This window comes from Nothobranchius furzeri, chromosome 7, assembly GCF_043380555.1.
Source record: "Nothobranchius furzeri strain GRZ-AD chromosome 7, NfurGRZ-RIMD1, whole genome shotgun sequence".
Lineage (NCBI taxonomy): Eukaryota > Metazoa > Chordata > Actinopteri > Cyprinodontiformes > Nothobranchiidae > Nothobranchius > Nothobranchius furzeri.
The window spans coordinates 30,374,948-30,519,126 of record NC_091747.1 but is presented as its reverse complement, the minus strand read 5'-3'; the positions used below and the strand labels follow the sequence as shown (position 1 = coordinate 30,519,126).

The window sequence follows — 144,179 nt, the reverse complement described above, 5'->3', positions numbered from 1 at the left end:
CACCTCCCTTTTGATTCTGAGAAATGATGGGGTGCTACTTCCACATCCTAATATGGTCAAAAGTAGTTGAAACTTACATAAGCTGGGCAGATCAACATGTTTTTGGAGCATGTACTCAGCAGCTGGGCTGCCTGATAACCGGCTGGCATTGATGAGCAACATGTCAACATGCACGTACACAAAACACTGCTTTTAGCTCCTACAGTGCAGCGGTGAGTTTTTCATGGCTTTTATCAAACACAATTCCTTCTTTTTGGTTTAATGGCAGAGTGCATAAACAAACCATCTTGAGGGATCTTGTGATCTTGCGAGTCCACCGAAGAGCACCGTTAGGAAGGCTTGCCGCTGCCGAGATTCTCCCGGTGTGAAAAGGACCGCTTTGAAGTTCGCGAGTAAACCGTTCAGCTGCGGTTTTGCACCGAGTATCGAAATGAGTATCCAGTATGGATAAAGCATTTCTGATGAGTACGAGCATAAAATGAGTAAAAGTCATCAATATCTGTGGTCGTGCTGAAGGAAAATCCTCATTGAGTAACTCACAGAGGCCCCCCCGCTCCTACACACAAGACCATCTGACTCTGCAGTCCAATATCATCCAGCCAGCAGCAAAAAGGGGCATTTTGGTTAGTAAATGACAACGCACCCTTCTTCTAATTCGCTCCTGAATTGTTACTTCACATTCGGTCTCTATCAATATTTCAAAATAAGATGGTGAAAATCTTCAAGATAAAATTGTGATAATGAGGATTATTAAAAACAAACTATTGTACATTTTTCATTAAAGCAATGATTGTAATAATTGTGAAAGATTAACATTGTTTAAACACCCCTTTGCTGTTGGTGGAAATCTTTTTTTTTTAAATTTTTTTTACTTAATTTTCAGTGTCCACGGCTCCCGGGTCAGGGGGTTTAAGACTTTTGGTGTCTGCCTGATTTATCCCAGTGATTGCCTGGTGGGATCTGAGTCCCTGGGCTCTGTTGGGTCCCCGGCGGGACTGTTCGCCCCTGGTAGCTGGACTCGGCTGGCTTGGGGGTGGGAGGCTGCGGGGGGGCCTGTGGGTTTGTCGCTGATATCTCCCCGGACTCTGCTGGCTGCTGATTGCGCCGGGGGGGGGGGGGGGGGGGGGGGGGGGGGGGTGTCAATTCTCTGTGCCTCTGGGCTGGGGCTTTTCTGGTTACAGTCTCCCTGGGGTCCCTGCGCTCTGGGGCAGGTCCTGGATCTCTGGGACTTGGAGCTCCTTCCATCTCCTACACATCTTTGGGGGGCAGATCTGTGGTCCCTCCCACTCTTGGATGCTCCTAGAGAGAATCCTTACATATACAAGCGCGCGTACACACACAGGTGCTCACACGGTGCTCTCATAAGTATGGACTTGAGCATTTTCAACACATGTCTGAAGGCTGTGGTTGGCACTAAATGCACTGTGGTTTATTATCACATGATTGTTCAGTAAAACAATGTTGATTGTATATTTCCTCATAAGGCAAGCTCCTGTTGTATTGTTGTGTGTTGTTTTTCTCTTTCTGCAGGTCTAGAAGCAGACTCTTGTTCATCATTGTTTATTTTTGTGCCCCCCCCCCCCCCCCCCCCCCCCCCGTCTCTTCCGTTCTCTTTCACCTCTGTCTTCGTGTCTGGGTGAAATTATAAAGCATTCAAAAACAATAACAATAGAGTTTTAAGTATCAGGTGTGATGCTCCACCTGAGAGTGAATCTGTGAGGCTTGTCACCAGCATTCAGACATCAATTCTGTTTGCTTCACAGCCAGACAGGACACGGGGGAAAAAAAAGCTTTATTTTCATTTATTCACTTAAAAAAAACGATATACAAAACTAAATTATTGAAACCCAAAATGAAAAGGGGACAGAAAGAAGAAAAACATATGTTGTCTGCCCCTTTTAACTCTAATAATGCTAATACAAATGAAAAACAGAATAATTGTAAATGAACTTTAAACATAGTGATTGCTGGACTGATCAAGAAAATTTAAATTCATAAAGTAAAGCAAAAAAGAGGGGAAAAAACCCCAACTAAATTAACACAAAAGGAGAAGAATAATATTTACGTGCCTAGTACATACACATACATACAAACTTATATATGTAGACATATGCATACATAGACTTATTTTTTTCTCCTGTTTTCCCCCTTCCCTCTTTTTCTTCCCTCCCCCTCCCCCAACCCTCTTCCCTCACTTGTTTATAAAACAGATCTATTTGAGTTCAGCATTTTATTTTTAGTCAGTGTTTTAAAGTAAATATTGTTTTTGCATCTTTGATTTCTGTACTCAGCGTATTCCATATTTTTTCTCCATATATTGAGATACAATGTTTTTTACAATGTACCTATGCCTAGTTATTATAAATAATTCATGTCCTTTGAATTCATATTTACTTTGTCTTTTGTAAATCTTTTATTTCAACTTGCAGGGAGTTTTGTTTGCATTGTACATCAATGTTACGATATTGTAATCCACTAGGTCATATAATTTTAATATTTTTAATTTTATAACTAAGGGGTTGGATGGATCTCTGTAGCTATTTCTTGAAATGAGTTTTATTGCTTTTTTTTTGAAGGATGTAAATTGAATTAGTAAAGTTTAAATATGGTATAATCAGTTAATTATATAAGAAATATATTAAATAAATCTCCCAGAGCAAGGCCATGGAGGGCTTTAAAAGCAAATGAAATAATTTTAAAATCAATCCTAAAAGAAATGCCCATAGCAAAGCAAAATTGAAGATAAGATCTCATTTCTGTCACATTTACATCTCCTAGATACAAATAAGCACAAATTGAGACTGAAGTGGTTTTCTCATTCTTCTCAAATGTTTCTCCTGAGAAATAAATCTTACAGTGAGCACTGTGTGAAATCTCAAAATCCTCTTACAACTGTCTCTTTTCCTGATCTCAGATAAGTTAAAAATGAGACATGAAATGCACTCTCAAAAATGTCTCAATATGATATCCTTACTTCAAATCCCTATCTCAGTTATGTCTCAGTGAGCAATGCATGACGTCACTAAGTTAGATCAGTTTCATAACAAAATCAAATGCGCTCTCAAATGACACTAAATCCATTTATTTCTTGACAAAATACATTATCAATTCAATTGTGGTTTATATTTACATAATGTTCAACTTCCAAAACTTGTTGAATTCTTACATGTCATAACTTGTTAATTACAGTTTTAAGCTTTAAGTTAACATTTAAAAACTGTATAGCACATTAAGCCACAATGTGCTCAAGATATCTTTTTTAATTCATGAAATTTCTAGATATTTACATTGCATTGTCAATTTAATTAACAGTTATGTAAACATATAAATGAAAATGGTTGCTTTTTACAGAAGTCACAGCGAAGTTGTGTTATACAGAACAGTAAAAATACAGAGGTCAATGTTGTTATTGGTCAGTTTTGGTCTTAATGGTTAAAACCTTTCAAGTGTATTTGGTAAATGAGCTACAAACACTATGCCAGGCATAGATGTCAAGGTAAGCAACTTTACCCAAAATACAATCCAAGGGAACCACTGTTCTGACAGAAGTTTCCACAAGTGGAACAACATGACTGCATGTACCATTCGTTCTACTATCTTGCAGCAAAGAAAAACCTGCATCTTTGAATTCATGAACAAGAACCCATTTGTCACAGGATTGTTCCGTGATAAAGAAGAAATCTATCTTTCCATATTTTATCTGTCCTTCACTAGAAAAAACAACTGTGAAATTGTTTCTTCTATTGCCTTTCCCATAGTGTTTTGATGTGAGATAATTCCTCTTAACTTGTGCCCTGTGAAAGACCCTTACTGTTTTAGAATTGATGCAGTGACCAGCACATCTTTCCAAAGCAGAGTGGTGAACTGTGTCCAGTTGAAGTTTATTAGATGCTCCATATAGTTTAGTCCTACACAAATCATGGTTTTCCACACAGAAACTATCATCTTTGGTCATATGTATGTAAAATTCAGCTATGGCATCATCATACGTCCAATCCCCCACATCTTCCTCAAATGAATGAGATGGAGCATACTCAGCATTGCTATGTAGTTCGGTTATTAGGTCATCAGGAGGATCTCTGATGACTGATGTGGAAGTTGGTTCTTCACAGTCTTTGACAGAGTCAATAGTTGAAACAATCTCTTGTACCACGCTTTGTGCTGGTAAAAAATAAAATAAAACACAAATAATTAATGTCACAATGCAAATCTTACGTAGTCTCAGCCTGTGCATCCAATTCTTATACTAGCTGAATCTACCCATTGACAAAAAATACTGTGCATCCTTGGATGAAGAGACAGGCAGACAAAAGAGGATGAGTGTACCTGGCAATTGGTGAGAGACTTGATAGTTCAGAGAGTGGGGCACATCCTGCATGGATATCTGGTGGTTGGATAGGTTCCTTTTCAAGTGTAGTGTTTTGGTCTCCTCCAGGAGGCAAACCCTTCTGCTGTGCTTCCCTACCTTTTGACAGTGAAGAGGACATATGAATAAATCATACCTTTATCTGAATCAGGATTCACTAGAAATTATTTAAAGATTATTAAAATACTACTAATGGGGTGTGTATTTTTTTTTCTTCCACATCTTGATCACATTGTATCAGTTTATGTTTACATCTGTGTGTTCTTGATAACACATAATACACATCCTTGAATTCCACTCATCAAAACCTGGGAGTGAGCGACATTAACAGTACTTGGTAGAAACAATATAAACTTAGCCAACAATGGAGATTGTCTCTACAGGCATACCACAATAGCAAATTTGTATAATGTAATCAAGTTGTGCTTATTGGTACCAAGTGCTAAAGAAGGATAAAAAGGATGTTATGTGTTCATAGTTAAGCCTAATTTATACTTCTCCATCTGCAAAGGGACGGATGCACGCAACGCCAGTATTCGTCCTTTCGAGGGCTCTCCAGCAGGCTCGCAAGAATGGATGGAGTCTAACTCTCTTTTCTAAACATTCATTCGACGAGACGGAGAATACAAGCTTATGATTGGTCAGAACGCTGCTGTTGTCAACTGCGCTGACATTGCACCCTCAAAATCATAAAGAAAGCTGAGGATATCTAGCGGCAGACAGGGAGAAGCTACAAGAATACCTCGCAGAAAAACTCTACAAATTTAAACGTTTATTCACCCATGAATGGAGTGAAAAGATGCACAGCAAGTGTTTTATTCGTGGGCGGGAATGACGGGAAATGTGGATTTAGAGGTGGCGAGCACATAAAGAGGTGGAGGAGGATAAGGGACAAATTTGTCCGTGTTATAAAGTCTGACATGACAGGACACCACAGAACAGCGCTTCGCCCTCTGGTGTCCTGGCAGGGAATTGTTTTGTAACAGTCCTCAGGAGATGGAAGTCTGAAGGCAAAACGTCTTCGTCTGTGCGTCTCTCCCTCGTGGAGGTGATGGAGACGTATGAATTAGGCTTTACTGCAGATCAAAAATAACACTGAATTTTTTTTTCAGTGATTTTTACTGATGGTCATAGCCTATTCAGTCAAATGTAAAATGACGGCCTAATCATCGCATATTCGGTAATATTTAATCTTAATTTGTTCTAATTAAAAGGCACACTATGCAACTTTTCCATATTTTTAAATAATTATCTATTCTGTAAAGCACTTAGAATTTCCTTTGTGTTTGAAATGTGCTATACAAATAAAGCTGCTTTGCCTTGCCTAGAGCCACTACAGGGTTAATGAAATGTCACTCAGATCCCACCACCCTCTGTAGACTTTATGACTATATCTTTATATTGATATAACTGGCCAAATTGCTATGATAGCGATTAGCCGCTATGCTAGCGACATGTTGCTCTGTCTCTAAGCGGTTATTACGTGTATTCTCACAAGTTTGCTCAATCTGAGAGCCTCTGAGTAAATGTGCTGCTCTAAACTTTGCATTTGGGTCCTGGTTTTTAATTATTTGGGGCCATTCATCACCAATGGAGTTCTGTTTATCCACTGTGCTTGTGCGGAGAGACGAGCCAAACCCCTCCCTCCCGTGTAATCGGGAAACATCTACGGACAGCCTGAGTGGCCAAATTACCTCAAACGTATTGTAAGGGTTTCAATAGCAAACTATAGGGGTACCGTTTTATTCATTTTTTCCACTCTGGTTCGCTATGCTAGTAAATACTCCGTTACGAGCGATTCTGTTAAAAAAGCTAAGAGTTTGTAAGGCGTGGGCTACGGCGACAGTTGTCTGAAAATAATACTAATAAAAGAGCAACCAGAGACTCTGAGTCATTACATTATAATCGCTGATATGAGGCAATACTGTTAGATTCCAGCCATGTTTGCCCTGATAACTAATAACTCCATGGTGCATGATCCATGTGATCTTCAGTAGATGCAATTACATCATCATAAATTTTGTTAAACATGATAGATTATTTTTCTCTGGACAAGAAATATACAATATTGTCCATCTCTAGAGGAAATTTAAAATTTTTACATTAATTATGAATATATAATTAAAGTGCCTGTGGGACATTTTATACACTTCTAGCTCTCAACTCACTAATAGGACAACAATGTCAACTTGAATGCCCTGACTGGAGCAAAGGCTGCAGCCACACAGTGACCTACACTAATTTTTAAAATATAAGGAGAAGGTCAAAACCTTCAAACCTAGTATTTATGAAAGGATCCTGCCCTTATGTTATTAACAGCTTTAACTTAAAAGGTGAAAGTTTAAAGAATACATGATTATATATCCCAAGATAACTTATATTTTGTTATTTACATGTGCTACTTAAATCCAGACACGTGTAAACAATATTTCCATGCAATTTTTTGACAAACTGTGGACTGTGTTCTATTTATTTATAGGACCTGTGAGTTGCAAAACAACTGTGCTCAGGACATCTGTCTTCTCTCTATTTGGGACTGGGTCCACGTGGCAGGGGTGAGGTGGTGCTCACTCCTCACCCCTGCCACGTGGACCCAAGGAATAAACCATCAACCCTGCTCAATGGTCAACTTTCCTCGCGGGGTCACCCATAGAGACAGTGGGATGTTTAAATATAATTTAAAGTTAAAGTCCCATTAGTTGTCACACACACTGATGTGTGTGCAAAATTTATTCTCTACATTTGACCCATCCCCTGGGGGAGCAGTGAGCTGCAGACAGAGCCGTGCTCAGGAACCATTTGGTGGTTTAACCCCCAACCCAACCCTTAATGCTGAGTGTCAAGCAGGGAGGCATTGGGTCTAAGTCTTTGTTATGATCTGATCAGGAATTGAACCCTAATTTCCCAGTCTCAGGGTGGACACTCTACCACTAGACCACTGAGCTAGTTATTTCACGCAGCTAGCACATTTAAAAGATGTTTAAAATAAATCCCAATCTAATCTAAAAAGTAAAAGATATGCACATTTCATAACTTACTTAAATATTGCTCATCAGTCTCCACATGAACATTAGTGGCTGCAAAAAGGGATGACTGCAGGGAGAAAAATAGGTTATTAATCTGCAGCAGATTTTTCTGTAACACATCTATGACAGGCTACTCACCAATTGTGAAATCCTTCTTGGTCGTTTATTTGAGCCATCTTCATTACTGGTCCTCCTCCATCGTTTTCCAGGTTTTCGTCTGGTCATTTTGACACCCTAATCCTATATAAAAACAGACACAAGTTACTGGAATATACAGTGGAACTTTTTGCAAAAGTTAAAATATTTTATAATGAAGCATCAAGTCTTTGTTCAGTAAAGGGGTTTACATCTAATCAAATCTTTAATAAACAAAAATATACTTTCTAACAAGTGTCAATTCAGGTCTCTACAAGGTAGGGCTGGGCGATGTGGCCTAAAATCAATATCACAATATATTAAGGAGTTTACCTCAATAATGAAACGTTTAACCGTTTCAGCTCAGTCCACTTGCGTACCGTTTCAGTATATTTTTTTTCGTAAAATAATGCATTTTTATTGTGTGATTTAAGTGCAGCAGATGAAAGTTTCCAGGCGAGTTTCCGCACAGCCGCTGTATTTAGTGATGCATGATGGCTGCATGTGCCCGATCTCCGTTTAAGAAATGTGATCTGCTAATTCTGATTAACGCCTTTCAGAGCGGACCAAACCAGCTGGCTGTCGCTGCTACTGGAGCCTGTAAAGACGCTTAACGGAGTGTCGCGCTGCCCCTCTGTCCCTTCTCACACTGCAGGCACGCAGCGGCTAAATGTAAACAAACACATCAGCCAAACCTTTTCCCTGGAAAAACTGATGTAAAGTTTTCATCCTACAACAAAAAATGCTGAGGAAGCACATTATTTTATACAACTTTTAAAGAAGAAACTCTGGGCGGTGTGAGTTGAGTTTGTAAGGCTCGCTGCAGAAATAAAAACACGGACCATCAAAAGTCAAACACAACACTTGTTTGTATGAACGTGACCCTCATAGCTGCACAAATAACCTGTCAAATAATTAAAGACATCATGCTAGATCAGCAGCCTGTGATGACACCTCATTCTGCTCACTGTAGGAGCCACTTTAAATATTACATAAATAGATATAATAATAATATTCCTAAAATTGATCGAACCGAGCTCTTAAAAACACTGACCGAACTGATTAGGATTTTAGGGTACCAATACAACCCTATTAAGTAGTATTAACAGTCTGGACACCATTAAAAACAGCTTAAAACACTTTTAGTTAAAGCTGCTTTTACTAAAATATTTTGTTTTCTTGTATCTAATTGGAATTTGTAATCATCTTTCATTTGTTTTATGATATCTTACTTTGTTTAGTTTTAATAATTGTAAAATAAACGGTCTTGATCCTTTCCTACCATCATTTTCATCTCTCAAATAATATAAAAATTCACAATTTAATTTTCATAAATTTTTCTATTATATTTACTCTAAACAAGCTGGCCAGCGTGTCCAGCAACATAATAATGCCACAATTAAACGATTTCACTTAAAGTAGGAAGATTTTACCTGCTGTGGTCTGGTTCTGGAGTCTGACTCAGTCTCTGTGCAGAATTAAACAGAGACTGGCTGGCTATCAGACATGCTCCGAGATGCTCTCTACAGCTCCTCAGCGTGCTGATAGCGAGCTGCACTGATCATGGTGTCCACGTTTGAGACAACGCTCAGATGCGAATCTTGTTGTTACCTCCGCAGTCTCTGTGCATAACGTTTAAAATGTCTTCACACATGCATGCGTCGGGGTAATTACAGTCTGTCAGTATGACCAACAGCCTTAAGATTTCTCTATCAAAATAAACGGCCAAATACGATTACCGTGACTCCAGCCTACATTTAACCTTTTTGCCTTCTTGTGAAGGTTAGCATGGCAGCCCTTTACACAACAAGAGTGTACCATTTTCTGCAGTTTAACAAACTCACAACACAAAGCAACCAACGCTTCAGTTGTTTAGACATCTAGCTATCCCAACATGCAGCTGTACAGCACCCAATACGTCGCTATTGGAGCATTAAATGTTATTAGAAATAATATATAACTGTTTATTAAGACTAGGTAACTTCAGTAAGTAGGATAGAATGATCGAGAATGGTTGGGGGGGGGGGGGGGGTGGTATATGTAACGCTTTATGTATCAGTAAACATACATGCTTTAGCTAGGTGTGGCTAGGCATCTTAGATAGGTGATCGCGGACATGGTTGAATATATTTAGATCATTTTTATGCAACGCAGTGACGTTACTGTAGTAGAACGAATCCTACCTTGTATGTGTTTAAGAGCGCATAATTTAGGAAAACAAAAACAATTTACTTACTTTTAGTTGTTGTTCTTGCGCTGTGATGTTTCTCCCAAGTCAGGTCAGAGATCTATGTCAAATCTCGCGAGAGTATGTTGTTCTAGATTAGAATCCCGCCCTTTAGGGGACAGCATTATGTCACGTGACACTGGCCTCTAAAAGACCATAGCATGAAAACAGGTTTCAAGCGGTTTCGAGTGCGGGAAAGTCGGAGAGAAAAAAAAAGTGAGCAAGAGAGAACTGTCCGTTGGTCGGTCGTTGAAGCTTTACCTTTTGTTCCAGCAAGGTAAGAATCAAAAATATATATTAGTTACCATGGCATGTAACACAAATAACGTTGCAAAGATGTCAAATATTTTTCAGTTGAGAAGACGGAGAGGTGGATGGCGTTAGCATAAATCTTTGATAGTTAGCTTCCACAACTCACATTAATTTTGTGGCCTTGACATTAAAGGCTTCCTTCATGAAATTTGCTATTTTGCGCTGCTTCGTTTGCTCGTAACTCTGTGAGCTTTACACTAGAGTAATGATACTTATATAGTTTGAAAGATGAGAGTTTGGGCTTTAATATGAAGTACTATTATTTGAAAAGGACGAGTTAGCATTGTCGCTACTGTGTTTTTCTTGATATGAGTATTTAGCATATTTTATGTTCTCTTCATTTGGCGCCTTGTGATCACATGATTATGCAGAGCATTCTGGGATGTGCACAGAGACAGAAATTGTGGCGGACTTACAAGTGTAAACTAATGTGAAATGTGCAGATAAGGAGGGGATTTAGGTGAAAGTGTAAAACATGTCAAAATCCCAAGGATGCGGAATATACAGGGATAATAAAGACGTAAGGGACAGCTACATGTACAAAATCCACATTATGAACAATTTTGATCCATATGAAAGACCCAAGACTTGAGCGCTGAAAATAACTTGTTGCTGCAGTAGCTGTAACATAAGAAAAATACATCATGAACATGTTATAAACCGGAAAAAAACATGATTTTCATTGGAGTGGGTCATAAATATGTCTAAGAATTCCACAGTCATTTTACTCAGACCGTTGGACGTGGCATAGCTAACTGGCTGTGATAAGAAAAAGTGGAAGCTGAATTTATGTTTTAATTAACAGAATGGAAAACAAAAAAATGCCAGGCAAAAAAAGGTTATGGGTTCCAACCCAGAAAATGAAGGACCTGCAGCACTCCCCTCTGCTAAATGAACAATCTGGTAAGTGTCTAAATAATACTGTCAACTGTTAGTGTGTCTGTTATATAGGCTTTATGTTGTGCTGCAATAATCATTACATATATGATTTAAAAATTAGGGGTGCACCGATCAATCGGCATCGATGTCTTTGAGCAGGGGCTGATCAAAATCGGTCCATATTTCCATGTGAAAACAATTTTTATGGTAGGGCTTTGGCATGTGATATATAATTACATATTGGCTAACTGGATGCGCTAACTGATGACAGTCTTTGAAGAGCATGGAGGTCAGCTCTGTGCCAAATGCAGCAGCTCTTGCTGTAGAGCGCAGCATGTAGATGACAATGTGCTTGTAAAAAAACATGAGGTTACGCTATCCAGACCTAGTTTGGGTATAAAGAGTTGGATTATATGCAGAAAAACATCCTCGGTAAAATCTGCTGTGTGAGTCTTGTCTGTGCTTGTTAAAGAGCAAGTAACGCCCTAAATACACTTTTTTTTTTTTGCTGAGAACCTGTATAGATGAGTGTCTAATGGTGCTGTGCACATGTGTAATCATAAGTGTGGCAGTTAAGTGCAACTTACTTTAAATTTAATATTTCAGCCCAAAACCATAATTATATCTCCATCTTCAGGTTAAAAACTCTGCTCCACATGTATGTGGAACCAGCTGTGGCTGATGGCTAAGCTGAAAAACGTGTCGTTATCAGCAAATTACTACGTGGCTGCACTGCACTGGTCTCCAGGTGAGGCAGCTGCACCTCCACCTGGCTCAGCCACTCACCTGCCGATATGACACGTTGGCGCTCTGAGCCGCTTGTCTCTTTAAAAAAAATGCCCTCCTCCCCTTTTTCATGCGCCGGGTGGGGGGGGGGGGGGTCTACTACTGCCTCAGCGCTGCTCTCTCGGTCCACCAGGAGACACCTCTTTCAGAGGCGTTTTCCTAACAGAAAGTGTGGATGAAATACGTCTCCACCCGTGCATTGATCCTCGCTTTAATCTGGATTTCCCCAAATGCAGTTGTTTTTTTTTAATACATGATGAACACACAGGATTATGAAACATTTTGGACATCTCCTGTGATTTAGTTTGAACAAATTTCCCTAACAGTTCTTACCAGTTTCTCTGATTGATTAAGATGATCTAGCCTGAAATTAGCACCTCTCTCTTGCTCCGTGCTGCACTGTAGCACACTGCGGAGGGTCAGATTGGCGTGAATCAGCTGATCTGAGTGATGATAAATAAATGTCAAAACAAAAATCGAAATCAGCCACTCAGGTTTTTCTCAAGATTGGTGATTGGGCAAAAAACTGCATCGGTGCACCCCTACAAAAGTAACTGTGTAAGTTGTTGTGACTAAATAGAAAATGTCTTAGTTGCTTTCTTTCTTCCCCAGGGTGTCATGTATTTGTCAGATGGGAAGACGGTTATACTGGCAAAATCTTTACAGGCGTTGACATTTTGTCAAGAGATGAGGCTCCTGTGCAGCTGCAAGATCTTAGATCAGGAGATCATGTTTTAGCAAAGTGGTCAGATGGTAAATTTTATAGGGCCACTGTTGAATATATTTCAGGGGAGGATCATTCTAAGCTGCCAAAAAGCCACCAAACTTCACAGAAGTCCTTTTTGAAAATGTTAAAAGAGAATGTGCCATTACACTCATCAGAGTCCAACACCATTATAAGAAGCCCACTGTCTGAACATGGTGAGGAAATCCCAGCCATGAATGCATCACCTGACGCGGGGCATGCAACAAGCCGCAGCTCCGGTGGCCCATCATCCTACAGGTAGGCTTACAATAATAATTACAAAATCTTGATTAAGTTTAGTATTCAGGGTTTTTCCTGGCTCAAATTGAGGCAGAGGTGGTACCATCCTGACCATGCACCAGCACATGCGTACTCTGTGCATTTAATTAGCCTCACTTTTTGAAAGGCTAAATATTTTTCCGTTAAATGTTCTAATCTAAGCTTCTGTTGATTGATTGAATATTCCATTTCACAACATTTCAAATGAAACAAAACTGGTTTGCTGCTAAAAAATATGAAATAAAACAAAATTATCAGGCTGAAATAAGACTCTTATTATAAAACGCTCAATAATGTGCACTAGATTGGTGTTTAGTTCCCTTTTTCCATCTTATATTTGTAGTTAAATTATTTTTTAATATTTGACCTACATTTCAGTAATATTTTAGGTTTGTATTAATAACACTCATCTTAGTCAAAATAACACATAAATATATCCAGTAAAATATAATGCATGTCATTAACATGCATTTGTATTGGAAATGGTAATAACATTTAATTTATGCTGCTAACAATGTAATGGTGGCATGTCTATTATGTACAGGTTGGCAATAATCCAGTTTAAATTATGTTCAAAGATAGAAGCATTTGTGAATTATATATTACAACAGCTTGCCGTACATCCGGCACCAGCAGTAATGTGACTCGTATCTGCAGCGGTTCTGATCCGTAGCGCTGCAGGATGCAGAATAAACAGGATGGTGGGGACTTTTCATCCACTTGTAGAGTTTAGTCTTTCTTAGTTTTACCATCATCATATGTTTTTCTGTGCGTCACTTGATCGTGAGACTGATCCCAAACTTTGGACCGGTTCTGCCTTTGCTGGTTCCTTTATTTTCCTCCACTGCATCCAGATGACCACACTGTGTGCCAGTAAAATGCATTTTTCTTACACGTAACTTCCTTTTTTTCAAGAAAGTTCTGGGGAAAATAGTAATTCAAAGATGTTGCACCAGTGCTACATTTAAAAGTAGACAGACACGCACAGACAGTTATTTTCATCGGACTGTACAGCCCTGCTCTGATTTGGAAGAGCCTGGGGGAAAATCAGGACGTTAATAGCACCAACCATAGATATGTACCACCAACTAGCGAGAAAAGCCATTTTTGATTTTTTTCTGTAGTGGTGTTTGCACTTTTCGGTGCACCGCTGCTGATACAGCGCCCTATAGTGACGCAACGCTGCAACTGCAGTTAAAATAACATCCATAAAGTTGGGGGCAGAGTGAAATCAGGCTGGGGCGGTCCAAAATTTGCTGGAGGCGGCCGCCACGCAAATTTGAATGCAGGAAAAACCCTGGTATTGAAATGTTGTTACGGCTTTACCTGTCCAACCTGGGTTGTAACAAATGTTCTGTGTCTAAGTATAAAACGATTATTTTATAGGTAATTCTGCCAGTTTTTTGTAATCATTTGCCATGTGTCTTTGTGTTTACTGAAATGTAATTTATGGTTCAATATAAATTTATGACAGCTCCAACACCATCAATACATCACCCTACGGAGACCATACACCCAGCCCATCACCAAAAGGCACGGACACTTCTCGTCCATCGCCCTACGGAGTCCATACAGCCAGCACATCATCGTATGGCCTTATCCACACCTCAGGTCCACCTCCCTATGGAGACCGTACACTCAACCCATCACTATATGGCCTCAACACTTCTCGTCCATCTCCCTTTGGCAGCTATACACCCAGCCCATTACTGTATGGCCTCAATACCTCAAGTCCATCTTCCAACAGAGGCCACTTACTCAGCACGCAACTATATGGCCATGCCAACCCAGGTCCATCACTCTATGGAGGCCAAACATCCAGCCCATCACTATATGACCTTGACACCCCTGGCCCTTCACCTGCAGCTGGTTTGCCAGGTAGTGGGGTCAGTCTATCTGACAGTGGAAAAGCATCTGACCAGCCACAAGACAGGAGAGATTCAGGCAGCTCATCTGATCAGGGCAACATTCCTCCTGGTCGCCAGGAACAAAATGCATGGACACCATGTGATAGATGTAAGGGGGAGGTTGAAAGAATTCTACAACAAAAGAGAAAGATCGATGAAGTCCTCTCAAGAATAGGCAAGTTATTTTTTTTTTTCCAATTTGTTCATGATGTTATTTTTTTCTTATAACGTATCAGTGATTGGAAATTGAACACTTTATGTATTTGAATTATCTTTTTAAAAAGACAGAAAAATATGCTATTGCATTACACCTGGTGTGCGGCCCAGGGGCCATTTGCGGCCCTGGGAATGATTTTGCATGGCCCTTACTAGCATTTTTAGAATTATGCAATTAAGTCTGTTTAATATTCTATGTTCTATGTGCTGCTGACCTCTACTTGGGACGTTGTGGTTCGGTGGGCAGAATACTTCGAAGACCTCCTCAATCCCACCGACACATCTCCCAGTGAGGAAGCAGAGTCTGGGGACTTTGGGTTGGCCTCTCAAATCTCTGGTGCTGAGGTCACTGAGGTGGTTAACAACCTCCTCTGTGGCAAGGCTCCAGGGGTGGATGAGATCCACCCGGAGTTCCTTAAGGCTCTGAATGTTGTGGGGCTGTACTGGCTGATGTGTAGGGTTGGGCATTTAGCATCGATTGGAACCAGTTCCAACTGTTCATTTTTCCCGGAATCGCTCAACGTTTAATATTTCAATTCCTAGAATGTCGACCGGAAGAGGAATCCGCGGCCAATCTCCGTGAATAATAAACGTGATCTGCAAATGATATCACAATGATAGTTAACGTGATGAGCGGAACCAGGACCAAAATTCCAGGTGGGCCGGCTGAGGTCGGTGTTTTTAGTCGTCTCTTTGTTTTTTTCGGAACTGTGTCCAGTCATGATGTTGCAGCTCGGCGGGCAGGGACGACCACTGGAGTTATTTGCTCTTTAAGAGGCTTTTATTTCGTAGTTTTATCAATGAAACACACACACTGCTCCGTTCAAACTTCGTGCTTGGAGCTGCCGTGAGACTCTTCGAGAGATGTTCAAGGACACTACGTCAAAAGCAGTTCTCTGATACACCAAAGGTGCGTTCAGTGACAACTTGTAAATAAGACTTCTCTTAACAAAAACTGTTCACATGAACTAAACATGAAAAAAAAAAACTCAGATAGAAGTACTAACATTTATTTAGGAAAAGGATGTGTTTTGCATCTCCTTTGATGGAGTTTGGTGGACTGCCTCGTTGACCGACATCTGTAGCAGTGAGTACCGTCATGGCTTGCCAGGCTAGAAGAAACTGAATCGATACCATCACGCAGGTATCTAGTAAATACTCAATACCAACGTTAGATCAATACTATCGATATTTTAGATCAATCCGCCCAGCCCTAGTGAAAAGTGACCATTTGTGTACAGACACCTCCATGCTGCAGCAGCATTCAGTCCAAACAGAAAGTTAAATGTAGCCGCTATCGATAACTGTTAACTCAAAATACTCGACGACGTCGTCTCATTCCAAAAGCTTTATTCCGCCGCCATTTTCTCCCCGCACACCCAACAACAACTCCCGGGCTAACAGAACTCACGCGATATAACAGAAAATAACAAGTTAACAATCTCCCTCTTTATTTTTAAAAATAAATTAAAAGTATAAACACATCCCTGTAAACATTTGTATATGTATGTGTATATATATATTCATATAAACAAAAAAAAAAACATTTCAACGCGCTTTGCTTTACTTAAAGCAAACTATCATAGCACACAATAAACAATAGTGCATTTTAATGCAAAGACAACTTCGTAAACAAAGGATTACAGTATCCAGAGTCCTTGATCTAGTGCCTTTAGAAGGGTCAAAGGTGATAAGTTAACATAACAATCTAACAGATTTTAAACATTAAAACTCAACAGAAATGGTTCAGAAGGGAAATTAAAAATTTCACAACTTTGTGTGTGATTTATAATTGTTATTACTATTATTATTATTAATATTATTATTAATTATTTATTGTGGCAGAAGCTGGTGTGGTCCACCAAGGAGAAGCTGCTCTAGCATGATGAATTTAATTATTCTACAGGTTATTGTTCAGCCTTCTGACGCTCACACACACGAGTGTTAGTGAGCGACTGCTGAAGCTCCGTGTGTGTTTTTATTTCTGCAGTGAGACAAACTCACCTCACACCATCCAGAGTTTGTTCTTTAAAGCTTCTATTAAATCCACCGTGTTGACGTCTTTTAACACGTTTCCTCTACACTGCAGGAGTTAAAGTTTACATCACGGAGTAAAAGTTCAGCAGACGTGTTTGTTTATATCTGGGTGATGGGAGGGGGACTCGGTGCTGCACACAGACAGCTGGTGTGATCAGCTCTGAAAAGCGTTGATCACAATTTGCAGATCACGTTTATTTTTCTAGGAGATCGGCCGCGGATTCCTCTTCTGGTCGGTATTCTAGGAATCGAAATAATAAACTTTGAAAAATTCCGGGAGAAACTTAACAGTTGGTCCCGGTTCCAATCGATGCCCAACCCTAGAACTAACATAGCTAACTAACTAAATTAAGTTAAAAAAATGTTTAAGTCCTTTTCTTGAGGAGTACTTGTTGATTGTAAGCAGCAATAGACAGCTTATTAGCTTGACTCCCATATTCCATTCAGAACTGACAAAAGCTCCTCAGATGAGAAGCAAAACGTCTTCAAGAGTCCAAAAAAGTCCTGGTCCTTTAATGTGAACACTTTTGGGTCGTGTAGTCATTTATTTGGTTGTTTTAAATTGCCTGCCAATAAAGCTTTGTAACAATTTTAAAGAGTATCATGACATTTTCTCACCCTTGCATTGTTTCTATACCTCTCCTTCTCAGATCCAGATCAGCTCGGAGAGCTTCAGACTCTTTGTGATCTCATTGGAGTAAGGCATCGTGACAGCCCATCCTCTCCATTAGGACAGCAGGAGCTCTTTCCAGGGAGTGGTGTGTTCATCTCATCGTTCCGCCTTGCTGCCATGAATCAAGCATCCAAACCACATAGCATGCGCCTGTTTCATGCACTTTTTGATCATTTATTTACTGTCGAGGAGTGTCAAAATGCAGTCCCCTTTGGTCGCCCTGGCAATAACCCCTCTGGAAAGGAAGGAAAGCGGGTCCTGGACCATAAAAAAGTGGATGCAATCCTTAGTAAGTGTTTTTCAAAATTAGGTTTAAAGGCCAAGGTACTGTGGATAATGATTATATTCAGTCTCCAATTGAGCAATATCACACTCGAGGTCATGCGTTGTTGCTGAATATCAGCACTGGTGTGATCATCTACGGCACTCAGCCTGCGGCCTCGTGCCTACAACCAAATCACGCCAGTGCTGATATTCAGCAACAACGCATGACCTCGAGTGTGATATTGCTTTTATACAACAGTTCTACCTGCTCATTTTTTATAACAATAAGCAACAACAGATTATGATTTGTTCATTTATTTAATCATTTATCAGGCTATGCCAACACAAATAGTACCAACACAAAACGGAGACTCAGACAAGGCTGTTGCTAGGCGACAAACATTTTCTACAATAACTGTTAGAACGGGTGTGCACAGTGGAGTGATACTGTTTGTGAACAGTCCCAGTGCTGTTATAGTCCAATATCAACTCTTGAAGTCTCTTGACCAGTCAAGTCACTCGGTCGGAACTAACTGTTGTATAATGGTAGATAATGTCACCTCGGTCAGAAATGTAGAAATATTGTGTTTCAAGCTGTTTTTTTACATTTATCAAAAAAAAAAACTAATCAACCGTGACGTCACTAAATGCGCCAGCTAGTTTGACTAAATAGCTGTATAAGACCCCAAATAATATCAAATCACCTCCAAGACTCTCCAAACTAACGGGAATAGTGCTTCTGATTCATAACACAGCATTGGAAAAATGAAAACGTTTTGTGTCCTAATTTAGAACGCCGCCCTTTGGGTGCTTGGGCGACTCCCATTATATTGTTTTACATTATTTGGGAATTGATCTAATATCTCCTAGAAAACTCCAAATAGCACTAAAGTTGTCAGGGTGAGTAAATGAACAAATTGCATGCTAGAATTAAGGTCCAAGTTGCAAAAAAACAGTACACACCTTTTAAGTTTTTTCCAGTTAAGTATAACATACTTTATCCTCATCTGTGTTTCATATTTATGGCCTAATGAAATAAACATGCTGATTTTCACTTATTTTACCTGAAATAGATGTCACACTGTTATGTCCTTTTAACCTGAAGTGTGGTTGTGTTAGCTGTCTTTTTGTCTAATTACTCATGCCAGACTTTGATGTTCTTGTCTTATAGCCTATGTCCTGAGATGTGCCACTCTACCTGGTTGGGAACAAATTGAAGAGGCCAAGCTCAAGAAAGCCTTTGTCAACAAATGTAGGGCCAGAGCAGGTTCTAAGGAGTAGGATACTGCTATGATATACAGTATGTGGTCTGCTTTTTCTCTTATCCATTGTTGTTTTTTTCTTGTTAGTCATGGACCATAAGTGTTGAGACATTTCCTGCCAAGTAGGGTTGCAGGGATTACCTGGTTTGACTATTGACCACAAATGTCTCCAACGCGGCCTATAAAACAAAAAAGACAACAGCGCGACTTGCACCGACAAAAACAAAAGTGAAACTGAACATGCAGAACATTGACAAAAACCATTAGGACTGCTCCATTTCCAACTAGAAAGCGGTTGAAGTCTCCTGTGTAAGAATTTATCTAATATATCTGAAATATTCCCCACACGAGAGACTTTAACCACTTTCTAAATAGAAATGGAGCGATCCTGATGGTTGTTATCACTGTTCTGCTTTTGCTGCGTAAGCACATTCAGTTCCACTTTTATTTTTGTCCGTGCAAGTCGCGCTGTTGTCTTTTTGTTTTTTTATAGGCCGCATTTGAGAAGTTTGTACGGGGGGTTATCCGTGGTTAATAGTCAAACCGGTTAATTCCTGCAACCCTACTGCCAAATTAGTTTTGGGATTTGGTTGTACTCGCGTTATAGGCAGTATTTTCTCGTGTTTGTTTTCACATGGTCCAATACCAAGTGGATTTGTTCCAGGTTTCTCTGCAGGATTGTTTGTTGTTGACAGTCTGGAAGTATTGATAGTATGTCATTCTGATTGACCTTAGAATTATCTATCAGTTGTTAAAAAGTCAGGTGTAGTTTTTTTTAAAAATATATATTAATCCTTGTTTGTAAAGTTAACATGGTTAAGGCCTGACTTCAAAGCAAGGGGGTTAGTAGACAATGACATAACTTTTATTTTTGTATTGAATTTAATTTTTATCTTATTTATTTTATATTAATGTATTTTGTTGTAATGGTTTTAAGAAAAGTCAATACGCTGCTACCCAAATATGAATGGTGTTCTAATTGTGCTAACTAAATAAAGTGTTAAGCGCTTAAGTATTTTTGTATTTTTTACAGTCAGTTATAATCACTACAGACTTACAATTACATTCTTAATTTCTTAAATTTCTCAAATATGGCTCAGATGGTTCTCATAGATGGCTTTGGTAAAATAATTAAGAGAAATAATGAAGACACGGAAGAGACATTGGACACACAATGATGAGATCTCATTTAGGGCTCATTCTTCTCAGATTTGTCTCATAAATTTCTCAGATTCATCTCATGTTATTCTCCTTAATCCCCTTTTAAAATAACAGACGTAATTGAGATCAGAACCATACCATTATGAGATCTCTTCTGTTTATCCCAGTTCTAAAGTATTGCTCAAACAGGTCTCTCAACTCAACCTCATTTGTCTTACTGATGTCTTTTCTCTTTTCTCTTTTTAGCTTATATCTTGCTCCTAAGGGACCCTTAGGAGAAATTATTCAGAAACAAATGATCACAGAATGAAACACACAAGAGATTCTCAAAATAATCTCAAGAGATGAGATTGAACAACTGATGAGCAACACATTTTTTCCTATGGGTGGGCAACCAGTGGAGTGAGGCTAAAACCGGGTTCATGTGCTCATATTCATGAGTTCTGGTTAAGAAACATGCAGCAGCATTTTGCACCCGCTGCTGGAGTCCAATAGCAGATGCACTGACCACTGCATACAGTGCAGTGCAATAGTCCAGACGAGTGGTGACAAAAGCGTGAATTACTGTTTCTAAAAGCTGCTTGGAAAGAGCGGGTTTTATTTTAACAAGTTGCCTCAGTTGAACAAAAGCTGAATTTAACCACTGATGTGATCTGGGTGTCAAATTTAAGGTCACAATGTACTTTCACACCCAGGTTTGTGATGAGCTGCTTGTTGTTCTGGGCCTGGTAACCTAAATCAACACTGGGGATCTCAGTGGACCTGCTAGAACTGCCAAAAATTATTACCTCCATTTTCTCGTCACTGAGATTTAGAAAGTTTACTGAATAAGTTGTTTGCACTAATCCAGGATGACACAGAGGTTCTACCGGTCCACGGAGGACTGTTGAAATGTGGGGATCACCTTTTAGATTGTGTGTGTGTGTGTGTGTGTGTGTGTGTGTGTGTGTGTGTGTGTGTGTGTGTGTGCGTGTGTGTGCGTGTGTGTGTGTGCGCGCATGCGTGTGCGTGTGTGTGTGTGTGTGTGTGTGTGCTCTGTCTTCTCCATCCCCAGTGAGTCGTGGAGGATGACTGCTTATACTGAGCCAGGATCCTCTGGAGGTTTCTTCCTGTTAAAAGGGAGTTTTCCTCTCCACTGTCGCTGCATGCTTGCTTAGTATGGGGATTGCTGTAAAGACTCTGACACTAGTCGGTGACTTGATGTAACCTGCTGGGTTCCTTTTATAGGAAACTTTTTACTGATTGGCTTAATGAACTGACCTGTATTGGAATGATTACTGTGTGAAGTGTCTTGAGGCGACTCTTGTGGTGACTTGGCGCTCTATAAATAAACTGAACTGAATAAAATTGAACTGGCTTTGGATCTCAAAGCTGTTGTGAATAATCTAACACATGCAGAGGCAAAACTTGGAAGTGCTTTTGATGAGCCATTGGGACCTAGTTCACACTTTGAATATTTCATGGGCAACACTGCCACCTGCTGCCTCAAATGCAGACATCCTGCTATCAGATCAGATTTCCATTACATAGAGTTAAACTTTTTAAACAGTAAAAGCATGCAGTGTTTTTTGAATGCACCAGTTAACGTTAAATGAAAATTTTAGTTAAATATTATTGTTCGATTCAAATGAATCAAACACATGCATACTTTTCTCCTGTGGTGAATATGCCAAAGGTGGAGGCCCAGGGGCCATTTGTGGTGCTTGGAGTGGTTTGGTGTTGTCGCAGTTGTCTGACATTTTCTCTCCAGCAGGCTGCCGATACGGATTGATATGGAACTAGGATTGGGACAATATTCAGCGTAACTTGTGCCAAGTTTTGTAACTTCGAACATGTTTCATCACATGTAACTTTGGATTTGTAACTTGTAACTTTAGTTTTCTAACGTGTAATTCTCAATTCGTACTTGTATTTCTTGTTTTGTAACAGGACCATTGTATTTTGTAGATGTATTTTTTATTTTGTAAAATCAAACTTTTATTTTGTACATTTACTACTCATTTTGTAACATCAAACATTAATTCAGAAACATGAAACTTTCATGTTGTAACTAGCAGACTTCCAAATTGAATGGAGTTTGAATATTGTACAAGTTACGCTGAATATTGTCCCAATCCTAGTTCCATAGTTGACACGTTCTACCGTTTTTATGTCTGCCCAATACTACTGTAGACCTTTTTTGAGCAGCGCAAGAAATAAATAATCATCTGCAAACTACAGTTTCAGACATTTCAGTTGTTTATGGTCCTGAGGGCCCGCCCACTTCCCAGCAAACACTAAACACATTTTAAAATGAAGTATTACAATTAACAGCAGTAGGTAAAAAAACTAAAAGAATCAACAAAACTAACAATGTGGATGTAATCTGACGTGAAGAAAAGAACCAGGAGTGGTGAGTTAACTTCTAATAGCTTCAACTTCTGCATCACGGTCCTGCTTCCAGCAACAGGCTCGTTTCCTCTTCTGAAGCCTTCTTCCTGGACACGGGTGTGGCTGCAGACCCGGACACTGCAGGTTCACGCTTCTACAGTTGTTGAGATGGTGCCCCATTTCATAGTGATCCAAGATGGTTGACAATCAAAGAGTACATACTGAAGGTTAAACACATTATTTGTTTAATGGCATCAAAGTAAATTCTAAACTAAACGTGATTGTTGAGTTAAATCTGAAAACAAGTTAAGTTTAAAGTGATTTATGCTGTTTATCACATGTAGGCTAAGACAGTGGTTCCCAACCTTTTTCCCAAGGGACCCCGTTTTTTACCAGTAAAATTTTTGACGACCCCCCCCCCCCCCCCCCCCCGCTCCCATTCTCTCTTCCAGTACAAACCGTATTAAGAAATGATAAAATTGTTCAAGCACATTTTAATATGCCTTGATTCAATAGATAACAGTAATAGTAGGCTCCAGTACAGAACAAAGTCATTAACAAAACCAAACAGAGCATAATGTGCTTGACAGTTTGTATTACTTTTCTGAACACATTGTTTCTTGTAAACACTGATAAATCAATCATTCCTTTCAATAAACATTTGACACATAAAAAATACACTGAGCAAAATGCTCTTAAATGTGTATATTACTGTTTATACTAGATTATTTACTGTAAATGCTGTGATTAATCAACCAGTCCAATCTTTAATGAACTTTTGACACTTGAAAATAAAACAGTGAGCTGAGCAAAATGTTCTTAAAAGTGTGTTACTCTTTCTGTACTAATTATTTCCTGTCTTAATATCAGTAAACTTTTCACTCATGAAAAAAAATGTGAGCAAAATGTAGGCTATAAACAAGTAATAAATGAAGTTTTAACCCCTTAAAGTGGAGAGGTCCTGGCGACCCACTGAGAGGCTTTGGCGCCCCCTTGTGGGGGTCGGGACCCCCAGGTTAGGAACCACTGAGCTAAGCAAGGAGCCAGAGGTGTGGACTTTAATCACATTACTCGAGTCAGACTGAAGTCATTCATTTGATTACGTTAGACTTGATTTGAAAAAAAAAAAACATAAAATAAGTTGGAGTTCCATAATTATTTTGTTCTTATCCTGCACACAGAGTAGCAAAGATGACTAGTTTTTACCTTGTCTAGGTTAATTTCTGTAACTTGGTAAAACAGCTACAAGGGTATTATTTTAAATTTAGACAAAGGCCACCAGTAAAAACCTCCTATTAAATTGTTTTGACACAAAATCCCTAATACTTTACCACCATGGAGCTGAACACTCACAAAGGGAATGTCAGACTACACTTTATCTAGCTTGGTAATTTTATTAAGCTCAGCTTAATAAAATAAAGGTGTGGAGACAGTTCTCCACACCTTCATCTCCTCACGCTTAGACTACTGTAACTCTCTTTTCACGTGTCTGAGCAGAACCTCCCTAGCCTGGCAAGCCAGACTAAATAAATGTATTATTTAGTCTGGCCATGCTCCATTGACGGCTCTCGGTTGTGGGGTGGGTTCTACCGTTGTCTTTCGAATGATCTCCGCATTCCACTGGACAATGAATGTGACATACTCTTGTTTCACTCTGTTGCATCATCCCACCCACCAGGCATATAGAGTGCCTTGATTGGCCCACAAAGCAGATAAAGCTCTGTGATTTGTTCACTAAGCAGATAGAGCACTATGATTGGCCCACCATTATGGACCAATCACAGCTCTTTATGTGTTTGAAACCCCTCTAGAGAGTTGTGATTGGCTAGCCAGAGTCCTGGTAGGAGCTGTGGAGGTTCCAATGGAGCATGCCTAGACCATTCTTTGCAAAGCAAGAATTTGGTCTAGTTCACTAGGCTAGAACCTCCCTGAACGTCTACAAGTGGTTCAGAATGCTCGGCTTCTGACCAAGTCCTCCAAACACACCCACATCACCTCACTTCTCCTCCAGCTTCATTGGCTGCCAGTCAACTTCAGGGTTCATTTCAAGATCCTGGTTCTGGTCTATAGGGCCTTACATGGACAAGCACCATCTTACATTGGTGATCTTCTTAGTCCCTACACCCCCAGCAGGTCCCTGAGGTCCAGTGATCAAAGCCTACTGGATGTGTAGCACCAGGATAAAGGTCAAAGGTGACAGATCATTTGCTGCTGTGGCCCCCAGACTCTGGAACTCTCTCCCCCTGAGCCTGAGATCAGTGGACTCAGTGGTCTCCTTTAAAAAGCAGCTGAAGACTCACTTGTTCAAGCTTTGGCGTGACCTTCTTCACCACCCTTTCTTTCTGCTCTTTCTACCTATTCCGCCTTTACCAGGATCCACAGATTACCCCCTTTCCTATAAATGTCATCTCTCCCTTTCCTTACTTATTAATCACATTTATTTTTTTCATTTGTTGTCATTTGAAACATATTTTGAAACCTTAATTTTTTGTTTTTGTAAAGCGCCTTGTGATTTTTATTTTGAGAGGCACTATATAAAAGATTGTTTTCTTTTGTTCATTCTTTGATTTTAGGTTGTGTTGGTGTGTTTTCAAGTAGATAAATACATGGATGAATGAATGAAAAGTCACCCATCAATCTATCTGCACAACAGTAGACCTGGGCCTAAGCTGAGATCAGTGCTGGGCATAGACACCTACGAGTAGGGTTCAAACTACGAGGAAGCTAAGGGGAGCCTGGCTCACCTGAAAGGGTAACAGGTTTCCTGGAAGCCCTCAACATACAGTACACACTCAGGACGACTCCAAAAAAAGATCCTGGTTCTACTTATATTACATTATTTACGTGGAGGCTCTGGGGATTCTTTTGAGTTGAGAAGACACAGAGCGCATCACCTATCTTGTGCTCTGGCGGCGCAGCGCACTATTTTTTCCGGTCGGTAGATCCTTTTGAACTGCTTAGTTCCAAAGTAACTCATGAGGTAAAAATATAGGAAGCCAGGCATCAGTTTTTCTGCAGGATTGAGAGGAGATGCAGGAAGATTAGAAACAAACAGGACAGAAAAAAAGTCACATAAAAAACAAGAAAACGAAACAAAGTGTTTAAAAGGGAAAATGTAGGTAGATTTATCCCCACTGCACACTTTAACTACAGGCTGACACATTTGGGTTTTTGTAATGCCGATTTTTTAAAAATAATTTTCCTGCCAATGGCCGAAATCTACAGCCTGGCCTGCCAGACTCCTCCTATGTTTAATTCTTTTTTTTTTTTACCGTGTCCTGTCTGGCTGTGAAGCAAACAGAATTGATGTCTGAATGCTGGTAACAAGCCTTATAGATTTACTCTCAGGTGGAGCATCAAAGCGTCTGCTTTTCATGTCATGCCTGATACTTAAAACTTTATTGTTATTGTTTTTGAATGCTTTGTAATTCCGACCAGACACGGAGACAGAGGTGAAAGAGAAAGGAAAAGACAAAAGGTGGGGAGGGGGGTCCACAAAAATAAACAATAATGAACAAGAGTCTGCTTCTAGACCTGCAGAAAAAGAGAGAGCAGAAAAAAATGGGACACACAACAATACATCAGGAGCAAGCTATCACTGCGTCAACCTGATGATGAAATATAAAATCAAAATTTTTTTACTGAACAATCATGATAATAAATCATAGTGCATTTAGTGGCAACTACAGCCTTAAAACAAGTGTTGAATGTGCCCAAGTCCATACTTTTGAGAGCACCATGTGAGCACCTGTGTGTGTACACGCGCTTGTTTATGTAAGGTTTCTCTATAGGAGCGTCCAACAGAGAGTGTGAGGGACCACTGATCCACCCCACAAATATGCGTAGGAGACGGGGGGAGCTCCAAGTCCCAGAGATACAGGTGCTGCCCCAGAACACAGGAACACCAAGGAGACTGCAACCAGAAAGGCACCCGCCCCCCTCGAAAGGCACAGAGGATTGCCCCGGGGGGCCACAACCAGCAGCCGGCAGAGTCCCGGGAGATATCAGCAGCAAGCCCACAGGCCCGCCCACAGCCTCCCACCCCCTAGCCGGCCAAGGCTGGGACCCAGGGGCGACCACCCCCACCGGGGACCCAGCAGAGCCCAGGGACCCAGACCCCACCAGACAGCCACCGGGATTGATCAAGCAGACGCCAAAGATCTTAAACCTCCTGGCCCGGGAGCCACGAACACTCAGGCAGACCAAGGCACCACACCCCACACCAGGTGTGGCAGGGGGAGGGCCTCTATGTGTTTTTGTTATCAGTTTTGTTATCAATTTTGAGCCCCAAACACATTATTTCTGCTGTCTGTGGTGTCTACTAAGGATCTGAAGTGAGTATTGATAATATACTTTATCTTTTCTTAGTTCATCTGTAAGTTAAGCCACTTTTTACGTTGGTTTTAACCAGATGCTAGCTCACTAGCTAGCTGCTAAGCACGCCATTGTGCTAGCCTCAGGACAATGGTCTATTGTTCCAGAGAGACGTATTAAAAACTCATTTTAACATATTCATTTTTTATTCCATGTTACTGGACGGGCTAAACAAGTTCATTGTTCTGCCTGCTCCTTTTTCAGTGAAACGAATGGATTATATGATGTAACTCTGACTGAATAATTATCTAATTGAGTGTGTTTGATAACAAATTTCTTCCCAGTATACAGATCTGACATTTGTTTGTCAGCACAGGACAAATCAGATTCAATGTGCTTTCTGTCATGTGTTCTGTATTTTCCATCAAAAGAATGTTATCCAGGACAAATAATCAATAATGAGTTAAACACATGCTTTTAATTGTTTAATTTTTACATAAAATCTATATTTTTGTCTAAAAGCTATTTCTTTTTTTTCTTTCTTTCTTTCTTTTTAGATTGAAAACTACTGCATTGCATTACAAAGGAAGTGCTACACGGCCACATGCATCAACTGCAGCTGGTGAGATAAGACACACCATAGTGTACACAAAGTACACTGCAGACAAGGGATGTAAGAAAATATCAATATGGCAATATATCGCGATATATTTTTCCAGTGATATTGTATCGATGTTCTCAAACTGTGTCTCTAAAATATCGATATGGCAATATATCGTGATATTTTTTCCTGTGATATTACATCCATTTTCAAAAGCAGTGTATCTAATTTTTGGAAGAATTTACATGCAAACATTTGTGTATTTTCTTTGTTTTTGGTGCACTTTAAATGTCGACCGCTAGTTGGCAGCAGTGTGCATTGGGTTTTGTTTCCACCATTGAAATTTAAATCTCGCTATTATGGTTCAGATAACCCATGTTAAACATGTTAAGTATCAGTTTGGACTGTTTATTGAATATTCCTACAATAAATTCTGTCAAAAATACACATCCCTACTGCAGACCAATCCCACCTCATGTAGTTCATATGCTGTATAATAAACCCACAGTGATGGTTATGGATAAATATCTGTGCTAATGGTAATCTTTTTCCATTGTTTCCAGTTGACAAGCATATGGACCTATTGTTCGAGTCCGTGGTGGTGGAAGCTCTACCATATCAGGAGTCGGTGGTGGTGGATGCTCTATCATATCAGGAGTCTGACTACCTGTGCCTGAACCTCTGTGTCTAGTTCAAAAGACCTGAAAGACCTGCTGTAAGCAGTTACAGGCTAAGATTTTAAAAGAACCTGCAAGGTGAACAACACAACAGAATATAAATCTTTATTATTATTGTACGCTGTACAGCTAGAGTAAACTTGCATGCTCAGAAGCCACGTATGATTACATCGCCTACAGGTTGCCTGATGCTGAACTTCGGGCAGCTGCGTGTGACTGTACTCCCGTGGAGGAGTCGTTGTGTTGCTGTTAGGAGTTTGGGTCGGAGTCCTGGGTTTGTGTTCCCTTTAATCTCTTCATTAGCCTTGCTAGTCACCATTGCAGAGCACCATGGAGAGGCTTACCTGAAAACTCTTCTCATGGGGCAGACACATCCTCACACACCTGTAAACCCATCCTTGAATAAAAGCTGGTAGCTGGTCACTCATCAGTGTTTAACCCATATCTAGCCCAAGATTCTGCCGTTTTTCAAACTTACATTCTCATTTTCTATGCAGATCTATGGGAATTCTTTCCATGAAGCTCCTGATCACACAACCATACTGGCAGTCGGCTTACCCACTACCTTCTGCTCACCTGCTTGCAATTCATGCTGTCATTCTCCCAGACTTCTGGTTGTTTCTCCACCATTCTGCTGTCTCCCGTCTGCGCTACAACTTCAGACCGTAAGTACCTAAACTTTTCCTTTTGTAAGTCATTCTTTAGTCATTCTTTAAACGCTAAAACCTGTGGCTCCATCTCTGTGGCGTTTCTGAGTCTCTGTAAGCTACCTGCACAGTCTAAGAAAAACCTGACCTGTTGCCTCTTACTAACCTCTGCTCTTCCTCGCAGAAGCTTCTGGTTCCTGATCTCCAGCTGTTACCTCTTCAGTCATCTGTCAAACATTTTAATAAACTGTTTTTAGCTCATTTGTCTCCTGAGTTTCTCTGCATGAAGGTCAGGTTATTGCAAAAATCATGACATCAGCAATTACTTTGCACCACTCTGTTACACTTGAAATTAATATTGGCTGTTTATCTTTAAAAATACATTGAATGTCAAAGTGAATGAAAGGCATCCATTCAGCTTTCAGTGTCTAATGCAGGATTTTATGGACAGGCACCAAAAAAGGAAATTTATAAATTGAGATTTATTTACTAAATCAGGTAAACCATAATAAAATACTAATGTTTAAAGTCCGGAGGAGGGAGGAAGGCTTTATAGCAGGGGTGTTCAATTCTAGTCCTGGATGGCTGGTATCCAGCACGTTTTAGTTGTTTCCCTGCTCCAACACACTTGAATCAGTGGTTGAATTACCTGTGCAGCAGCTCTGCAGAATCCTGTTAATTATCTGCAGACTGAAATCAGGTGTGTTGAAACAGTTAAAACTAAAACGTGCTGGATACCGGCCCTCCAGGCCCAGAAGTAAATACCCTGCTTTATAGGCACAGAGAACTCCCATCATGATCCTGGAGACGGCACAAGGAGATGACGACATGAGTGTGCCCTCCCAGATCACACCAACACCACCTGACCACACGGAGGCATGCGTCTGTAAGAAAGAAAAACTGGTGATGTATGAGATCTAAACAAAAACTACGAACAAAATGAATTTTACAGTTGTTTAACCTGCTGAGCATCGCCTCCCCAAAGAGCTGCACAAAGGTGCAACTGGCTCAGAACCAGGGTGCTCCGTTATGCAGGTGGTCACCTCCTCCTGCTGACACCCGAGGATTAGCTACAACAAAGGGAAAACTGATATCAATAAGGAAATAATTAAATCAGAGCTAAAAGTTTAATTTTAGTGTGACGTTTGAGATTGTGTGAAATAAATGTGGACATTATGATTTTCTATTGTGGGGTCAGTACCTTGGGCGTTTCTCTGTAGCAACATTTTGTCTGGCTGACAATGAAGTAGAAAGTCACCAGTTGAGGCAGAGTTAGACTATATTACTCCAGCTAATCTACATGTAGCTAAACCAGACACTAGTCACCGGACTATAGTTACTATAGATTTTATTAGATTTAATGAAGGCATCAGCTGTGACATAGAAATTGGTGTGTGTTTATGTATGTCTTAAGTGTGACAGAAAAAGAAGAGGGTTGTAATTATTTCGATGCCAAACAAGCTTGTAAAATACAAATGCTTGTGGTGCATTACCTAGATCAGTACTTCCCAACTATCTTCAACCAGTACCTCACAAAATATACAATTTTGTTTTATCCATTGTTTACATTTAGTGTCCCACTTCCTCAAGTGCTTATGTGACATCTGTTTCACTTCAGAGATGTAAAAGTGGTATCAAATGTACTGTTCATACAAACTTAAGTAATAACAACATCAGACATGGATCTGATTTAGGGTGACAGAAAGCACATTGAATCTGATTTGTCCTGTTCTGACAAACAAATGTCAGATCTGTTTACTGGTAAGAAATGTATTATCAAACATACTCACTTAGATAATTATTCAGTCAGAGTTACATCATATAATCCATTCGTTTCACTGAAAAAGGAGCAGGCAGAACTATGAACTTGTTTAGCCCGTCCAAGTAACATGGAATAAAAATGAATATGTTAAGATGACTTTTTAATATGTCTCTCTGGAACAATAGACCATTGTCCAGAGGTTAGCACAATGGCTTGCTTAGCAGCTAGCTAGTGGGCTAACGTCTGGTTAAAACCAACTTCAAAAGTGGCTTAACTTATAGATGAACTAAGAAAAGATAAAGTATATTATCAATACTCACTTTAGATCCTTAGTAGACACCACAGACAGCAGAAATAACGTGTTTGGGGCTCAAAATTCATGTTGTTGACCGAGGTGGAAAAAAAAAGTTTTGGAGGCTACATCACTTCCGGGTCACTGAACTGTCACAAGAGAAACCACTGTCCTATGGGAGAGCACTTCTCAGAAGTCCCACCCACCCGAAAGGGTTGTGTCAGAATTGCAACCAAAAACTCAGGGATTGCAAAGGAGAAAGCCAGACAGTGTAAGTGCAAATCTGGTAGTGAGAGCAAAGCTGTGAGCAACGAGAATGAAACTAAGGAAATTGATAACAAAAACACATAGAGGCAAACAGAAAAAGGAAACATACTTTGTTACTCATTTTAAGAAGTTGATTCAGATAGTAAGTTTTACTTATGAAACTTTTTTTCCTTTTGTCAATATTTTTCTGTCAATTTCTTAATTTTTGTTTGACCGTCAAAATGTTTTTCTTGATCATTTTAAGAATCTGATTCAGATCGTAAGTTTTTCTTTTGAAACAATTTATTTTTCTCTCAATGTCTTAATATTTGTTTGATTTTCAAAGTGTTTTTCTTGATCCTATTGGCACAAATCTAATCCCACAGTAATCTCTTCAGCCATCGTCTGTTGGGGTAGTAGCATCAGAAGCAGGGACCTGAAAAGGCTCAACAGCCTAATAAAAAAGGCTGGTTCTGTTCCGGGGATGACTGTGGAACCACTGGAGGAGATAATGCAAAGAAGGATTCTCCAGAGAATCAAGAACATGATGGACAACCCTGAGCATTCTCTTCACAAGACTGTCCGACAACGGAAGAGTGTCTTCACTCAGAGGCTTCTTCAGTTTGGCTGCAACACTGACCGCTACTGGAGATCCTTCCTGCCAACAGCCATTGTAATATACAATAACTCTTTGATGACTTGATTATTATTATTATTCTGAGCTACTACAGCAATCAATTTCCCTCTGGGATTAATAAAGTATTTTTGAATTGAATTGAATGAGATAATAGAGGGTTAGGGTTAGAATCTTCAATAAAATAAGTCACAAAGTAAAGCACACAACCACATTGTAGTAAAAAATAAATTCTAAACTATACATAAAAACTGTGCAAACATTATACACAAAACTTAAAGGAATATTCCACTCAGAAGTAAAATTTTGTCTATTGTTAGCAAGCCCCCACAATGCGGGACAGAAATTGAGGCCAACGCGGAAGTGAAATAAATTGCACTTCCACCCTCATCCGCTGGGGGCTGGTGTCCGAAACGAGCAAATCCTTGACTCCCATGTTAAAAATACCAATTTCACAGCAGAAATAAATGTTTTTACAGCCTGGTTCCAAAACATGTTTTTGGTTTAATAGATCTAGTTTATAGTCATGACAAATCTAACTTCTGTTTAAGTGTCTTAAAAGCCTAAAATTCTGTATAATTAATGAGCATCAGACCCACGTGACCAAGGCCTCAGTCTGAGCCTCGGTCTCGCCTGAAAACTGTTCAGCGATTTGTAGTCTCTGAAATTAGACCAGTAGTTGTAGCGTTTGTGTATTATTTTTTGGATATTTTTTGTGCAGTTGTTGGACAAAATGACTTGCTGTGGTATTAATTGCACTAATAGAGCATCCAAGGAGTCTCCACTTCATTTTTTTCGGTAAGTAAAATTATATTTATGTATTTTAGGTCACTGCCGGTTTACACTAGCTGAGCTTATCAAAGTAGCTAGCTAACTACCATTTTAACATGTACTGATTAACCATGAAATTTAGATGTAATACGGTAAAATAATTAATAGGGTATATGTCGATGGGTGTACAACCAGTGCATTTAACATACAAATGGGTTGAAATATGACATGTTGGTGGAGCTCTTGGAGGGAGACTTGTGTGTTCCATTCTTCCACCCGGTTCTCCCTAGCGGTCAGCCCGGCGCATCTCTGACCGCTTCGGTGCCTGTCTGCCGTGCGGGCTGACCGCTTGTGGAGCGGACTCGGAGAGAGACCTGACCACAGAAATACTGCAACTCGGAGAGTTGGTTGATAGTGCTTGATGCCATTCTCCAGAAGTCTGCATGCCATCAGATAAACTCGCTCTTTATTTATATTTTTTGCATATTTGTAAAATAGTGGTGGTACATTTCAATGTCGATGGTTGTTAGATTTCCCAGAGTTAGACAAGTGAGAAAAAGGATTTATCCAGCTCAGTCATTCTCCTGATCTGGAAGCAGTACGTTTTGCTTTAGCTTAGCATAAAAGGAAGGTTCTACGCTAGAACCTTCCATTTACTTACATTGTTTTATGTCGGCAGATATGTTTGTTTGCATTTTTGCCGCTACGCTCCTACAGTTTGAGGGAAAGGAAGGGAGGGGGCAACACGATGCTGCGTTCAGGGTATCTCTAGGCTCCACAGTAGCAGCGGTGGACAGCTGGTTTGACCGGCTCTGAGAGACGATAATCAGCATTTACAGATCATGTTTTTTTAACAGACACTGGCTGCGGATTCTTCTAATGGTCGGCAGACTGGGCATCGAAAGTAGGAATCGAAACTTAAGACTTTGAACGATTCCAGGACAAATTATCGGCCGGCCTCTAGTTGCAACTTTACAAAGCAATAATTTATGAGCATATAATATTTATATACTTTATACAATTCAGATCACCTTCAAAACTCAGTCCCACACCCAGGGACGTTTTAAGGTATTTTGTGGGAAAAGTCAAGAATGAAAGGATCATATCTCCATTCCGTGGCATTTATAATCTCTTATTTTTACTGCAGAAAAATTTCCATCCATCGAACCTGCTTGTCCATGCAGGGTTGCGGGGGGTGGGGTGGGGGTGGGGGTCGCTGGTGGCTATCTCCAGCGGTCAGCGGACAATCAGGTGGGGTACACCCTGGACAGAGTACCAGTCCATCACAAGTCAACACAGAGACACACAGGACTAACAATCATGCGCGCACACACACACACACACACACACACACACACACACACACACACACACACACACACACACACACACACACACACACACAAGGACAATTTAGACAGAGCAATCAACCTTACAGTCATATTTTTGGACGTGGGAGGAAGCCGGAGTACCCGGAGAGAACCCACACATGCACAGGGAGAACATGCAATCTCCATGCAGAGAGACCCCAGGCTGGGAAGCGAACACAGGACCTTCTTGCTGCAAGGCAACAGCTCTAACCACTGCACCACTGTGCAGCCCCATGCAGAAATATTTGGCTACTGTAAATTCTGATTGGCTGGTAACTTCACAAAGTTACTAGCCACTTTGGCTAGTGAGCACAAAAGTTAATGTCAGACCTTGCTCAGAGACACGCTGTCATTTTTGTGCATTTGCCAGCCTTTTCTGGAACCACAGCCTTTTCCCTTCATAATTTCTCCGTTGTTTTTCCCTCCATCTAGATTGTGATAACTGCACACCGAGCAAAAGGGAGCAGGTGTCTTATATAATACCATCCCCAGAGCTGCATGTGTTAACGGGACGGTGGTTCAAACTCCCGACTTTTTATGCCAATTGCAGGAAGGACCAAAGTGCCTGGCGGCTGCAGAGTCACGTCTGTGCCTTCAATAGAAGCTTGAATCTGCAGCAGGCATAAATCAGCAGTTTCCAACTGAAAGGTTTATGATTGTTCAGCCAATGTAACGTGATTATGTACAGATCCTTCTCTCCCTTCCTGAAGAACGGTTCAAAGCGAAAAAATATTCAATTTTTGCTAATCTGCAGGGAATATCAACAAGAAAATTTTCAACAAAGTAGAAAAGAGCCATGAGAAATGCTGCTATGTTTGGTGTTTAGAAAGTCACTGCAGAAGGCCGAAAAGACATTAGGAACAGCTACAAAATCGCTGAGTTGGCAACACTAGCGTTGACTACCGGATTTGATGTCGATTGTTTTAGAATCGAGTGGTCGATGTCCTTCACACGTCGTAGCAGTCCTACTGTACACCGCTCATGTTGTATAGAAGCTTCTATGGTCAGTTCTGCCTGTGGTGTTTAGATGGAGTTTGGAATATTTGGAATTCAAATGATAAACACAAAGCTAAACCAGTTGGGAATAGACTTTCCCCCGCAGGGGGCGATGTCAGACTGCTGCAGGAGAGGAGACCAGCATGCTACATGCAGTGAGAGCAACATCAGAGGGCAAACATTTGGTTGTTTCGGAAAATGCACCTTGACTGAGTGGAAGCTAAAAGAAATAGAACCTGAAGGGGTTCAAGGGATCATATCCCCCCCCCAAAAAAAATCACTCATAAAAATAAGATTTATTTTTTTAGCTATGGAGACTGTTGGATCATCAATCAGGATTATTGTGTACCTCAGGGATTGGTGATAAAAGCTAGAACTTCTTCTCTGCTGTTCCACAAACCTAAAATAAAGCATTATATATATATAAACATCATGTCTGGTGACATTTGTTACCTTCATTAAGTCAAAGCCAAACAAGTTCCCTGGACGTTCTGGGTAACCCATGCGTGGCTTCAAAACGATTGGTTAATGTTTCTGATTGATATTATATACATGCGTCTATTGTATCTATCATACAAAAGTGAGATTTGCTTCTCTATTCTCACTAAAGCACTTTTTTCTGCAGGTTATACAGCAAAACTGAAAATTGTTTTTTATTGTATTTAATTAGGAATGGTCCCGTTGAGATTAAACACCTGTTTTACATGCGAGTCCTGGCCAAGAGGCAGCACAGCAGCTACACGAGTAAAACAAAAACTTCAGTTACACATCATGAATAACAGTTACAATGTAAAGAGTTCGACTGGAAGGCTCTCTCTGCACTTGAAAGCGTTTAGTGAAATGAATTCAGGTGAGTTTCAATCTTTTTGAAGCTTGCTCCATGTAGAAGGAGCTGAGTGAACAAAAGCTCTTTTCCCAGATGTGTGCCAGTGGCGTGTCCAGATCTTTTAAAATGGGGTGGCCCAGGTGAGGCACAACTTTGTGCATGGGTGGCACCAATGGTTATGCTTTTTTTGTTTTACCCCCAAGACTTTTGTGGACAATGAAAAGCCTATTTATTAGTGTGTTGGCACCTGGGGTGGCCAATCAGATTCCAAGGGTGGCATGTGCTACCCCAGGCCACTCCCTGGACACGCCCCTGATGTGTACGCACAAACGGGACCTCCAGCATTAAGCGATCATTCGAGCGCGGACAGTAAGATCCAGAATTCCTCCATGTGATTAAAATGCAGGTATACATGTTTGCTTTTGTTTACACACATTAGTACAATAAATACCACCACAAACAGAATATTTCATGCAAAGACTTTTATTTCTGATCAGTCTGCAGCATGGTCCAACGGTATTTGTGACCTTACTAAACACGGACCTCTACTGTGCCTTCATAAACAGCTCCGTCTTCACAATAATCTAAAAATACTGTATTGTCATTTAAATAGGCAGCATACCTTTTGAAAAGAAAATATATATGTACGAAATGTTTACTAGATAAACCATAATGTAACAAATGCATTCATGTTCAAATACATGTTTAGTGTGACTTCTTACAGGTTACATGCATCTACTGTAAATAAAAAGGGGAGAAGATGCCATAGTTACAAAAAAAGGCTGCACACATTTTTGTATGAAAATAGAAAATTTTAAAGTAAAATGTGCACCAGTTGTCTAGATTATGTTACAAAGAAACAGCGGTACAAAACTTCTATGATTATGACCAGATAAGTCATTACCTGGAGCACAGGTGTGCAGGTCTGGACGACTGGAAGCAGGACAAACACAAAACCTTCTGTCACTAGAGCTGCTTCCATGTAAATCTACTAACAGCTGATCTGGTTAAACAGGTGACACCAGTCTGAACGGGTACCTTTTAATTCCGTATCCAATGCATAGCATAACGTTGGGTTTGGTATACGTCCATCAGGTGTTTCTATTGCTACCACATCACTGATATGTCAGAGCGAATCACGTTCAGATCCTCTTCCACAGGAGCATTATTGCGTTACACTACTAGGCCTTTGCAGATTAGCACAAGACTAGTAGTTCTAGGTATTTTTCACCAGAAAATAAAAAGCTCAGTAGTTCCAGTGCTAAAAAACTTGATGTTGTTGCTTGTGTTGTTTTTAAGTCACTGACGTTGAGCTTTAGTAGTAAATTACCCACAAAGGACGGCTTCAACACTAATGAACCTGCACAGCGACGCACGACATCCTGGTAACAATATTCTCATTTTCTTTAGTTAGTACCGGATTTAACAGGACATTTCTCCTCCACGTGTGGAGCGTGTGAGGAGATTACTCGCTGTTGTCTAACGACACAGTGAAAAATCTCAGCAGTGCAAACCTGATATTTGTACCTAAAGTTTAAAGCTCTAAAGCAAACGGGTCTAGCTGCTGAAACAAACTTCCTAACAGACCCACGTCACAGACTCCCTGTACACGACAGCTATATTGCTCTTGAGTGAAACTATTCTAGACCACAGTGTTTCTCTTTGCCACCCAAACTCTCAGACTCTCACACCAGTAGAAGAATAAAGAGCAGGGTTATTATTGGCTATACACGAAGACTACAGGCTCAAAAATCTACACACACATATGAAAATATACATTTCAATTTAATGCTGACTTTGTTATTTTTTAAATAAATCTTATATTATTATTTACATTTATTGAAGGTTACTACTGATTGTAATGCAATACTGTTTAGTTACATTTCTTCTGTTTGCTTGTTGAATAAAAGCACTTTTACATTCATGTTTCAACACAGACGCTCTCGCAAGTGCAGCTGGGAGCAACCGCACCTTCCTTAAGCAACTTAGAAAAGAGGAAATCCACCTGGTCAGAAAAATAAAGGGAGGACAACAACCTGGGGAAACAGCGCCCAGCAGTAGCTTTTATAGGTTTTACAGCACTGGGACTGTGGCTTCTGAGAGGAGTGGTGTGTAAAGATCATCAAGGTCACAGCTGACTGAGCCATGAGGTGAGATGAACATCTTTGTTACTGGAAAAAGCCGTTAACTCGAGAAAGACCAATCCCCACAGCGGTCAGATGTTACACCTTCTCTACTCGGCTGGGGTCGTAAGAGTCTGATGAGAAAAAGAGGAGAGAAACCAGTCAGACTGATAGGACAGCTCTCGGAGTACAATCATGATTTGGGTCAGGCGTGTTCAGCAGCTCATAAAAAGTCACATTTACACGGCCTTAGAGCTCATTAGTTTAAAAGAAAATTAGCTGAATACATGGCGAGTGGCCTTCTAGTCAGTGCCGTGGGAACATATTTTCCTATGGGGGTGCTGCGATCAGCCACACACACATTTTTAACATGTTTATATAAATATATGTTTATATCCATCCATCCATTGTCTGAACCCGCTTTGTCCATGTGGGGTCGCGGGGGGGGGGGGGGGGGGGGGGGGGGGTGCCTATCTCCAGCGGTCAACGGGCAATCAGGCGGGGTACACCCTGGACAGAGAGCCAGTCCATCGCAGGGCAACACAGAGACACACAGGACAATCATGTGCACACACACACACACACCTAAGGACAATTTGGACAGACCAATCAACCTAACAGTCATGTGTCTGGACTGTGGGAGGAAGCCGGAGTACCCGGAGAGAACCCACGCATGCACAGGGAGAACATGCAAACTCCATGCAGAAAGATCCCAGGCCGGGAAGCGAACCCAGGACCTTCTTACTGCAAGGCAACAGCTCTAAGCACTGTGCCACTGCGCAGCCCTATATGTTTATATATAGAAGCTATTGCCTAGTAGTAGTCGTAACCACATGAAAACAAGGCCGTTGTTATTCTTGGTTTATTCAAAACAATCGCAGCTCAGTGCCATGAACAATCTGGGAAAAAACGCACAAACAAGCAAAACTTCCAGAATCCTCACGATGTTGTGTCCCTTGTCTCCTCGTCTCTTCCAGTCCAGGTTTTCTCCCTCCTCCTACGTGTCCTTGTGTTCCCTGACCCTTCCATACCACATCTCGCTAGTCTCAGGACCCTCGTTATCATTCAGGAGTTTTACGTTATGTCCTATCATCCGTCTTGCCATTTCTATTCCCCAGCTTTTTAGTGTTTAACCGTTTCAACTGGCTGCCTCCTGGATTACTGCATTTTGGCTTCTGTGGTTGTTTTATTTCATTTATGCTTTAATGAATCTGTGCATATATTTGCTGCAATGCTGTTTTCTATTGCCAATTATTGTAATTCAACTTGGATGTCAGTTCACTTCAGTTTAAATATGATGTAACATAATGCCCTTATTTCTCTTTGAGTGACTCACAGCAGTTTTATTGAATTTAATTTTATTTTGTAAATGGGTATGTATGTACATGTATGTTACATATATGTTTATTTATGCATGTGTGTGTATATATATACACATACTAACTAACTCTGCCTACTTATTCTATATTGGTTGTGTTGTAGGAGGACCTGCTCGAAAACAAGATGTTACATCTCAAGCAGTTTATCCTCCTGAAAAACATAAGTTAAATAAATAAATAAATATCACCCAACCCTGACAGAAGGAACTGACCAACATGGACCAAGCAATTAATCCAACTTATCAGCCAGCACCACATTCACCCAACATCCTCCAGAAAGGTCCAGAGGAAACTCCTTCACAGGCAAGGACTTAATCAGCGCCCACTGTTGATTAGAGGTGGGAAAAATGATCGATTCTAAGATGCATCGTGATTCAGCCGTGCATGATTCCGCATTGATGCAGCAACGTGACATAATGAGATTCTCTCCCTATGTCTATGTCGGGGGTCGTCAACCGCGGCTCTGGAGCCGTATGCGGCTCTTCCATCCATCTGATGCGGCTCTCTGTGCTTGTAAAATAATGAATGGATATTTAAATAAAATGCTTTATATTTTACTGCATTAATTTTACATCTGGATGCCAATTCTAAATGTAAAGATTGTCTGCGTAAACCTGAACAGGTCCAACCCGGTCTTACTGTGAGACCGGGTTGACGCGTCACGCTTGTGCGTAATCATATGCGCATTCTGAGCTGACGAGGATGTGAGATTCTGGGATTCTCCTCAGACGGCTCCTGGATGTGTGGCCAGACTGGACACAGGAACAAGCGCTATTCAGCCAAAGTTTCATAATCAGGGAGCATTTTCTAAGCGACAAGTCTCGCTTCAGTCGGAGGAATCTGCATGCGCCCTGGTTCTGCGACGTGCTCCAAGCCCCTCTCCACATCTTCAGCTCACTGTGCGCCGTACGTACGTGCTGACAGCGAGCTGCGCTGAGCTCAGTGTCCAGCTCAGATGGGAATCAAGTGATTTAGCTACATCTGCGATGTGCGAAACTAATAAAGTGTCAGTTCGTCTGCATGCGTCGGGGTCTTTCTATTCTTTCTCCGTCAAAATAAATAGTCAAAAACGGGAACTATCCGGTCAACACAACACAAGCCCTGCTTTTAACTGTTTTGTTTTCTTGTGAAAATAGATAAAATTTAACTTGGTTAACACCAGAGCCAGGCGCACTGCACCATTGTCTCCGTCACTGTAAATGAGGGAAAAACAAAATGATCAGATTCTTTTCTGACCTTCCCCACCTACAAAGTTTAATTACAACAATCAAACGTGACAGAGCCTGGATTTGTATTCTGAACAGTCTAAACATGTTTTAAAAAGAAACGTATGACAAAAGTGGCACCTGCTCAGTAAAACCACCAACAGGGTGAAAAATATCTAAATATTGTAGGCAGAGACGGGCTACAACTTCTGGATCCACTTTATATAAATCGTTTTATTGATTATCTTCTTATGAAAGATAACTTTGACGTACACGAGCGACCGGTACCGGCTGCTGTCTGAGGGTAGGCCCCGCCCACAACGCCGCGGCTGCTGCGGTGTTTTCTTTACTGTGGGAAACGGGTAATAATGGTTCTTTGATGGTAACAGGTTGCCGACCCCTGGTCTATGTCTATGCGAGGACAACAAAATTTTGAGGTTTTACAATTACTTCTGGGGGCAGAGTTGCAAAGACATGCGCACTGCGTTGTCCTAGAAGCAATTGGGACAGGGATGCAGGGCCAACATTACCAGTAATCAAAGATGTATCCGTTAAAATCGGATGTCTGGGCTAATTTCCGTTTTGGGATCCTGGATGTGAAAGAATCACTTAACACAGTATTTGTTTACTATTTTTAAGTTCAGTAATATTCTATCTTAAAGCTGCTCTACGGAAAACATTATTTTTTATATTATTTAAGTAATTATAGGCAGCACACTTTAAACATTATTGCTCACTATAGTGAATAGATGAATGTTCTGTTTTTCAGGGATTTCGAAATCAAAAAGAAATTGAAAATTATTCTACTGCTTTTATTAAGTAACGAAAATTTTTGTGTGAAGAATCGTGATGCATTTCAGACTCAAATCGAATCGTTAGGCAGATAATCGGAATCGGATCGAATCGTGAGGCAGGTAGAGATGCACACCACTACTGTTGATTGAATCCATCCTTCACCGATTATGAAAAAACTGGGCGCAGTGGATTTATCAATATTTTGAGTAACATCCTATGAGTCACATCCTATGAAGTCTGTGAAATTTTGGACTTTTGCTGAAGATCTGCTCACTGTTTTTGGTCTGGACTCACCTCCACCAACCATTCAAGCCAGCGCCTCCTCCTCACCCCTGGTGGGCTGTCACTTACTCTACATCTCAACCCAGATGTTGCCTCCTCCAGGCCACTGACCCAACAATGAGGCCTCTGGTCTTGTTGGTTCCACCACTCCTCCTCTGGTGGGATTGTCCTCTAAAAACCGCAGCCTGGTTCTGTCAGTGCCGCCCCATCTCTTCTGGTGGACCATTCTTCCACTCCTCCTACCATCGCCCCCACTGTGGTCCAGGTTGATGCTATTCCCTCTTGAGTGGGAAATTCTGCTTCTCCTACTTAACACTGACTACAATGCCGCTATCGGCAGGCTGCTCCTGAGGTCAGAGCTGAGCCTCCTGTCCTAGAGGCCCCTGCTCTGTCTTCCTGCCTGGAACAGCAGCCGACTTGTCGTGGGACCAGAACTGTACCGCCTAACCTAGAGGCTACTGCTCTTCCATCTACGATCCTGTCCAGAGGCCTCCCGAGGGTCCTAGTTTCCTGAGGCTCAGTCCACCACTGAATACTAAAATGAGTGCCCATCCTCAGGGTCACGGCAGCACATGCAATCCAGCAAAGAAAAAAACTTTGCCGTTGCGCAGACAAAAAATTGAACAGATATCTGACAAAGCTGTGCTGAAAGTGCAGCCCTAACACAAAAAGTGACAAAAAATGACCGATGTTCTCATGTTTGATAATAAACTAAAGCAATAGGGAGTCTTATCGTGCGTTTTAGTTGTCCTCGGAACTCGGAATTTCCGAGCAGGAAATGACTTAACAGACTTGTTTTGTGTTCCAGCTTCCAACTCTGAACAAATGGATGCCACCAGTGTTGTTGAGTACGAAACCAAAAGAGTTATGTAACCAAGTATGCTGCGCATCACACACACCCTTTGACAGTTGCCACATACAACCAGAAAAACATTACAAATCAAATGTAAATGCCAGGAAAGGTAAAAACCAATAACACCAGTCAATTTTGTCAGCAATGTTTTAAACAACGTAACTCTTCATAACAACAATAAACAACTTACCAGTGCTGTTACATAGCAAAAAGAAAGACAACAGACCATATAAATAAGAAAAAAATAAAGACGATAACTACTTCTTGGTAGCACTGGGAGCAGCCATCTTTAAATTTGGGAACTCGGGGGTCCTCTGAAACCTACGAGCTCGCAGCTCGGAATTCTGAGTTCATTGCGTCCTTTCCGGCTAACTTGTCTCAGAAAAACTAGTTCCGAGGACAACTGGAATGTTAACTCAAAATACAAGACGACGTCGTCTCATTCCAAAAGCTTTATTCCTGCGCCATTTTCTCCCCGCTCACACAACAAGAACACCCGGGCTTCCAGAACTCCCGCAATACAACAGGTACTCTCGTGATACAACAGATACCCTCGCGATACAACAGATACTCTCGCGATATAATAGCAAATAACAAGTTAACAATCTCCCTCTTTCTTTCTCAAAAAATAAATAAAATAAAATAAAATTATAAACACATCCCTGAAAACATTTGTATATGCATGTGCATATACATATAAACAAAAGGAACATTTCAACGTGCTTTGCTTTACTTAAAGCAAACTATCATAACAATAAACAATAGTGCATTTTAATGCAAAGACAACTTTGTAAACAAAGGATTACAGTATCCAGAGTCCTTCATCTAGTGCCTTTAGAAGGGTCAAAGGTGAAACTCCTTTTTTTGTCAGATAATCAGCAAGTTGAGATTTTGAATCTGACCAACAAATCTGTCTGATTTTCTTGGCTTGTATGAGCTCTTTAATGCTGCTTATTTCCAGCCTGAGTCTTTTTTCTGTAACCTGCTTGGTAGACCTGAGTGCATCAAACAAGGAATGATTGTCAGTCACACAGATCAAAGGAAGAGCATTCAGACCAGTGTTGCCAGTAGTAAGCTCAGAAAAAAGTGTTGCCAGGAATACAGCACTGTCTATTCCATCTGACATGGCAAGGGTCTCTCCTGCTAGTGTACTTCTGACCACACGCCTGATTTTTTTAGACTGCCTAAAGAGAGGACAAAACTTTCCTCCTTTACCCATGAGGACGATTAATGTCCCTCCTTGGGTACCTCCGTCAGGAAGGTTGCCAAATGAAGCATCACTGAAAATAACCAAAGCCAAATCCTCACTGTTACCCAAATGCTGAAACTTAAGAGTCACTTTCTCTGCTTTAAGTTTACGGATAACTTTGTTCACTTCATGAATAGACTGTACAGTTGCATGTTTGATATTGGATCCAAGGCTACATGTGTCAAACATAACATCAGGCCTCGTTTGTTTGGCAACCCACAAAATCTGTCCTATTTTTGACCTGAGTTGCTCACATTCTGTTTCATTTAAGGAAGCATCTCTCTGTACAGCTCGTGCTGCTTGTAACTGAACCGGTTGTAGGTTGTCAATGTAAAGTTGTTGATGCACCTCTATTACATCGTTAACTGCACAAATGTCCATACCAACATAAGAAAAGTTGTCATGTTCTTCACGGCCCACAAGGAAGGTAGATTTCAGTACAGGAATGATATGAGTTGCAAAGTGACTTGAACCAGCCCAAAGGAAATCATCAACGTGACATGCAAGCACTCCTGTAATCTCAGATTGGTCATTCTGCCAATAGAACACTGCAGGATCAACCTGTGACATTTTACCACCAGTTTTGAGCATAATGTCTTTGACCTTATTGTACCAATAAAGTGAAGCATCTGCAAGTCCATAAACACACTTTTTCAGTTTCCATAAAACCTTGTCTTTGCCAGCTTCAGGTGGGGGACGAAGATAAATGTCTCTTGACAGTTCCATTCCCTGCAAGAAGGCAGATTTAATGTCCATTGAATTTACTCTCCACTTGTTTTGACATATCACAGCTAACACAAGTCTGAGAGACTCAGACCCACATGTTGGAGAGTCTTTCTGTAGTTCTTTAGTATTTACCTCTTCAAACCCGCGTGCCACAAGCCGAGCCTTTGGGACGACACCATTAGCAGTTTCTTTGAGTGTACAGACCCATCTAGTAGACACACTTTTTTTGACCCAGGTCTTTCACTTCATCAAACACACCATTACTTTGCCAGCTCTCAGTCTCCTGCTGCTTGGCAGAATCAAAATAAATATCTTTTGTTATGAATACATCTGCATCTTTGTTTTCAGCGTCAGTGCAAAGACCATTAACAAGTGACATGTCTACAGCTTTCTTTTCACCTTCACTACCATCATGCTCAAGATATTGCACATTGTACCAGTTTTTGTATTGCCCTTTTGCTTTTCCTGCTCTGCCTAGCACTCTGGCTGTTTGTTGAACACCGCTGTCTCTGTTGGTAAAAGTGATCAGCTGTCCTGCCCTTAACTTTACATTTGCAGAGTAGACAGGATCAGTGGGTGTAGAGGGCTCATTTACAGTTTGTGTGACAGACATGTTTTCTGTAGCGTTAGTTTCTCTGTCAGTAGTGATGTCTTCTTCCTCACTAATACTCTGTTCACCATCGGGTGTGTCATTGTCATCATTTTCAACTGTGTCTTTGTTGTCAGTGTCATCATCTGTAGTAGTGTGTGGTGTTTGTTTATTTCCACTCTGTGCATCCACTTTACTCAACCTTGACTGGTGCACTCTTACTAGAGTCCCCCCATGTCTTACAAATACAACAGCTCCATCCTGCCCAATAACTACACCTGGACCCTTCCACTCTGTACAGTCGACTCGTTTGTAGTATACTTTATCTCCTGCCTTATATTTGTCATCTGTAGGCCTAAGTTGCTTGCGTAGTGCTCTCCTAATCCTTTCTGAACACTCTGCCTCAGTAAATGCTTTCCTGGAAGCATGTAAAGCTGATATGTGTTCAGCTACTCTTGCACTTACAGTTGTGCCCTCTAGGGCAGGTGGCTTGTCCAGCAACACCGAAGGAAGGTTGGGGTTTTGTCCAAACACAAGTTGATGTGGACTATAACCATGTACATTAAGCATACTGTTTTTTGCCATAAGGGCCCAGTCTAACGCAGTGTGCCAGTCGCATCCTCGTTCCTTTTTTACCTTCAGGAGAATTTCTGTAAGTGTCATGTTATGTCTCTCCAGTAGTCCGTTGCTCCAGGGACTATATCCCGCCGTTGTCTTTACCTCAATGTTGAAGTTTTCAGCCATGTCCCGAATCTCTGTGTTGTTGAACTCTCCGCCGTTGTCTGTGTAGAGCCGTTTGAGAGCACCGTGAATACTTATCCAGGTGTGAATGAAGGAGTTGACCATCTCTGCAGCTTTCTTTGTCTTTACGATGCTGCCGGCGCTGAAGCGTGTGAAGTGGTCGATGATGTGAAGATACCACACATTGGGCTCCAGCTCATGTAGATCCATCGCTACTGTCTCATTATACTCAGAAGCCAGGGGTAGACCAACAGCAGGTCTCGGCTTGGTTTTGCAATATCTCTGACAAATTTCACAGTTATGAATGACCTCTTGTAGAATAACTGCACATTGCCTATCTGTATTACCAGAGCTTTGGATGAGCCTCAATAACTTCTCTGCAGATGCATGACCAAACTGCTTATGAAGCTTCACAAGGACTTTCTGTTTCTCTTTTGTAGACATTTCAGCAGTTACCATGAGAACTTCATTTTCATTGCAGTTTCCTGTGGTATTTCCATCTCTAATGTCCACACAATAGTGTCCCGAACTAGTGAGCTCTAAGGGAACAGGCTGCTTGAACATGACAACGCTGTCATTCTCCATGTCTAGAACGGTCCCTGCTTTCTTGAGAGACGTTTTGCTCAGTAATAGTGGAATGTCAACAGAAACTACTTCACTTTCAATGTCACATTTCGTTTGTCCAATCTTGGCTGGAAGTTTCACTTTTCTGCTGGAATACACAACAGTACCATCCCCAAAGCGAAATGGTCTGGAGCTGGGGATTTCTGATTGCAACAACTTGTTTACTTGGCCTTGGCTGAGGCCACCCATGTAACTATCTAGCCACTTCTGACCACAAACTGTGCGTGTACATGCAGTGTCAATGATGGCTGACCGCAGTGCTTCAGACAGGAAGATTTCAGAGTCTGTCATTGAGGCTTTTGTGTACAAAGTAATGTTACACTCCTCCACTTTCCCATCTTCAGTTAGCTTTACTTGGTCACCATTACAATGAGTACAGTCTTTCGCCCAGTGATAAGTGCTCTGACAAATAGCACATCTTGTTCGCTTGCCAAACTTGTCAAGTGGGTTGGTACCTTGTAGTGGTTGTCGCTGTCCACTCCGTGACGAAGCACCGCTGTTTCGCTTGTATTTGAAACCTTTTTGCTCCGTGAGGAAAATTGCATCTTGGTTCAGTTGATCTTGGTTCAGTTGAATTCCGCTGAAAACTCCGGCTACTTTCCCTCCGAAAATCCGTTTCAGTGCAGACTTCATAGACGCAAACGTTAAGTCCGTGCACGCTGTCAGTGCAAGCTGTCGACTTTTCTCATCAAGACAAGCTGTATCTAGAAGCTTAAATGCTAGCACAGCGTCAGGCAGCGTCATGTTGTACCTTTTCATCCGATTATAACGCTGTATGTAGTCTATAATGTAGTCTGCCATTGACACGCTGTGGTTCTTTGTAATGGAGTCAAAACACGAGTAGGCTTCATAAGCGCGGTCTTTCTCTTCTCTCTGAAATACTGCGTCAAGTTTTGCAAGCAGTATTTCCATACCGTCATCTTTGTCCAAATCTTCCGCGGGTATCTCCATGGCCGTTTCTCTGGCTCTTCCCTCGAGCCCCAGCGCCACCGCGAGTGCCTGTTTCTTTTCATCCAGCTCCGTAACTCGTCTTCAGATATTGACTTAATTCTTCCAGCACTCATATGGCCTGGCTTCATCAAGCTTTGGTGGTACTTTGTAATTGGAAACCATCCTCTGCTACCAATGTTAACTCAAAATACAAGACGACGTCGTCTCATTCCAAAAGCTTTATTCCTGTGCCATTTTCTCCCCGCTCACACAACAAGAACACCCGGGCTTCCAGAACTCCCGCGATACAACAGGTACTCTCGTGATACAACAGATACCCTCGCGATACAACAGATACTCTCGCGATATAATAGCAAATAACAAGTTAACAGGAATGCACCATTAGCACTCCCATTCCATTGTGTCAATGATTATGTGAATTTCTGTGCAGAGGACACTGTCCCAACATGAAGAGTGAGGTGTTTCTCGAATAATAAACCCTGGTTGACCCCTGCTGAATGATAAGAAAAAAGCTTTTATGGCTGGTGACAAAGAGGAGCAGAGACGAGTGTAGAAGGAGCTTAAATATAAGGACAAACAGACGAACGACAGCTACAGGAAAACGCTGGAGGAACGGCTGGGGCAGAACAATGCTCGTGGTGCATGGAGAGGCCTCAGAAACATCACAGGTCACAGTGGGAGGAGTGGTGCCAGTGAGTCTGCTGAAGGGGAACAGACCTGCGCCAATGAGCTTAACCTGCTTTTTAACAGATTTGACCCCCCCCAGCACCAGGTGCTGACTCACGAGATGTAAAACAGCACTGTGAGAAGTCATGATCTTCAACTTCTCAAGAGCCTTCAACAGAGTCAGGATCCATCCCCCCACACGTGGGTGGAGGGACGCTACCTTCACATTCACTGGTACAGACAACAAGATGGGGCACAACAGATATGCCTAGGTCATTCATCCCCTCTGCAGTAAGAGTGTAGAACTCCTCGGTTTAAGTTTTACTGGCATTATCCTGTTACACAATAACACCAATGCAATGTTCATTATGTGTTCAATACCTGTGCTATACCGCATTTACACTGTATGTCTGTGTCTCTTGCAGTATGCTGCATAGTGTTGGAACCAACGTTGTTTTCATTTTTATTTGTGGTTTTTAGAGGTTGAAGGTTAGAATGCTAGATTACTGCCTATGTGTATATACATGTACCTTTCTTATTATTTATCTTCAAATTATTCTCTTAAGTATTGGTGCTGCTGTAACAAGTGCATTTCCCCACTGTGGGATCAATAAAGTCTATTCTATTCTATTTTCCCACCAAAGGAGTGACATTCCACGTACCAAGAGCTAGCCTTTATATCCGATGATGAGACTCATCATGAGTAGGGCTGGGGATAAACGATTATTTTTAAAATGATTATTTTAATGAATAGTTGATTATTCTAATGACTAATCAGACAATTAATTTAACAATTATTTTTCTCTTGCACAATTACTAAAAACCAAAAAAACCTTAAATACCCCAAAATATTCTTGTACCTATAATAAACAATGAAAAAACAACATTTTGTAAAACACTGCTTTTATTGTGTTACAGCAGGTTGTGCTCTGGTGACACGTGGAGCTTGGGACTTCAGGCTGCTGAGCCTGAGGGGTCGTTGGAGATGAAGTTTTCTTCTCCATACTGCTTTATTTTGGTCACTCACATGCGCGTGAAGAAGGAACAATTTGCAAATGAATCTAGTTATCTGGTGCTGAAGTTTTCGGATCTGCTCGGTGTCCGGCGCCTGACATCACATTACTGCAACACCACTCGGCCAAAATATACTGCATCTCCTTTTTAATTATGTTCTTTTACATAGGTTTAGGAAAGAATTAAGCAGTTTGTTGTTAAATTCCTTTTTCTCACTACCTAAATGTTTTCGAACGTAACTTCTGTAAGGTGTACATGCAGCCAATCATCCAGTGTGATATCATCAGCAGGCGCACGACCCCGAGCTGGCTAGGAGGAAACATGGCATCCCCCAAAGATGCTAGACAAGCGCCCCATATACTTTAGAGCCAATTTTTAGGGTTATATATATTACAAAGCCATCAACATTTTTCAACAACTGGATGTCATTTATTTCATTTTCAACATTTTGATGGATATTTTCTGAGATTAAAGGTAAAAATACACATTAAACAACACAGTGAAACTCCAAGTCAATCACACTTCTGTGAAATCAAACCATCCACTTAAGAAGCACCACTGATTGAAGATCAGTTTCACTGCTGTTGTGCAAACGGAATAGACAGCAGGTGGAAATTATTAGTACTGAACAACAATATTAATGGTGTCACATATGTCCACCATTTTTATGCTGTATAAGACCATCAATGTTCCAAAGAGAGGTTTATGTATATAAAACTTTGTTGGTACATTTGCTTACTTGCAGCTTTGAGTAAACACTTCAATAGTGACCTTCTCCCATATGGAAAATGACACTAGCTAATCTGTAAATTAGGACAAAGGGCATGTGTTTGAGGTCTGCGTTCATGTTACATAATCTATGTAAGCATCACTACTTTGGGCAGTTTCACTTGTGGCTGAAACAGACGACAGAAGGAACTGTGAAGTTTTAATAAGCAACTAACAGCTGATGTTACATCTTTGGTACGTTCTTGCTGTGTCTGATTTCTAATTACATTTTTGGTTCTTTTTTAAAACACAGAAAAGGCTTCTTTTTTACCTTGCTTGCTGGCAATTTCGTTCGCAGCTGCGAACTTTCTCAGAGGTGACGCTGTTGGTGGCATCACTTCCTACTCTGTTATCCGCGGGCAGCAGAGGACCATACACAAAATGTCAGTAATCAGAACATTATATCACCGAGCAAACATAATAACAGAAGAAAGAGACTGTAAACAAGAGGACAAACACATACAACACACTTTAAAGACCTACAGATACCCGACATGGGCAATAAACAAAGGAAAACAACAAACAACAACAGAAAGAAAAGAATAACCTAAGCAAAGAACCAGAAAACCAGAAAGACAAGAACCAAAACCAGTGATAACCCTTCCATACATCAAAGGCATAACAGAAAAATAAGAGCAACTATGAAAAAACACAACATAAAACACCAATAAAACCATACACAACAGTTAGAAACAGACTAGTACACCCAAAAGACAAGATACCAGCTGGACATAAATGTGGAGTCATTTACTAAATCCCATGCAAACTCTGCAGTAAAGCATTCATAGGAGAAACCGGACGCCAACTCAACACACGAACAACAGAACCAGCTCAGTGGCCTAGTGGTAGAGTGTCCGCCCTGAGACTGGGAGATCAGGGTTCGATTCCTGGTCGGGTCATACCAAATACTTTGAAAAAACCTCCTCCCTGCTTGACACTTAGCATTATGGGGTTGGATTGGGGGGTTAAACCACCAAATGGTTCCCGAGCGCGGCTGTGTCTGCAGCTCACCGCTCCCCCAGGGGATGGGTCAAATGCGGAGAACAAATTTCGCACACACATCAGTGTGTGTGACAACTAATGGGACTTTAACTTTAACTTTAACATAGAAAGGAGTGCGAGAGAGAAACAAGTCGAAGACACACAAGAGCAGCAAAACAAGAAGCAGAAAGCACAATAAAGAAGTCAGCCGTAACAGATCACTGCACAAGAGAAAACCATTTAATGGACTGGGACAGCACAAGGATCATAAACACCGAACAACAGAAACACAAAAGATGGATAAAGGAAGCCAAAGAGATAAGGAGACGTGGATGTGGGACCATGAACAGAGACGATGGAGTTTACACATTGGATCGCGTATGGGACTGCATCGTCGGAGAGGGGAGAGCGGGCAGCAGAGGGTGACAACGTCCTCTGCTGCCCGCGGATAAACGGAGTAGGAAGTGACGCGCCACCATCAGCGTCAGCTCTGAGGAAGTCTGCAGCCGTGAACGAAACTTTCAGCAGCAAGGTAAAAAGAAACCTTTTCTGTGTTTTAAAAAAGAACCAACAATGGAAGCTGATGTTACCTTTATGTGTGGTTTTCTAATACAAATACAAATTTTGCTTCCAGCTTCATAAACATAAATGTACAGTATTGTGTAGTAATATAACCACCTGTCTATGGCTTATAATAACTATTCCTATTAAATGTTTATTCCTTGGGTTAATGGTTTCACCCACCTGAGAGAGAGGGTGTTCCCTCACCATCATGCCCCATGGGACCACCGGTCTTTGTGTTGTCATTTGGAGGCAGAGGTATTTGCCTCTTGGGAACGCTGCGAGGTTTAGGAAGTAGAGGAGGTTTGAACCTGGTGCGCTGCTTTGGTATGGGTACGTTTCCTCGCAGCTCACATCTGTTCATCAATGCTGGGTTACGCTCAGCCTTCAAGGTTTTTCCAGTGTCTTCCATGATTTTTAATTCCATCTCTTCCTTTTCGGTATTTAATTCAGCATTTACTTTCTTCTTCTCCTCAATGTTTGCTTCTAGTACAGCTTCAACAGTCTCCTCCGTTAGCTTTTTTGTATTCATGCCTTCAGTCTTATCCTTTGGTTCTTTAGCCTCTACAAACTCAACACTTTTGTTCACACAGTCATCCTGCTTTTCCTCTCCTTTACTTATTGTTTTATTCCCCTTATTACCTTCCCTCTCCTCTTCCTCAGGTTTTTGCTGAGAACCCTTCTTTGCTTCTTGGGGAACATCATCTTTTTCTTCCCACACACATTCTTCAGATTCTGGACTTTTCAAGCTTAGTCTTCGTATTCGGGACACTGAGTCCAGCTCTTTGAGACGGATCATTCTGTCTGTGGTTGACCTGGACAGAGCTGAGCAGTTCAGCTTACCCTGAAGGGTTTCAATCAGTTTGCTTGCTCCGCCCCTTCCTCTCTTCTCTGGGCTGCATATGCTCAGTGAAAGCTTCTGATCTGGCATGATAGGCAGGGAAAGCAGAAGTTTACTTGGTGGGAACTCAGGAAGACCTAGAACTGACTGAGTCTCAGTGTCCTGGTAGTCACTGTGGTCACCACTGGCCTCCACTCCTGATGCCTTCACCTCCTCTGTCGATCCTTTCTGGACTATGAGGGACTCTGAGCTGACCTCCAGATACTTTCCTGTCAACTGCTGTGTTTCTTCCCTTGAATACAGAGGCTCCTCATCTTGGTTAGTGAGCACATCATGCTGGGAGTCAGTCACGCATAAGGCCTCTACTGGAACAGCTACACCCAGAATCCGTGCTGCTCTCTCCTCTATGGACTCGTTTTCAGGTAATCCTTTTGCACATTTGACCTCATACAAGTTGCTAAGGTCCTCCACCGGTAAAGTGTTAGTTTTCTCCTTAATAAGTAAGCGCTCTAAGTGCTTATCTGCTGTACTGTCATCCCTGTAGGCCAGAGGTTGAGGGGCTGCATAATTATTTTCGAAGTCATCCTCCTGGTTTATGATATGTGTTGAACAGTCTTTCTGTAGCAATATGCAACTTTTACTCCTTGTTCTACAAATGGGAGCCTCACCTCTGCACAAAACAATCCTTTCTGGTTTCATGTTTTGCTCACTTGAATCAAGTTCATGATGTGAATGGTGCACAGAGCTGCCACTGCGTTTATCAAACTGACTGAAATCCTTGTAAGTCAGAGGAGATGTGACTGAGAGAGAGCGCTGCATGGGTTTTCCGGGACCACCCTGAGTCTCGGTGTAAACAGTTAGCCCCACATCTCTCAGTAAGGACTCCTGGGGGACAGGGATGTCCTGCCTATAGAAGTGGTTGAAGTCATTGTGAGGAGTAACAGATGAATGAAGACAATCATCTCCAGGGCTTGGCAGCAGCTCACTGGTTATGTTGCTGGTCTGCAGTCTAGAGAAAGCACTAATCATTTGCATGGATTCAAGACCAGCACTAGAGGCAACAGATGTTGATCTCTTTTTTACATGGTCGGTCTTCTCCATGTGCATAGATGGAAGACTTATGGCTCCCCGCCCTGGTTCTGAACCAGCATTGAAATGTGCTCCTAATTTCAACCAGGCTAACCTTCTGTCAGCCCCATCAGGACCCAGATTTGGTATCTTGCTGATTGTGTCTTCCATCTCTTTATTGATGGTTTCTAATTCACCGATAGCATCGCAGGGTCTTCGGTTCACTGGTTTTAAGAGAAACTGACCAAAAACCCCTGGCTCTGTGCTCTCAGGTGAACGGATACTAGGAAAGGATGATTGATGTTCTCCCAGATTTTCTACTTTGGATGGAGAAGATGAGTCCTGTTGTGAGAACTGAAGGAAGGGTGTTTGTGGTGGGCTAAGGCTGAGGTTGAGGCGCGAGAAGGCGCTGTTGCTTGAGAGATGAAGACTTTTTTGACCTGCCAGTGGGTAGCCATAAGAGGAGGTACTGTCAGTGCCAGTGTTATCCATAATTACAATAGAGGCAGACCGAGTGGACTCCTGGTGTTCTGGACTTTTAACACCTGTAACAGGTGAACCAGTCTGGGTTTCTTGATTACGGTACTGGTTACCAGGCCAAGACCCAGCAAAGCATAACTCTTTGTCTTCATGTGCTTGAAGCACCCAGGCATCTAATACCTCCTTCCTTAAAGGAGCTCTTTTGGAATTCTTCAATGAGGAAGTGTTGCTGGTGTGGAAGTGAGAATGGTGTGATTTAATTGGCATCTCATTTACAGACTTGCTACGGATGTTTGGGCTCTCTCGGAGGCCTACAGCAAAGGTGTCAACCTTGGTAATGGTCAGGTTTGGTGTAGCCTTGTTGTTGTTCTGATCAGATGTTGAGTCTTTGTTAAAGTTTACTGGTGTGTGAACAGGAACGGACACAAGGCAAAAAATTGTCTCACTCACTCTCCTCTTAGTGTTCCTGTTGCTCTCTGCTTCTGAATCTGGCACAATTGTCTTTACTTGAGTTATGGTTTCTGCCAAGACCTGGTCTGACCTGGACCTTTGTTGAGAGGAGGTTCTTGCAAATAGGGCCTGAAAGGCTGAAGCGGGCAATGAGGAAGGAAGCTGGGCCACGGGGTGTCTGTTGTTACAGTTTTGGTCAGGTGCTGGGAAGTTATCGATAGTCTCTTTGTGCAAATCGTTGCGCCACCTGTTGTTGGCGTAGTCAAAATTGTTCGAAGATGTCTGGAAATCTTCCTCTGACAGTTTGGCAGAGATAAAAGGCCCCAGTGGCGGGGGCAAAAAGGCACTGACGTCAGGTGCAGGCTCTGACACGGTGACACTGGGAAGCTCATTACGGATGTGGCGGATTTTGTCAGCATCAGTCAAGGAGTTGCCACCCAGGGCTGAGGAAATATGACGAATACGGGGGTCATCAAATGAGATGTATTGGACCCCTGGATGCTCATGGGTTGAATACACAGGGTAAAACAGCTTCTGGCCCGACAGACTTCTCTCTCTACAGGGTGTAGGCCAGGAACTTGCTGGGTGTTTGATTAACCAGTGGGATCCATCAGGAGCCACTTGTATCTGCTGATACATATGTCCTCTGTACCTAAAAGTATAAAACAACAAATGTTACACATACTGTAAACACCACAAATAACAACATACTCTATCATTTGATTAATGTTAGCAATGTTTAGAAACACAAGAATCATTATACATTCCGAATGAATATCAGGAGTCTGTCATTTGGAGTCCAACTGTTGAATCAGGTTTTTATTAGTTAAGCTCAAAAATTTAATATGTTTAATTGGTTAGTGGGGATCTACAGTGGATTGCAAAAGTTTGGGGAGCCTTGTTTTAGGATTTTCCTGTAAATCGATGGTTATTATGATAAAAACTTGAAGTTAAATATATATGATATGCGATTGTTTGTTTTGCCCTATCCTACAGGGTGCTACTATAGATCATTTTTTACTGTATATATTGTATAACATATTTCTATTTCACCTGTTCCTTTGTCTCTCCTACTGCTTTGAGCATGTACATGACACAAGAATTTCCCTCGGGATAAATAAAGTTGTTCTTATCTTATCTTATCTTATCTTATCTTATATTATATCATATAGGAGGTCTGGTTCGTAATGTAGGGGTTCACATTGATTGTTGCTTCTACAGAGTGTGAGTATTGTTGGGGTTATTAGGAGCGAACAATTAGTAAGCTTCAACTTACTTTTGGATTCTTCAATAAATTCTGTAAATATGGGAATATTTACTGATTTATTAATTAATTAAGATATTCTTAGATATACGGGGCACCATTCCCCTTTAACCGGGGAAAAATTGAATCCAAAACTCTTATCAGTCTTTCTTGAAGTTCGTAGAATCCTTGGAGCAGAGACTTCTCTTCGACACAACAAAGCTACTGGAGACGAAAATCTGAATTTTATAACGTTTAATTAACAATTTGTCAAATGAATAAACAGTGGCATAAATGAATAATAACCATGTGATATAATAAAAGGATGTATATTCAAAATAATGTTCAAGGTGTTTGTGTGGTGTGTGTGAGTGAGTGTGTGTGTGTGTGTGAGATGAATGGGTCTTTGTTTCCCCAGAGTAGGTGGGGGGAGGGAGCTGTGAGTGTGTGTGGGGCTCTTCCCCTCCCCTCGCATTCAACAGGAGACCTGGATGTGTAAAGTTTTCTACTTTCCCGAACACTTAGTGGCTTAGAATCACAGTAAAACTTAACTCAAACACTTCAAAAGTTAACAAACAACAAAAGGGTCACTTGTAAATTATTTAATCTAAAAGGAGTCGGCAGCCTGGCCAGAGCTGACGACTAAAGATATTAGCGATGATCAATAAGCAGTTTATTCTTTCAAAATGACCCGAAGGACGAATTGGGAGCGAAAGAGGAAAACACGAAGCTACTTTTAAAGCAATAGCGCGGTTTTATTGCTTATTCTGGACTATAGAGGAAACGGGAGAAGAAAAGGAGAGAGAAAAAAATGAGTTTTCTGATCACCAGAACAGCAAGGCGTCCCCGCTGTTATGATTTGACGGTTCTCCGTTTTCTCCGCAGTTTTCAGCGTCATCCGTCGGTTTAATGCTTTCTCCGTTGTTTGGCTCCACGAGTGTTTCTCCACGGCTGGACACAAAGAGAACGAAGTTTCTTTTGTGCTGAGTTTGACAACTTACAGCGTCTCTGAGAGCTGAATGGAGCTCCGCTCGTTCCCAGTCAGGTCCCGATGGAGTTGAGTGTAGTTTCCAGCGGTTGCGTGGGCTCAACTTGGCACTTAGAGCTTCCGCGTGCTCAAGTTGACGGAGCGTTCGACAAGCGTGTCCTTACCGCCAGGTATCCTGGGCAAAAGAACGAGGTTTCTTTGTCTCTGCTGAAGATTTATGGTCTTAGTTCGCGGGAAAAGCTCCACGGCTTCCCGCACATGCGCAGAACGTGTTTCTGGTACTAGGCGGTGACATCACCCAATGCTTCCGTGTGCAAAGCATCATGGGAAATGAAGTTTCTTGGCGCTGATGTGATTAAATTGCTTTTCAGAGCAATTTAAGCACAGTCATTTTGGAGAAAATCACTGCATAGTAATTTCCTCATGAGGTCAGACCCTCAACATTCCCCCTTTTGGTTTCGGGGATCGCGCCCAAAGCTCGATCGTCGGAAGCACAGATGGGTTTGTTCCTCATGAACGTAGGTCGACTTGATTGTCGGAAGCACAGGTGGGTTTGTCCCTTAGGACGTTGGTCTCCTTGGACGCCTTTGTCTTTGGTCTTGGCTTGGATCCTGGCGCCTTTGGTCTTTGATCCTGGTCAGGCACAAAGAGGATAGGAAACGGGATAGTCCCCAACGCGCATAACGAGAAGAAGCCACTCACGCAGGTGGTACGCAATGATGATTTCGTCCATGCGAGAGGTAGTAGTGTAGAAGGAGGAAGGTCGGTGGGCGGTTAACTCCACGAGTGGACACAAAGGCATCTCACCGCCGGCCATACAGTTCAGTTTATGGAGCACGCGGTGATGTACGAGGTCCATAGTTCGCAAACGCGCATTGACCTATGTGGTCCCAAGATTCCCCCCTTTTTGGTCCAAAGGGTGGATCAGGACAGTCTTTGGGCTAAAACAAGGACCATAAAACTAAGAGGTACTACAATGTGCTGGTGCGTCAGACAGAGTCATTGACAGACTGAGCTGGGCCGGCACATAACCACTAGTTAATATGTGACCAAGTAAGAAACAAAAATACAGAAAACCCAAAAAAAAAAAAACCATATAACATCCAAGAAAATTCATAGCAACCTTGAGGTCTCATAAAATACATTCTTAGGTCATACAGTCAGTGTGTAGCTTATAAAGAATGTGACATACTGCAACACTCAGATAAATATGTGAGGTAGACTAAAATGAGAACTACTCTTAGGTTTACAGAATAACAAAGAAAATGTTGCTCACCCCCTTTAGACAGGTGTGGTACATTCACGCTTGGAGTCTCCCCGAACGCGGTTACGAGGCACACCGTAGGTGAGCAAGTGCATCTTATCTTGGAGTTTATTAACACGCCTGTAGGCGGAATAAGCTATCACGGCCGTGATGAGCCATTCCATCCCCAGGGCGACCAATGTGCAGATTAAAGTCGTATAATCTGTGTCAATGTAGCGTCTTGGGCGTCAAAGTAAGTTCACGCGGGTTTTGTGTGAACTTAGCAAATTTGGTTCCTTCAATCAGTAATGTTGGTCAATTTCTAAATCGAAGGCAAAGTTACAACCCCGGAAAGCGTCCATGATCTCAATCTCTGAGTCATGCTGTTCGAGGTTGAGGTGATGGAGTGTCAGGTTTCTAGTTCAAAGTGGAAATGCCTACCGTCCTTTCAAATACCAATGTTCAGCATCGACCTAAACCTATAGATGTGAGGTGTCACAATTATGGGAAAGTTTAACAGGAAACCGAGTTCTAATTTTTTTTCAACGTGAATGGGAATTGCACTGCCTAGGCTGTACGCTAGGTGGATTTGTGAAAGGTGCACAGTAGAGGGGTAGCAGCTGTCAAGCTATCTTTGAGCAGGTCCAGTGGTACCAAGTACGGGGAAATACGACTTTCAACCAAGCTGTCCAGCGTGGAACTTACTTCTCTGAGCAGGTCCTGCATCAAATCTCTCACCACTCATGTGTACACAATATCCTGATGTATGGTGTCAGACAAAGTCTTGATTGCACGTAGAGATTCATTAATCAGAGCAGAATGTAGGTTGACAGTTACAAGAGTACCCTGTAAGGTTTTAGTAAGTACTTCCTGTTAGCGTTCTAGGAGGAGTTTCTCTTGGTTAGTGAAAATGACGGCGGGGGGGGGGGGGGCTTGGTTCTTTGTCGGTTAGTACATGTTAGTGGGTTAAACGTGCACTTTCCCCCCTTTCCATTTCCATGCATAGAACTATGTAGCGACTACGTCTACCTCCTGCGGGGAGTCTGGTCTCTGTACCCGCGGGGATGGTTTGACGTAGGGTTTGATTTGGTTTGCATGCACCCATTTGTAGACAGGCTCCTGTCTCGCTTTGGTGATGCGTAACCTGTATGCAACTGGAGAGAGTTTTGCCACGATCTCAAATGGTCCTGACCAGCAGGGCAGGAACTTCTTAGGTTTGCGTGCCGGTTGGGCGAACCGAAAGTAGAATACTTTGTCACCCACCTCGTATTCGCGGCTGGTTGTCTTTTGGTCGTAGTAGGCTTTAGCGCCTTCTACGTTGGTCTCCAGTTTCTTCTGAGCGTGCGCGAATGTAGCTCTGAGGTGTGTTTTCAAGTCTGCCACATACTGATGGGCGGTATAGGCAGTGGCAACACTGACATCCTCTGGGTGATACAGGAGGTGCAGTGGTAGAGTCATTAGTCTGCCGGTCATCATCTCAAAGGGCGTAACCCCCGTGGATCGCTGTGGAGTGGACCGTATGGCCATCAGGACCAGAGGGAGCTTGACGTCCCAGTCCTTCCCAGTGGAGCAGACGTACTTTTTGAGCATAGAGACGACCGTGCGGTTCATCCGTTCGACCTGTCCGGATGACTGTGGGTGATAGGGGAGGTGGAATCTCACTTCCACTCCCAGAAGTTCAAACAGGGACGTCATTACACTGGATGTGAAATGAGTTCCTCGGTCAGAGTCAATGCAGAGTGGAAGTCCCCATCGACTGAAAACGTGGTTAATCAGCAGTACAGCGGTTGTGACGGCTGTATCGTTTGGCGCTGGAAGGCATTCCACCCACTTTGTGAAACTGCAAGTTACAGTTAGCATATATTTGTTTCCTCTTGCCGATTTGGGAACCGGTCCAACCCAGTCGATCTGCAGGTGGGACCAAGGGAAGGTTATTCCCCTGCGTTGCAGTGGTGCTCTAGCAAGCGGCTGGGAGGGTTGAAACTGGGCACAGATGAGGCAGCCTTGGACATAGCTGTGTACGTCCTTGGACATCGACGGCCAATATGCTACTTCTGTCAGTGACGCGAGCGTAGCTTTTGCTCCGCGGTGACCTCCAACCGGAGTGTCGTGGGCGTAGGCAAGCATTACTCCTCTGTGGTCGAGTGGAACGACCCAGCGCGGCGGGCTGTGATCGTCACGCATGTAAACTAACAAATCGTTTTGTAGTTTCAGGTGCGTGAGTTGACGATGCAGGTTTACCAAATCTCGGCTTGCGCCATTAGGTGGTGATGGTTGTTCAGGCATCGGGCCCTTTTGGAGAAGCTCGCGGATGAGCTTCAGGTCAGGATCTTGTTCCTGCATGGTGACTAGGTCCGCGTCCTGTGGTTGTCTGCCTAGAAACACGGTTACCCCAACGGTCCGAGGTTCGTCTGCCTGTTTAGCATGGCGACGAGTAATCGCGCAGACCTCGTGAACAGCCTTGGGTGGAAGCCACTCGTCTTTGAATTCCCAGCAGGTTCCCTGGTCAGCACCGAGCTTAGCAAGGCGGTCTGCTTCGTCATTACCATCTTTCTCCGGACCTAGGGTCCTGGAGTGACCTTTGACCTTTTTCCAGTAGACCATTATGCCTTTCTCAGTGGTGAGCAGATCACACGCTAGGAATAACTCCGAGTGTTTCACGTCTCTGTTCCTGGAGTTTTTCATGTGGTTCTCCTTCCACATGGGGAAGTGAGAAATGAAGCTGTGTCTAGCGTAGTTTGAATCAGAGCAAAGGACAATTTGAGTGATGTCCAAGGCTGCCGCCTGCTGGAGGGTTATCAACACTGCAGCAATTTCGGCGTACTGACTAGACTTTTGGCCCAACCGGTAGTGATTTGGTTGCTTAGTGTCACAGTCCACCCAAACGACTCCAACCCCGGCACGGAGCTGGCCTTCGTGAAGGTAGGCGCATCCGTCAGTGTAAACTTTCGGAAGCCCTTGGCAAACATTCTCATCAAAGTAGCGATGATTGGATGCGGTTGGGTAGACTGCGGCAGGTGTGTCCAGGGGGCCCATGACGGAGTCAGAGTCACAGTGCTGGCAGCCTGCTAGCCCTTGTCCTAGCGCTAGCTTGGTGTTCTGACCATACTTGACCTCAATGTTGTATCCTTGGAGCACCATCATCCACGTCGCAATGCGGCTGTTTGACACTCTTCCTTCGCGCAGACGCTGGCTGTTTAGGAAGGTGACAGGCTGATGACACGTTTCAATGATCACTTTCTGTCCACCGATGTAACTACGAAAGTGTTCGACGGCCCAGACTGTAGAGAGGAGAGCTCTCTCGCAGTCTGAGAACTGGAGTTCCACCTTGCTCAGAGGCTTGCTGGCGTATGCCACAACTCTCATGTCCTGATCGTGTTTCTGCTTCAAAGCAGCGCTCAGGCAGTGAGAGGAGAAAGTAGCCTCTATGTAGAACTCTTTATCCTTGTCTGGGTAAGCCAGACAGGGTGCGGACGCCAACTTCTGTTTTAGGAACTGGAAGGAGAGTTCTTGGGGTCTGTCCCACACGAAAGGTGTGTCGTTCCGAAGCAGCTCAGTGAGGGGCCTCGCTGTTTCAGCGTACTCCTCAATGAACTGTCTGGAGTAGTTGCAGACTCCGAGGACGCTCCTGAGTTCAGTCAGATTAGCTGGGGCTTTGATGTCCTGAATGGCTCTAATGCGTCCCGCTTGGGGCTCGACTCCATTAGGGCCAACCAGCAGTCCAACATACTCCACTTTGGTTCGACACCACTGTCCCTTGAGAATCGCCAATTTAGCTCCGGCGTCAGCGAGCTGTTGCAGCACGTGACGGAGTTCGGCCAGGTGCTCCTCGAAGGTTCGACTACTCATCAAGATGTCATCGATATATATGAGGTTCCCTCTAGAAGCAGCATCTGACATGGCTTTGTGGAGGAAGATGTTGAACTCTGCAGGTGAGTTAGAGTAGCCAAAGGGGCAGCGGTTCCAAGTATATTGGCGATTTCCAAAGGAGAAAGCCAGTTTATACTGGTCCGCCGGCTCAACCTTCATGGTCCAGAAGCCGTTGGCTACGTCAACCGTAGAGAAGAAACGAGCATCTCTGACTCTGGCTAGCTCCTGATCTAAATGGATCATAGGCCACCTGGAGAGAGGTACTTGTTTGTTCAGTGCACGATAGTCTATGGTGAGACGCCATTTCCCAGTCGGTTTCAGAACCGGCCAGATGGGAGAGTTGTAAGTGGAGTTACACTCTCTGATGATGTTTTTCTCCTTCAGCTGATCGAGGATCTCCTGGATCGACTCATAAGCAGCGAGGGGAATCTTGTACTGACGTACAAAAGTAGGAGGGGCATTCGGGTTCGTCGGAATGCGAACCGTGTGCAGGTTTGTGAGTCCACAGTCCAGGGAGTCCCTGGATAAGATGGACTGAAACTCATAGAACAGGCTTCTAAGTGCTGCTCTCTGCTCCTCTGACTCCAGTGCATCCGCTTTGTCAAGCTGCTGGCTGACTTCGGCCTCGAAGCCGTCATAAGGTTCAGAGGAGGAGGGTCTCTGGTGTTCCGGGCTTTCAACCGGTGACTCAGAGGGTTGAGTATTTATTGCAAAAACCGTTAGACACTGACCGCTGTCAGTATCTAAGGTTGCACTGCAAATGGGTTCCTCAGGAAGGGCTTCATGCCGCTTGATGGTAATCATTTGTGAAGGGAAAGTACTGAATGTGTCTACACCAACCTGTCTGTCGTTCAAGAACAACGGAAGTTGTCCGATCACGGGGACTGAAAGTTCAAAGTCATGGAATGAGCTATCTATCAGCATGCCCAAGGGCTTTCCTGCCGGCATGTGGATAGGACTCTGGGTCGGATTTTCGACCAACAAGTACGCAGAACGATTGTTCAGCTCCAAGAGTGGCGTGCCACAGACGGCTAAGTTGAGCTCCAAGAAGTGTGGTGATGGCTGGAAGAAGGCCTGTGTGCCTGGCAGCTTCTGATGCTTCATCAGAGTCAGACGAACAGGCACTCCTTTGACCTGTGGGGGCAGAACCGTGCTGGCCTCAACCACTGCACGGCAGGCCTGTGGAATGGTCTGACCGGACAGCAAGTGTTCAGGGCCTTCTGAGCGAGGCTCAGAGGATGGTGTGGCTCGGGCCCAAAGGACTTGATTGCAAGTGTCCAGCTGGGCACCGAGTCGAACCAGCAGATCTGCTCCGATGAGTGCAGGTGGATCAAGCTGTGGTATGATGCTGAATGTATGTGTGAGCTGTCTTGCTCCAAGCTGGATAGTCAGAGAGCAGACCTCTGGCGCTTTCAGGAGCCTCTGCGGCCAAGTAGGTGACAAGAGCCGATGGCTACGTGTCACACTGACCAGAAGGGGGTCCTTCTGACGCAGGTGTTCAAACATCTGCTGGCTGATGGCTGACTTTTCCGACCAAAGAGCAAGGCGAGCATCTGAGATGTGGGTGCAGTTGATGGTAAGACCACCAACTATGTGTGGTGCATATGGCTGCAGGCTGACGTTCTTCAGCGAGCAGAGAAAAGATGAATGTGTGCAGAGAGGAGTTCCAGGAGCGGTTTCGTGCCTTTGCAGGCGGACATCGTCTGTGGGAGCCGTAGGAAGGGGCATGACCTTGGAACAAGGGTTTTGCGGCTCACTTATGCTGACTTCAAGAATGGAGGATGGTCGGCTGCTATCTGGGTTCCAGGGCTTAGGTGTGTCCACCTGGGCCCACAGTTGACCCTTCTGGCAGTCGATGAGGGGAGCTAGACGTTCAAGCAGGTCCTGACCAACGAGAAGTGGTTCAGTGTCTAGCTGGCAGACATAAAACGGGTGAACCAGAGTCATGTCTTGGAAGGTGATGTCCAGCCACGCCCGGTGAGTGATACACTCCCGGGTCTGGGTGTAGCTGGTGATTTTCAGGTCACAGGGTTCTACCTGGACTGGTTTCCCGAGCGACCGCATGGTGTCAGACACGCGATGGAACAGTGTGGAGCACATCAGGGTGATTTCTGAGCCGGTATCCAGCAGAGCATCAACCTGTATGCATCCACCTACCTTGGTGCTACAGTACAAACGGCGAGCATGATCATGGTTTGTTAAGTCACCAAGGAACTTCAGAAATTTAGTATCAGGTTTCTCTGGGGGGTAGATTTCAGGAGACTCCTGTGATCTACCAGTAGTGTTCCCCCAGCTGATCAGGTAGGTCCTGGCCACGCTGGGGGTTTGAGCCACGCCTAGTCATGCGGACGTTGGCTCTGGGTCTGGCTTCTTAGAAGAAGACTTTGGTGCAGGGGTCTCTTCTGCAGATCTCAGCTGTTCCTTCTGTTTAGCTAGGAACTGCTGAAACATCTCCTGGAGGTCGGCTTTGGTCAAGTACTCACCTGCGGACTTGCGTTCGGGACTTACCTGTTGGCGGCGCTCCTTAAACCTTCCACTGTTCCAACCTACCTGCCGTTGGTTTTGGTTGGGCCACTTCCTGTCTGATTGTCCAGACCTAGGCGGCCGATTAGCACCCCCCTTCCCCTGTTGAGGAGATTGGGACTGCTCTCGCGGTTTAGCAGGTCTAGGTTTAGCAGATTTTGGCTTAGTGGGTGGAGCTTCTGTGCCTTCGAGCTCCAAACGCGGCTCAGCGTCGGGAGCTAGGTGCATAACGCGGTGATGTGCGTCAGGCTTTTGGGGCTTCCCGCCGGCTTCCCAAGCCTGTTGAGCGTATCTCCTAATCTCCTGAGTTGTCAGTTTTTTCATCCGACAATACATTGAGACTTCGGATCGAACACACTCGTGCAGGTTGTGAATGAACAGGGATCTGAAGGCAGGGTCTTCCTCGAGCCCAGGGCCGTTTCGACCTTGGAAGTAAGCACTTTTGAGTCTGCGATAATACTCTCTGGGGGGTTCGTTTCTCCCGTGTTTGATGGAGAAGGCCCCCATTGTAGCTGACGCGGAGTCTGCATACGTGGCGTATTCATCCCTCAACGCTCGGCAGAGCGAGGAGTACCGATCTCGAATGTCAGGTGGTAGAGTTTCCATGAAACCATGCACCGTTCTAGATGTGGTTTTCCAAATTAGCTTGAGCTTTTCCCTTGAAGAGGGTAATGGAAGATCAAGCAGACAACGTTCTATCTCCCTGAGATAATCGTCGACATTGGATTCATTGGTGTTAGGATCAAAGCGTTCTATATCTTTAGCTAACGATTCAATTTGACGTACACGGAGCCCTGACTCACGGTACGGCGCGTCATCCTCTGACTCTGACCCACGGTCTGTCTCAGAGGGCGCTGGATATCGCTGGTGTGCTCTGGGCTCCCAATGTTGACTCCTGGGGCCCAAATCGGGGTTTGGCATGCTGTGGCGGGCTGCTGGCACGTCACGTGGGTGTCTTGGGAGGTCCTCCTCCCGGGGCACGTCTGCGAAGTGCAGCCTGCGTCTTTCAACTGGGGCTTCTGCGTAATACGCTCTGTCCGGGTACAGACTGGCGTATGATGCTTGGTCATGCAGCTGGTTACCGGCATGCCGAATACCGGAGTAGCTAGGATGGGTGGATGGTTGAGGTGCAGCTTGGGGTGCATAACCCCAATCGGCACCTTGCACCCTTCGTGGACTGGGGGAGCGGTCTAAATAGAGGTGCCGCTCAGCTGGTCGACTTCTCACTGATTGAGAAGGCCGTGAAGATGAGGGTGGTGGTCCAACCTGGGGTTCGAGGGCGAACTGCCCTCGGCCCCTAGATGGTCCTGAATGCCCTATAGTGTGTGTAGGGAACGGGGCCGAAGGTTGGGACAGATAAGCTTCATCTCTCCCCTGCGGCGTGCGTCCGTCCAGAGAGTCATGGTGTTTCCCCCCTTCCCACTGTCTGTTGTCATCAGCAGAAGGGGGCGGGGTCTTCTCCCCATCTTCCCCAGAATCGGTGCTGGTGTTGTCTTCCTCGATCAACCTTCCATTTCGCTGTTTTTCAGCTAGCATACTCTGGAGGTTCATGATCTCTCTATCATGTTGGAGTCCTCTCTGATAGAGGATCAGGGCTAACTTAGCTAAGTGAACCTGGATTGGTTTTGTACCATCCGGGTTTTCTATTTGATCGATTACAGCTTCTAGCTCGACGCTACGCTGTTCTTCAGTGAAATCCCTAGAAGGGTAGTCGGGTTCTCGAGCAACCGCGACCAGTTTGGACAATATTTGTCCAGAAAGTAGGCCAGGTTCATAGTCGTGGGCCGCAGCGCCACCTGGTTGCTGGGAGTTGGTCAGTTCACTACTCTGTCCCTCCATTTTTAACAACCGAACCAAAAATAGCCTAGTAGAGCTTCTGCAGATAGCTCAAGGCTGCACCTTTGGCAGCAACTGCTAGCTTTGTAGCAGAAAAACACTAAATTAACCTTTGTGCGCACAGGTTTTAGCGTTTTAAGATTGCACGGAATGCCGTGACTGACGCTTAAAATACTATTCCTTTCAGTATTTTAGCAAAAGCTGGTGCGTTGCCGTAGCAACGTCTTACAACACTTGCAGTGTTAAATATGCTAGTTATTCCTTCAGAATATTAGCAAACAGGGTGTTATCAGTCTTTGAGTGAAGGTTTCAGTTAGTTATAATAGCCACTGTGAGTTAAAGTCGCTAAATTAGCAGTTAATTTTAGCCTAAAAGGGTTAGTCAGAATTACTTACACGCTGCACCTTTAATGAGGAACTGAATTTTAACCTAAAAGGTTAGCCAGAATTAATTACACGTTGCACCTTTAAGGAAAAACTGAATTTTAACCTAAAAGTCAACCAGAATTAATTTACACGTTGCACCTTTAAAGAAGCACTGAGTTACTGGTGAGAGTTCGATGCAGCTTCCTGCTCAGCGAAATCAGCACCACTCTGTTGCTGGTTCAAGGCTGAACAACGGATTATTTTTAATTCAAGCTCTTTGGATTTATTTGTTTGTTTGTGCCGGATAGAAATTCTCTGTGTATCCAAGCCTCACACGGGGCACCAATTAATGTTGGGGTTATTAGGAGCGAACAATTAGTAAGCTTCAACTTACTTTTGGATTCTTCAATAAATTCTGTAAATATGGGAATATTTACTGATTTATTAATTAATTAAGATATTCTTAGATATACGGGGCACCATTCCCCTTTAACCGGGGAAAAATTGAATCCAAAACTCTTATCAGTCTTTCTTGAAGTTCGTAGAATCCTTGGAGCAGAGACTTCTCTTCGACACAACAAAGCTACTGGAGACGAAAATCTGAATTTTATAACGTTTAATTAACAATTTGTCAAATGAATAAACAGTGGCATAAATGAATAATAACCATGTGATATAATAAAAGGATGTATATTCAAAATAATGTTCAAGGTGTTTGTGTGGTGTGTGTGAGTGAGTGTGTGTGTGTGTGTGAGATGAATGGGTCTTTGTTTCCCCAGAGTAGGTGGGGGGAGGGAGCTGTGAGTGTGTGTGGGGCTCTTCCCCTCCCCTCGCATTCAACAGGAGACCTGGATGTGTAAAGTTTTCTACTTTCCCGAACACTTAGTGGCTTAGAATCACAGTAAAACTTAACTCAAACACTTCAAAAGTTAACAAACAACAAAAGGGTCACTTGTAAATTATTTAATCTAAAAGGAGTCGGCAGCCTGGCCAGAGCTGACGACTAAAGATATTAGCGATGATCAATAAGCAGTTTATTCTTTCAAAATGACCCGAAGGACGAATTGGGAGCGAAAGAGGAAAACACAAAGCTACTTTTTAAGCAATAGCGCGGTTTTATTGCTTATTCTGGACTATAGAGGAAACGGGAGAAGAAAAGGAGAGAGAAAAAAATGAGTTTTCTGATCACCAGAGCAGCAAGGCGTCCCCGCTGTTATGATTTGACGGTTCTCCGTTTTCTCCGCAGTTTTCAGCGTCATCCGTCGGTTTAATGCTTTCTCCGTTGTTTGGCTCCACGAGTGTTTCTCCACGGCTGGACACAAAGAGAACGAAGTTTCTTTTGTGCTGAGTTTGACAACTTACAGCGTCTCTGAGAGCTGAATGGAGCTCCGCTCGTTCCCAGTCAGGTCCCGATGGAGTTGAGTGTAGTTTCCAGCGGTTGCGTGGGCTCAACTTGGCACTTAGAGCTTCCGCGTGCTCAAGTTGACGGAGCGTTCGACAAGCGTGTCCTTACCGCCAGGTATCCTGGGCAAAAGAACGAGGTTTCTTTGTCTCTGCTGAAGATTTATGGTCTTAGTTCGCGGGAAAAGCTCCACGGCTTCCCGCACATGCGCAGAACGTGTTTCTGGTACTAGGCGGTGACATCACCCAATGCTTCCGTGTGCAAAGCATCATGGGAAATGAAGTTTCTTGGCGCTGATGTGATTAAATTGCTTTTCAGAGCAATTTAAGCACAGTCATTTTGGAGAAAATCACTGCATAGTAATTTCCTCATGAGGTCAGACCCTCAACAGTATAATTTGATGTTTTTCGTGCATTTTTGTGATATTTTTTAAATTTTTTGTTGCTCTGAGCTGATTTTTCCTCAGTCCACCTCACAGCCTGCTACTTCAGCCTCATCCCTGCCTTGTGGTGCAACCGCACCCCGACCTGGACTATTTGACATGCCGTCTGCTGAAATGGATTGTTCCATAAAGGCTGAACTCCTATCTGAGATTTGTGGGGAAACCTCAACAATGTTCGTATGGGAGCTGTCTGCGGCACTTGAGGAGAAGCTTATATCTATCAGGTCTGATATACAGGCGCCAAAAACTGACCTGTCCTTAGGGCTGGGCGATATGCCAAAAATAGAATATCACGATTTTTCCGATATTTTATCATGATTTCGATTTTATCACGATTTTTTATCCATGAATAGCATAACTTCAATTGCGTATTAAAGAAGAGAAACATTGAATAAATAAACATTTATTCATATTAGGGATAATCAGCACAGTGCTAACACACTTATATTTTAAACTCACACCAGAGATGATAAAAGCCCTGAGAGAAACAAGTACAAAAATCAGTTTTTCTCGTTTTTCAAGTAACTTAACATAAATTAAAAGTGTAAACATATTTAAAGTGCAAACATGTCAATTGCAAACGTATTGTGCAAACATTAACTTGTTCAAAATACTATGTAGCTCCCAGTTGCTCATGTAGTGGATAGTTAAGCTCAAATACGGCTCTGATGTGCGGCTGGACCAGAGATTGCTTGTGGTAGCAAAAAACTGCGCATTCTGAATATTTTCTGCAACAAGTCTCTAAATAAAGTAAAAATTTCCAGTGCAGAGTGGAGACAACCCATAGAAGCACTGATTTGATCTCATTTCAGAGAAAAATAGAACAGGTTAGATGCACCTAATAAATAAAATTACTAACAAACTCAGGAATCTGTCTTTGCTTCACTGTTCTGGTGCTGAAAATAACACTAATGCGGATGAAAGGAGATACACAGATAAATGCACCTCTTATTATTTGGAAACTACATTTACTGCAGCTGGCAGAGGCAGAGATTGTTTCTATTGATACACGGAGTTTACAGAATCATTTTAAATGTTAATAGGGGAAGACTGCAGGAGGGAGCGGTAAAATACAGGGGGTCCCAACAAAAACAAGAAACTACGAGTCTGATGAAACCCGCTGGTTTTCCATCAGGCAGTCACGGGGCAGCTCCAACGACCCAGTGACCGAGCTCAGTCCGGTGTCGGTACAGTATCTTTTTTTTTTTTTTTTTTACATTGTAGGCTGTAAAGATTTTTTTTTTAATTGCAGAAAAGCATATTTACATTACAAATAAGGCGAAAATGCCAATGTATTCAGATGAGAATTGAACAGTCAGTGAAAAGGGGGAGGACAAAAACAAACAAAAAAAAACACAAAAACAATGCAAGGGACCACTACACAGTTCCAGGAAGTCTACAAAAAAGTCTATACATATCTTCATAGCTGTTATTATTGATACATTTAAGGGATCTTAGATACAATCTAAAATCATGTACAAATGCATTGAACACAGGGGGTGATTTCAGTATTTTTTGTTTATGTATGAAGAATTTTGCCAGACAGAGAAGTAGATTGTAGCAGAGTTCTTGGTTGTTTGTTTGAAGGAGAGTTCCAAAGGTGACGACATCTCTTGAAATGGGACATGGGATTCCAATCTGAGGTTGAATCCAGTTTTCAAAACAGTTCCAAAACGTCCGTGTCTTGTTGCATTCAAAGAAAATAAGATCAGTTGTTTCAACATCCTTCCCACAAAAGGAACATGAATTATCATCAATGTTAAAACGTTTTCTGAGCAGATCCTTTGAGGGATAGACATTGTTTAAAATTTTAAAATGTGTTTCTTTGACTTTAGGTTGAACAGGAAGTTTTAAATAAAGAGTCCTTAGTTTAATAATGGAGCTTTTACCAAATTTGTAAATTATGTTGTTCTTGTTGACTTTACAAGGGTATAGTTGATCAGTAAAACACCGTCTAATAAATTGGTTGGTACACTTTTTATCCGTAAGGGGAATACCTTAGATGGAGATAGAACCATACTGTGGATTTATAGGTTGGTGTTGAATAATGTTTCTGTACTGGAAGATCACCTCTTTAGGAAGCGCTATTAATAATTTTACATAATCAGATTTAGGAGGGCTAAAGTTATATTTAAGACAAAATTCATCGTACCCTAGTAGTTCACCATTATCTTTCATCAAGTGTACAACAGACCAAATTTTCCTATTCATCCAATCTTCATAAAATAGTGACCTATTACGGCATAATACATATCTATTGTTCCAAATTATAGAAGAGTGAGGGGAATAATTATGTACATACAACAACTTCCAATACATTAGTACTTGTTTGTGGAACTCTGATAATTTTGTGGGCAGTTTGTTTATATCAAAATCTGATAACAGTAAAATTTTTAGACCACCCATTTTGTTAAATATATGACTGGGGATAGAATACCAGAAAGCGTTCGGATTCTTGAGCCAAGATTTTAGCCAATTAATTTTGAGTGTTCCGTTAAGGCAATTGAAATCTATTACTTTTAAGCCTCCAGTCGGTACAGTATCTGCTCGGGTGCAAGATCGGCTCGGGGTCCTTCGACTGCCGATGACGTCAAAGTACGGCAAACCCACTCGGACAAAATACACTACATATCTATACTGTTGGAAAGAATTTAGCAGTTTCGTTATTAAAATAATGTTTCTTAAGACGTAAGTTTGTGTTTATAAAGGTATTTGTAAAATAAAACACTTTTATTCATAATGTTGAACTCCTCTTTGAGCACATCCCTTGAAGAATCATAGGTATTAGCAACACCTGTGAAATTGTATTTGCAGGAAAGAAGTGTGTCCCGTTTATTTAAGTATTTTGTGTTTAGAGTTTTTGACGTCTTGTCCATGAGTAGTTCAGTTACGCTCATAGCTGCTAGCTATAACTCTGGAGTTAAAAGTTTTCTGGCTTTACTAAAATACCTGTCTGTACTTATTTGATTGATGGTATTTTTACTTTCTATTAGACTCCAAATGTAATCATTTGGCACGTTTCTAATTCATTATTTGCAATAATGTAATCGGCGATATTAGCATTAGCATTCCTATGGGTTTTTCCATGTATATTAGCATTGCGCTTACCACTCGCTGCCAAATTGCAGCCTTTGAGATTAGAAAATCTCCTGGCTTTACTAAAGCCAGGATCTGTCTGTACTTATTTGATTGATGGTATTTTTACTTTCTATTAGACTCCAAATGTAATCATTTGGCACGTTTCTAATTCATAATTTGTAATAATGTAATCGGCGATATTAGCATTAGCATTCCTATGGGTTTTTCCATGTATATTAGCATTGCACTAACCACTCGCTGCCAAATTGCAGCCTTTGAGATTAGAAAATCTCCTTTTGTCACATCGCAATTTAATTGCACATGCAGTTAATCGTTCAGGCCTAATATACATGCAGCTCTATGCTAAAAGTGTATTTTCAAAGAGGTAATGATGGATTTCTTTGTAAAAGTTGTCCATCTTTCCAATAGAAAGATTTGCCTGGACCAACGTAACGTGATAACAACGTAACGTGATAACAACGTAACGTGATTACGTAATTCCGTCAGGTTCATGTTCAGCCAATCAACTACTTAGACGTCATCGGCAGTCGACGGACCCCGAGCCGATCTTGCACCCGAGCAGATCCTGTACCGACACCGGTACCGACACCGGCTCGGCAGAGGGTGGACAGCCGAGGCGACGTCGTGCTCTGCTTAAGAAGTGTTATTTTCCTGCTTCAGAAGAAGCGTCCAACGTGTTTTTACGCTTTCTCCGAGATATGTCACGTTGTTGCAAGTCCGAGCAACCAGTCAAGGCTTAGAAACAGTGGTCAGAGACAAGGGTCACACAAGGGTCAAGAGGACAAGAGTTCAGGACTTGCTGGTGAGGACAGAACTAGGCAAAGGGTCAAAAGACACGCTGGCTTCTGTGGATCCACCCATGGACACACCCCTGGGCCCGCCCCTAACTCCACCTCTGGCGGGAAAAGAAGGACTGGCATGGAGTGAGAAAAAGTCCAACTGAACCCAGGAGCTCTCAGGAATGCTGAAAGAAGATCTACAATTTGCTACCAATATGAAGATTTATGACCTGTGCTCTCATTCCAGGAGTGCAGCATGTAACTTTTGTGCCCTCATGTGAATACTGCATGTAGTGAAATGATACTAAATGTCTTATGTAGAGCTAAAAAAGTGTATTTGGTAAATGACCCCTTGACCTAAACTGTCAGGAGAGAATGACTTGTGACTCTTACATCGTTTAGAGCAGTCTCAGAAGTGATATAAAAGGATGCAGCTCAGATCGAGCGGGGTTTCGTTCTTGGGGAGATTCTGAGAAGACAGGAGCTAGTGTAAACTAACTCTTATTTAATCATTTTGAACTAATTCCTCCTTGGGGGATAGTAGTTGTTTTTTCATCTACCCATTTTTGTATTTTGATTTTGTAATAAACCTTTTTTGAAAAAGAAACATAATCCTGATTCTTTCAGGTTTTCTCTAAAGCTTCACGTTTGGGGCCCTGGCCATAAATTGCACAGAGGTAAGCATGTCGAAGATCGGTCTCTGAATTATCAGGACTTACTTTACAGTTTATAACAGAATAATATAAAGAAACCTTAAGATAAGGGAAGTTTTAACTTCCCCCTCCTTGCGAGTAACGAGTTGTCTTAAAGGCGATAAAAGCAAAATATTCGAGGTTATTTTGGCTCTGATTGCAGGTTGAAAAAGTCTCTAATCAGCTGGAAGGTTGGATTAATAAATAAATTGATAAACTTATGATAGCCTGATCAACTAGCATAAATCATTTTATAGTTACCAACCTCCCACATAAGCTGTTAGAGGCGCAATTAATTCCGGGTAGCCCAAACAATTGCTGAGAGGCTTGGCTTGCCTCCAGACTTCTCTCTAGTATCTTAACCAAAAGGTAACGAGTTTAAAAGAAGTGTAGCACTCTGGGGCTGGCTATTCGTGCAAGTCATTTCACCTTTAAAATAAAAGACAAGATTCTAATTAGATAGTCCAAACCCGGATCTAGTACGATTATACTCGTCGATACACCCCCGAACCCTGATGGATGTACCGTCTCATAAGTTCTAACGGAACTGGGTTTTAAAGGAACCGGTAAATGGGACGGGCACGCGACATGGCGCCTGCAACGTGGGGCTAATCGGCGAAGGTTCAAATATTAGATACCGGACTATTCGACGTAGAACTATGTCTTTTAGGCTGATAAAAGCTTACGCATTATGGACCTGATACGCTTATAACCTTGGAGCGAAAACCGCACCAATTTCTCGAAAAGGAAGGAAATTTGGGAGAACGGACGATTAACTCAAAGAGGTATAAAGAAATCACGGCTTTCCGACGTAAGAAAAGCCAAGGATAAAAGCTAGGCAAAAAATAAAAAGGAATAAAGAATAAGAATAAAGAATAAGACGTGAAAACGAATAAAAATAAAACAAATAATAAAAAAGAGAAACTTTCAACCAGCCATGGCAGATAGATCTTTAACGGTAAAACCGGAAAATGTTCTCCTTAATGTGAGATTTGTCACCGGAGAAATAGCGACATTTCAAGGTGAACCACAAAGCGTTTTGGCAGTATCCTGTAACCGGAGTTTTCATAACAAGGCCGGAACGGCTCAAGCCGCAGCGGAGCGCTGTCCGAATGCTGAAACTCAAGTAAAGAATAATCATGTATTTCCGTTAGTGGGTGATTTGGTGATTCTAGCAGAACAACAAAATGATCCTGTTTTTAATCAGATAGCGTGGTGTTGTTGGGAAAATCCAGCGAAACTCCCCACGGGCGAGCAGTATGAGATCCTTCTGGGATTGCTTGAGCAAATACCAACTGGACCGGAACCTTTAGTTCTCACTCCATTTGGAGTCGGGCAGTACCGATGTGATCAGGGAGCGATGTACTCTGCTATGGCGGAGTTCGTGGTTCAACGGGCTAATAGTAGAACAATTTACTTCTTATCTAGAAGCAAAAATGAGGCAATTCAAATGAGACAGGCGTTATGTAACCGACTGGGGATCACGGAGCTCCAAGCGGAAATGTACCGGAGACGAGCTGCAGTTGAAATGTCGGACTCCTGGGATGAAGCCCAATCGGTTCCGACCGCGCCCCCTTTGTATCCAGCGCTCCGCGGGGAATTCCCTGTGAGCCCCGGTTCCGAGAGCGGATTTCCTCCACCCCCACCGAACCCGCCTGACGCGGTTCGGCCGGCGCAGTGGAACCCGTTTCTACATGTACAAACCCCTTCTCAGGTGCCCATGAGAGGAGCGGAGAGACCGCCCACTGAACAGCATGTTGCTGCGTGGGACAAAGACGAGACTCAGAGACGGTCAGGGGCTGAAAGGACTCCAAACCCAATTCCTTTTCCCCCGTTAGAACCGCATAGTCCCGCGGCTCCTCCGAATCATGTTATGATAGGTCAAGAACCGGTGATAATTTTGTCAGGCGAGAAAATAGATGCGGAGATCCGAGAAGAAGATGTGTTGATCTTTCTGAAAGATCCACAAAGTTCTGCCAGTACTACGTCCTCCTTAAGTTCTCTGAGGAGACTTTTAGGGGCAGAAAGCAGAAGTTCTATGATCCCGCTGGTAGATCGTAATTACGAAACTGGAGAAATTACTACTCTCTTAGACAAGCAATTAGGGAATCTGGAAGGTCGTGTCAGCGCGATTTCCATAATTAACGTAGACCCTCATAATCCCGACATCTCTTTTCACCAAGCTTGGGAGCGGGTGGTGTCAGAAGCCTTGGATTTAGGAGCGCGACGGCTAGTGTTTAAGCTTAATAACAAACCCCAGGTGTGTCGGATAACTGAAGCATATGGCGCAGGTTTGGTGATTTATTCCGAAGCCTCTAGCAGGCTAGGAGACATCCCGGTCGTAATTTTAGTGGATAAGTCAGCCTTGCCGCGATTAGAGAAGAAAGTCAAACATTGGTTTGAGGCCAGAGACAGAAGCAGCGAGAGTGAGGGTGAATCGGAGGAAGAACAGGGTTCCCAACTGGTGGTGCGTGGCACACCCAAAGGGACGCTCAGGTCAGCATGCGAATCCCATCAAAAATGCAGCACTCGGATCCCTGGAGGAAAAACACCTGAAAAAGTGAGTTGGTTATCCCCAGTTACAGCCCATGAGCAAGGTGAGAACAGAGAAAATGTAGAGCAGCAACCCCAGAGAGCAGAAAAAGGAGATGAGACAAATCCTATGGTTTATGGCATTAGAGGACTAAATAAGAAAAGCCGTCCAGTACAGATGAAATATTATGACCCTCAGGCACCTCCTAACATAGGCCCAGTTAGACCGGTTCCAGAACCAGGACGAGGCCAGTTTGCAATTAATACAGAAGGAGACCAGAATTATGCAGGAGAAGAAGCAGAAAATCCTTTTCCAGACTGGTACCCTGTAGATGGCTTCACGACTTCAGCAATTCAAGCAGCGAAAAGTAGGGAAGAAGTCATGTTGCAACCAGGATGGGGGCAACCTTTTAAGCATGCTTATTTAGGCCAAGGATATGATTTTTATCGAGGTGGATGTATGGCTAGAGATTCGGCAGTGAAAACTCACTGCTACTCGCCGTGCAGCCCCTCCCAACCTTTGGATGTAAACCGAAGCACTCCGCAGGGAGGACAGCTTAATTCAATGCCTAAAGAGAGAATCCTAGAACAGGAATATTCCCCATATTGGCAAACTGCTCAGGAACAGTCAAGAGTAAGCTTAGGACATTTTGATCATACCATTCTGCCACAAAGAGCATCGGGTGAGACAGACGCTGGGTATGTACAGCGGCTTCAGGATCGAGGTATGACGATTGAACAACTTTCAAGTCCAGAAATTTCTCAGGTTATAGCATTAAAGAACGATCTGCGTTTAACCCCAGGAGCCTCGTTGATGTCCCTGGTGGAGAGTTCTCCCAGAGGGATTGGTGAGGATTCTGGGGAACGACGGAGGAAAGCTTTAAGCTCTGAAATCAGTACAGGAAAAGTTACATTAGCTGGGTGTTTGGGAACAATCGCAGGGCTTTCCCAAGTACAGCAGGAAAAACTTTTAGCTGATCTGCCCGGGGGATTAATGATGGCTGCGATGTGGCCTAATCTCTCTCCTGCAGAAAAAATCAGACAAGCGCAGGCGTGGGATCGCACGAGGGAATTTAAGCAGTCAAAAAACGAATTAGGACGGCAGGCCGGAAACAGATTGAAAGGTCAGATACCATCCCCTCTGCCCCCTCCGCACCAACAGCAAGGGAGCCAATCAGTGAGTTCTCAACCGAGGCAACTCCCACCCAGAACAGAACCGAATCCGAACCAGAGAACCAGGGGCCAAATGGACCCAAATGCAAGGCCGTTTTTCATGGGACCCCCCGGCTGCCCTGTGGCTCGACCCAGGAGAGCGAATCCGGAGGAGTGGGCCCAGATGACCAGGGAACAGAAAGAGAAGTTGATCCAATCAATCAAAGATTGGGACGCGAAATACCACAATCAGAGAAGACCGCCACCGCAAAAGTAGAAATAATTGAGGCGCTCTCATCTCATACGCATTGGGATGGGGAGTGGCTTAAAGTAAAATACGAAAATACAAAATACATTTTAGATACCGGGGCATTAATATCAGTAAAGCGTGAAAATAATCCGATGGAACAAATAGGATACAAGAATGTGATACTCGCAGACGGCTCTGTACGTAACATGGCAGTTCATAAAGATGAACAGGGAATTCTTTACATAAAAGGTGCAGAAAACTTAATTAGTTTAAAGGATTTAGTTAAAATATCGAAAGACCCAGCACTGCATGTGAGTTTTTTAGGTGAATTAGATATGGATAGTCTCATTAAAGAACAACTGGAGAAGACTAGTTTGGACCCGCACAAACTCAGAGAAATAATCCAAAAAGGTACACACAAAAATGATTGTGGCAGAGTAAAAGAACAATGCATTATTAAAGGAGCGATGCCTGCCAGGGAAAAGCAGTATCCGATCAGAGAAGGAAGAGATGAGATTAGATGTACTCTCGCTGAGCTTAAAGAAAAAGGGATAATCGAAGAGAAAGATACATTATCCACCTGTCTTCCCATTCAAGCTGTTCCTAAACCTGATGGCACCTACAGACTGGTACACAATTTAAAAGGTTTAAATAGAGTGACTCCGCACGACGTGCGTAAAACTTTTGACCCATACATGCAGCTCCGAACCATGCCTATTAAAAAATATAAAACATGCATCGATTTGGCTAACGGTTTTTGGTCTGTACCTTTAGCGCAAGAAAGTCGAGCTAAAACTGGATTTACATTTGAAGGAAAGCATTTTCAATGGTGCGTTCTACCTATGGGATGGGTAAATGCGGCGAATAAATTTCAAAGTGTTGTACAGTCATATCTGGAAGGTTTACCTGTCGTTCAATATATTGATGACATATTTTTCACGCATGATTGTGAAAGCGAACACCTGAAAACTTTGGACGAGGTGGTGACCAGACTGACATATGCAGGATTCAAACTCAACTTGAAGAAAAGCCAGCTAGGACGCACAAAAGTTACGTTCCTAGGTTTTGAGGTGTCAGATTCAGTGGCGGTACCTTTCACATATCTACAGAACATAACACCCCCGCATGACTTACTGACGCTGGAAGGTGTAATCGGACAGCTTCAGTACATTTCCAGCAACGTCCGTGATTTTCGAAACATCATTGATCCCATAATGTCACTTAAAAAAGGTCTCAGAACCAAAGTGGGTCAGAAACTGGTGACGCACAACCGCAAACTGAGCTCACAGGAGCTTGAGACTTACCAAGCAGTGATGGTTAAAATAGGTGCTAATCTAGTGAATCTTTCAAATAGAGAGCATCATGAACCGTTAGCTGTAAGAGTGATTGTAGGACAGGATTTCACAGAGTGTTTATTTCAGAACTATGACAGCAAGAGTCTGATAACATGTAAAGGCTATAAACTCGCACCAACAGAAACCCGTTACACGCCCAGCGAAAAGGTGCTGACCACCCTGATGAAACATAAAGATATGATGTTCGCTCTGGCCGGATCGCAAAAAATCATAATTCAATCTACTGATTATATGATTAAAGAACTTCGGAAAGATCTCCTCCCACAGGCGAGGGCCGTTTTACCCAGATGGGCAAAGTGGGAGATGTTATTGGCAAACCCGCAGATTCACGTAGAAGGAGAAACAAAACTTAAGCCTGACAGGAAAGAGGTTGTTAAAGCCATAAAACCAGAGGCAGTTTACTACACTGATGGATCTAAGAAAACAGCAGATGCAGACTTCTGTAAGTGGGGGTTTGTGAGACTGCTAAAGGACAGGAAATATCAACAAGCTGGACAGACTGTCGGATCCGCTCAAACTGCAGAATTGACGGCCGTTGTCATGGCGCTCGCTGACGCGTGTAAGCTGAAGCTCAAATCAGTAAGATTGGTCACAGACTCTAAATACGTTAAAGACGGGCTGGATAATCATTTAGCATTTTGGGAAGCTAAAGATTTCCAGAAAACTGATGGAGAGAGATTGGAACACGCTGACTTGTGGACTTTAGTATCGTGTTATAAGAAAAAATTACAGATTCAGGTGACACATGTGAATAGCCATACAAATGGAAAAAGCGAAGATGAAATCGGAAACGCAGAAGTGGATGAATTAGTACAAGCTCGAGCTTTGTTTCTACCCACAGCGTTTTTACAGAACAGGAGCGCTGCAGCTGATGAAGAGCTGGTGACATTTGCGCATAAAAATTACGGACACGTAGGAGTATTACGGTTGCGTGAGATTTTCAAAAAAGAAAATATTTCTGTACCAAAGCTGAAAGAACTAACAGCACGAATAAAAGCGACGTGTGAGTCGTGTAAAGTAAAAGGAGGGGCTCAACCCGTGATTTATGACCATTTGCCCATCATGTGTGATGTGCCGGGGGTGCATTTCAGCACGGATGTTGGTGAATGTGCCTCTAGAGGAGTGAACGGACATAAGTTCTTTTTGGTAATCAAAGATAATGGACCAGGTGATCAGAGCAAGATAATACCGCTGAAACGTGTCACAGGAAATACGGTCAGCATGGCCTTATCTCTACACCTGCCCCTCACGTGTGAGTCACTCCGTTCGGATGGAGGACCTGAATTATAGAATGACAAAGTTTCTTGTCTGCTTGAATCGAGAGGGATAAGACACATTTTTTCTATCCCTTACGAGTCCCACACTAACGGAATAGCAGAAAGAGCAGTTAGGACGATAAAAAATCACATCCTGACTAACCTGAGCTCCCGATGGGATACCCCGGAGGGAGTTTCAGAACTAAATGTGATCCTTAATATGACGAAACTGAAAAGAACTGAGAAAAAAACTAACCCGGAACACGTCTCTGTGTTACAGAAAGGTGAAAGAATTTGGGTCAAAAGAGGACCGGTTCGAAAAGGAGATTGCATTAAGCATAACGTAAGTGGTCCCTTTATAATAAAAGACGTAACTGGGAACGTGGTTTTAACTGACACTGGTTTGCGCGTTCACCCTCATCAAGTTATAAAATAACTCTGAAAAATAAAAGTAATTAATTGAAAAAATAAATAAATAAATAAATAAATAAAAAATTTTTTTCAATTAATTACTTGATTAAAGGTCATGGCTGGGCCAAAATCTAGTGAAGAAATGACTTGTAAGATCTCAGGTGCTACGGGCCTAATTTTGCTAACGAAGGGGGATTGTGTTAGAGATTGTAAAGTGGCTATGTTTCCGGGCTTCATAGAATCTGCAAATGCGTATCGTTACGCGCAATGGGGAGGCTTGATGCCGGGAACATGCGTGATATGCGGATATCTGTGCACCCTAATTAAATGGTCGGGGCTCCGGGAGCAGAAGCCCACTCACCTGGAGAGAGGAACAGACTTGCATACAGGTGCGGTGGAGCTGTCTGCTCCCATTAAAATATGTTTTTGCGGAACCTGCTTGAGGAATAATCCAGGCATCATCTCCTGGCAGGTCTGTGAATGCACCCACAGAGGTGAAATCAAAGATGGGTGCTGTTTCATGAAGAATGGTGTTTTGACTACCTGCTTACCGACAAGCCAGCCAAGTATGTTTTTTGTAGGAGAGCTGCTCAGGAATCCTAGCCTGGTGAAGCCGGTTAGAGATTTATGGGTGGAAGCTTATCCATTTGTGTTCAAGCTCAAGACCAGAGAAAAAGGACTGGAAGAGCTTCAGGCTCGGTCCAAATTTGAGTCTATTAAGAGCTTGATATTAGGACAGCAATTTGGTACGCTGGCTGATGCATGGGAAACAGGTACACAGATTGGGGTAACTCAAGAGTATAAAGACGACAGATGGGGAACTTATCTGTCAGGGACTCTGGACTGGCATACAGGATTGTCTGTTCAGGAGCCCCCAGGGATGCGTAAGCGTGTTACATCATACCTGGTTGAGCTGAAGAGTCTTGGACCAGGGGCGGAGCGTAAGTTCATGCCTTATCAGTTAACTTTGATAGAGGTAATAGACCTGTCGGGTCGCGTTTGCCGCTCGGCTGTTAACATAGTGACCACCCGGAGAGGAGAGGCATATTGGCCTAAGATTTATGGGACTGCTCACACTAGAATGTCTCGTAGAAGGCTGGTCCCCAATCTGACTCTACCTAACTAGAGCAGGGCGCTTTCATTTCCTGCTGATTTTTATGCTTCTGTCTTACAGATGTTATCTACGCAGAAGCATAAGAGGGAAAGCAGCAGAAAACGAAAAGTGGTCAGGTATGCAACTCCGGTGGGAGTTGACCCCAAAGTTAAAAAGAGAAATGTAAATATTCCGAAAGGAAAGGATTGGATAATAAAATGGATTAAATGGGCCTTTTTTATCCTTTTCGAATTTAGCCTCATAGGATTAAGTATAGCGATTGCATATGGGGTACATGTATATCTCCGAACGTATCATGTGTCCTCGGTGACATATAACATAACTCACGGAGGACCGCAACAATTAATAGGGAATTGGAATGTATCCAAAATTAAGCTGTTATGGCCCAAAGAAGATTTTACTGAGAATATAACCACCTGCATGATAGCAACACAGATTGGATTCAAGATTTGTAGTGTAACAGGGAACAAAACTGGCTGCCTGCGCTTGCCCTGTGGAGAAAATGGATTTGACCGGATCATGGCTACACCCTCCGTGACATCATTTTCTGCAGCAGAGCAGGAGGAGAAGAATGACACGGAGTGTGGTGAGACCGGCCCATGGGCGGAGTATATGGCAGTCTTAATGGATCAGACAGGATCCACAGAGCTTGATCGATCTTGTCAGATAATATTAAGGAAAAAGAAAATCTTAAATCAAACTTCAGGTGAAGTAGAGTTGTGGGTTTACAAATATTGCCTTAGAAATAATTTAGAATGGGGACACAACTTCACCACTTTCAAAGTGATAAAGATAGAAAGATGGTGGCCTCGTAGAATCGAATTTGGGTGTTTTCAGACCAAAGGCAGTAGTTTAAGTTCCTGGCAAACAGGAAATATTACGCATTGGTATCAAAGATTATCAAGAGGGAGGGAACGAAGAGATGTTTGCCCGACCCCCCCTCCTAACACAACACTAAAATATGATTCCTTGTCCATGATAGGAGAGAGTCACATGTGGCAGAAAGTAAAAGATAATGTGATTAAATGGTTATCAAAAGTACCCCCTGCAATGTCTGATCCCCTGGCTGAGGCAGAGGAAGGTGAAGAGACCGTTCCTCTCTTTCTAGAGCCCGGTATGCGGGGTAAGAGATCTACTTCAGACTTAGCTCGACTCTTACGTAAAGGTCATAGTGAATATGCAAACTACACAGGATATCAGAATTATATACTTCCCACTAATAGTACATATTTTAACTGGACATTTTTCTGCCTCCATAATGAGGTAGGCCTTCAGCCACAAGGATGGGAACTGCATCCAATACGACACACTCTTTATACAGAATGGGTTTATGAGGTTCCTAATTTTAAACACCCAAAAGTAGTGCAATGGATGAAAAAGGATCAATCTGATCCCACTAACTTAGATACAGGATTTCATGCATGGAATGAGGAAACTAGACTCTGTTTAACCAGGAAAGCGAATAATAGCGCTGTATGGCAAGGAGGCTAGCCACTTAGAATAAGGATCGCAGGAGCATATTATCAAAAAGGTACAGCTACTCCTGATAGTATAATTGAGGCAGACTCCATCTTCGAAGCAGTGAATGAAATGATTAGACCAACCCATAAGAAAGATTTTTATCACAGTCCCACATGGGCTAGAAATTACACCTTAATGCTTGAAGGATGTCAGGTGGAAGTCTGTAATAATACTAAAGGGTTAACTAGAAGGATGTGTATTTTTTGGTATTCACAACTATATGGATTAACAGTTGGAGGTCTGCGTCCAGACACATTAGGAGATCGAGAGTTTTTTAAACCTAGGCCTCCTTATCTAAACATAGCTACTTTAGGAACTGGAGAATTATGCTATAAAGTCTTACGTGGTTATATGCAAAGAGATATTCCAGAAGATTATAGATATTATAGAAAAGGAATGTACGAGACATATCCTATGACATACTGGTATGGAGAGGGATATAATAAGCAAAAATATGATTATTACCCCCAGGACACAAGGATTGAAGCAGAAACCTTTGAAAGAAAATTAGTGGGAACTAAAACTCTTGTGATGGAACATGGTCAACTTCGAGTTAAAACAAATTGGTTTTCTATTGATAAAACAAATACTTGGGAAGTAAATGATACAAAAACAGGAAATGGTCTTTTAGATCGTATAATGATTATGAATGATAAAGTTGGAGACTTAGTGCCACCTGGATTTACAGCGCCAGGAACGACGAAGTGCGGAGCGTTTAGTCTGGTCAATTTCAATTACCTTAACGGGTTAGGCATAGACCATCATGTGTGTTTTAATGAACCGAGAATAGGGAAAAATCCTCAACCTGAAAGATTCACAATTGACCCTGATGCACCCAAAGAGTTTCCTAACTTCAGAAATTTCCCAAATTGGGATCTGAGAAGTGGTTTTTGCTCACCATTTCGAAGATCGTTAGATCAGCAAAAAGCTGACTGGTTTGATTATTTTGCATATGGCATAAATGGCACATTACGTCATGTGAGTCTGATAGTACGTGGTGTGAATGAAATTATGAGTGACAGTGTAGTGCAGGTTTCTAACAATGTAATTCAAGGAACTTCTGATTCAATGGGCATGTTGGTAAAAGGAGTGAGAGAGCACATCATTAGGCCTGTCTGGGACGCTCTGTTCTGGCCCCTCTGCGCTCTCGGATTAATGTGTGGGGTGATTATTTTAATAATCGGTATGATTTTGGCCTGTAAAAACAACAAATGGCAGTTGACAGGAAGAAAGCTGTTAGGAGAAAGGAGAAAGGACCTGGTAGATCCAGATAAGATGGGAAGAGAGGTGTCAAGGTAGAGGGAGCATTAGCCCCCCTTCTTGTTACTCCTGTTTAAGTGCAGGCCTCTCTGCACCGCGTGTCACTTGCTCCTTAACTGTCAGTCTGTAACTTGAAGTGAACCAATGGCTCATCAAACTCACCCTGAATCTGAGCTGATTGACGCTCTGAATCTGGAGGTATGTCAGGATTTTGTAACTATTTTATCCAGTTTGTCTTTAGGATGTTGTAGACATTTCATAACTGGTGTACACTTGTTGTGAGGATTATTGTTGTAAAACTATGCCTGCAGATAGGAATTGTAGTGTGGTTCTTCCTGCAGCTTCTGATGATCTATTTTCTCCTATAATTAAGAAGTGTTTATGCAGTAATGCAGTTACTTATTGCTTCATGGAATGAGTTATATATCTCATGTGGAACATATTTTATGTTCCTTCCAGATGGACTCGATTCGGCAGAATATCATAGAGGGATTAATCCCCTCCGCAGGTCCATCAACTGTTTTCTCTCTGAATGGCGCATACTATTTGTGCACCGTGAATCGCGGGAGGGATGGATTGCCTCAGACTAAGACAATCGGGCTCCAGTGTGAACATGCTACGATGAATAAACGCTGCGTGTCTTGCAGGTTTATTCAGTACATCCAGACCAAATGGAAAAGGGATTCAAGCGGGAGACTGATCAGGAAGACGACATACTAATGTTGTCCTCCCCGGGAGTACATGCCCTGCTTGAGCAGGCCCACGACGAGGAGCTGACAACGGCGCCCTCATCTGACGTGGCTGAAGAGGTTGTATCAGTAATGACGGCAGCTTCGACATGCGTCCCGTGTCCTGATGTGATACGTGAAATCCCTATGGTCTGTCTAAGTAGTGAGCCAGCAGGCATTCCTTCCCCTGTCCGAATTGCACCTGGGAGAGAAATGAGATGGAGGATTAAATCCCAGAAGGGGTGTTACTTTGTTTGTCAAGGCAAGATTATAGATTGCTTTCAGTTTATGAATATTTTGTCTGTAAAGACTGGATGGTTCGGCCCAGAAGTCTGTAACTCTTTTGGGACCGCACCTTTGTTGGATACGAAAAATCATGTTTTGGTTTTCAGCGCCAGCTTCCCACCTCAAATGATGGGATCGCTTCCGCGTGGAGAGGCTCCGGTGATGGATTTATCTTTATTCTTTCTGGGCGAAGATCCCACAGATGGGAGAAAGCAGTTTAAAGGTTATGTAACAACCCGCAAAGGGACCTTGTGCTTACCCGTAGCTGATGATGGCATTATGATGAGAATGAGGGTTGATGTGGAGGCCACAGTTAGGTGTCTGAGTGTTCAGCCGTTCCTGAGTGAGATGGATGCTAGATTTATGAAGGCTTGCATTGCTGCTCTATCTTTTTATGGTCCTTTGCCTCAGTCCGTCCTCATGGGGGATGTTGCAAGTCCGAGCAACCAGTCAAGGCTTAGAAACAGTGGTCAGAGACAAGGGTCACACAAGGGTCAAGAGGACAAGAGTTCAGGACTTGCTGGTGAGGACAGAACTAGGCAAAGGGTCAAAAGACACGCTGGCTTCTGTGGATCCACCCATGGACACACCCCTGGGCCCGCCCCTAACTCCACCTCTGGCGGGAAAAGAAGGACTGGCATGGAGTGAGAAAAAGTCCAACTGAACCCAGGAGCTCTCAGGAATGCTGAAAGAAGATCTACAATTTGCTACCAATATGAAGATTTATGACCTGTGCTCTCATTCCAGGAGTGCAGCATGTAACTTTTGTGCCCTCATGTGAATACTGCATGTAGTGAAATGATACTAAATGTCTTATGTAGAGCTAAAAAAGTGTATTTGGTAAATGACCCCTTGACCTAAACTGTCAGGAGAGAATGACTTGTGACTCTTACATCGTTTAGAGCAGTCTCAGAAGTGATATAAAAGGATGCAGCTCAGATCGAGCGGGGTTTCGTTCTTGGGGAGATTCTGAGAAGACAGGAGCTAGTGTAAACTAACTCTTATTTAATCATTTTGAACTAATTCCTCCTTGGGGGATAGTAGTTGTTTTTTCATCTACCCATTTTTGTATTTTGATTTTGTAATAAACCTTTTTTGAAAAAGAAACATAATCCTGATTCTTTCAGGTTTTCTCTAAAGCTTCACGTTTGGGGCCCTGGCCATAAATTGCACAGAGGTAAGCATGTCGAAGATCGGTCTCTGAATTATCAGGACTTACTTTACAGTTTATAACAGAATAATATAAAGAAACCTTAAGATAAGGGAAGTTTTAACTTCCCCCTCCTTGCGAGTAACGAGTTGTCTTAAGGGCGATAAAAGCAAAATATTCGAGGTTATTTTGGCTCTGATTGCAGGTTGAAAAAGTCTCTAATCAGCTGGAAGGTTGGATTAATAAATAAATTGATAAACTTATGATAGCCTGATCAACTAGCATAAATCATTTTATAGTTACCAACCTCCCACATAAGCTGTTAGAGGCGCAATTAATTCCGGGTAGCCCAAACAATTGCTGAGAGGCTTGGCTTGCCTCCAGACTTCTCTCTAGTATCTTAACCAAAAGGTAACGAGTTTAAAAGAAGTGTAGCACTCTGGGGCTGGCTATTCGTGCAAGTCATTTCACCTTTAAAATAAAAGACAAGATTCTAATTAGATAGTCCAAACCCGGATCTAGTACGATTATACTCGTCGATACACCCCCGAACCCTGATGGATGTACCGTCTCATAAGTTCTAACGGAACTGGGTTTTAAAGGAACCGGTAAATGGGATGGGCACGCGACAACGTCACTAAGTTGTTAGCGCCGCGCGCTAAGGAAACCCTGCGTTCCTCTTCGGAACGAAAACCTCGTTGTCGCTCAGCCGCGGCGAAGCCATGTTTGTTCACACACAGGTGAAAACAAGCGGGGCACTAATACTATGACTCACTCTGATTGGTTAAGGGTCAAACAAAGGCGTGTCATTCGCCTGAGGTAAGTTCCATTTTCATTCAGAGGCAGAAATTCAACAGCAGAGCTGTGAATCGTGATAAAAAGGTCTCTCAAAAATGACAGACCGTCAGATGTGTAGATCGTAAAACGGTCTAAAATCGTCATATCGCCCAGCCCTACCTGTCCTCAGATATTTCTGTCATTGCGGTGGACTTTACGGGCCATATAAGCACGGTAAGAACTGGAGCAGTCTCTTTCCACATGTATGGATGATACTGTTGTGAGGAATTGGAATCCATGTCCTGCCGTAATAACAATAATGCATTAACTGCTGCAGATCTGTTTTCGCTTCTCCAGGAGGCATTTCAGCTTGAGAAGGAACCGCTGGTGGATAGATTTCATCGGTCACTGGCTCCCAGACCTGCCGCAGAGGGACACCCCCACGCCACAATCGTCTGGTTGCACTACTATGTGTACGCTGCCAAGATTCGTTGCCAGTTGGAGCGTTGGCTGGAGATGATTTGTTTCATTATCGGGACTAGTGTCTATTTTGGTACACGCCATGGGGAGCAAGCAAGGCGGACTTGGTTGTTTGGGGTCGGATTGCGGGGGCTGGATGTGTTTGCTGTTCTGATGTATTTGCGATGTTATTGCCTGAGGAGTGCTTTTGTGTTGTTGGTTTGTTTTGTATTTGTATGTGATTGTGCACCATTTATGTTTTTTTTTTTACCCATCTACGGAGAAAGGATCATGCTAAACTCAGATGTCCATGGGTGGGACAGAAATTTCATTCAGTGTTCAACTCTAGGGCCAGCAGTGTTGCCATCTTGATTAACAAAAAAATACAGTTTGTGGCCTGTAAGACTAAATCTGATAAAACACTTGATTGTTGTAGGCAACAATTCTTTTAGTTAATGTGTATCCAACAAATTTTGATAATCCAAGTTTCATAAACTTTTAAATAGGCTCCCTTCTATTGGAAGTCATTTGTTGATATTAGGTGGTGATTGAAACTGTGTTATTGATCACGTTCTGGATGGATTACACCCTCACACTCAGTCTCAATTTTCTATCTAAATCTATAGCTGAATTTATGTCTCAAAATGGATTTATTGATCCTTGTAGTTCTTCCAACCTTTCTATTAGAGCATATTCCTTTTTGTCTCGAGTTCATCAATCTTTTTCACGTATTGATTACTATTTTGTAGATTATTTTTTCTTCCTCCGAAGGTGCTAGCATCTGTATACTATCCAAACGTTATATCGGATTATGCACCACTTAGTGTAGATATCAACTTCATAGCCTATTTCTCTTTCTTCTAACCCTGTAGGTTTAATTCTTTACTACTCTCAGATGACAGTTTTGTCAGTTTTATTAAATTCACACTCAACGACTTTATGTCAGTTCATGATGACACTATCAAGAGGTCGTTGTCAGTGGTGGCTCGTCCATAGGGGGCGCTAGTGCGCCACACCAGTCTCACAGAAAGAAGAACATAGGAATCACAAAATATTAAAAAAAAAACATAAATTAAACAATCTCTACATCATACAGACTACAAGTGCTGTGTATAATCTGTATTTAAGTGTAGTTTAAAAATGTTATTTACAGTTTTACCACTACAGAATCGTCATGTGACGTATTTCCTGTTACTTTTGGGCACAGCGATCTCTACCATTGACCTACGCTAACTTTTTTTAATATAACATAGATTAGTACAACCTTAAATATAAGCATACTTTCTTTTATTTATCTGCCCATAAACCATCATTTTGTAGGGAAGCAAATGGATACGAAACATGTTAATAGTACACATTTATTTAAAAACTTTGTTATTCGTTTGCACCTTCCCATAACAGGTCATGCAAATTTCGACTGGCATGCTCTTTTCGGCACACCTGTTAAATTTTGCCTCACCAAAAAATAAAAATGTACCAGCTGCCACTCGTTAAACTTTTAAAGCAAAAGTGCGCGTCCAAACAATTTCGTTCTCTGCTTATTCTAATAAATGTCGTAAAACCAAATTTTACACAAAAGATGACTTGATTTACAGACTGAATTTGATTTACTATCCACTGCAGATGCTGAACAACTGCTAGTTCGTACACACGCAACATATACAGTACTTAACAAAAATATAAACAACACTTTTGTTTTTGCTCCCATTTTTCATGAACTGAACTCAAACATCTGAAACTTTTTCTACATGCACAAAACACCCATGACTCTCAAATGTTGTTCTGAAATCTGTCTACATGTGTGTTAGTGAGCACTTTTCCTTTACCAAGGTATTCCATCCCACCTCACAGCTATGGCATGTCAAGGGGCTGATTAAACAGCATGAATACTGGACACCCTGAAATGTGCAGTTGGATCAGAAAACACAATGTCACGGCCTTTGAGGGAGCGTGCAATTGGCATGCTGACTGCAGGAATGTCTACCAGAGCTGTTGCCCATGAAATGAATGTTCATTACTCTACCATAAGCTGTCTCCAAAGGCATTTGAGATAATTTGTCAGTACATCCAACCGGCCTCACAAATGCAGACCACCTGTGATCACACTAGCCCTGGACCTTCACATCCAGCATGTTCACCTCAGGATCTATGGTGGCCCTGAAGTGCAAACCACAAAAACAAATCACTTAACGCAACAACAAATTGAAACACGCAACAACAAATCACTTAATGTAACAAAAAATCACTAAGCTCAAAAACAAATCACTAAACGCAAAACCAAATTGAAAACCACAAAAACAAAACACAAACCAGAAAAGGTAGGTACCAATGCTGCAACAACAGGCATCACTGATTGGATGATGGATCCGTTGGCCTTTTGAACCGGAAGTTGATCTGCCAAACGTGGTTATGTGAAAGAGCAGTCAGTCAGCGGGTGTGTCTTAATCCACAGGCGGGATGCTTACGAGTATGGGCCCTCGCCAGACCGCTAAGACCGAAACCCAGCGGCTCTGAATTCGGACAGTCTAGCCTTCACCTCTACGGTGACCCGTAGGTCCCGTCACAGCCGTGGCGGCAGCTACACGCAACGGAAAAATGCTAAAGCTAGCGAAAATGGAGCAGGAATATTAAAGAGCTACAGCAGCTTCACGTCCATCAGCAGCGTTTGTTCACAACCGTTTTCAGGTAAAGTAACTTTGTTTATTCTAGAAGCTTTCAGGACTTACATGTTAACTTTAGATGGCTTCATGTATGTTTTAAGCTACAGAATGAACTTGTTAAACGTACACAACACATTTCTACAGAGTATTATCATGTAGGTAATTCATATAAACCAAATGCATTATAAATGCTGTAGAAACCTAAAAAGCTTAAAGCGGTTCAGTTTATAGACATTTTTCGTTTGTATATTTGTTTATTAAATTACATTTTAGGCAGAAATCACCCAGAACGAGTTTGTTTCGCAGGTCCCAGTTATTCCCGTGTGTGTGTGTGTGTGTGTGTGTGTGTGTGTGTGTGTGTGTGTGTGTGTGTGTGTGTGTGTGTGTGCGTGCGCGTGTGTGTGTGTGTGTGCGTGTGCGTGCGTGCGTGTGTGTGTGTGTGGCGAATTAAACTTGTCATTTGTTTTAAGGACAATGGAGCAAAGAAGCATTTTTATTAAGCTTAGGTGAAGAGTGAAGCTGTTTACATGCAGCCACAGAAGTTCTGCTGTGAAAAGTAGTTTTACATTCAGGGATTTACACAGCTGACACGTTATAATGAAGTAAAAAGTTTGTGTGGATACATGTAAAAATGTGTTTATTGCCTTTTTGTCACCTGTGGTCTGATTTTCTCTGTAGGACTGCAGGTGTCCAGGGTCAAGAGAGGCTTTACCTGTCCTGGGAGAGAGGCCTTCTACTGTCATCATGTTAATGTTATTTAGCTGTTTGATATTTGAACACATTTATTAAAACACATACTAACTGATAACTCTTTCTGGTTATTGATTTTATCACCAGTTTTATTATTACAGATGTTTTTGAACATGTTACATGAACAGCAAATGAAAAGATGGTAAGGAGACAAGATTATTTATAATAGGTTACACTTATTTACAGATCAAAACCAGTATGGACCAGTTATGTACGGTTAAAGCAGGATTAACCTGAGTGACTCTTCCTGGATCATTTATTTAAACTGAGTGAGCAGGAAGTCTTTAACAGGGCAGCTGGATCTGCTGCAGGAGGATCCAGACGTGGATGGAGGGCTGGAGCAGACCCGTGGCTGGACGTTTCTGGCCAGAGGAACATCATACAGGACGGTCTGCAGAGAGAGCTATGGGACGCTTCCTCTCACTGTCCACTCCATCGTCCATCTACAGGGCCTGCTGGGCTGGCTCAGACGATGGCTGTTAAATCTCTATGAATGACTTGTCTGTTAACAGTAGTGGTGGTCTGCTGGTACCTCCTGCAGGACAGAGCACCACTGACCTCCTCCACTCACATCTTCCTCACGCTCATCCTCCAGATCCACAACTTCACCAGCACCGATGCAAATGTGCAGCACAGTGCATGCTGACCTGTAATAGATTAAGGAAGAGTTTTTTTTTATTGAAAACTGTAAAACAAAACATATAACCTGCCTGTTATAACCTGTTTAGTTTAAAGAAAAGCAGCAGGGAAAACTACAGAGAATTTACATTTTTAAGACAAATCTAATCATTATTAGGCTTAAGTTGAATAAACAAATGCACATTGAAAACACATCAATGCTATTTTATTAAAAAGCCTGTTTTTTAAAATGTTTTACCCCCATTTGATGCTAAATAAGTTCTAAGGTCAAATTAACATTAGAAAACATCCTACTGCATTCAACATTTATGATGCATTTGGTTTATATTAATGACCTACGTGATAATACTCAGTAGTAATGTGTTGTGTACGTTTAACAAGTTCATTCTGTAGCTTAAAACATACATGAAACCATCTAAAGTTAACATGTAAGTCCTGAAAGCTTCTAGAATAAACAAAGTTACTTTACCTGAAAACGGTTGTGAGCAAACGCTGCTGATGGACATGAAGCTGCTGTAGCTCCTTAATATTCCTGCTCCATTTTCGCTAGCTTTAGCATTTTTCCGTAGCGTGTAGCTGCAGCCACGGCTGGGACGGGACCTACAGGCCACCGCAGAGGTGAAGGCTAGACTGTCCGAATTCAGAGCCGCTGGGTTCCGGTCTTAGCGGTCTGGCAAGGACCCGACCTTGCTAGACCGGCGAGGACCCGTACTCATAAGCATCCTGCCTGTGGATTCGGACATATGTACATATGTATTCGGATATATGTATGTCGACAGATCAACTTCCGGTTCAAAAGGCCAACGGATCCATCATCCAATCAGTGATGCCTGTTGTTGCAGCATTGGTACCTACCTTTTCCGGTTTGTGTTTTGTTTTTGTGGTTTTCAATTTGGTTTTGCGTTTAGTGATTTTTTGTTGCATTTAGTGAATTTGTTGTTGCGTGTTTCAATTTGTAGTTGCATTAAGTGATTTGTTTTTGTGGTTTGCACTTCAGGGCCACCGTAAGGATCGCCTGAGAACAGCCACCCAGACAGCTGCAGCAACAATCGGTTTGCATAACCAGAAACCGTCTCAGGTAAGCTCATCTGGGGCGACGGTGGCACAGGAGTTAAGTGCTCGCCCAGTAATTGGAAGGTTGCAGGTTCGAGCCCCACTCAGTCTGTCGCTGTTGTTGTGTCCTTGGGCAAGACACTTAACCCACGTTGCCTGCTGGTGGTGGTTGGAGGGACCGGTGGCGCCAGTGCTCGGCAGCCTCGCCTCTTGTCAGTGCACCCTAGGGCAGCTGTGGCTACATTGTAGCTCATCCCCACCAGTGTGTGAATGTGTGTGTGAATGGGTGAATGACTGATTGTGTTGTAAAGCGCCTTGAGGGGTTCCAGGACTCTAGAAGGCGCTATATCGAATACAGGCCATTTACCATTTACCATTCATCTGCATGCTTGTTGTCCTCATCGGGGGCTGGACCTGACTGCAGTCCCTCGTCATAACCGACTTGAGTAGGCAAACACTCACATTTAATGGCGTTTGATATGTTGGAGAGGTGTTCTGCTCACAGATGAGTCCCGGTTTTTACTGTTTAAGGCAGATGGCACACTGTGTGTGTGGGTGAGCGGTTTGCTGATGTCAACATTGTGGAATAAGTGGCCCATGGTGGCAGTGGGGTACTGATATGGGCAACTGTATGTTATGGACAACAAATACAGGTGCATTTTATTGATGGCATTTTGAATACACAAGAGATCCTGAGGCCCATTGTTGTGCCATTCATCCACGACCATCACCTCATGTTGCAGCATGACAACTAGGGATGAGCCGGTTCAGACGAGTATCCGGTACGAATAAAGCATTTTTGATGAATACGAGCTAGCCTCTTTTTCGGTTGAATATTTAAAGTTACTTTTTCGTAACATACATGGTGCATTTGACAAGACAGAGCTGACGTGCTGTTGTCTCTACCTCCGCTCTGGTCGGGTTTTTTAATTTATTTAACTCCCTCTCTCTCTCTCTCACACACACACACACACACACACACACACACACACACACACACACACACACACACACACACACACACACACACACCTCAATCAACATTGTTTTGTTTAACTTTGTGTGGGGCAAAATGCCAAATATACATAAAGTTGTGTCTAGTTCTAGCATTTCATATTTGCTAGTTCCTGCTGCATGAGTTCAGATGTATTAATCCATGCACTTAAATATTAATGTTCTGATTTTATTGAAACACTTGTTTTGTAATAGTTCTTTTACTATTGTGATCAAAAATATTTATTCTCTATTCTGAGGCTGCTTTGTAAATAGTTTTCAAATAAACCACACACATATCAACTTCTGATCAATCCATATCAATTTCAGACTTAAAATAATATACCACTCCCACTTCTGGTTAAGCCACGCCCACTTCCGGGTTATGCCACGCCCATTCCGAGTACAGATACAGATAATTTAGTTGGTTGAACAGATACAGATACAGACAGTGGTAGGGTTGTCACGGTATGAAAATTTAACCTCATGGTTATTGTGACCAAAATTATCACGGTTTTCGGTATTATCGCGGTATTTTTTAAACGGTGTTGCATATGTTCAGAAAGCATTGATAGTCCTGTTCTACACAAACTGAAATAGTTCTGAAAAGGTTTAACAGTGTTTATTAAACCTAAAATAACACAAAGCCTTAGCAAAAGTGCAACTTTTCACAAGTAAAGGAACAAATAGCTTATTTGTCTGGAACATGTTACAGTAGTCAGTGCAGGTTTAAATCATACAAATCCAAACATTCGAAACATAAACAATATGTAAACAAATCAAAGAAACACCACTTGTTTTCTCATATACTTGTTTTCTTCATTATCAAAATGAAAATCTAAAACTCCAGTCCACACTTGACTTGAAGTCAACCTTAAAAAAATATGTATTTAAAACAAATAGCCACTTTAAACAAATTACTAAAATAACTACTACACTATGTAATCAAATCCAAATGTTCAAGTATAAATGGCATTGAATAAGTAAACAAATCAATGACAAGGAACTAATTGTATATTTCTCTTCATCTTCAACAAATAAGGTGCTTCATCCAGCAACAGGGTGTCCGTGACACGGTTTAAATGCTGGCAGAGGACGCTGCGGCTGCAGTATATAGTGACTGGTTGCATTCTCCCTCAACCAAAAGTCCTCACGTCATGCATTTAAGCTAAAATGCTAATGTTAACTTACCTTGCACTGGCTGTAGAGACGTGGGTGATGGTCACGCAGATGTGCCATTAGATTCGAAGTGTTGCTGCCTTTTGCAGACACTTGTTTCCTGCACGTTCTGCAAACGGGATAGCAGTTTTCTATTAACTGTCCCTCAGCATTTTTCAGAAATCCAAAATATGCCCATACTTCCGATTTAGTCTTCTTTGAGGGCTGATGGATGTCCTGGGCGCTGCCGTCTCCTCCTTCGGCCATTATTTCAGCTTCAAAGTTTTGGTGCCGTTGCAAATTAAAAAGTGCGTGTGCGCGCCGCGGGAACTTCAGCTGAAGCGACGGTGGCTGGTAAGGGTCATCGCGCCGAAACCGCGGCCACGGTAAACCCACGGAGATAATATAGTTTTTTAAAAACTGGACGGTTATTTTTATTGTCAACTTTTTTACCGGGGTTTACCGCTATACCGGTTACCGTGACAACCCTAGACAGTGGTGTACTCGCTCATCCCTAATGACAACGCACGGCCCCATATTGCAAGGATCTGTACACAATTTCTGGAAGCTGAAAACATCCCAGCTCTTGAATGGCCAGCATACTCACTAGACATGTCACCCATTGAGCATGTTTGGGATGCTCTGGATCAGTGTATACAACAGCGTGTTCCAGTTTCTGCCAATATTTAGCAACTTCGCACAGCTATCGATGAGGAGTGGACCAACGTTCCACAGGCCACAATCAACAAATTGATAAACTCTATGCGATGGAGATGTGTTGCCCTGCGTGAGGCAAATGGTGGCCACACCAGATACTGACTGGTTTTCTGCCCCACCACCCCCATAAAGCAAAACTGTGTATATGTCAGGGTGTCCTTTTATTGTGGGCAGTCTAAGGCACACCTGTACAGTATTCATGCTGTCTAATCAGTCCCTTGATATGCCACACCTGTGAGGTGGAATATTACTTTGGTAAAGGAAAAGTGCTCACTAACACAAATGTAGACCGATTTCAGAACAATACTTGTCATGGGTATTGGTTGATGGGTTTTTGGTAGAGTTTTTCAAAACATTTGAAGACAAACTGGCTCTGATACTTTTTATCATCCATCCATCCATTTTCGGCATCTTAGGGCTAGGGGAAAGTGGGGGCAGTAGCCTAAGCAGGGAGGCCCAGACTTCCCTCTCTCCAGCCACTTGGACCAGCTCGTCCGGGGGAATCCTAAGGCGTTCCCTGGCCAGCTGTGAGACGTAGTCTCTCCAGCGTGTCCTGGGTCTTCCTTTAGGCCTTTCCCGGTTGGACACGCCTGGAAAACCTCACTTGCAGAAAGGGAAAGTAACGAATTACATTTACTCACGTTACTGTAATTGAGTAGCTTTTTTTGTACATTTATACTTTTGAAGTCGTCTTTAAAAGCTGTACTTTTACTTTTACTTGAGTAAGTTTTTAAAAAAGAATTGTAATTCGCTACATTTTAAATCATATCTGTTACTGAGTAAAAACAAATTATCGGCTTAATAAATTAAAAATATTACGTGTAGCAGCGTCGAAACAAAAGGAGACACCTGCATGAGCACCGCGTCTAAACCGTGGGTGTACGCTTTTTGGTCAAAAATATCAGTTCAGTCCCTGTGATCCACTCGCTGTTTACCTCCTCTCTCCCTCCTCTCCTGTGGGTTGGAACCCGCAACTTCGCGCACCGGTGTGACGTCACCGGAATTCTGCTCGGTTCAGTCATAGATTTGTAAATAAACACGTGTTTATTTACAAATCTATGGGTTCGGTAGCCAGACTGGGTTCCATGTTTGAAATGTGTTTCCCTACCGCTCCGCACGGCAGCGGCAAAATAACGTTTAGCTCTCATAACAAGCCAATTCTCAGTGCTCTGCAGGCCTCTGTGAGTTTAAACATCCTGATACTGTTTCAGTTGTAAACATTGTGATCCATCCCTATCTTTCAACTCACAAGTTTCTTCTTAATTCCACAGATATGTGATGATTTAGTTTTTTTTTTATTTTACTACAGAATAGGAGATTAAAGTATCACAAAAGCAGTTCAATGTAGTTAAATTTGTCATTGAAATGATTCTAACATGCTGCTGTGTGTGTGTGTGTGTGTGTGTGTGTGTGTGTGTGTGTGTGTGTGTGTGTGTGTGTGTGTGTGTGTGTGTGTGTGTGTGTGTGTGTGTGTGTGTGTGTGTGTCTGTGTGTGTGTGTGTGTGTGTTACACATATAGGACTGCATGAGACAACGCGGTTTCATCAAATCCCTGCATCTTATTTCTTGGTTGAAGTAATGGCTCAGGAAAATTACTTTTATTTCACAAATAATGACGTCTCTATAGTGTTTCTGATGATATTTAATCTTATATTGTACCTATCTTTGGTCTGGGAGGTGTAACATATCATAATTCATTCATTCATGTTTGGAGACCAACCTTCACAGTTTGGAGACTCACGCTGGTGAGGAGACACCGTTAGTTCTAGTAACACCTGGGCTCCCAAGGCCTGTTCTGACAGGATGGACGTTACGGGACCCTTAAGGATTCCAGTTGGATGATTGGAGAATTATTTAGGAGGATTGGAATGAACAAACTGATTTCAGTGGTGAAGGGCTAAATGTCTCCTCCTTGAACCGTCACCTTATCGTGGTGGAGGAGTTTGAGTGCCCTAATAATCCTAGGAGCGATGTTGTCAGGGGCACTTTGTGCCCCTGGTAGGGTCTCTCATGACAGATTGGTCTTAGATGAAGGGTGAGAAAAAGAACGGTTCACAGGATCTTTCATGGAGGTAAAGTCAAAGAGTCGGAGTACCCGGCCCGGAGGGTTACCGGGGTCCCACCTTGGAGCCAGTCCTGGGGTTGGGGCCCGTGAGCGAGCGCCTGATGGCCGGGCTTTCGCCCATGGGGCCTGGCCGGGCCCAGCCCGAACCGGATACATGGGCTCATCCAACTGTGGACCCACCACTCGCAGGAGGAACATGAAGGGTCCGGTGCAATGTGGATCGGGTGGCAGACCAAGGCGGGAGCCTTGGCGGTCCGATCCCCAGACAAGAAAACTGGTTTTTGGTACATGGAATGTCACCTCGCTGGTGGGGAAGGAGCAGGAGCTTGTGGCAGAGGTTGAGCGATACCGGCTAGATATAGTCGGACTCACCTCGACACATAGCATTGGCTCTGGAACCCGAGACCTTGAGAGGGGTTGGACACTCTCTTTTGCTGGAGTTGCTCCAGGTGAGAGGCGGAGGGTTGGGGTTGGCTTTTTGTTAGCCCCAAGACTCTCTGCCTGTGTGTTGGGGTTTACCCCGGGGGACGAGAGGGTAGCTTCCCTGCACCTTTGGGTCGGGGAACGGGTCCTGACTGTTGTTTGTGCTTATGGGCCAAATATCAGTTCAGAGTACCCACCCTTTTTGGAGTCCCTGGGACGAGTGCTAGATAGTGCTCCATGGATGGGTTTGTTACAAAGCCATGAATGACATTTTTAGCTGGATACATTTGTTAGCATGTCATTTTTGTGTACAATTTAATTTTTGTTTTGCCTATCTCCATTTGACTGTAACATTTGTATTAACAGGTTACAAAGTTAATTAAACGTTGTTTGATAAGCTATCATCTTGTCTTTATTACTAGATGGCACATAGCTGATCACACTTCAGACTAGAAGCTAATGATGATATGTTAGGGCATCCTGGTGCAATAAGCTAAACTTTTATGAATGGCACGATTAGTCGACTAATCATCAACAAAACGAGTGATTAGTCGCTAAAGTCTAACTCTTCCAGGTGTATCATCAACTTTTTAGAGCTATTTCTTACATCAAACTGATGCCCAAAGTGCTGTACAGAAAAAAAAACTGTAAATACAACAAAATAAAAAGAACAAAATACATGTAGACTGATAAAAAGCAAGACAATGACATATTAAAAGTACACAAGTGAGCTTTACTCCAAGCCTTATAAAAATGCCAAAGCATAAATATGAATTTTTACTTTCATCTAAAAGGCCCTAGGAGTCTGTGCTTGTCTGACCTCAAGTGACAATGTAGTAAGAAATTAAAGAAAGTAAAAGTGAAAAAACAGACCTGTAGTCAACAGGAACTTCTCCATATCCACGCCTCACTGCTCCCATTATAGGAACTCTTTTGTATGACGGAGGAGGGATGTATCCTGGGGGTCCAGAGTCCTGTGCAAAATAGTCCAAATGAGGGTCTGTAGTTCTTGATATGGGAAGGGGGGTTCTGTCCCTGGCCGGGGGTGGGACTGATTCTCTGCCAGACAGCACCTCACAGCTTCCCCTGATTTGCTGGTGCATTTCATAAGAAGGAGGTCTAGGAGGTCGGGTGAAGCGGGGCTTTGGTTTAGTTGAGAGCTGGTTGGCACTAGCTGGCCTACCATTGTCTGGCCAGCAGCGTGCCCTGTAGAGGTTTTGGTAGGACAGTGGGTGACCATTGACCCGCCTGTTCAGCTCCTGACCAGACGAGGCTACATCCACATAATGTAAGTTCTCGGGTGGGAGCATCCTGGGCAGGGACTGAGATTTCACTTTGGTCCCTGGGTGGACTACAATCCCTTCTGGTGTTCTGGCATGCAGTCGTTTCTGTTCCTTTGCCCAGTGCTCACTGTCATTCTGAGAGAACTGATGACCAAAGCTCACAGCTGGATGCCAGTCTTCTGTCCCTAGGCTCTGGCACTTCCTCTCAGCTGTCATCCTCCACTGATGGAGTGCTGCCTCCCTCTCTCTAGAACAGCCTTGAGTCAGGGCCTTGGCCTGGGTCTGAGCCTGGGTTTGTGCTGCCCAGCGTTGCCTCTCCTGAGTTGCTCTCCGTCGATCTTCGATGGAGAGCTCTTGGCCTCTTGCTTGTTGAGGACCTTCTGGCCTGTCATGTCCCCCCTGTTCCCTCCCACAGGCTTCTCTGAGGTCAGTGTAGTCCAGCAGCACACTGAAGTCCTGGCCTCTCCTCCTCCAGAGGGAAACATCTTTAATCTGTGGGCCTCTGTTGCCATCACAAAAGCTGTAAGAAAACATAAATAATTGATTATACTTCTAGTGAAATGTGTAGTGGATGTTCACAAACATTTAGTTCATTTATGTGTCATCTCTAAAAACAGAAAAGACACAAACCAGTGGTTGACATTCCTCCAGTGTCCGCAGGAACAAATCCTGATCTCAGACTTCTGAGTGTTTTCTTGCTGTTTTTAGTTCTCATTGTAAGAGTAAACGCTGCTTTTCAGGGAAAGAACAACAACAGAGGAGACGTCTGATGGTAGAATAAATGTATGATAATGAGGCGGAGTCTGTCTAAATATTCTGCCTGATCATTTCATACTCTTTATCGAGTAACTACTGACAGAAACAGGAACATGTTCTGCCTGAAGGCTTTGGTTGCAGAACGTCTCTGACATTTCTATCTCTGTCCTCCAGCTAACATTCCTGTCCATTAATGATCGGATAGATGGCTTGTCATGATAATCTGCTGAATCTGAGATTGTTTAATGATGTCTTATTATCTTTAGTCTAATTGGGTTTGAGTAGCACCATCTAGTGGAAGTTCTAAGGTAGTTTTCCAGCAGCACTACTCAGAGTATAACAGCCCAATACAGCGTGGCTTGCATCAGCCAACCTCAGGGTTGTTTTGTTTCCTTGCCAACTCCAGCAGACAAAATAAAAAACTGTTGTTGGGGGTGGTGGCATGTGGCGCGAAAATGTTGTGGGTGAGAATTTGGGTGTATCCAAGACAGGCTCAGAATGTGGAAAAACAACAGAGCATCTACTCGTGTTTTTGAGCATTGCCTTGGATCTGTGGAGTTTAGAGATAGTTCGAAGACAACAAGCTTGGAGGAGGCTGGATGCTGCATGGAGGAGAACTCGGAAGAAGTATGGGAGAAGTACGGGAGAGTGTATAAAGCCATACAGCTTCATTCAACCTAAAACAGGCTCAGATATACAGGAGTGTTCAAAGTCACTGGAAATACACGTTTGAGAGTAAACTAATGCTAATGCTACTCTAGTACTCCACAGAGCTGAAAAGATTATGCCCTGAAGTACTGTGATTGTGAATAGTTTCAAAATACCTTAGTTATACATGTACATTGCGTGTATTTCAGATGGCTCTCTTCTAAAATATTCAGAGCAGACCATTGGTCTGGGCATTTAAGCGTGCTTCTGAGTGGAGGAATGCTATTGTCCCTGGGTTCACAAGCACACTGTGGTTGCTTGACTTCAGAATGTCTAAAACCACGTTTCTCTACCCCTGCCACAAACTGCGCCCCACTCTAGAGCAACAAGGTGTATCCTCCCGCCGCTGTGTTCCTTTCAAGAAGAGGGTGGCCAATGCTTTGCGGAAGCTACCTACTGGCTCTGACTACAGAAGTACGGCATCTTTTTGGAGTTAGCACCACAACAGCGTGCCAGTGTGTGCGTGACTTTTATTGAGTATTGTTGGTTCCAGAACTGAACCGATTTCCTGATGAAGAGAGGTTTAAATTAGGGATGTTCCTATCTGCATTTTTTAACTTCCAATTTGATCCAATTTAGAGTCTTGATCCAATAGATTACCTTTCCTATTGACATTTATGAAGCTGAAATATATTTTTAGAAAGTACCTCAAGTGAACTTTCTAAGACTAAATTTCATTAATAAGCATTACCATTTTTGTTGTAATTCCCATGAAATCAAAATCTTACAGAGAAAGGTCAGCTTCTGCTTAATATTTTGGGCAAAAGTAATGAACAAACTAATAAATTTGTGGCTGGCTATACACTGACGTGCTGAATGGTGCGCTCTACCGTCATGGGATCTGAATCACTCTTTATTTTTGAGTAAAGACCAGAGTGGCAGGGGAATTTATAGCACTGTCAATAGATCCTGTGCACGAGAAAATGCTAACTTCCTGTTTTGAGACTGGATGTAGAGTGTTAAATTTCCGGTAGCTTTATTTTGCGGTGAATCGCTACTGTGAAGATGAACTCAAAAAGTACGAAACAGGGAAGATCGCATTCAGTTAAAGAAAACACGGGGTGGGCTGCAGCCAGTAGCAGCACCTCTCACTTTGTTACTCTGTCGCTATTCTTTGCTTTGTCTTCTCTATATGTCTTTTAATGCCCTTAAGGTGGGCGCAGGTAATGCTAGCTTTTTTACTGCAGCTCACTTCTCCATGGAACTTGTCAGTTCGGTCTCCAGAATTACGGAGAAACAAAGATGCTGCAGAGCGAGACGTAATATCTAGGAGAGGAAACGGTGTTCATTTTTGTACTGATTATGGAACTTCCTGGGAGGGCTCTGGGAAATTCCGGCAGCTCTGCACATTAATCAATTATTTACTGCAAGGATCAGCTGGGGGCGCTGCGTATGCTGGCACTCTCCACGGAAACCCGGTTCTACCACCAGAATTAAGCTCTGGCGAGGGAACAGAGATATAAACCGTATCTAACCCTCGTGATTGTGGGACTTCCCATGGGCTCACCACTTGTGGGAGGGGCCAAAGGGGTCGGGTGCAATGTGTGATGGGTCGTAGCTGAAGGTAGGGATCTTGGCTCTCTGATCCTCAGCTACAGAAGCTGGCTCTCAGTACGTGGAATGTCACCTCCATGGTGGGGAAGGAGCCTGAGTTGGTGTGTGCACAAGCTTTGGGTAGTGACCGAAAGAATGAGATTGCAAGTACAAGCGGCCGAAATGAGTGTTCTCCGCAGGGTGGCTGGGCTCTCCCTTAGAGATAGCATGAGAAGTTCTGTCATCCGGGAGGGGCTCGGAGTAGACCTGCTGCTCCTCCACATCGAGAGGAGCCAGTTGAGGTGGCTCGGGCATCTGGTTAGGATGCCTCTTCGACGGCTCCCTGGTGAGGTTTTCCAGGTGCGTCCAACCAGGAGAAGGCCTAAAGGATGACCCAGGACATGCTGGAGAGACTATGTTTCATGGCTGGTCAGGGAATGCCTTAGAATTTCCCCGGAGGCAAGTGGTGCTCGCTGCAGAACCACAAAGGCGGAGCTGCACCAGAAGGTGGAGCTGCACCAGAGTCAGGACCGCCCATTCCAGAATCAGCCCCGCCCATTCCATCAGAGTCAGTCCAATTCCTTCCAGTTGTCAGACTTAATAGCATTCTGGAACCAAAGAGGGTGTTATAGCTAAAATGCAATATTGAGGACGGAGTTGAGAGGTTAATTGAACCGTTTTTGTAAAGGTTCCATAAAATTAAAAATCTAACTTCTGTAACTTTTTACCATGTTATATTGTCATTTCCTCATAAGAAACACACCAAAGCCATTTTTGGCCTCATTCACACATTTTCCTCCCATCTCAGCTTCAATTTGGTCCTCTCCTCCGAAGCGGGTCTGGTCTTGGTTCTCAAATCTGGATATTCTGTGAATTTTTTGACAAATTATTTCTGAAATGACTTCTACTGAGACACCGCCAAAAAACAATACATCCCATCTACAAAGACACACTGGACGGCACAATTACATGTAACGCCACTAGCTTGTTATCAGATGTAGTGGTGAAGTGGTTTTGCAGTCAGCTTGGCATGTGGTTTTGTGCAGGTTCGCCTCCCGGTAGCGGCGCAAACTTTTTTCTTCTTTTCTAGCTACACTTGCCAGTACTATGTTTTTAACCATTTATTGGTATACCGTTTAAAATATAATGACTAATGTGTTTTATTTATTTCTTCGTTTATTTAGCCAGTGTGAGTCCATTTGTGAGCAGAGTTTCAACTAAAATGCTGGTTAGGAACGACCAAATTCAAAGAACTTTTAGAGACATAAATATTTAGCAGAAAATAAACATTACAAGTAAAATATAAACAAATTAAAAGTTTCAGCTGGCTAAATAGATTGCTGCCGACCCCACCGAGAGCCGAACCAACATCAGCTGAGGGGAAAGCAAAACTTAAGTTTGACGATTTTGCCACTAGACTACCAGAGCCCATTAAACAATTGTCCTTAAATGCTGTTGTAGCCCGGTTCTGTTGGAGTGGCTGTGGGCAGATATTCGCTAAAATAAACCTTTTCATTTTGGGATATATTCAGGCTTTGTCATGTAGCAAGTTATATTTATCTTGCTTAATTGGAGCATAGAACATAGCATTAAAGGAGACATAACATGAAAAACCCACTTTTTTATCCATTAACACAGTGTGTTTCACATTTTAAGTGTCTAAGTGAGCAAAAAGGCTTATATTATTCACTGGAGTTGCTATTTAGATATTTAATAATTAAGTTTTGGGCATATTTGTCCACCCGTTCAGTTTTTCACATTATCTATTACATCAGTAATTTATTTCGTCAGGATAACTACCAAATATGGTAATGGCCCTCGGCTAAACACAGAGCCAATCCCAGGAGCTGATGACACTACTGCTAAAAAAACACAGAAGAAAAAGTAGTGCGTTTGTGTTTGTGTGTGTGTGTGTGTGTGTGTGCGCGCGCGCGCGTGGTTCGTTCGTTCTGTCTCCAGGCTAGTGGCTAAGTACTGAGGGCTTCATCTATCTAAAAGGAGTCATTTCCATCTGAATGTGGCAGCACCGGGACACAGCAGCAGAGCGGTAAGCTTCATATCACTCTAAAATGTCGACAAACTTTACTTTAGATTTACGGGCATTAGCAGCACTAAAGCGTTAGCATCCGGCTTGCTATCGCTAGCACAGTATGCTAGTAAAGTTAGCACCCAGATTAATGTGGATTTGGCTGATTTTCGTGGAATAAAACGTGATTTCTGATCAACGCCTTCTTTTACACCAGATGATAACCTCCCACTGATTGTAACAGCAGAGAGTCTGTGTGTTATTCTACGTGAGTGTGATGTAATCTTAGCATCCAGTAAATAAAGTCCCATATCAGCTAAAATGCAGCGTGACAAAGTCATTAAAGTGCGTCAACACAGTGGATTTAATAGAGTTTTAAAGAACGATCTCTGAGTGAAGTGAGGTTAGTTTTTTGTCTCACTGCAGATATAAAAACTAACTCTGCATCAGTCAGACGCAGCAAAGCTCACCGTCTGTATGAGCGTGAGCATCAGAAAGCTGATATAATCAGCTGTAAAATAATTAAAACAAAAGTAAAAATGTTCCTTTGCTTTTTAGAGTCCACATCCAGAAGTCTGGAGCCGTGTTTCACTGACAGGCTGTCAGCCTAAAGCCCTGATGAGCTCAGCTGGGATAAACTGGTCTGATGTTTAGGTAAGTGAAGATCTGGTCCAAGTCCTTGAGATGCTAGTAAAAAATAATGTAGCCAGCTTGCTAATGTTACTTTTCTTCTCCTCTAAGGAACACAGAACGTTCAGATGTTGGCGTTTCACGTCACCTACTGAGGGAGGAGACCCACCAGTAAAGAGACGGTAGCTGGACCAGACCAAAGTGAGTGATGACACACCTCAGCCACCCTCATCATTAAGAACACCTCACCCCCTGAATCACTCCGTCTGATGACAGCAGAGTGATTTATTTGATGTTTTACTTGCTTAGTCTGTTTAGAAATTATTGAATTACATTATTTTCTGTAATCGACCATCTGATCTGGATGTGTACAGAATAACTTTCCCCAAGTTCAGCAGCAGCTGGCCTGTAAAAACAGCTGCAGCATGTAGTAAGTCTGTCTGCACTGCTCTCTAATGAGCTTCCTTTCATAAGGAGTCAGACTCATTTGTATAATTTTAGTGTCACTATTTTATTACATTTGTAAGAATATGAAGTCACTGCAGCAAAGTGAACTTGTGAACAAACACAAACGTGACTATAAACATGAAAGCTAAAGAAACAACTTTCCTAATGCTGCTTGTAAACAAAATATGTCATTAAAGTTATTGTCTATCATTGCAGAATATGGCGATGTCATCATGGAACTGGTCTTTGGAAAAGTTTTCCCTGAACCAACTCCGTTTCTAGATGAGGTAGAGAAGATCTGCATCTCACCAACCCTCTGGTCTCAGAGACAACGGAGGTCTCCCACTGTTATCCAGGACCAGTTTGAAGCCCACATACTGCCCCTCCCTCATCATCAGGAAACATCAATTCGTATCCTGAGGACAACAGAAGACGGCAGGAGGACAGGAACTCTGAGACCTAGATACCACCAGCACCGGGACACAAAGCACCTGTGTGCACAACGCCTGTTTAACTACTAAAGCCTGTTTATTATATTGTTCTACTTATTTGCTGTGAGGTTAATACTTAGAAAATTTGTATATTAATGTAAACAATTAAAAAAAATCACTGATTGTATGTTTTCTTTTAGATGTAATGGTCCAAACTCAGCCTTGTAGACATTTATTGCATCCTGTAGGTAAATACACAGAACAGGCTCAGGTCCAGGATGACCCAGCATGCACTTCTTCCATTCTGGCTGTTAGGGATTTTATCAATAACTCAATGCCTACTGATGTTTCCACCTAACGGTATTTATTTAGAATGCAGGTAAGATTTAACTATATTTGTTAGCAAAGCAGACTGATCTTGGGAATTTCACTGCAGCACTGATGTCCACCTCTCTGTACACATTAGAGAGAATTACCACTTTACAGCTAAACACATTTAATAAAGATATAGGCTACGCATTGCAGACAATAAAAACAAAGTTGTAAGCATTAGAATTATAATGATCACATTAAAAAACATTTGGAGGAATGTTCTTTATTTTTGACTAGAATCTCAAATCTTTAAATTAAAATGTAACTGCTTTTTATCCATTTTCAGCCATTAAGACACCCAATATAAAATAAGACTACTTATAAAATTATTTATAATTATATGTATGTATATATATATAGATAGAGATCTTAATAAAATATATTCTTTTAATGGTGTTTTAATGAGCTGTATCGTTATTTAAAACATTTTTTATAGAAATAAATAAGCAAGCAGCATTCCTTGTGTGTGTGCGCGCGCGCGCACGTGCCTGCTCGCTTGTCCTTCCGTCGGCCGTGACGGATGTGTGTGTGTGTGCGCGCGCACGTGCCTGCTCGCTTGTCCCTCCGTCGGCCGTGACGGGTGTGTGTGAGTGACTACAGACAAATGCATGAGAGAGTTAGCAGCCATGAAACAGCTTGATGAACTACTCTCCCCACATGTTTTAAAAATGCTAATATGCTATGCTAAATCTGCTATGCTAAATAATGATTTCTCTATAGAACTACAAAGTCCGACTGGGGGAGGAGAGTACAGGTCTACACTATGGAGGGGGGCGGAGTTTACAGCTCCTCCTCCAGTTTAAAGAGACAGTACCCCAAAACGGCTCGTTCTCAAGACTCTCCTCAGAACAGGGGTAGATGAGGGTCTGTAGAGCAACAATAATGAGGAAATCAGACCAAAGAACTGCAGTTCCACTGTATTTAGACCCCAACTGAAGGATTTAGATGTAAAAAGGAATAACTTAAAAGCATGTTATGTCTCCTTTAACAGTTGTAAACTAGTAACAGCCGTAATTCATGTGAGTCAGATAAGTTTGCGATAAAATAAAATAAAAAAAAAAAAACAGAAAAAGTCAGTGGGCTAGGCTGTTTACGTGAGTGGGCGGGGCTGACTCTGGTGCAGCTCCACCTAATGGTGCAGCTCCGCCTTTGAGGTTCTGCAGCGAGCACCCTCTCCCCGGAGGAGCTGGTCCAAGTGGCTGGGGAGAGGGAAGTCAGGGCCTCCCTTCATAGGCTACTGTCCCCGCGACCCGACCCTGGGTAATGGATGAATGGATGGGTGATTATGGGAAATGACCGCTCTCTCTTCCAGGGGCGGCGTTAGGCCCGGCTACTTGGGCTGAAGCCCCGGATCTTTCATGCTAAGCCCCGGATCTAAATCGCGGAAGTAACATGCAGTACCAAAGTCCAACAGAGAGAGCGCAGCTGGCAGTAGTTTGTAAAGTCCCATTCAGTCTCCGCATTTGACCCATCCCCAGGGGGAGCGGTGAGTTGCAGACACGCCGCGCTCGGGAACTATTTGGTGGTTTAACCACCCAATCCAACCCCTTAATGCTGAGTCCCATTTTTCTCAAAATTTTTGGTATGACCCGATCAGGAGTCGAACCCCTGATCTCCCGATTACAGGGCGGACACTCTACCACTAGGCCACTTAGTCGTTATACAGCCTGCCTGAGTCTCCACCACTGAAGAAAAGCTCTTCAGCAGCTGGCTTCTTCTACAGTCTCTGCCTGAAACGCATGAGTGAAGATGGACATAAGGACGTTTTTTAGACCAAAAGTACAACGACAGAACCCCAGCTTTGATGAGACTGGTGCTGACTAAGGTTTGTGAGTCTTATTTGAAAATATTTGTTGTGCTGCTGGTTTGCCTAAAGTTAGCTTACTATCAGGTAAAGTTGTTGGAGAAAGAAAGGGAATATTTACTATCATCTCACACTAAACACTAACAGGAACAATACTCTGCCCGGAATATGCTTAATATGTAGCTTCAGATTAAACATTATGTGGTACAAGATATATATATATATATATATATGATGTTGACTAGTGCGTGTCACGTGTGTGCGCGCATGCGTGTGTGCGCATGCGTGCGCGCGTGTGTGCGCGTGCGTGTTAAGCCCCGGATCTTCTTCAGTCCTAAATCCGCCCCTGCTCTCTTCAATAAAATGGATGAGCTCTCAGAGCTGACCTGGCTGCTGCTGCGGGACTGATGTTTTTTCATGGGGATATGGATGAACAAGCTCAGCAGACTCTGAGGTTTCCGTGGAAAGATTTAAACTCAAACGAGCCAACAGGAGAGCGGAGCAATTTGGTAAGTGTCTCAGATATCTTGAGAAATGTAAATCACCACTTTATTCATCATCCCTTTGGTTGGTTTCTTTTGGAAAACCCGAACGTAAACAGGGCAAGACTATCACACAGGAAAAGGAGCCCCCTGAGTTTTCCCCCCTGAAGTAGCATATGCTAATGTGCTCATAGTGTATTTCGGGACATCGGCAAGACTTGTCAGTTATAATTGCTGATCTCCAATCACTGAAAAATATGAAAATATGTACCAATCCCATCTCAGGATCGAGATCAGGACATACCTAGTAGGGCTGCTCAATTAGTCGAATTTTAATCACGATTACGATCTGAGTTTTGAACGATTAAAAAAAACAAAACAAGCCGATTATTTGCTCCTCCCACTTGCGCTCCTCCCTACAGTGTCGCCAACTTAGCGACTTTGACGCTATTTCTAGCAGCTTAACAGACCCCCTTCTTGACTTTTTAAATCTTAAAAATACCTAGCGAACATCTCAGAAACATCTCTGGTAACCCTTAGCTACTTTCTGGATAACTGTCGTCGACATTTCCTTCAGGTTAGCTAAACACTCCACCTGCGCTCCAGACCGTTCTTCAGGACATTAGGAATGGGAACGATGTAGTGATGTGTCGGTCGCTAAAGAAACAGCTCTCGGAGCCGGCTCCTTGTTGGATTAACCAGAGTGAGTGACACACACACCGTACCTGCGGGCTCCTGAGCCGCTAAAAACGGCTAAATGTGTGTGTGCGTGTGCGGCGCGCTAAACACACGTGCAGATTGCTGTGAGACCGGGTGGGGGGTGGGGGGTGCAGCTGTGGTTGGGACAATTATTACATTAACTGATGGACTTGTAAATAAATAGTTTATAAATAAGGTAGAAACAAGTTCCTCACGCTGATAACTAATAACTAATCTCTCTGAGGACACGGTGCTAGTGCACTCTCCTACAGCACCTTGACACGACTAAATAAATGTTATGCAACATTTTGTGAACATCAATTTATTTGCATTTATTTGTTATAAATGCCACTGTATCATTTTTGCTGTCAGTATTTGCAAAATATTGGTATTTGGGTCTGTACTGGTTAGACTTAAATGAGTTAAACCAAGGTCTACAGCCCTTGGGTCATAGACTATGAGCTGTAAGTATATTGGTCTTTTTATACTGGGAATCAGGAGTTATTTTAGTGATCATCTTGTTTCTTATTTATTTTTGTCCTGATTGTGCCCTGAGCAATTTTATGACTGAATAAAAACAAATAAAATAAACATAAATAGAAAAATCGTCCTAAATATTCATGATCTCAATTTCAGTCACCATAATCGTGATTATTATTTTTGCCATAATCGAGCAGCCCTAATACCTAGTTTAAAGATAGTGTGCATAAAGCACAATATATCTATAAATCATTTGAGAGCAGGTGGGGGCTTCCACGCTGTGTGGGTGATATTGATGCGCTCATATTCCTATTATTGCTCCACAGGAATATCACACAGACTACTTTAACCGCAAAGGCTGGCCCGCCATATTACTCAAAGCTATTGTGGACGGTAAGGAACTGTTTTGGCATGTCTCCGCTGGAATGCCAGGTAGCAATGCATGATGCTAGCTGAGACCTTCCTCAATATGGGAACTAGCCAATGAGGGAAATCTGTTCCTAGGTCAGGAGAAATGTGAGACGGAGTGTGATGCACCTGTTGCAGACCCAGTGGGGAGAGTTTAGGGATGCTATATTCAGGGTCCGAAATTAAATTTTTTACTCACCGGCCAAGTTGGTCGGTAGATGATGAAAATCTACCGGCCAAGCATATTTTTTACCGGCCAAAATTCTAAATGATTTAGATCTGCCTAAAGCATGTTATTCTATATTATGTTGATTCCAAACAGAGTGACAAAATAATTAAAACATCAATTAATAAGGAAAACAACTCTTTTGTCATTTTTACTATTTATTTATTTATTTTTAGAGATGTTTTTATGAACTCTTTCATTGAAATCTAGTCAGACTCCTTGTTTTCTCTGTCCATGAAGTCTGGCCTCCTGCTTCTGACAGTCTTTGTGCCAAAGCATTACAGCCTCATTTGGGTCATAGTCCTTGATCTCTGGAGAACACAGCTGCACCATGAGAATATCTGAAAGTGTGTCAGGATTAGGGTTGTCATGGTAACCGGTGTAGCGGTAAACCCCGGTAAAAAAGTTCACAATAATAATAACCGTCTTGTTTAAAAAAAAATATCTCGGTGGATTACCGTGGCTGCGGTGTAGGCGCGGTGACCCTTACCAGCCACCGTATCATCTGTTGGAAGTTGCCGGCGGCTAGGGATGGGTACCGAATTCGGTACTTTTTAAGGTACCGACCGAATTCCATAGTACCGACCGAGCACCGATTCACGTCGTTTCAAACGGTGCCTTGTTTCAGTACCCGTCCATCATAACGAGAACTTGCCAAGACAGCTGCGCATGCGCAAGTGCGTTTTGTCGTTGCTTGCTGTTAACCAGTTGTAAACAGAGCAGAACGGTAGAGAGAACGCAGGCTAAAGCTTGGGTCCACTTCACTAAATGTGATGGGTAACTGGATGATGAAACCAGTGACAACTATCTAAGTGAGACATCCTCATCTTAATCTGCTCCGGTAGGTAAATATAATTAGCTTGATATGTTAGCTTCCGTTTCGCTAATGGTGCGTTCGCTTTCTCCTCGGAACTCCGAATTTTCGACTAGAACAACATGAACGCGCTCTAAAATTTGGCTTCACTTTACTAAATGTGACGGGTGAAGACGAAACCAGTGACGATCTAAGTGTGAGGCATCGTTTTAATCTGCTCCAGCAGCTAAATAAACTGTTTAAGATATCGTTAGCTTGATATGTTAGCTTCCATTGCCACCATTATTATCAGCTAATGGTGTGTTCGCTTTCTCCTCGGAAATTCTAACTTTCCAGTAGGAAAAATCAAATGAAAAAGGATGGCAAAAGGAATGAAGATACACAGTAAATTTAGTTCACTGTAAAGATGTTTGCTTCAGTTTAATTATCAGCTTATAAAACTACAAGGACGATGTTAAAATACAGTTGAATGCTATTTATCGTGATATTTATCAAATATTGTTATATATTGAGAAAAATATATATTTAATTATAAAAGAAAATTAAAATAATAAACACTCAAAAGTATCGAAAATTGGTACCGTTAAGTACCGGTATCGATTCGTAGGTACCGGTAATTAGTACCGGATCGATTCAAATGTCAAAGGTACCCATCCCTACCGGCGGCACATGCGCACTTTGTTGTTTACGACCAAAACTTTCTTTAAGCTAAAGCTGAAATAATGGCAGGAGGAGACGGCAGCACTTGGGACATTTATTATCCCTCAAAGAAGACAAAGTCGGAAGTACGGGCATCTTTTGGATATTTGAAGAATGCCGAGGGACAGTTGTCTTTGAAAGGCAGCAACGCTACGTGGCCATCATAATGTAGCCATTGTTTCACGACTCCGCCATCTCCGGTTCGCCACTTTTCACAAAATCTTCTGGTTGCCACTGGTCCTGCTGGTTTTTCTTCCAGTTTGACGAGTTTTCTTTTGGAAGGCTGGCTGACTCCAGTTAAAAACCGCCACATTTCACCGCTAGTTTTAACACGAAGCTAACGGCTAACTTGATAAACTGACTGAATGGGATAGGTGGAAATGACGTTGGATGCGGCGTTCACGTTTCGCGTACGTTTGTGTACGTTGCGTGCAGGCGGGAGGAGTATCAGTCATCCATGGAAGATGACTGATAAACATAACTAATTTGGTGCAAACATTTACTCGCCAGGTGGCAGGTAGAGCTCAAAAATTTACTCGCCAAATGGAGCAATTTACTCGCATTTGGCGAGTGGCGAGTGTTAATTTCGGACCCTGGATATTGCAGTACCTCAACAATAACAATTGAAAATAACTGACTTCTATCCATTGACTTCTACCAATAAAATTGCAAACACAACAAAGATATATATATATATATATATATATATATATATATATAGCTTTAGTCAACATTATGGGTTAATTATCTTAATTATTTAGCCATTAGTAGTAGCGCAAAATGCTCATCTAACACCATGTGTGTGCTAATGGAAATATTAGCACCAGTTTGGAGGTAGTTAGTTGTAATTTTACATTTGAGCTGGGTAAGAATTTCAGATTAGCATTTCCTGCAATCATCTGGGTTTCTGAGCACCCAAGAAGCAAATGCTACTGATTGTGGCTCCATCATCTTAAGCATTCAACCATTAATAGCTCATAATTGCTTATGTAGCACCTTGGAGTACTCCTGAGTGTGCAGACATAAATGTCAACAGAAATAGAATATGAAAAGCCTTTGCTGTGTAGGCTGAGATTAAATAGCAGCCTAGAGTGCAACTTTTTTATTAAAGGCAAACTAATCGATTAAAATTTTACTACTGCACGCAAAAGGGTTTAAAAATGCAAAAGTAGAATATGATAACACAAAAGTTCAAGAATTCAGATTGTTGAAGCTTGAGCTATTTGTCCCAGCAGCAGAAAAAAGCCCTGATTGAATGCTGCATTTTGGGAAATCTGGCAGATCAGATGGCACAAAATAGGTGCCTCCCGTGGACCCGTACACCCTATCACAATCTATACCCCGCCACTGGTGATGTGAGGTCCGGTTCTGGGGGGGGGGGGGGGGGGGGGGTTCGCAGATCAGGGGCCACAAAGAAAGGCCCCACGGGCTGGGTCCGGCCTATTGAGTACCACTGGTCTAATCTTTTGGTAGGTCGGAGGGACTGGTGGTGCAGCTGTGGCTACATTGTAGCTCCTCCCCACCAGCGTGTGTGTGTGAATAGGTGAATGACCAATTGTGTTGTCACTTTAGGGGGTTGTAGAACCCTATGAAGGCGCTATACAAACACAGGCCATCTACCATGTTAGTGTTATTGGCTTACGCTTACATGTTCTAGGCAGAACATTAACTGGTGACCCTCAGGTCTGAGTAACTGAACAGTCTGGTTTATTTGGATTTTCAGGGATCGAGTCAATATTCCTAGAAATAACACACATTTCAGCACTCTTCATCCAACAAGTTTCCAGACTGAGCTAATTATAGCCTTTCCTCCATATACATCTTTAAATATTCCCTATATAACTCCTGTTTTATTGATGGTAAATGCAGTTTGTATGTGGGATTAATACATTAATAGGTTTTATATAACAATAAAATACGTGTTTGTTAATCAGGGCATGCTTAAATCCAAAGCATCGGTTTGCCTTAAAAACCTGCCTGAATAACCATTCCCCAGGGTCTGAAGTGGAGGACGGGAGCATACGTTATCCTTCCTGCCCTGTTCAGGCACAACTATGGGGAGGAGAGGGCCGTTTCATTCCTGACCCTCACCCTGGTAACCACTGATTTAATACATGAATTCATTTCTGGTTAAATACAAAACAGCACAGATTACATATAAGGTGTAGTGTTAGTCTACGTATGTATTTTGGGTGCTTTTTAAGCTCAATCAATATACTACACTACATTTGACCAATAAGATGTGAATTTCTATATAAATATGGAAATCCAACCTGATTGGTCTCAAAGGGTTTAACCAGAAGAATTAGAGATTCTTTGTTTATTCGGGGATCGTAAGTACACTTCATATTAATTCAGACAAATTTGGGTTTATAAAAAGTAAGAAATTTATTTTGTGAACAAATTATAAACAAAACAACTAGGAAACTATGAGGTGATGAGTGTATGATGTAGTGTAATGTGATGTGTGAATGTGATGTTATCAGAACCCTCGTATCAGAAGAAGCTGAGTTCTGAGTGTGATTGAATTTGGTCTGCATTAATCTAGAAAGTTGATTTCTAATAAAATGGCATCAGATGCAATCTGTCGTGTGTACATACCCTTTTTTTTCAGAGACCCCCTTGGTAGATCTGGAATGTCAGGAAGTCCGGTGGACCTTAAAGCACCGAGGTTCGCAGGATAACTGCGGCGTGACCAGTTCCAGTCTGGGGATGTCTCCAGGTCACAACAGGTGGACTTGTTTGGCGTCTTGAAGGGACTCTTAAGGAGTCTTGCTGTGTCAGCTTTGTAGCGTGTGACAGGTTTTGACAGCCTGTCAAAAAATGCGGTGGTTCAAGAGTTTCCTCCGGTGGCCAGTCTGGAGTTTGGCTCCAAAAACTAGAACTCGGGAAGTGATTCTGTTTTGATAATTCTCCTATTATGATTGTGGCCAAACAGGACAAAAGAGGTTAAGAGGTGTTAACAAACAAACCTCAGAACACACCTTGCTCAGATACAGGAGCTCTGATTTGTGGATCAGAAAACAACGTGTCATGAGATTACTTTAACCTTGTCATCGTCATGTGTATGAGTGTGTGTGAGCTTGTCACGTAGATAGTGATTCACTTCTTAAATCAAACTTTACTGATCATAACATAATAATATTCATTTCAACTTCAGTAATTTAAGCACAGATTAATCAAAACACTATTATTATTCTTCAGCCATTATTATTCATTCAACCTTATGATTATTTACGTATTTCATTGCATCATCCAGTATTCATTATTATAACAGTTCAGTCCTTTATTCTGTGCAGGACAGCCTATATAAGCAGACAGGCTTGGCAGAGAAGAACCTTGGGAATAGAACATGATGCTGACAATCTGTGTGTAAACATGCAGCGTCGAATCTTTCTTGCAGATTAAAGGCACCAGTTAAGACTTATGTCTCCATATGACCGGATACTGAAGAGGTCAAACTGTAGATGAAAAACTGACCATTTCTGGACGCTACAAAGGTAAGAAATGAATGAATACCTGACAAAATACAGAAACTGTTTACAGAGAGGGAAGGAAGATAAAACTGGAGAGGGATACTAAGTTTAAAGATACATAATATTAGAACAACACAAAAAAGTGTGTATCACAATAACAGGGATTATGGAACAGCTTAGAAGAGGAAATGAAAGTAAGCACAAATATAAACCTGTTTAAAATGAATTATAAACAGCATATTAGTATAGAGAAGAAAATAGATGATTCATTTTGTTTGTCCTTTATTCTAAAGAAAAATGAGTTTGCGTATGAATTGTTAAAAGAGATGTGTTTTTTGTTTTTTCCTTTATGGTTTGTTTGTATGATCTGTAGCATTTGTTGTTTTAACGTGGTTTCGTGTTAAGTTTGGTATATTAGTATTAAGTATAAATAAAGGATGATATGTATAAGGGGGTAGGAACATTTACGTTTTGACTTCAGCCACTCCTTTTCAAGCAGAGAAGAAGAAAAAAGGATGACGAATTTATATTATGTATGTTTTGTTTGTTTGTTTTAAATTAAAAAACTACTATTACTACTGATTCAGTTCATTTATATAGTGCCAAATCACAACAAGAGTTGTCTTAAGGCACTTTGCAAAGTAAACATTCCCACTGAACCTACAAATGATAAAGAGTTGACTCACGAACACAAAGAGCCTGGAGACACAGATCACATCTTACCCGCTGTCTGAGGTCAGCGACTCTCCTAAGGAATGGGTGTCTGTCTGGCCTCGGATCTCACTGTCCCGCTGTGGCTGGCTCCCATCTCTAGGTTCAATGTTGCTGTGACAACCGCCACCGAACACCTGGGGGTGCCTTGCTCCACTGCTGTTTGCCACAGCCACCACCGGCCCCCTCTCATAGCCGTTTACTGTCCTAGGAGCAGTTCTGTTCTCCAGAGTTTCATGGTGTTTTCTGTAGGACGGATGAGAGGAGGGAGGCTGATGGGAGGAAGACGGGGGGACTGGTGTAGGGGTGGAGGATGTGGCATGCCTGGCAAGTTTGTATCCATGAGAAATGAGGAGGTCCTCCACACTGTACATGGTGGCATCTGTTTCTGCTGGTGTGGGTCGTTAGACAGGTGTTTGGCCAAGGTGCTTCTGCCTGTTCCCTACATACAGCTTGCCAAGGCCATCACTGGAAACAAACAGAGAGAAGGGATGGAGTAAAAACACAGGTAGAGTTCTCTTCCTGCTGTCAAAGTCCAGTTGATACCAAGCCTGTCACACGCAACAGCTCCCCCTCCTCTCCACATATAAACTTCCTCCATTTCATGCAGGTGTGGAGGGAGACTGTCAGGTAAACAAGCTGGTGCTGAAGCGCCAGCAGCAGCAGTTACACATGGCTGCTTGTGTTGGTTTAAAAACACAAATAAATATGGCGGCAGTTCAGAAAGTGTTTGGATACAACCTCAGGATATTGTCCTATTTGGGGAAATCATAATTTTCTTCCAGCCTTTTCAGATTTTACATTTTCAACATCGAGTGAAAAAGGCATTCAAGTTGTGCTCAATTTGTTCTGACGGCCAGTTTATTTTATTTACCAAACTTTGTCATTCTTTCAAGATCCCAAAGTCGGAACTTTTTAGATATGTGTAAATCAGAAACTTTGTTCAGAAAAGTTTTAATTTATTTCCAATTTTGACAAAAGACGAACATACTGGGCAACATATGTGTCTCATATGGGTAAAAAGTTATTTGCTAAGCTGTATCACCTAATAAGCGACATCAACCCCTCTTCTTTAGACAAAAAATAAAAAGCGCTGGGAGATCGACATTAGTGAAAAACAAGGAAAAACAAGGAATGGTTTCTTTTGGGTGAATACACAGCTCGTCAATACGTGCACGCCATGGTCTGATCCAATAGAAGGAAGGTGGTTCTGAGAGGTCACCTTACCAATGCCAGACTGGCCACTATTTGCCCTCCTGCCCTCGATGTAAGGGTTGCCTAGCAGATCATCATGTTTTGGTCCTGCCCTCTTCTGGTCTAATATTGTTGATGTTTACTCAAAAATCAATCAGTCAATCTATCTATCATTTATCCATCCATCCATCCATCCATCCATCCATCCATCCAGACAGACAGACAGACAGACAGACAGACAGACAGACACAGACAGACAGACAGACAGACAGACAGACAGACAGATAGATAGACAGATAGATGATAGATAGATAGATAGATAGATAGATAGATAGATAGATAGATAGATAGATAGATAGATAGATAGATAGATAGATAGATAGATAGATAGATAGATAGATAGATAGATAGATAGATAGATAGATAGATAGATAGATAGATAGTGTTTCGTCATTTATGTGCTGACTAACTAAAAAGGATAAGTAACACACACGGGTAAAATTGTTGCCACCCTTTGCCTTTTTGGTGGTGGGTGCTAAAGGTGCATCTGTAAGAATAAAACAGCTGAATTTGTGCTAAAAGCTCATTTAAAAATCAGCTAATAATATTATATAGTAATATAATAGATTAGAGGGTATCACAGGTTTGAAACCCCTCCGAGATGACGCATTAAAATGGTTATGGGGCTGATGAGAGTACGGATTAAGGATCCCCACTGATGTAATGCACCTTAAGAAGACATGCTTAATGCCTTGTCAACAGTAAAGCTGCTGCTGCAGCCCACTCATTCATGCAAACAACCTGGCTGTCCTCAGTAAGAGACGACATAAAGGAGCAGTACTGCGGGACTCTGCCAGAATCAACACTGGGCAGATGGTTTCAAAGCCAATCACACTCAGATTGTTAAAGGCGGAGCCAAATCGCTTGTTTCCTCCTCTGAAAAACAGACAGCTTATGCAGCCTCACAAGAAATGCATTCAGCTGCAAACTACCTGGCATTTGTTTGGCCATTATAGTCCCATTGAGATAAAACCAGCTATAAAAAGTAATCAGAAAGAGCAGCATCACTGCTCCTGTCCTTCCTACCTGAACTCCAGCACAGCCTGCTCGGTGATTAACAGGAGCATGACACGTTCGCTCTCTTTATGTGTCTGACGCTTTAATGCGATTATTTCTTTCATTTAAAGCCTTAAACCTGTTAGTTTTGGGGGATAGACTGCTGGTGCTTACCCGGTTTTTACTTTTGTTGAGTTCAGCCTTGCCCGCTTATGACTTGAGTAAGCCCCACTACAAGGGAAGGCATCGGATTTAGCAAGGACCTTCTGCTGAAGCAATGTCATTGTACAAGAAAAGAGTTGTTTCATTTGCTTCTGGGATGATCGCACACAGTCACTGTTCACTCTTACACGAACTTTAACTGACCTTGTGCTGGACCAGTGGTCATGCCTAATTGGTCCCAAACACATTAATAGTGTTAATTTTTGCTAACACGCTTTAGTCTCCTCTTCCTCTTAAGGCCGGATCACACTGTGCGATTTGTAGCGGTCTTAGCCAGATCCCTCGTCACGAGCATAATCGCGTTACAAAACAGCAAACTTGTGGTCGTTCAGTCTGACCAGCTCTGTGACAGCTTTTGAGCCGTCCCACGACCCAAATCAGCCTCCGACAGCCTACAAGCATGCTTGAAAACCTACGACTCCCATCTGCAACCGACCAATGAAAACACATCATTGGTACGCTGCAGCATCAAGACTCTCTGAGCTTCAGTTTCAATTCAGCAGTATTAAGGTTCTATCTGTAAGTGCTTTTGAAAGGAAGGCAATATGCTGAACTATGTTTACAAATACACAAAATGTCGTCGTCTTCCTCCGCTTATCCGGGTCCGGGTCGCGGGGGCAGCATCCCAACTAGGGAGCTCCAGGCCGTCCTCTCCCCGGCCTTGTCCACCAGCTCCTCCGGCAGGACCCCAAGGCGTTCCCGGACCAGATTGGAGATGTAACTTCTCCAACGTGTCCTGGGTCGACCCGGGGGCCTTCTGCCGGCAGGACATGCCCGAAACACCTCCCCGGGGAGGCGTCCAGGAGGCATCCTGACCAGATGCCCAAACCACCTCAACTGGCTCCTTTCGATCCGGAGGAGCAGCGGTTCTACTCCGAGTCCCTCCCGAATGTCCGAGCTCCTCACCCTATCTCTAAGGCTGAGCCCGGCCACCCTACGGAGGAAACTCATTTCGGCCGCTTGTATCCGCGATCTCGTTCTTTCGGTCATTACCCAAAGCTCATGACCATAGGTGAGGATTGGGACGTAGATCGACCGGTAAATCGAGAGCCTGGCTTTCTGGCTCAGCTCCCTCTTCCCCACGACAGATCGGCTCAGCGTCCGCATCACTGCAGACGCCGAACCAATCCGCCTGTCGATCTCCCGATCCCTCCTACCCTCACTCGTGAACAAGACCCCGAGATACTTAAACTCCTCCACTTGAGGTAGGACCTCTCCCCCGACCCGGAGGTGGCAAGCCACCCTTTTCCGGTCGAGAACCATGGTCTCAGATTTGGAGGTGCTGATCCTCATCCCAGCCGCTTCACATTCGGCCGCGAACCTACCCAGCAAGAGCTGAAGGTCAGAGCTGGATGAAGCTAGGAGGACCACATCATCCGCAAAAAGCAGAGACGAGATTCTCCTGCCACCAAACTCGACACACTCCACACCACGGCTGCGTCTAGAAATTCTGTCCATAAAAGTGATGAACAGAACCGGTGACAAAGGGCAGCCCTGGCGGAGTCCAACCCTCACTGGGAACAGGTCCGACTTACTACCGGCTATGCGGACCAAACTCACGCTCCTCTGGTAAAGGGACTGAATGGCCCTTAACAGAAAGCCACCCACCCCATACTCCTGGAGCGTCCCCCACAGGGTGCCCCTGGGGACACGGTCATAAGCCTTCTCCAAATCCACAAAGCACATGTGGATTGGTTGGGCAAACTCCCATGCCCCCTCCATCACCCTTGCAAGGGTATAGAGCTGGTCCACAGTTCCACGGCCAGGACGAAAACCACATTGCTCCTCCTCTATCTGAGATTCAACTATCGATCGGACCCTCCTCTCCAGTACCTTGGCGTAGACCTTTCCAGGGAGGCTGAGGAGTGTGATCCCCCTATAGTTGGAACACACCCTCAGGTCACCCTTCTTAAAGATGGGGACCACCACCCCGGTCTGCCACTCCCTAGGAACTGCCCCCGATGACCACGCAATGTTGTAGAGACGTGTCAACCATGACAGCCCTACAACATCCATAGCCTTGAGATACCCAGGACGAACCTCATCCGCCCCCGGGGCTCCGCCGCTGTGTAGTTGTTTGACTACCTCAGCAACTTCTGCCCCCGAGATCGGACAGTCCATCCCCAGGCCTCCCAGCTCTGGTTCCTCCTCGGAATGCGCATTGGTGGGATTGAGGAGCTCCTCAAAGTATTCCTTCCACCGTCCGACTATAGCCTCAGTTGACGTCAGCAGCTCCCCATCCCCACTGTAAACAGTGTGAGCGAGTTGCTGCCTTCCTCTCCTGAGGCGCCGGACAGTTTGCCAGAACCTCTTTGGAGCCGATCGATAGTCTTTCTCCATGGCCTCACCAAACTCCTCCCACGCCCGAGATTTTGCCTCGGCAACTGCCACTGCTGCACCCCGCTTGGCTATCCGGTACCTGTCTGCTGCCTCCGGAGACCCACAGACCAGCCACGCCCTGTAGGCCTCCTTCTTCAGCCTGACGGCTCCCCGAACCTCTGGTGTCCACCAGCGGGTACGGGGGTTGCCACCACGACTGGCACCGGCCACCTTACGACCACAGCTAGCAACAGCCGCCTCGACAATCGCAGAGTGGAACACGGCCCACTCGGACTCAATGTCCCCCACTGCTCTCGGGACGTGGTCAAAGCTCTGCCGGAGGTGGGAGTTGAAGACCGTCTTGACAGGTTCTTCTGCCAGGCGTTCCCAGCAGACCCTCACTATGCGTTTGGGTCTGCCAGGTCTACGCGGCATGTTCCCTTGCCATCTGATCCAACTCACCACCAGGTGGTGATCAGTTGACAGCTCCGCCCCTCTCTTCACTCGGGTGTCCAAAACATACGGCCGCAGGTCAGATGATACGACTACAAAATCTATCATCGACCTGTGACCTAGGCTGCCCTGGTACCAAGTGTACCGGTGGGCATCCTTATGTTCGAACATGGTGTTCGTTATGGCCAAACTGCGGCTTGCACAGAAGTCCAATAACAAAACACCGCTCGAGTTCTGATCAGGTGGGCCGTTCCTCCCAATCACACCCCTCCAGGTCAAGCTGTCATTGCCCACGTGAGCATTGAAGTCCCCCAGCAGGACAATGGAGTCCCCTGATGGAGCACTATCTAGCACTCGTCCCAGGGACTCCAAAAAGGGTGGGTACTCTGAACTGATATTTGGCCCATAAGCACAAACAACAGTCAGGACCCGTTCCCCGACCCGAAGGCGCAAGGAAGCTACCCTCTTGTCCCCCGGGGTAAACCCCAACACACAGGCAGAGAGTCTCGGGGCTAACAAAAAGCCAACCCCAGCCCTCCGCCTCTCACCCGGAGCAACTCCAGCAAAGTAGAGTGTCCAACCCCTCTCCAGGTCTCGGGTTCCAGAGCCAATGCAATGTGTCGAGGTGAGTCCGACTATATCTAGCCGGTACCGCTCAACCTCTGCCACAAGCTCCGGCTCCTTCCCCGCCAGCGAGGTGACGTTCCATGTCCCAAAAACTAGTTTTCTTGTCCGGGGATTGGACCGCCAAGGCTCCCGCCTTGGTCTGCCACCCGATTCACATTGCACCGGACCCTTCATGTTCCTCCTGCGGGTGGTGGGTCCACAGTTGGACGAGCCCATGTATCCGGTTCGGGCTGGGCCCGGCCGGGCCCCATGGGCGAAAGCCCGGCCACCAGGCGCTCGCTCACGGGCCCCAACCCCAGGCCTGGCTCCAGGGTGGGACCCCGGTAACCCTCCGGGCCGGGTACTCCGACTCTTCGTTTTCACCGCCATGAAAGATCCTTCGAACCGTTCTTTGTCTCACCCTTCACCTAAGACCAATTTGTCATGGGAGACCCTACCAGGGGCACTAAGTGCCCCAGACAACATAGCTCCTAGGATCATTAGGGCACTCAAACTCCTCCACCACGATAAGGTGACGGTTCAAGGAATGTCCTTTGGGAAATCTGGTGTGTTGAAGAATTCTACAAATTTGGCCCTCCAGCAAATCCAGCTGAAATAGATGGAGCCCAATAATATGAAAATAGTAAATGCAAAACTTTTTTCTTTTATAAGCCATAGGTTTTTGGTTTATTTTAATTTTATGCAGAATAGAGAAATTTTGATTCAAATATTATGAAGCTGTACAACTTTTTAATAAGGCCAGCATCTGAGACCCTTTCAATATTTTGTTCTTTACTTTGTTTCATAATAGTAACACATCTTTAGTATGAGGTTTTTGAGAATATTGTGTTCTTGGTTGATTGTATTGCTGTTGATTATTAATAGGACATAATAGTTAACTTGGTGTACTTGTTGTTACTAACATCTAAAACTACCTGAACTACATTTAGCTGCTCAGTTAATCCTATTCAGAAACCAATGAATTATTTTTTTTGATCTGTTGTAGCCCATGCACAAGTAAAACGAGGCCTTGCATCATCCTTTGGACTTTAGTTTATCAGTACATTTGGTGTTAGCTGCTACTTCTTGATTCTTTGTCTTGTTAAGCAACATTATTGGCTGATTATTCCTTCTATACACACACCAGCTGAGGCCACGGGTTAAAATTGGTCTGATTAATGAAAAAAAAAAACGGACTACTTTTTAAACACAGCTCTATAGACCAAAACGACTTTTAATTCCTAGAGTCCAAAGTTTGAAATGTTTATTGTGATGAATATAACGTTAACATCTGTTGAAGTTCACCACTACATTTTAATGTGTGTGCAGTATTTATAAAGTGCAAATATTATCCTGTGAAATGTTGATTACAGGAAAAAAAACTGCCAATTCAGTCAGTGTTGTTCTGTATTTTATTTCATTGTCTCATTTCCTTCCTTGACTCTGAGACCATTTTGTTTAACTTTAAAGCTATTATTTCAGTTAACATAATTAAATCATCTCTCTTATTCATCCCTTCCTCCCTCCATCCATCCCTCCATCCCTCCCTCGCTCCTTCCTACCCTCTCCCTCTGATTCACCCCTCCCTCCCTCTCCCTCTGATTCATCCCTTGTTCCCTCCATCCATCCCTCCCTTCTACCCTCCCTCTGATTCGTCCCTCCCTTCTACCCTCTCTCTCTTATTCATCCCTTCCTCCCTCCCTCCATCCATCCCTCCCCACTACCCTACTACATGTGATTAAATAGCCTTCTTTCAGCATTAACCACTTTTGTTGGGCTAACATAATTTACATGAGTTTGATCAACATTAATTACTAATGTTAATCTACTACTGTAAAATTAGTTGGATCAGCTTTATCAAATCAAGTTGGGTGCAAATGAGGAGATTAAGTAGGACCAAACTTATTGATTTAAGTTGGATCAAAATAATTCTACTTAGTTAAGTTGACCCTATCAAATTAAATAGGATCTAAATGTAGTCAACAAGTTGGCTCAACCTTGATGAATTGCTTTGGCTCAACACAAATACTTTAAGTTAGAATAACATAAATGTATGATGCTGAACTAAAGCAAACATAATCACGTGGCAAATCCTTTCCATGATTTTTTTATGTTCATTCAAAGAGTAATTTTTTTGGGTGCAGCAACAGAGTGTCTGTGTAGTCCACGAGAGTAAACACACTTCACACACAGAGAGAGCTTATTTCACCATGTTCAGGACATAGTGGATGTGGGGGTGGATGACATGAAACAAAAAAAATCAAATCACGATTTTGTTCTTGCAAAATCATATCACGACTGATTCACGATTTTTGTCTGTTTCGACAATTCAGATGTTTTGTAAGTTATTTACCAGTAAAATGCATAAAATGTAATACCTGTTCACAGAAAAGAAGATAAGACTTTTGATTTTTTTTTTAAATCTTAAAATTCTAATGTCTACCCATTCATCCATCTAATCACAGTTGAGAGCGAGAGATTCATGTCTCAAATGTCCCACAGGCACTTTCATGCTAGTGGCTGTCCACTGAAATTGAGTAAGGTGTGCTTCTTCAAAGATTAATAGTTCATGTCCGCATCTTAAAGCGTCAATTTTTAGAAAATATTCTTCAACTGAGCACCCCAGCTAAACCAACACGCTGCCTTAAACTTGCTCTGATTGGTTCATCGGTGTGTCTGTCATGCCAGCAGAAGCAGACTAGTAAATTGTGACTCGGCTGAGAAAAACTGAGCCTGAAATAATGGCCCAGGTGATAGAATGCAAATAGATGGTTCTAAGATCTGCAGCGTCACATAATCAATATGTGTAATGGGTATAACCTGAAGACCCGGAGATTCAGCCGGAACACAGCAGTAAAATGTTAAAGAAGGTTTTTTTTATTTCAAATGTGGGAGAATCACGGAATCGCAGAAGATTCTGCTGATAGGAAAACTGGAGACGGCGCAGCGTATGCTGCGATGACAGGGAGAGAGGATGGGCCTGTCTCAGTGGGAGATGAAATTATGGGTGTATCTCAATGCCAATAAACCTCGCCTTGATGTCTTGGCCCTGTCCTGGTTGCCTAGGAGATACGTCATCAGGAGCTGCCAAGACGTGTTCCAATGTTCATGTTCTACCGAGGCGTGTGTTCTCCGTTTGTTAGCCGTTTAGCTAGCTGAGCAAGGATAAATGGGAGGTGCCTTGTAGCCTAGCCTTGGTCAACAATTACCCAGAATACACCGCAGTATTTGGAAAAGGATGGCGGATCAGAAGCTGGCAGCTACTTCGGGGACAAATTCAAGTTTAAAAGTAAGTCAGCTAATTTAAAATGTTTTTTAGATCCTAAGAAGTTATCTATTGTTGGATAGTTGCTTAGTAGTTGCAGCTTCAGTGGCTAGCGGTAGTAACTCACTTTTTTTTAATTTAACAAATGTATACACAATTCAAAAAGTAAAAGGCTTGTTATATATTTATATTGAAACTAATACCTGTAAAATATAACGTTATCCCCCGTGTCACGTGACGTTACATGACTGCAGTGGAAGCCACAGTCACGTGATGCAAGTCTGTTCCATTTAACCGTTTTCTTTGACCAAGGAAGGACAGCGTCCTTGTAAGCAAGGCGCCTGGCCTCGCAAGACATCGCCTCGCAAGGCCAGGCGCCTTGACATTGAGAAACACCCTATATGACACGTCTCACCTTTATGTTAATATTGTTTTATTAGGCGCACTCCACTTTGAACGGCACCAATCCAGCAGCTGCTGCATTTTAATAACCAGAATTAAAAACCTTTATTTTGGTCCAAGATCATTACTGGGCTGGCCCTATTAAAAACGTTCAACACCCCTGCTTAGTAGACTTAATAAAGTATTTTTAAGCCAGTATAAAAATGACTGAAACACAAATATACATATTTGGCATTACTGACCAATATCTTTGATTTAATTTATTTGTTAAGAACATCAAGATGCATTACAGTGAACATTATAATAAAGTAAAATTTTCTAGCACAGAGAGGAGAGAACCCATAGAAGCACTGATTTGATCTCATTTCAGAGAAAAACAGAACAGGTCAGATGCACCTAATGAATAAATTTACTAACATAAACTCAGGGATCTGTTTCTTTGCTTCATTGTTATGATACTGAAAATATCACTAATGCGGATCAAAGGAGATACACAGATGAATGCACCTCTTATTTATTATTTGAAAATTGGAAGACAAGTTGGTCTTCCCTACATTTACTGCAGGTAGCAGAGGAAAAGATTTTTTCTATTGATACAAGGAATTTACAGAATCATTTAAAATTTAAACAGGGGAAGACTGCAGGAGGGAGCAGTAAAATACAGGGGGTCCCCAGCAAAAACAAGAAACTTTACGAGTCTGATGAAATCTGCTGATTTTTCATCAGGCAGTCACGGGGCAGCTCCAACGACCCAGTGGCTATGCAAACTAGCAGTGGGTCAATGTTATCGAGCTCAGTCCGGCTCGGCAGAGGATGAACAAGGCAAAGTCGTGCTCTGCTTTGAGAAGTTTTATTTTTCCGCTTCAGAAGAAGTGTCTAAAGTGTTTTTACGCTTTCTCCGAGACATGTCACGTCGCTAAGTTGTTAGCACTGCGCGCTAACTCGTCAATAGTGCAGCGTAGCCTGCTGGAGGTTTTAAGGGTTCATATCGAAAACACTCCACCTCTCACGCTGCTCACACATCGATCTTAAGTTGTCGCTGTTGCGCTCACACTGTAATACGGTGTAATTAGATGCGGTTAAAGTCAGACATGCAAAACAATAAATTTTACATAAATAAGTGACGCTTAGCCTGACGGGGGGAGGAAAACCTGGCAGGCTGCCAGGCTGATGAGCACTGGGGTAAACCCTGATTGCCAAGATCGTCAACATTCATCTATCTTAATGCTGTTGAAACATGTAAACCAAAAAGCATTAAATCCACTGCTACCTTCCTAATTTGAACTCAGTAACTTATGCTGTAACTTTACCTTGCCTAGGGGGACCGTATTTCCAAAAAAGAGGACATGAGATCTGTGCTACTGATGACGTCACACTATGGCAACACCACACAAACACGTTGGGACCCATTTTTTTTCCAGGAGAAGAGCTAAAATTAATATCAGATTCCACCAACAAAAAGGCTCTAAAACAATTCATATGTAAACATTCTGCATATTTATTGCAACATCCCAGTTTTCTGCTGCTTTAGTGCTGCAACAACGTTTTATTAAGAAGAAATCGTTATACATTTTGTTTGACCACAGCATCGGCACGCTTCCTGTGCACAGATTATTAAGGATTGGGGGTGGGGGGCTCCGTTTTGCCTTGACCCCCAAAATGCCTTGAAACGGCCCTGGGTGTGTGACTGAGTTTTGAAGGTGATCTGAATTGTATCAGATGTATAAATAGTACATGTGAATAACTTATTGTTTTATAAAACGTGTAGTGGAGATAAATCTACCTACATTTTACTTTTCAACACTTTTTGTTTTCTTGTTTTTATTTAACTATTTCCTGTCCTGTCTGTCTCTCATCTTCCTGCATCTCCTCTAAACTCCCCAGATAAACTGCAACCTGGATTCTTACTTTTTCACCTCATCAGTTACTTCTGAGCAGATCAAAGGGATCTCCTGACCGCAAAGCGGAGAGCGCGTTTCGATGCTGCGTCAGTGAGGTGAAACACCGCAGCACACGATGAGCGGAGCGCGTCAGGAACGATTAAAAGACAGAATACCAGAGGATATGAACAGATATGAACGATCATTTGTTAATAATGTTTTGTTGCACCACTTTGAGAATGTGTCGTGCGCCGGACGCAGCGGGCGCACCAACGATCAGCGCTCTGCGTCTTCTCTGCTCAACAGAATCCCGCTACGCTGAGAGTCCATAAATATTGTAATATAGGCAGAAACTGGATCTTTTCCTGGAAGATATCTAGACCCCATAACTCGATCCCTGCCCCTGGATGAAAAATCGGACATTTTGGTCAATGTAGGGAACCCCCCGGACGCCCCGGACAGAGAGTGGAAAGTGGACATGTCCAGGGGAAAGAGGACGTATGGTCAGCCTAACCTTGCCCTGCCTGCTCCTCCTTGCTGTCTGCCGGCTGTGATCACAAGCAGCAACAACAGAGTAGTTCCCACTGCTTCTTCGGGAAACAGCGCAAAAAAAAAAATTATTATTACATGGGATCTTGTAGGCGTGGTGCTGGGATTTCAGCCATGGCGGGCTGCTATGGCAACGCCTATGTAAGGGAAACACTGCACTTTTGGTCAAGGGGGGTGCGTGACCGATGCAAGATGGCAGAGCCACCGCTCGTCAGCGCCCATAGGCAGTAGCGGCCACGTGGGGTCTATCAATGTGTAGGGGACCCAGCTGAGACGAGGGCATGGGGGGGGGGGGGGGCTGGATGGCCGACAGGATTAGTGTGTTAGGAAGCACGTCTAATTGGGTGAAGGTTGGCAGAATCACTCAGGTCAATGACAATAAATCTAACACAACAGAACACCAAAACTGAAGAAAAATTATTTACATCCTTCTTCACATAAAAGTAAATCTGCATTCGTCAGGGCTCTAAAACAGCAGCGCTGTGAATCACCAAACAGGCAATAAACCCTTTCCTAAAATAACCCACAGCAGCCGCACCTCTTCAGCACATTGTTCCCTGCTGTGGTCTGAAACTGACCCAAGTGGGTGTGCACTTGGCAGGACTCAGGCTGCATCTGTTAGAACCGTGCATGCCCTGCAACAGCAAGCCCATCACAGTCAGCAAACAGCAGCGTTCGGAAGATTGTTTATCTTTGTGACATCACTGCGTCCAGCGGATGGGCTGCCTCTCTTCCTGAGGAAGTGTAGCGTTTCGGGGGGGCTCTGCGGTGTCTCTGCTGGCTCCTGTTTATTCTGGGGTGGGGTCCGGGGGTGGTGGTAAAGAAATAAACAGCTCAAAGTGTTTCAAGGCGTATTCCACCAAGAGTGATGTGTTTCCCATTTCTGCAGCAATAAGACATGCAGACTCCCCATCTACCACCAGACACGCGTAACTCTGCAGACTCCATAGTTACAGAACCAGCAACAATTTTGGGTGAACTAAATCATTTCTGTGATTGTATCCCACACGTCGCTACTCATGCAGAGACACCAGCAGTGGAACACCATCAGTTTGTTTTGCTTTAGGAAAAGCAGGACTTCTCATTCTTTGCTTTGCTTTCAGTCAGGGAAATCAAAGGCTGGGGAGCAGCGTAGGATGTTGGGTGTGTTTGCTTCATCCCACCATATTCCAGCACATCACAGTCTGAAATATTCATCTGAAACTGCCGGGAAAGCAGCCCAACCCAACATCTGTGGTCCAGGTTTCATGTCCTATCCAGGCTTCAGAAGTAAAAGAGGTCTAGAGCAAAATGGAAGACTCCAAACGATTCACCACGGTGGTGAAAATCATGTCGGTCCTGGTCAGACGGCTGGTCACAGGAACAATTACCACAAGAATCTGCCATCGTAAAACTCAGAGGTTTACTATCGTACTTTCCTGACTAGCAGCACCAAAAATAATCTCAGCGGGAAGTCGCCAGAAAGCGTGTCAGACAAGCAGCAGAGTTTATCAGGTGGAGTCAGCATGCACTACCATGAGACAGGAGCCGTCTGGGGCCCTGACACACTTTGGGCTTGGGCCTACACTCGTTGTTAGCTTAAAAGTAAGGTCCCATTAGTCGTCACACATATTGATGTGTGTGTGACATTTGTTCTCCACATTTGACCCCCCATGCCCTGGGGGAGTGGTGAGCTGCAGGCACAACTGCACGCAGGAACCATGTGGTAGTTCAACCACCCCATCCAACCGCTTAATGCTGAGTATCAAGCAGGGAGGCACCGGGTCCCAATTTTCAAGTCTTTGATATGACCCGACTAATAAGGAAGGGTGGGACCCAAAAACTGGTTCTTGTTGAGAATCGGTTCCCACTGTTTCAATTCCTAGGAATCGTTTGCCATGTTTGATAACGATTCCTTAATCAGTTCTAGTCAGCATGAGAGATGCCAACACACGTAGCATAGCTTACACATTTACTCAGCAGGAAACACGGCGCCCAAGCAGCACAGCGTTGATGTTTCATCTCCACAAATAACACATGTGGAGGAGTTCCGCTGTGTGGTGAAGTTGCTAACGCTAACGGTTAGCTTAAACTAGCTGAGACATTCTCTGCTGTTTCCTGGACGCTAAACCACCAACAGCCTTCCCCGTCGTGAGTCCAGATGGGTGAGTCCATGAATGTGACGTAGATCTGTCAGGACTTCCTAATCCTAGAGTTTCACCAGAAGCTAATGCAGGAGATAGGTATAGGAGACCATTCTCATGTTCAGCCTGTATGACAAACTCAGATTATAATCAGAAAAAACATTTTAAAAATGTTTTTCATTCAACCACACCTTTAACAGAAAACCTCTTGAATAATATTTTAGTTATAAAATAACAGACAATGATGACCAGGGAGAGTTGCTCGTCTAGCTGAGCTGAGGTCAACGCCATGAGCTTCTGCTCGTCTGAGGACGTCCAACATTAATATCAGATTATTAGGACAAAAACAAAGGTGAACGTTATTAAACAAGCTAATCTGCGCAGCTACACAAGACCGTGCAGTTCCTGAGCCTGCCAAATTGGCTTCATGGTAATTAGTGTCTGTCAAGGTCTGGGGCTTTGCTAGAGATGACAGCAGCATGGTTTATCGGCCAGAAACACTGTGATCAAAGGGCTAGCACACAGCAGCTCTCTGCTAATCAGATGTGGACGCTACATGCCTCCTGCTTAGCGCTATGGAGGGGAAGGCAGCAAATAATCCAGCATAAACATGCCCTACCAACACAGATTCCACCTCATGCTTCAAACCTGAACAGATCAATGTCACATGCAACCGTGGATAAAAGTATTCACACACGGCGCAGCTGCTGTGATGGAAAGCCTGATGAATGTGGAAAACTGCTCTGTAATCACATAAACGTCAAGTGTCAGGGTTATCTCAAGGTGCTTCCTCTCCACAGCAGAAGGCAGATGTGGCCATCTGTCAAACATACGGAGATCCAGAGCCTGACTGCATGTAGAGGGAGTGCCCGTTTCATGCCCCAGATTCAGCCTCTCGCACTGGCAGACGTCAGTCGCATTCACACATATGTGGCTGGCTTCTTCCACCAGCATCCTCCTTCCTGCCTACGTCACCGCGGCTCTGACATCACAGCACGACATCAGGCAAGACCTCCGAGGGGATTCCTGTAGCCGGGCAAACATCAAAGGGTTTAGCAAGCCCACAGCAAACGCTGACGCACAGCTCAGAGCAGGAAGGACGCTGTCTGCTTTTATTGATGCATGCGCACATATGAGCACCTCCTGAAAATGGAATTAGTGTGACTGATATCAGAGCCTTAGAGGGCCTCTTCGGTTTTGCTGACCAGCCCTTTCCTCTAGCCCCTGGAAGGAATTAATGAGCCACACACACACACATGCACACACACACACACACACACACACACACACACACACACACTTTTCGTTCTCTGCTATGAACAGAGGTAATTTACTGGTTCTGGAGACATTTTTAAATCGATGCAGCTTCCATAGTTCTCTGCTGGCTGCACTGATAAATCTTAGACACTCAATAATAGAAAATATCTCTGATGACATTTACTAACAGCTTTAGGTTTGGGCTCACTGAGCTATGGAAGGGCAGCGTCTGTAGTCCTACAGAGTAAACAAGGCTTCTTCAATTGCAAAAATACAACCAATAGGGTGGGATGGTAAATCAGGGCAAAGTTGTTTATATCACTCAGCCCGGTGTGGTGTGTGTTTAGGGTTAGGGTGGTGTGTGTTTAGGGTGGTGTGGTGTGTGTTTAGGGTGGTGTGGTGTGTGTTTAGGGTGGTGTGGTGTGTGTTTAGGGTTAGGGTGGTGTGTGTTTAGGGTGGTGTGGTGTGTGTTTAGGGTGGTGTGGTGTGTGTTTAGGGTTAGGGTGGTGTGTGTTTAGGGTGGTGTGGTGTGTGTTTAGGGTTAGGGTGGTGTGTGTTTAGGGTTAGGGTGGTGTGGTGTGTGTTTAGGGATAGGGTGGTGTGTGTTTAGGGTTAGGGTGGTGTGGTGTGTGACTGCAGCAGAGTCAGGTGGATGTTTCCATGCATGGACGTAATTTGGGGGGGGGGGGGGGGGGGACAGGGGGGACATGTCCCCCCCCACTGGTTGAGCTCTAGGACCAAGCGGAAAACAACTGTTTGTTTTGAAGCCTGTTTCCCATTAGAGCATACTGTAAAGATACCCCCCCCCCCCTCCACACACACACACTCACTTCTAAAGTGAAAAGTATGTCCATGTTTCCATGTAGAGGAAGAGAGGTCAAACAGCAGCCATCATCATGCAGTCATGCTGCAGGTGTGACAACGTGACAAGATGCAAAACATCACAGTTGCCTAAACTTGGCCCACCAGTTAGTCTTCCCGTGCACGCGAACAGAAGCAGGACCTGTTCATAAGGTGTGGGTGTCTGATGGGCGCAGCTGTCTGTCCCCTTTCCAGGTGTGAGCAGAAACTTCTACATCCCTCAGAAGTGGTTCTCTTCACGAACACAACTGAACCTTTACAGCTGATGGGTGAAGTTCTCTGGTGCGGCTCGGCTATTCCACAAGGGAAAGCTGGAAGTGTGTAACCGATGCTCCGAACGCCAACATGTCGGCTTCAACCAGAACGTCCCATCATGCGAACATCAGAGCTGCGTAGTTAGGTAGTCATTTGGCCTCTTTTCCACTCCAGAGAGGAGCGCTAACGCTAGCCTGGCTAGCTCCATCAGCAATCTTTAACCTTCAGCTGAGAGACGCGCGTTCCCAACAGCCGCGCTTGCTTAGTCCGAGCACAGACACGCGCTGTCCCGCTGTCCTCGCCGTCTGATGAGGGACACGGTCTCTGTCCTGCAGGAAGCGCTCATCCAAGCGGCTTTGCGGCAGCTGCCTCGGCTGGACTAGTTGGAGGACCGCTGGCGGACCCAGATGCGACGCTCAGCTGGTCTGCTCCAGGTCTGCTCCCGAACAGCAGCCGCACGCCTTCTCACGCTGTGCAAGTCTCGTGACATTAACACGCACACGCACATACAAACAGCACACGTCTAACAACTGTAAAGCTGCTCGACTTGGAGCCACTTTTACCTGGGAAACGCGTGGTAAGCACCATCCTCCTCCTCCGATCCCTTAGCAGTGAAGCGCGCGCTGCCGCTGTGGACGGACTGATCTGAGATCTGCTGAGGAACAGAACAACCCTCCTCTGTGGAGACATGCCTCCAGGAACGGGTGTCTGCCCAGAAATACCAGCACTTTTTCCTCAGGAGAAACTTATTCACTGATATAGATCCATCCATTCATTTATCCATGTATCCATCCATCCACCGAGTCATATATCCATTCAATTAAATTCAAGTTTATTTATATAGCACCAAATCATGACAAGAGTCGTCTCAAGACACTAAACACAGTAAACATTCCAATACAAGTCAGCTCATTAAGCCAGCAGGTTACATCAAGTCACTGACTAGTGTCAGAGTCTTTACAGCAATCCTCACACTAAGCAAGCATGCAGTGACAGTGGAGAGGAAAACTCCCTTTTAACAGGAAGAAACGTCCAGAGGATCCTGGCTCAGTATAGACCCTTTTACTGTTTGTAAACAATATGACGTCAGCGAGAATGCGCGCGCAGCTTAGCAACAGAGAATGGCGTTGTGTCAGGCTTTATCAAGCTACGCTGCGGGGTTATCACCGGCAAATCTTGAATGTTATATTATTAAACTCACTTTAACGAATGGCAACAGACTTCCGGATCCTTGTGGCATTACGGAATGGGTGGAAGATGTAGGTGCATGGCCAGATATCCAGTGGCCCGATATATATACGTTTTTAGTGGAGAGGCCCAGTAGGTACACACGTGAGAAGCTACGGACATACAAATCGTTAGATGCATACAACTATGTTGTCTGTGGCCACCTACAGAAAGTAAAATACCACGACATAGACTCTGAGTTTTGTGTCTTGAAGGCAGAAGTCCTTCCTAGCCAAAGACAAGGACACGAGACCGCTATGTACGAGGCTTGGGTCATAGTAAACAAACCAGAGAACTACGTCTTCACAGCCAACTGTACCTGCATGGCAGGGTGAGTGTAGCATAGGTTTCTTTTTTTAGCGTGCTCAGAGTACAATCGTGTTAATTTTAGAGAAATACAGTTTATACTAATATGCAGTGGGAAAATACAGATGAACTGGAATGAAATGTTAATTTGAAGCATGAAATAAAGCGTATAAATTTGTTTAATTCTGTCATTTTGATGTTCCAGACTTGGGTCATGCTGCAGCCACGCAGCAGCAATTTTATTCAAAGTTGAGCTTTGTGTTAGGATGGGAAAAACAGAAAAGGCTGCAGTTACATCTCAGACATGTGCATGGAAAGACCTGAGCAGGAAAAATGTAGAACTTCGGACTTCTGTAAAGTTTCAGTCCACTGCTTGAAGAGAAGCGGTTCTGGCATCCATACACGCAACAACCCGACATTTTTATGTGCTCAGAACTTCAAAACAAAGGGTTTAAAATGCTGTTTTAGTATCGAGTGTGAATGAGGAAGCCTTCACTCTCGTTGCCAGGCTGCGCGCGCAACTTTTGATGACGTAGGTAGTAAAAGGGTCTGTAAGCAGCCATCCACCACGAGTCACTGGGCATGGAGAAGACAGCCCCCCCCCCCCCCCCCACACACACACACACACAACATATATACCAAGTAGTGTTTCTATGGTTACATTGTGATTTCCTAGTGAATATTCTATTTTATGAGAGATAAACTTTATTGTATTTATCCTAGTGAATCTATAATTAAAAGGGTAAACTAGTAGTAGCACATTCACTGTCAAAGAAAGTTAATGTTATTATCAGGAGAGGGAGAATGTTTAAGTGGTTAGCAGCAGTGTGCTAGCCGATGACCCCCTCCATGAGGCCACCACAGCTCAGCAGAACATCATTGTAGCTTCTTCTGGGGAGAAAACACTTAGAGAGAAAATGAAGTTAACAGCTGAAATTGCACAAAATAATACAGTTAAAGAGCAGATTGTAGAAGAAAGGAGTCGAGTGTGGAAAGTGGTCAGTATGTCCTCCATCCATCCATCCATACCTACATACATACATATGAACATATATCCATTCATCCATTCATACATCTATTCATCTATCCATATATCCATTCATCCATCTTTACAATTGTAAGGAATGTAAGGATTCCTGATCTGACCTTACACACACACACACACACACACACACACACACACACACACACACACACACCTTGTCTGGATGGTGCAATACCATGAAAGGGTAATGAACCTCAAACAGGGAGCTCCTATTCACATCTGGGCTGAATTATGGAAAGAACGTTCTCATGGAGAACACAAGCTGTTCCAATACTTCCTTTGTTGGTTTAAAGCTGCTTTTGTGACAACCGTGTTCATGCGCTCTCTGCTGCTGTGTGCAGGTGACTATCACGGATATCAACACATTCTCCTAACGTTTCTCACCATTTCAGCTTGTTGCAGAACAGTTGCTGTGGCTCATGGCCCAGAAAAATAAAATCTCTCCTGAGGAAGAGGCTGAATAGATTAGATAAACAGCTTTGGGTTATGGAGCCGTCATTTTGCTCCAACACTTCATAGCATGTGATGGGTGTCGAGCACATTTAGTTTTAGAGTATTTTCTGCTGAATAAGGAAACGTGTTACCTCGGAGTAAACATGAAACATATGTTCAGTGTGACTCCCTAGCAATGCCCAAATGTTGGCAATACTTCCCTGTTGATTCATTCTAGGCCCTGGTGACAGGCAGAGGAATGTAACAGAATCAGTTTGTGTTTGCGTGACACTGTGCTGCAATTGTTTGGGTCAGCACAGCACTTGTGCTTCTGCCAGATTCATTCAGTGGATGCAATGACCACTGGATGCTTTGTCGCTCCTAAAATAATTATGATTGTAGGTCTGCAGATGTATTCTGATGGGAAATGAATAACTTTGGTTCAAGAGGCCCTCAAATGTGCAGTTATTACTGCCCCGCCTAGTTCAGCACATTCTTTCTGCATGAAAAAAAAACCTTCGAAAATGTGCAGAGGAAACTCATTCTTTGTCCTTCACTTTTATAGAGAGCCATCATGTTAGAGACAATAACAGGTCTGATTATATGACAGCTTTGGACTGGACTGACAAGTGTTTTCTGTGTCTGGAAACAAAAATCACAAAAGAAATCAGTTACATTCAGAAGAAGATTCAAAAGATAACAAGAGCCAACTCTTTGATGATGTTTCTTCTGAACTGATCACAAAGTGTCACACCCCCCAATCACAATCAGCCTGGGCCAACCATGCTGGAAGTACTGGCAGAACATGTGATGCTAGGAGGCCAACAATTAGAGCATTTAAAGCCTATTACCTTGAGATGTATTTAAAACTGCTGTAGCAGCCTTGGTCCACAGCTGCCTATGAGAAGAAGTTACCATCCTACACCTGCTGACAAACAGATGTGCTTATCTCAAGCTTTTTCTTTCAGCTGTTTGAAAGTTTCCTTTACTGAGGCCAACTTATAATAATTATAATAATCATAATAATAATAATAATAATTTAAACATGAGATCCACCCAGAGTTCCTTAAGGCTCTGGGTGCCATAGGGTTGGGGTAGACCTGAGTGGTAGTTCCCCTATTTAAAATGGTTCCACCTACAGGGGCATCAGACTTCTGAGCCCCCTGGTAAGGTCTATTCAGGGGTTCTGAAGACAAGGATTTATCAGATTGTCGAACCTCAGATTAAGAAGGAACAATGTGGTTTTCGTCCTGACTGTGGAAAGTTGGACCAGCTCTACACGCTTCGGGCAGGGGTCGGAAACCCATATGCAGCTCTACTTTATCTGATCCGGTGTCGGTACAAGATCGGCTCGGGGTCCGTCGACTGCCGATGACGTCAAAGTAGTTGATTGGCTGAACATGAACCTTACGTAATTACGTAATCACGTTACGTTGGTATCACGTTACGTTGGTCCAGGCAAATCTTTCTGTTGGAAAGATGGACAACTTTTACAAAGAAATCCATCATTACCTCTTTGAAAATACACTTTTAGCATAGAGCTGCATGTATATTAGGGCTGAACGATTAACTGCATGTGCAATTAAATTGCGATGTGACAAAAGGAGATTTTTTAAACGCAAAGGCTGCAATTTGGCAGCGAGTGGTTAGCGCAATGCTAATATACGTGGAAAAACCCATAGGAATGCTAATGCTAATATCACCGATTACATTCTTACAAATTATGAATTAGAAACGGGGCAAATGATAACATTTGGAGTCTAATAGAAAGTAAAACTACCATCAATCAAATAAGTACAGACAGGTATTTTAGTAAAGCCAGAAACGTTTAACTCCAGAGTTTTGGCTAGCAGCTATGAGCGTAACTGAACTACGCATGGACAAGACGTCAAAAACTCTAAACACAAAATACTTCAATAAATGGGACACACTTCTTTCCTGCAAATACAATTTCACAGGTGTTGCTAATACCTATGATCCTTCAAGAGATGTGCTCAAAGAGGAATTCAACATTATGAATACAATATAGTGTTTTATTTTACAAATACCATTATAAACACAAACTTACGTCTTAAGAAACATTATTTTAATAACGAAACTGCTAAATTCTTTCCAACAGAATAGATGTGTAATGTATTTTGTCCGAGTGGGTTTGCCGTACTTTGACGTCATCGGCAGTCGAAGGACCCCGAGCCGATCTTGCACCCGAGCAGATCTTGTACCGACACCGGCTCGCTGTGCTGGTAAAATAAAGAATTAAAGAGCAGATTGCAGGTTAGCGACTCCCATGAACCGATGTTTAGAGGAACATAATATAAACCCTTTTTAAATCTTTTTTTCACACATGCATAAATTATTTAGGCATTTAGAGTCATTTTCTCCATTATGTGCATAACGATTCAAATGTCAGCGCATCTGCATGCGTAGGGGATCAAAACGACCAAGCCTTGAAGTTTCTCCGTCAAAAACCCTGTCAAATACGGGAAACATCCGTTTTGTGAACCGCGGTGAAGTTAGCCTGAAGTTTGGATATTCGACAGACATTGGTTTACACGGTCAGCAAAGTCGTCATGCTGTGCACTGCGACACAGACAGCGGTAACCTGAGTTCCGAGGACTCGCTAATGGGAACGGTGGTTTGCTTAGGGACTATCAACAAATTTGTAGTCCTTTGTAAACGAGTACCAAAAAAAATTAAAAGCTTCCAGAATAATTTGCTAAAGGACTCAAAATTACTTCTGACTTGTGTTACTAAACTACATTTACAAGACACAACAGTTTTAACACATTTCACACAATCTGATCTTTTTTATTAAGATTTTATTCCAAAATTAAGGGACTTTTTTCAATAGCTCCTAGGTAAATCAGTCAAAATCCATGAAACCATTTCTCAATTTTGTTACTAAGCCAGACTAATGAGAAACCGCAGTTTATAACATATTTCATACAATCTGATCGTTTTTATTAGGATATTATTCCAAAATTAATGGATTTTTTTTCAATAGATCATATGTAACTCAGTCTAAATACACAAAAAAATTTCTCAATTGTGTTACTGGCGGTAAGGCGTTTCCTGTTTTCAGTGTTGCACTACGTGTAGCTGTTTGGTGTTTGTGGCTTGCTAAAACTGATTTAATTTCTGTGTACTAGGATATCTCTGAGTTATTGTAGCACATAAACACACTAAAACACACGTTTTCTGTTGTTCCACCTAGTTTTAGGGAACCATTTGAGTTCGCACGCAGTTTATTTGGTGTTGAACAGTTTGCTGTCCAGTTAGCTTAGTCTCAGCACGGGTATGGCTACTTCAATCTCTGCTTCTCCGTTTCTTTTCTCTTGCTCTCTGCATCAGATGTTTAGTTACTCCTCTGCCTCCTTTAGTATTAATCATATATGTAATAAATGTAGCATTTTTGTAGCTTTGGAGGCGAGGGTGTCGGAATTGGAGGCCCGGCTCCGCTGTTGAAAAGCCTGTAAACAGCCATAGCTACTTAGCTAGCGCGGGGCTAACTAGCTTAGAACCACCCCGTAGCGACCCTCCAGCAGAACCCGAGCAGCCGGGACCTCAGGCCGGCTGGGTGGCGGTATGCAGGAAGCATAGAACTCAGCCCGTGGGCCACCAGCAACCCGTCCACGTTTCTAACAGATTTTCCCCGCTCAGTGCCGCACCCAATGACAAGCCGACTCTGATCATTGGCAACTCCATAGTCAGAAACGTGGCATTAGACTTCAGCAACCATAGTTAAATGTTTGCCTGGGGCCAGAGCGGGCGACATTAAATCTTACCTGACACTGCTGGCTAAGCATAAGCGTAAAGTACGATTGTTATTCACGCTGGCGGTAACGACACCCAGTTACGCCAATCGGAGGTCACTAAAATCAATGTTGCTTCGGTGTGTAAGTTTGCCAAAACAATGTCGGACTCTGTAATTTTCTCTGGCCCCCTGCCTGATCGGACCAGTGACGACATGTTTAGCCGCATGCTGTCCTTCAACCGCTGGCTGTCTAGGTGGTGTCCTGAAAACAACGTGGGCTACATTGATAATTGGAAAACTTTTTGTGGAAAACCTGGTCTGATGGGAAGAGACGGCATCCATCCCTCTTTGAATGGAGTAGCTCTTCTTTCTAGAAACATGGCCAGTTTTAATAGTCTTTCATGACAATCCAGGGTCCAGACCAGGAAGCAGAGTCGTAGTTTAACCCACGTCCCCTCTGCAGCTTCTGTACTGTTACCCACCCACTACCCCATAGAGACAGTGTCCTGCCCACGGCCAAAATCACACAGATTAAATATCAGGCTTAATAAAGCAAATCATGGAAATCTCATAAATATTAGAACAAATTCAGCTGAGCAAAAAATTAGAAAAATTAAATGTGGGTTATTGAACTTTAGATCTATTTTTCTAAGACTTTGTTAGTTAATGACTAGATTTGTGATAATCAGATCTCTTTGCTCTCTCTCACTGAATCCTGGCTGCAGCAAGAGGACTATGTTAGTTTAAACGAGTCGACTCCTTTTAATTATTCAAATGATCATATTGCCCGAAGTACAGGGCGAGGAGGAGGTGTAGTAACAATTTTTCATTCAGACTTATTAAACAGTCCCTTACCGATTAATAGCTACAGTTCATTCGAACATCTTATTCTTAGTTTTCCTAACCCAGATTGCAAAACTGTAAAACCACTCTTGTTTGTAGTTTTATGTTGTCCACCAGGCCCTTACTCTGAGTTTTTGGATCAGATCTCTGATTTTTTTTTATCTGATTTGGTGCTAAATACTGATAAGGTCATTATAGTGGTAGATTTCAACATACATGTGGACATTGAAAATGATAGCCTCAATGTAGCCTTTAGTAATATCCTAGACCAGTGGTTCCCAAAATAATTTAGCCGCGCACCCCCTTCTATGTCCCGACCATGTTGACGCACCCCCCAGCCCCACATCAGGGCATGGCTATATATATATATATATATATATATATATATATATATATATATATATATATATATTTATATATATATTAGGGATGTAAGAAAATATTGATATGGCAATGTATCGTGATATTTTTCCCAGCAATATTATATCGATATTCAAAAGCCGTGTATCGGAAATATCGATATGGCAATATATCGTGATATTTTTCCCAGCAATATTATATCAATATTCAAAAGCTGTGTATCGGAAATATCAATATGGCAATATATCGTGATATTATACTTGCGATTATTACATCGATATTCAAAAGTCCTGTATCTAATTCCTGAAAGAATTTACATGCAAACATTTGTGTATTTTCTTTTCGTTTTGTGCGATTCAATTGCCACCCGCTAGTTGGCAGCAGTGTGCAGCGGGTTTTGTTTCCACCACTGAAATGTAAATCCCTCCATCATGGTTCAGATACCTCATGTTAAACATGTTACGTATCAGTTTGGACTGTTTATTGAACATTCTTATAATAAATTCGGTAAAAAAAAATTGCTTGTAATGTCTGACTGAATGTATCGCAATATATCGTGATACATCGTATCATCTCCCCTGTATCGTGATATGTATCGTATCGCCAGAATTTCAAAAATACACATCCCTAATATATATATATATATATATATATATATATATATATATATATATATATGTATATATATATATATATATTGTAGTGACCCCGAGCGTCTCAGCGGCAGTCCCCAACTCAACCAGCAGGAGGCAGTAGTGGTTCATACCAGACCTTTATTAGGCTTCTTCTTCAACCCTTTGTAACACTACAGACACAGAACTTCTATCACGCTCCTACCACACAGAGTCACGGTGTCAGTTAACCATGCTAATTCAACCCGCTCCACAGAACACACATTACCTTCCCTGTGGCTTACATTAACATAACACTCAAATCAACACATAGAAACTAGCAGAGGGATAGGAAACACATATAACACAATACCCAGAATGCACTTGGCTTACAACCCCAGCCAAGTCATTACACTGCACCCCCCCCCCCCCCCCAAGAGGTTTAGTGTCCCCACAACCTTAACCGTCCACTCTGTAGATCTCCCTTCCGAACATTAAGGCTGCAGGGGTACACTGACTTGACTCCTGCACTGCAGTTCGATACGCCCACAAAACAAGGGGCAGGTGTTGGTCCCAGTCCCTCTGATGCTGGCTGGTCAGGATGGCCAGCTGGGTGGCCAACGTGCGGTTGAACCGCTCAACCAGGCCATCGCTTTGAGGATGAAGGGGGGTGGTCCTCGTTTTTTTTACCCCCAGCCTCCGACACACTTCTCCCAGCACTTGGCTCTCAAAATTCCTCCCTTGGTCACTGTGGAGCTCCTCCGGTACACCAAACCGCGTGAACATCTCATCCACCAGAGTGTGCGCAGTCGTCACCGCACTCTGATCCGGCACCGCATACGCCTCTGGCCACTTCGAGAAATAATCCATCGCGACCAGGACGTACCGGTTGCCGGCATCAGTAACAGGGAACGGACCCAGGATGTCCACTCCGATCCGCTCCATTGGCGCCCCAACTAGGTATTGCTGCAATGGGGCATGGGAGCGCTGGCTGGGACCTTTCTGTGCTGTGCAGTCGTCACAGCAGTGAACATGGATCTCCACGTCCTGACGACAGCCCGGCCAATAGAACCGCTGTCTCAACCGCCGCACCGTCTTCCCATTCCCAAAATGGCCAGTACCATATAAGTATATGTATATATATGTGTATATATATATATATATATATATATATATATATATATATATATATATATATATATATATATATATATGTGTATATATATGTATATATATGTGTGTATATGTATATATGTATATATGTATATATTTATGTATATATATGTATATGTATGTATATATGTATATATATATTTATATACGTATATATATGTATATGTATATATATAGCAGCCGAAATGAGTTTCCTCCGTAGGGTGGCCGGGCTCAGCCTTAGAGATAGGGTGAGGAGCTCGGATATTCGGGAGGGACTCGGAGTAGAACCGCTGCTCCTCCGGATCGAAAGGAGCCAGTTGAGGTGGTTTGGGGATCTGGTCAGGATGCCTCCTGGACGCCTCCCCGGGGAGGTGTTTCGGGCATGTCCTGCCGGCAGAAGGCCCCCGGGTCGACCCAGGACACGTTGGAGAGGTTACATCTCCAATCTGGTCCGGGAACGCCTTGGGGTCCTGCCGGAGGAGCTGGTGGACAAGGCCGGGGAGAGGACGGCCTGGAGCTCCCTAATTGGGATGCTGCCCCCGCGACCCGGACCCGGATAAGCGGAGGAAGATGAAGACGAAGACGAAGAAGATATATATATATATATATATATATATATATATGTATATATATATATATATATATATCAGACGTCACGCTAAACCAGTGGTCGGCAACCTGTTCCCATCAAAGAGCCATTATTACCCGTTTCCCACAGTAAAGAAAACACCGCAGCAGCCGCGGCGTTGTGGGCGGGGCCTACCCTCAGACAGCAGAGCGCTGCTCACAACAGGTGACAGGTACCGGTCACTCGTGTACGTCAAAGCTATCTTTCATAAGAAGATAATCAATAAAACAATTTATATAAAGTGGATCCAGAAGTTGTAGCCCGTCTCTGCCTACAATATTTTGATATTTTTCACCCTGTTGGTGGTTTTACTGAGCAGGTGCCACTTTTGTCATACGTTTCTTTTTAAAACATGTTTAGACTGTTCAGAATACAAATCCAGGCTCTGTCACGTTTGGTGTTTGTAATTAAACTTTGCAGGTGGGGAAGGTCAGAAAAGGATCCGATCATTTTGTTTTTCCCTCATTTACAGCGACGGAGACAATGGTGCAGTGCGCCTGGCTCTGGTGTTAATCAAGTTAAATTATATCTCTTTGCAACAATTTTCACAAGAAAACAAAACAGTTAAAAGCAGGGCTTGTGTTGACCGGACAGTTCCCGTATTTGGCCGTTTATTTTGACAGAGAAAGAATAGAAAGAATTACCCCGATGCATGCAGACTAGGGCTGCAACAAACGATTATTTGGATAATCGATTAATCGGATGGGGTCTCGACACGATTAATCGATTAATCGGATTACATGGGGAAATTTTTAAAAACTGCTAGGGAAACGTTATTTCTCTCCTTCCTTCACTTTATTTAACACAACATTATTAGAAAACAGTTCAATAGCAGAAAAACAACATGCCATCACCTAAATTGTCTTATAAGGTGTATAGACAGAGACCCTAAGCTACATCTATCTGTGACCTAAAATGCTTGGTCCAAGTTAAACAGCTTAAGGGCAATTCTCATCTGTTTTGTTTGATCTCATCTGTTGACATTTATTTTAAATGTAATTAAACATAGGCTGTGAATTAATCAAAATTGATCACTATTTCCAAAAATGACTGAAAAAATACCAAATAAAACAAAAGTAAATGAATGCCATTCTCCTTGCGATGATGCCCTGGGCAACTGCCATAAAGTCACATCAAGAAATGCTGCTGATCATTCCAATGATCCCAAATAGACTCACATTAGGCCACATGAAAGCAACTGAACCCAAAAATATATTAACCAGTATATAACTGCACTCTCACACAACACGCCTGCAGCAACAGTTAGGACTCCTCCCTCCCTTTTAAAAGCGTTTTTGCTTCCGAGGACATTGTGGTTGTAAAACCACATGCTAGTAGTCTGGCCCCGGTGTGATCAACCAGTTTCTGCGGGAATGTGACGGCGGAACCAGGGCCAGATTAACACTTTGTTGTACCCTGGGCAACAATATTCAAGGGCTCCATCATCACGACCTGAGGATCACCATAATGTGGTCACATACAGAATATTTTACTGTAATATGCAGTAAATATACTCAATACTTGAATGCCTGACAACACGTAACCCGCCCAGAGTAACCTTTGACCCACCTCGTGTGGACTGACCAATGAGGAGAGGGTCTTAACTTGAGGCCCTCTCTTCATTGGTCAGTCTGCATGAGACTGACTCTCAACTGACATTCGAAGTCATAGGCAGCAAAGCGTCTCTGTGCAGCGCAAAAGCCCGGGTGGACAGTTTGTTTAATGTAGGGTGATCATATTTCCATTTCCAAACAAGAGGACAGGGGATCTGTGCCTATGATGTCACACTATGGCAACACCACACAAACCATGTTGGGACCCATTTTTTGTAAGAACTAAATTAATATCAGATTCTGCCAATAAAAGGGCTCTAAAACAATTCATATGTAAATATTTTGCATATTTAATGCAAAATCTCATTTTTATGCTTTAGTGCTGCAACAAGGTTTTATTAATAATAAATTATTATACCTTTTGTTTTACTACAGCATCGGTAAGCTTCCTGTGCACAGATTATTAAGGATGCTTGTTTCAGCTGTGAGATTAGACGATAGGATCAATGATAAAATAAGTT

The 144,179-nt window shown here is 43.0% G+C and overlaps 2 protein-coding genes and 1 long non-coding RNA gene across 7 annotated transcripts; 1 reads left to right on the top strand and 2 right to left on the bottom strand.

Moving 5' to 3' along the window:
• Positions 1-9,915: 9,915 nt before the first annotated feature.
• LOC129165171 (transcription elongation factor SPT5-like) lies at positions 9,916-19,353 on the top strand. 2 transcript variants are annotated; one of them, XM_070553313.1, is made up of 5 exons: positions 9,916-10,031; positions 10,872-10,969; positions 12,521-12,734; positions 14,230-17,877; positions 19,024-19,353. In XM_070553313.1, exons 1-4 carry the CDS (start codon positions 9,916-9,918, stop codon positions 14,888-14,890), a joined length of 1,089 nt encoding a protein of 362 aa, XP_070409414.1. In that variant the 3' UTR covers positions 14,891-17,877; positions 19,024-19,353. The 2 variants fall into 2 exon arrangements, with proteins under 2 accessions (XP_070409414.1, XP_070409413.1); XM_070553312.1 differs by having other exon boundaries at positions 12,344-12,734.
• A 9,567-nt stretch (positions 19,354-28,920) lies between these two features.
• LOC129167119 (uncharacterized) lies at positions 28,921-31,245 on the bottom strand. The gene is made up of 3 exons (XR_008565957.2): positions 30,967-31,245; positions 29,846-29,954; positions 28,921-29,768 (listed from the first exon to the last, which is right to left on the bottom strand). It is a non-coding gene; the product is annotated as an uncharacterized lncRNA (long non-coding RNA).
• A 5,003-nt stretch (positions 31,246-36,248) lies between these two features.
• On the bottom strand, positions 36,249-132,442 carry jcada (junctional cadherin 5 associated a). Of its 4 annotated transcripts, none has more exons than XM_054751228.2 (5): positions 132,308-132,442; positions 115,315-115,770; positions 98,191-99,120; positions 51,472-54,779; positions 36,249-38,038 (listed from the first exon to the last, which is right to left on the bottom strand). In XM_054751228.2, exons 2-5 carry the CDS (start codon positions 115,674-115,676, stop codon positions 38,004-38,006), a joined length of 4,635 nt encoding a protein of 1,544 aa, XP_054607203.2. In that variant the 5' UTR covers positions 115,677-115,770; positions 132,308-132,442; the 3' UTR covers positions 36,249-38,003. The 4 variants fall into 4 exon arrangements, with proteins under 4 accessions (XP_054607203.2, XP_054607206.2, XP_054607207.2 ...); XM_054751231.2 differs by lacking the exon at positions 132,308-132,442 and adding an exon at positions 131,595-132,295; XM_054751232.2 differs by lacking the exon at positions 132,308-132,442 and adding an exon at positions 131,632-132,295.
• Between the last annotated feature and the right edge of the window lie 11,737 nt (positions 132,443-144,179).

Excerpts from the sequence above, each read along its gene's own strand:
- LOC129165171 (XM_070553312.1), top strand. The coding sequence starts at position 9,916 with ATGAAAACAGGTTTCAAGCGGTTTCGAGTGCGGGAAAGTCGGAGAGAA. Across the intron at positions 10,032-10,871 it reads TTACCTTTTGTTCCAGCAAG|AATGGAAAACAAAAAAATGC; the intron begins GTAAGAATCAAA and ends TTTAATTAACAG. Across the intron at positions 12,735-14,229 it reads GGTGGCCCATCATCCTACAG|CTCCAACACCATCAATACAT; the intron begins GTAGGCTTACAA and ends AATTTATGACAG.
- jcada (XM_054751228.2), bottom strand. The coding sequence starts at position 115,676 with ATGTACAGTGTGGAGGACCTCCTCATTTCTCATGGATACAAACTTGCC. Across the intron at positions 54,780-98,190 it reads GAAGTTCCTGTTGACTACAG|GTACAGAGGACATATGTATC; the intron begins GTCTGTTTTTTC and ends TTATACTTTTAG. Across the intron at positions 38,039-51,471 it reads GGGAACACCCTCTCTCTCAG|ACTCTTACGACCCCAGCCGA; the intron begins GTGGGTGAAACC and ends TTTTCTCATCAG.